The 123,090-nt window shown below is 35.5% G+C and overlaps 10 protein-coding genes and 1 long non-coding RNA gene across 21 annotated transcripts; 5 read left to right on the top strand and 6 right to left on the bottom strand.

Moving 5' to 3' along the window:
- Positions 1 to 13,729: 13,729 nt before the first annotated feature.
- LOC133861421 (E3 ubiquitin-protein ligase MPSR1-like) lies at positions 13,730 to 14,597 on the top strand. Its single transcript, XM_062297214.1, has one exon. It carries the CDS (start codon positions 13,838 to 13,840, stop codon positions 14,474 to 14,476), a length of 639 nt encoding a protein of 212 aa, XP_062153198.1. The 5' UTR covers positions 13,730 to 13,837; the 3' UTR covers positions 14,477 to 14,597.
- A 796-nt stretch (positions 14,598 to 15,393) lies between these two features.
- Positions 15,394 to 18,080, bottom strand: LOC133859695 (pentatricopeptide repeat-containing protein At5g50390, chloroplastic). The gene has a single exon (XM_062295203.1). It carries the CDS (start codon positions 17,757 to 17,759, stop codon positions 15,639 to 15,641), a length of 2,121 nt encoding a protein of 706 aa, XP_062151187.1. The 5' UTR covers positions 17,760 to 18,080; the 3' UTR covers positions 15,394 to 15,638.
- Positions 18,081 to 23,406: 5,326 nt separating this feature from the next.
- On the bottom strand, positions 23,407 to 24,704 carry LOC133859694 (uncharacterized protein At5g19025). The gene has a single exon (XM_062295202.1). It carries the CDS (start codon positions 24,272 to 24,274, stop codon positions 23,600 to 23,602), a length of 675 nt encoding a protein of 224 aa, XP_062151186.1. The 5' UTR covers positions 24,275 to 24,704; the 3' UTR covers positions 23,407 to 23,599.
- A 14,231-nt stretch (positions 24,705 to 38,935) lies between these two features.
- LOC133859693 (cyclic dof factor 2) lies at positions 38,936 to 42,473 on the top strand. The gene is made up of 2 exons (XM_062295201.1): positions 38,936 to 39,321; positions 40,768 to 42,473. Exons 1-2 carry the CDS (start codon positions 39,106 to 39,108, stop codon positions 42,073 to 42,075), a joined length of 1,524 nt encoding a protein of 507 aa, XP_062151185.1. The 5' UTR covers positions 38,936 to 39,105; the 3' UTR covers positions 42,076 to 42,473.
- Positions 42,474 to 47,484: 5,011 nt separating this feature from the next.
- Positions 47,485 to 48,557, top strand: LOC133859692 (uncharacterized). The gene is made up of 3 exons (XR_009898790.1): positions 47,485 to 47,855; positions 47,974 to 48,038; positions 48,176 to 48,557. It is a non-coding gene; the product is annotated as an uncharacterized LOC133859692 (long non-coding RNA).
- A 6,842-nt stretch (positions 48,558 to 55,399) lies between these two features.
- On the top strand, positions 55,400 to 56,443 carry LOC133859690 (probable calcium-binding protein CML46). The gene has a single exon (XM_062295199.1). It carries the CDS (start codon positions 55,819 to 55,821, stop codon positions 56,383 to 56,385), a length of 567 nt encoding a protein of 188 aa, XP_062151183.1. The 5' UTR covers positions 55,400 to 55,818; the 3' UTR covers positions 56,386 to 56,443.
- Positions 56,444 to 65,066: 8,623 nt separating this feature from the next.
- LOC133859689 (expansin-A10-like) lies at positions 65,067 to 66,804 on the bottom strand. Its single transcript, XM_062295197.1, has 4 exons — positions 66,651 to 66,804; positions 66,436 to 66,566; positions 66,037 to 66,325; positions 65,067 to 65,891 (listed from the first exon to the last, which is right to left on the bottom strand). Exons 1-4 carry the CDS (start codon positions 66,695 to 66,697, stop codon positions 65,582 to 65,584), a joined length of 777 nt encoding a protein of 258 aa, XP_062151181.1. The 5' UTR covers positions 66,698 to 66,804; the 3' UTR covers positions 65,067 to 65,581.
- Positions 66,805 to 75,818: 9,014 nt separating this feature from the next.
- Positions 75,819 to 79,434, bottom strand: LOC133860556 (uncharacterized). Its single transcript, XM_062296137.1, has 4 exons — positions 78,119 to 79,434; positions 77,102 to 77,977; positions 76,833 to 77,001; positions 75,819 to 76,460 (listed from the first exon to the last, which is right to left on the bottom strand). Exons 1-4 carry the CDS (start codon positions 79,432 to 79,434, stop codon positions 75,819 to 75,821), a joined length of 3,003 nt encoding a protein of 1,000 aa, XP_062152121.1.
- A 6,307-nt stretch (positions 79,435 to 85,741) lies between these two features.
- LOC133859687 (2-methoxy-6-polyprenyl-1,4-benzoquinol methylase, mitochondrial) lies at positions 85,742 to 96,672 on the bottom strand. Of its 4 annotated transcripts, none has more exons than XM_062295193.1 (9): positions 96,476 to 96,672; positions 95,981 to 96,076; positions 94,667 to 94,793; positions 94,514 to 94,575; positions 92,924 to 93,082; positions 92,650 to 92,794; positions 87,858 to 87,929; positions 87,082 to 87,190; positions 85,742 to 86,094 (listed from the first exon to the last, which is right to left on the bottom strand). In XM_062295193.1, exons 2-9 carry the CDS (start codon positions 96,072 to 96,074, stop codon positions 85,993 to 85,995), a joined length of 870 nt encoding a protein of 289 aa, XP_062151177.1. In that variant the 5' UTR covers positions 96,075 to 96,076; positions 96,476 to 96,672; the 3' UTR covers positions 85,742 to 85,992. The 4 variants fall into 4 exon arrangements, with proteins under 4 accessions (XP_062151177.1, XP_062151178.1, XP_062151179.1 ...); XM_062295194.1 differs by having other exon boundaries at positions 96,444 to 96,655; XM_062295195.1 differs by lacking the exon at positions 87,858 to 87,929 and having other exon boundaries at positions 96,476 to 96,655.
- Positions 96,673 to 98,178: 1,506 nt separating this feature from the next.
- LOC133859686 (polypyrimidine tract-binding protein homolog 1) lies at positions 98,179 to 105,969 on the bottom strand. 3 transcript variants are annotated; one of them, XM_062295190.1, is made up of 10 exons: positions 105,676 to 105,968; positions 104,773 to 104,982; positions 102,543 to 102,605; positions 102,392 to 102,465; positions 102,193 to 102,288; positions 100,881 to 100,938; positions 100,707 to 100,811; positions 100,538 to 100,619; positions 99,141 to 99,253; positions 98,179 to 98,913 (listed from the first exon to the last, which is right to left on the bottom strand). In XM_062295190.1, the coding sequence occupies exons 1-10, from the start codon at positions 105,856 to 105,858 to the stop codon at positions 98,413 to 98,415; spliced, it is 1,485 nt and encodes a 494-aa protein (XP_062151174.1). In that variant the 5' UTR covers positions 105,859 to 105,968; the 3' UTR covers positions 98,179 to 98,412. The 3 variants fall into 3 exon arrangements, with proteins under 3 accessions (XP_062151174.1, XP_062151175.1, XP_062151176.1); XM_062295191.1 differs by lacking the exon at positions 105,676 to 105,968 and adding an exon at positions 102,756 to 102,813 and having other exon boundaries at positions 104,773 to 104,937; XM_062295192.1 differs by having other exon boundaries at positions 98,770 to 98,913; positions 99,188 to 99,253; positions 105,676 to 105,969.
- A 10,014-nt stretch (positions 105,970 to 115,983) lies between these two features.
- On the top strand, positions 115,984 to 122,313 carry LOC133859685 (KH domain-containing protein HEN4). 6 transcript variants are annotated; one of them, XR_009898787.1, is made up of 9 exons: positions 116,011 to 116,306; positions 117,289 to 117,887; positions 118,442 to 118,870; positions 118,968 to 119,225; positions 119,315 to 119,581; positions 119,817 to 119,887; positions 120,216 to 120,290; positions 121,661 to 121,781; positions 121,890 to 122,313. XR_009898787.1 is itself a non-coding variant. In XM_062295188.1 (8 exons), exons 2-7 carry the CDS (start codon positions 117,309 to 117,311, stop codon positions 120,265 to 120,267), a joined length of 1,656 nt encoding a protein of 551 aa, XP_062151172.1. In that variant the 5' UTR covers positions 115,984 to 116,088; positions 117,289 to 117,308; the 3' UTR covers positions 120,268 to 120,290; positions 120,474 to 121,048. The 6 variants fall into 6 exon arrangements, 3 of the variants coding, with proteins under 3 accessions (XP_062151172.1, XP_062151171.1, XP_062151173.1); XR_009898788.1 differs by having other exon boundaries at positions 116,012 to 116,306; positions 120,219 to 120,290; XM_062295188.1 differs by lacking the exons at positions 121,661 to 121,781; positions 121,890 to 122,313 and adding an exon at positions 120,474 to 121,048 and having other exon boundaries at positions 115,984 to 116,088.
- The last annotated feature ends 777 nt before the right edge of the window (positions 122,314 to 123,090 follow it).

Here is a 123,090-nt window from a genome sequence, read left to right as displayed (position 1 = left end):
AAGATAAGCTATTATCCCACATGATTTGGGATAAGAGTTTTACTTGAATTCAATAGGACTCACTCCAAGTTGAACAAGATTCCAAGTAGAAGAGGACTCCATGTTGAACATAACACATTGCCTATAAATAGGTTCTTGCCCAAGGTATCGAAGACTCTAGATTTTTTTGTGCTTTTTCTACTCCATATTTATTGTATATAAGAATCTGATATAGGCATCAGAGTAAGACCCTAACAGTTCATCCACCAAGCTCCTCTGTTTAATCTTATTATTTTGTAGCAACCAGATAAAGCAACATATAAAGGCGTATATCACCAATCCGAAAACTACACTAACAGTTTACATAAGTTTTTATCATTGTTCTTTATTAAAACAGTTTCCAGTACGGTGGCACGAACTTTTAGAAAATTCTTCCTTCTTCTTGTAAAATAATGAAGATCGGTAAATATAACGCCCTAGATTTTAAGACTTAAGATTTGATGTCTTAAATTAGATTTAAGACCTAATAATAAGGTAAAATAATAAATATGAATATTTATGAAAATAAATATTTATTGATTAAAAAAAAACGTTTATAGTTTCAATTCAATAAACGGACCTTAAACTTTGGAACAATAGAAATAAGGTCAAACGAACTCCGTTTTGGTCGATTCAAAAACTGGAACGTTTTTCTCGAAGTCCTCTAGCTACTCTCCGAATTTCATAATTTTTGGACTTCGCTAAAGATGTGAAAATACCCGCAAAACATAGTATATCTGTTTTGGACGAAAATTCATATATAGCATTATTTAATACTTTCCTTTGATTGGACAACTCATCACCCACTTCCTCTGATTTGTGCACTCATCACCACAAGTGTTTCCCACATCCCACATCCCACATCTAGAATGCACTACCTTAGTAATGATGAAACCCATGTGCCTTGGAGATAAGGCTAAGATGCATCAACTCCTATCCATTGGATCAAAATGTGTTTACTTGATTCTAACCATTCATTCTCTTATAAATAGAACCAAGGTAGAAAGATGCAATACCCATCAAGCTTCACACACACACACATACACACCCAAGGGAGAAGAAGTTCTCTAAGCTCCCCCTCTACTCTTCTTGTAATGCCCCAGATTTTTATTATACTTTTTTTTTAAAAAAAAGAAAGAAAAGAAATTTGATATATATATATAACTTATTAAGTAAGTTAAGTAACTTATTTAACAAGTTGTAGGAAAAAAAAAATAAAACTTGCATGGCAAGTTGGTTTCTTCTTTTATAATTTTCTTCTTCTCTCTCTCTTTTCTTGGTCTTCTTCCTGCTTCTTTTTGGTTCTTCTTCCTTTTTTCTTCTTCTTTCTTTCTTCTCAAACGAACACAGTGAGACAGAGAGAGTGGAAGCAGAAATCGAGAGAGAGAGAGAGAGAGATGTCAAGAGAGGAGAGACAAAGATCAGAGGAAGGAGAAACCTGATCCACCATAGATCCGAGAGCTGGGACCTGGAGAAAGAGGTAGCCGGAAAGGGAGAGAACCGGTGAGCTCGTGACCCAAGGGAGGCCGATCCTCCGGTGGGTGACGCCGGCAACGCGATTCTCGGTGGATCGCCTTGCAAGACTCGTGACCATGATCCGAACCAAAAGAACCCGTGTGACCCGATTCTCAATGGCTATTTTCGGTGACTAGAAACCGAAATCCGGCGATGGAGGAGCTCCGGCGGAACCCAGGATCTTCGACCCGCGACCCGCAAGCCCAGAAAACCCGAGAGATCCGAGAACCCATGCCCCGTACCCGTGAAACCCGACCCGCTAGGAACGGTTTTTCGGCGACTTTTTCGGCGGAATCAGTGGCGAATTCCGGTGGATTTGCTATGAAAATCCTTGGGGTAATTTCTTATAACCTATGATGATTTATTTTGGGGATTAATTTGCTTATTATGGAATTAGGGTTTGATTATTTTGGGGCTTTTCAAACGATTGTGTTTAAATAGGTTGATTGAGTGTTTGTGGGTATTCTGTTTTCTGTTCTTGGCTGATTCAGTGGATGTATGAGTGCTTTGGCAGATTTGGGTTCTTGTGTGTCTTAACCGATTAAGTAGTATTTGGATTTATGATACTTTTGGCCAAATGGTTTTGAGGTTAAAATTGTCTCTGTTGTGACTGTGATGGACTGATTGGAGGTGTTCGACCATGCTTTAATTTTGGGTAGACTCTCATAATTTGGCAGTGTACGTAGTTGTTAGACTTGTAATATTTCATGTTGAACTTTAGTTGCTGGAATTATTTTGGGATTAGGTTTTGCTAGCCGGTTAGTGTTGGTGTATTCACTGTGGAGGGCCGTGATTATGGGTTGATGTTTGGTTGGGTTTTTGATGAGTTCGGTTTAATATTGGTTGGTTTGAGTTATGGAATTTTGGACTATGAATTTGATGATTTAAGAAAGTTCATTTTTTGGGATTTCTGTGAATAGGCCAAATGATTTCTTGCTTCTTTTATGTTGGAATTACTAACTATTGAGGATTTAGTTCACTAAGGTAATGGTGTTGGTTAGATTACTCTGAATTTCAAGAGAAGTCATAAACTATGATTTCAGATATCTGTGGTGAATTTGGGTAGAGATTTTGTATTAATAAGAAGTATTTGAAGAATTATGATTACATGTTATGTAGGATATTTATATAGGATACCTTAATTTAAGTTGTAGGCCTCAAATTTCAGAATATTCTTTTAAGCTGTTCTTTCAATTCATTTAGGTAAAAGCTCGACTCCGATGCTTATGGTCAATCCAAGTAAGGGAAACACTACCTCAAAAACCCCCGGCAAAATTTTAATAAACTTTTCAAAAGAAAAGTCGGGGATTTTCCTAAAACTCCTTCATTTCTCTATATTGATTGTCACTTTAAATTCTGTTATGATATTACTCTTATTATCAAATGTGATTGGGAAATTATGTGATTATATGATTATAGCTTTCAAAGTATGAATTGTGAATTAAGATAATGAAACTATGGTTCTCAAATGTATATGTGTTATATGATGATTTCATGAGATTCTGTATAGTTGTATTTGTGTATCATATCGTATATGTTGCATGTGCTCCATATGAGCGGATAATGATGATATTATCATAATTATATGTGCATACATTACACAAAGTTTTACCCCACGGCTGCATCGTGTTTTGATCCGGATCCATTTGGGTAGCATGGCAACCACACCAAAAGTGTGGGCTATCGGTCGGGAGGGCTTCGCCTAGGGAAGTACCTAATCCGTCGGCTCTTCTCTGTGACGACAGGATGAGCGATTTGGTCCTTCGGGATTGGTCCTTTTGGACGTGCCAAACGTAACGTGCACCGCTCGCGGTTAAATAGCGGAGGTGAGCTGGTGGATGGTAAAACTGACACGCTGTATAAATGATTCAAGCACCATGCTGCATTTGATCTATTTGCATGTTATTTAACTGTTTCTTTACCTGCTAAATTATTTGAATTTTATTTAGAATTTCTAAAAAATATCATACTCTTGTTTGTTGTGTTTACCTTACTGAGTTGTCAAATCATCCCTTTTTCCCCCAAATATTTTCAGATAAAACAATAAGACGGAGTCATTTCTTTGTAATGGTGTAGACCTCGCTCAGAACAATAGATCGTTGAGAATCGACCTAACCCTTATGTTGTAAAGTATGTATCAGTTTGGGATACATGGTATTGTAAAGAATGATTAATAGGTACAGATAATAAAATAGGAAGTTACAATCTATATGTTTTAAATGTACGCTTCCACTTAAATGTTTTTAGTACTCAAGTTCGCGTTTCTCCTTATATTCCAAAATGGGGGCGTGACACTTCTTGCTTGGCCAGTACCCAGAAAATATAAAGAAAACCATAAATTTTGATTGACCAGAACTGAGTCATAACGAACTCGGATTGAGTCGAACCAAAAATAGAAAGTGTTTATCTTGAAGTCTTCTATCTACCTTTAAAATTTCACGTCAATCGAAGTAGGGTTGTCTATCGAAAAGTAGGTCGGAGTAAGCTGCCCTCCATTTGGACGGAAATCTTGAATTCAAATAGATAATAAAAGGGCTTTTTTGTAAGTTGTTAAATAAGACTTTAATTTATTTTATATAATTTCCATGTTACTTGTTTTATGAATTGTGTAAAGACCCAATAAGCTTATGAGATAAAAAGAATTAAAATAAAAAGTAATATATACTTCATTTTATATTTCAATGTCCTCATGATTTTCATAAGTTGATTGTATTTATACTTCCTTTTATATTTTAATGTCCTCATGATTTTCGTGAGTTGATCTTATTTATATTTCTTTTTACATTTCATTGTCCTCATGACTTTCATGAATTGATTGTATTTATATTTCCTTTTATATTTCATTGTCCTCATGACTTTCATAAGTTGATCGTATTTACTCTTATTGTCCTTATGATATATTTTAATCCTTAAGTTCATAATTGGTAGTATTGGTCATATAGCTTCGTCATCAAATCATGAACTAAGGTTTTAAGATTGTTATAAGTGATCGTCTCAAACATAACGAAGTGATGGATAATAATAAATATAAAGAGATGAGAGTTTATAAACAATGATTTGTTTGATAGATAATTGATATACATATTATTGTGTGAATTGATTTATTGCAGAGCTAAGAGACTGTGGAGAATAACTGTGAGTATTCCTTACTCACTCAAAATGATACGTGTGGCTTTCCATAATGTTGTGGTTTCTACTTTATTTAATCGTTTGTGCATGTGGAGTTTTGCATATTTTGTTATTTTAATTATAAAAGAGTTGGGAGTGACGTCTCCCAACGGACCAGGGAGTAACGTCTGCCTGTGCCAAAAAGATAACAAATTATTAGAGGAGTGACGTCTCCTTATAACTCACTAAACAGGAATGACGTTTCCTATCATTCGCTAAACGGGAGTGATGTCTCCTATAACACGTTAGATAGGAGTTTTGTCTCCCAATACTCAATAGACAGGAGTTTTGTCTCCTAGTACTAATTAGACAGGAGTTACGTCTCCTAGATTTTATATACTGGAGTTACATCTTCATTTGATGAATGTAAGGAGAAAATGGTTATTTAAATAAATAAGACTGTGCATATAAAACTGTCATTACTTTATATTATTATATTGTTATGCATTTACTTAATTAAATCAATATTCTTATCATTGTTGAAAGTAGTTGACTGACCTATATATTTATTTATGGGCAAAATAGCCCATTATGCAGGCACGAAAGAGTATAAAGCTCAATGATTGGAATTTGTTAGCACTGAAGAGTTAGAACTGTTTATTAATGTAGCTAATGATTACAGTGATTTCTTTGTATCAATTTGAAATATAATATTTTAATTACATTTGTCTTTCAATAAACTCTGATATGTCTTTTTAAAGAAAATAAATATATTCCGCTGCCGATTTATAACTCTGATGATGTCGTAATGTCATGTGAAAATCGAAATTTTCACTTAAGTCTTTTTGCAAAAGGTGGGGCGTTACAATAAACAAGCTTGCTGGGGGTGCTAGTTAGTCTCACTCTGATGTTTAAATCAGTTTTTAGGAGAATATGTATCAAGCTTAAATGATAATAAAATAAGCTAGAGAATACCACAAGGGTCGCATATATTTATAGTGATGATTTAAATTGGTTTTTGAGGAGTGATCCCAAGCTATTCCTAGGGTCGTGGGTCTTCACAACTCCGAATCGTGGGCTTTCACATCTTCGGATCGTCTTCACATTTCCAGATCGTGTGTCTCTCCGAGGCACTTCTGGGTATCTTGGGATCTTAATATTCTTGTGGCTTTTTGCAAGTTGCTCTTGGATGGGCTTCGGCCTTGCCACCCGGTAGATCACGTGGCTAGGCCTTTTCTTAGGATTAAGATTAATAGATAGGCTTGTAGTGAATAGATAAGCCCACCTATTAACTATTGAGAGTATCTCCCAACATTCTTTAATTGATGTTTATTGAGATTCAAGTTGTAATGATTTTATACTATATAAAACAACGTTGATGCAATTGAAAATTTGCAAGTTTAATCTCAAATAATAAGATGTTTAAGATTTATTATATAATTATTCCTCGAAACTGTCATCCAACGAGAAAAACGAATTACTAAGTTGATATTTTTAAGCGAAATGTTAGATATTAAATTTTTATTTTGCAATGCTAATATGCAGTTTCAATTAATTTGTAAATGTATTTTAACAATAACTAATCTAAAAATTGGTTGTGATTATCATGTTAATATTGTAAATTAATTATAGAATAAAAATGTGCTTTTTTACGTTATTCTACTTTTAATGACATTTTTATCGAAAGTGTTTCGTACCCGTATTCTATTTTCATGAACTTAGACCAAAAAAACCAAACGCTAGATGGATCAGCGTTGTTGTATTCCGTATTTTCATCTCAGGCATCTCACATTTTTTTTATTTTTTATTTTTTTTTTATAGTTTTTTTAAAGCATATTGGGTTTCCGGAGTAAATATAACACACACACACACACACACACACACAAAAAAAAAAAAAAAAAAAAAAAAAAAAAAAAAAAAAAAAGGAAGAAGAAGAAGAGATTTTGCAAAAATGAAATAGAGTATCAGAGTATGCCACAATTGTCATTTTGTCTATATTCATCGTGAAGGGGAGATTAATGAGCACAAGACCAACAAATGAGAGATTTAGGCTTGATTTCTTTCGATGTAAAATAATTATTTTATTATATTTTGTAGAATAGTGATGCAAAGAATTTTGCAATAGCTGTTTCAGCCTGACTAGTACTCCGAGCAGGCATGCAAGAATATTCCTTGACAACCTTATCAAAAATTTGGAGGGAAACAGGGGCCGCAAGTACCAAAAACCATTATTTTGTAAAGCAGCGTCAATGCATAATAAAATAGGTGACAGCAGCTCTGTATCTACTTGTAGTTGAGTAAGGACTGTAAGCTTCAAGTCCCTTATTATCTTCTTTTAGTTTCAACAGGAGGATTATGTAAGGGGAATCTAGTTATATCTTCTCATCTTAGTGATTTTCTTTTCATATGGTCAAACTATTTCACGCCTTAGTACAAGCGCTAAGCGATAATAATATTCTAAATAACAGACGGCTAAAGTGAAAAGCTACCGCCCTTGTAGGGAGGGAGCGGGTTCCGCTTTCATAATTATTAAGGCACAAAACTGGCCGATGTTCCGATATAGCAAGTGTACGAGGATAGTATTATAGGGAGCTCCATCCATACCAAAGGTGGAGTGAAAAGCTGTCGTGATTCATCTCCACCTGCCAACCATGAGAACTTATGAATCCAACCTGTTTTGAGCTTGATTCCCATTTGATGATGTGATTCATAACTTGTTGACTCACCCGTGTTGAGATGAAGAACACTGCCAGAACGAGATGAAAAAGAGATCGTACCACTGTCTGAAATAGAGAATGGGGGTGTGGTCACCGGTGAAGACTACACTTTTGCCTTGGTATGACGAGAATGAGACAAATGCAACCGGATTGCTTGTCATATGATGGGTAGCCCCAGTGTAAACGGTTGCTGCACTGAGGCTGTTTTTATTTAAAGTCTAATTATTTCGATCTAAATAAAGATGAGATTGACCAACTTCTCACACTACAACTAACAATCTGTTCATCAAGCTACCCTAATATCTGTTAAAAGTATTTTCAAAATTAATATGTATATATATTTATTTTGTGTCTTGGAGATGTTTTAAAATGAAGGTGTTAAATAGCATTAAATGAAGATAGTCCCACATGGAAAAAAGAGAAACTGTAGTTAACATTTATAAGGTCCAACACACTTTAAGCATTTAAAGTAATGCTTGGATGTATACTCTAGTACAGTGCGAAGCATCAGACGCACACGCGCGCACGTGTGGCGGTGGGCTGTAGGGCTCTAGTGGCGCTTTGATGGCGCACTTAGGTAGATCATGATCATGATCAATCGATTTGGTGGTTTAATCTAAGAGTAATGATTGAATGCCACCCAAATATACAACTTTTCACCAACTTGCATATGTGGCAAGATGGTTCCCCACTACTTTTCGAGTTTTTTAATTTTTTAAAAATAAATTAAGGTGAGGGACCATCTTGCCACATAGACAAGGTGGTGAAAAGTTGTATATTTAGGTGGTAGTGAATCATTACTCTTAATCTAAACCATAGGATGCTTCTTAGGTAAATCTAGTGGTTGGATTTATTGGACCATCACGAAAATAAACTGTTAGGTCAAATCACATTTGATCTAATGGTTGAGATTAATTAATATCGATATAATAGTTATTATTAAATAATCATGAATAGGGGTGTAAACGAGCCGATCCTGAGCGAGTATTGGCTGTTCGGGATCGGCTCGTTTATGTAACAGTGAAGCTCGAGCTCGAGCTCGACACGAGCCTAATTTTGGTGTGCGAGATCGGCTCGTTAAGAAAGAATTACTGATCGAGCTCGAGCTCGAGCTCGATCATTTTTGTCGATTCCGAGCTCAAGTACTCGGCTCGAGCTCGACTAGAGTGAAAAAAATCCTAGCACAAACAAGTAGATTGAGAACCCTAAAATCAGAACCAATCAACCAACAAATCCGACTTAAAAAAAAAAAAAAAAAAAAAAAAAAAAAAAAAAAAAAAAAAATCAACCAACAAATCTCATACATAAAATCCAGAAAAGCAAAGGACAGGAAAGTAGAAAACAAACCAGATGAAACGGAGCTAAAGCCAGAAGCACCATTCTCAATCTTGAAAGCTTGGAAAGAAATGATTTTGGAGCCAGGTCGGGCTCTTCCACTAGGCGGTCGTCAGATACATTGCATTATCTCTCCATTTGAGACTCTATAACTCCCGTATAGAAGAATCAATAAAAGAAGCAAATAACACTTTTTCTTTGTTTCAAAAAAAATACAAAACAATTTCTCTTAGCAAATTACCAAAAGTTTCCTCTGGTAGCCAAGAAGTAGGAGCTAGGAGGCGCAGCCCGCTTGACCTCCAGCTAACCGGCCTCTCTCCTTGACTCCTCCACTCCATTCGGCAATCTCGTACCCGGTTAAAGTGAGGCTTATCTCTGCTATTTTTTTCTTTTTCTTTTTTTTAAGAGTTCGTTCCTTTGTTTTAGGGCCCTGTTTGCCAACGCCCACTGCAGACGTGAGTAGTGGGCGTTGGGTCCCATGCAGTACTTCGACTGTAAGTGGAATTTTCTCTGCGAAAATTGTGGCTTAGGCGTCAATTGTAATTTACTGAAATGGAAGTGGAAAGCTTGACTTTCTTTGAAAAGAAGTGAGGGCAAAATGGTAATTTCAATTATTATGCTCATTGCCTGTTGCAGCTGCCCTCAAAAGAAGCAAAAAATCACGTGTCCCCTGTTGAAAAAACTGCAAAGCTTGCAGTCGAAGTACTGCATGGGACCCAACGCCCACTACTCATGTCTGCAGTGGGCGTTGGCAAACAGGGCTAGATCTTTTGTACAAAACTTAATCTTTTTTGATAGTCATTAAATGCCTACAATCATTTCAAAGAAAACGTGTTGTCAGGATTCAAAGATAAGATGAAGAGGGTGTGGCTGATTCACAGCCACATCTTTTTTCTTTTTCTTTTTCGTTTTTCGGTCATTTTTTAATGTCTTCAGTTTTTTTTTTTTTTTAAAAAAAAAAAACACAATAAAGAAAAGCCGAAAAGGAACTACTTCACTTTTTTGTTTTTTTTGTTTTTTGTAATGACTTCACTTATAAAATAGTATTCCATTTTTTTTTAACAAAAAATTATATTAATAATCTAATATTAGGCATTTGGAATTACGAAAAAATGCCAGTTTATTATTTTGTCTGTATAAATTAATTACTAATTATTAAAAAAAATGTCTTATGCAGGTTAAAAATGTTACATTATTTTATTATAGAGTAAAATGTCTTTGATAAATCAGATTCTAGTTTATTATTCTTTTATGTCACTTTTTTATTTATAATATTGTTAATTATAAATATATGCTAGAAATATACATTATTTATGAAAAGCTTTAAACATGGAAGAATAAGAAAAAAGTTATAATTGAATCTAAAAAAAATATGCAGACAAATTTATTACTAGCATTAAAATATGAAATCTTAAAAGCAAGATAAATAATATATATATATATATATATATAAAGGCCACGTCTAACATTGTCGCCTTAGGCCCCACAATATATCGAGTCAGCCCTGTTTGGAGCAAGTCCTTTTTCAAAGTTGTGGATTGTTGTGGCTGAAATTCATGATTCATACCGAGATTTTGTTAGTTTTTCAGGTGATTTCGTCAAACCGTTAAAACTTGAAAGCAAAAAAATCAAGTAAAGGACGTTGAAGAAGATGCACCTTAAACTTGAAGGAAAGACGAGACAGTGTTAACCATGATAAAAATTTTTCTTGAAGGGTAAATGTGAAGAGTCAGCAGAGAGAAGAGGCGAGATTTGTTGAGGATAAATTTGAAATAAAAGTGGTTGATATTTTTTGGAGGGAAATGTTTACGTTAGGCGAATAGGCGTCATTATTGCAAGTGATAGGCGCACTGCTCAAAACATTTCTTCACGTTTTTTCCTGACTCGCGGACGATTGTGTCAAAGCCAAAACAACCCATTTGACTTAATAAAGGACAAAGCTTTTTACCATCCAAGAAAAAAAAAAAAATGGGAGAAATGCTTTTCCTTTAAATCAAGAGTTCGGATGTGTATTATTTTCTTGTTTTTATATATATGGGTTGAAAGCCTGGCCTTGAGTCAAACAAGTCAAAAAAAAAGGAGATATTAATATAAAGGGGAGTGTTTGAAGGGGTGGTATGTGCATGGTCCATAATTGAGTGGTTTTTTTTTTTATCATTTTCCTAATATAAAGCTCCTTTAAAAAAAAAAAAAAAAAAAAAAAAGTCTTAACAAACTAAGTCTTAAGTTAAGTTAAATATAAAATTATGAATAGGTAGGACTTGTCTAAATGACTAAGAGCATTTTCAAAGTCTTATATAAATTTTTATATAGAATAGCTAACTAAATCTCAATTTTAAATAGCTAATTAAATATCACTTTATCTAGTTTAACTAATAATTTTTAGAAGCACCATACATCTGATTATCTATTTTTAACTTTATTTATTTATTTATTCATTTTTTATAATGATAATACTTTCTTTACAGTCGATTGATAATACTAATTAAATCATATCAAATGACTAACGATTATATAGCACGATGTTAAATCATATGATCTAAATTATAATGATAATTCATAACTTGTGAATTGTGATTATAATTAATATATAAGTAATTCCAATCCTAATAATTTAATTTGGGATTGTATGAATCACATTATTATTATATATGAATATTATGATTAAGTTTCATAAGTGTCATTATATCATATGAATAATGTGAATTCATACTTACTGTAACGTACGTATGTAATCTATATACATAGTCATTATATCTAAATATTACTAATAATTATTAAATACTTAAAATCATAAATCATACTTATTAAGTGTATGAGTGTATCTAATTAAGTATCTAAATACTAAATCATTATATTAGTATGAATTTGTATACTATAGTCTGTATCATATATGACACTATGTAGCTATAATTATATATGTTAGTAATAAGTATATATATATTTATGATTATGAATTATGAATTATGAATTATGAATCATATCATATCACTTTATTTATGTGATTATCTATGAATCTATAATAAGTAATTAAGTATGATCATTATAAATTTATAAATCATAAATCATAATTATCAAATTTATCATAATTCATAATTACCTACTAATAATACTAATATTATATGATCATATAATCTAAGTATTATCATATGATAGTATATTTAACATATTAACATAATCTAACAATCCGTATGTAATGATTATTAAATATTTAATGATAATACTCATAACATATAATAAAGTGATTGCATATTTTATATTTACATGTCATAAGGTAGTATGGTACAATGTTATATTATTATATGATCATATAGTCTTATAAATTATAATCCTATTGTATTACATAAATAATTTGATTAAATATATGGATTGTCATTATATTATATGAGTCATATGACTAACAATTAATTATTGATATTATTCACTTTTACTATTTTATATACATATGACCAATTAATATATATTGATTAATAACTATTGTTATTTGTTATTTAATTTATGCTTACATAATACACATAGTGTATTATTCATTAATATATATATATATATATATACACACACGAGTCGAGCCTTAATAAACGAGTCGATCCTTATACGAGCGGGTTCACGAGCTTTAGTCGAGTCGATCCGAGTTTATACGAGTTTGCATCGTTTAATAATCGAGTTTGATTTTCGTGTTCACGAGTAGCTCATTTAATAATCGATTCGAGCACGAGTCGAGTTTATTCGAGCCGATCTCGAGTAAGCTCACGAGTAGCTCAGCTCGTTTACACCCCTAATCATAAACAATTATTTGATCTGATGGATCAGATTTAAGTGTATGTTAAAATAGCAGTTTATGATTGTTACTTAAGCAGTTATGGACGGTTGGATTAACAGTTATTTTAATATAATACAAAAGTAACTTTTGTCCAGTTATCAGAAAAATACAGCTGTACAGTGATTAATAAAAGAGATAACAAAATTTCTTTTATCTCAGTGTTTTTTCTGATATCTTATGTATTTTAAATTAAAAAATTTATGTCTGTTTCTTGCTATAATAGAAAAATTTGGAAGTGTTCAGATTTATTTTTCGTTAGTGTAAAACACAATTAAACAAATAGAGGATTCTGGGCTCTCCATTGTATTCTGGAGAAATGTCCGGTTCTCAGAAAAATACAGAACTAATTGTTGTACAGTGATTAATAAAAGAGATAACAAAAATTTCTTTTATCTTGAGTGCTTTTTCTGATACCTTATGTATTTTAAATTAAAAAAATTATGTCTATTTTTTTTTTTTTGAATGTCCACACAAGAGGGGGAGGGGGAGGGGGAAGGCGGATTCGAACTAGTGACCTCCGCTTCATGAGGCGTAGTCTCTATTCGATTGAGCTACCCCTTGAGGATGTTTCTTGCTATAATAGAAAAATCTGAAAGTGTTCGGGTTTATTTTTCGTTCATGTAAAATGCAATTAAACAAATAGAGGATTCTGGGCTCTCCATTGTATCCTGAAGAAATATTTGTTGTAACTTTCTGTATACCTTTCTAGTGAGGACAAATAATATTTTAAAAAAAACAATGTTGTAATGCACCTTATGAAGTTTTCGTTTTTTTGCTTTCGTTTATTTTTTCTAACAATATCAAACTTAAAATATTTTCGATTAACCAGAAAAGTTATTTATTTATTATTATTATTTTTTTTAATTTTCGAAAAATGATTTCTCTTTTATTAACCGAAACTATTTTTTCGAGCATGAGCTTTTCCTCCTCAAATTGTTTGAAGTTCTGCGGAGTTCATTAATTTGGACCACCGTCGTCGAAAGCCGCCCCAACCAGAATTTACTAAACCACTACCAGAAGCAGCCGAACGACTGTCGGAGTCCTCCGAACCTTAGGTTGATGAAAGTTCGTCGATCTTTTTTGGTAGTCACTCTTATTTTATGTACAAGCACCTACGAAAAGAATACCTTTTAGTCCCAAGCTTCATGTACAGCCGGTAGCAAGTTAACGAAGCTTCTAGACCATTCTAAAACCTTCCCTCGTCTCGAAGAGCCATAAAAACACGTCGCCTCTGCAACTTTTCCCATATCAATATTCTCGCACCTACGAAAAGGAAAACTCTCCCTATCCCTCGGGCTCTCTCTCTCCCTCAGAGCGAAATTCAATGTCCGAATCAGCGTCTCCAACCGAAACCCGAGCCCAAAGGCTCTCTATCCTTGTGCCCGTAATCCTAGACACGGTCTCCGCCTCCCAGGCCCGAAACTCGACCCGGACCCGTCTCGTGTTACTGGACCGGGTCGCAAGATCGTTTAACGTGTTCGACTTGCCCGGAGACCTAGACGAAGTGCGAGAGCTCGAGGCCCTCTTCGGCGACCTGTCGGAGAAGAGCGGGCCGTTGCCGGCGTCGAGGGTGTCGATAGAGGCCATGCCGAGGGTGGCGGTGACCGAGAAAGTGGCCGCGGAGGAGTGCGCGATTTGCTTGGAGGGTTACGAGGTCGGCGACGAGGCGAGGGAGATGCCGTGCAAGCACATGTTCCACTCCGGTTGCATCGAGAGGTGGCTGGGGCTCCGCGGGTCCTGCCCAGTTTGCCGGTTTGTGATGCCGGTGGAGGAAGGCAACGTGAAGAGTGGCGGTGGAGAAGGGGGAGAGAGGGGGTTTCTGGTGGCTCTTTGGATCGGTGGCGGTGGGGATCCGATGGACGTGGGTTCAGGTACGGGCCGTGGGTCCGTGGCGTCTGATTCGGACGGGAGTCGAGGCAGTGATGAAGTTGATGACGCGTTGACACAAGAAATGCAATTCTGAAGACAAGCCACATAATTAGATAGTTTAGATTTTTTTTTACAATTTTAGACGGTAGTTTATACATTGAAAATTTGAAACAAAGGGTCAGACATTTGATTAACAATCTGAACCATTTCTTTTAGAGCACACGATCGTTTATTTGTTTACTTGTAATTGGCGGTGGGTTTTTTTTTTTTTTTTTTTGGCTCCTAATATCTAATTGTCAGTAATGCTATAAGGAAAATTACTGTTCTGATTGAGTTTTCTCAAAATTAAAATTGTTTAAAATTACAATTGGATCAAAATTTAATAGTGATTAAATTATAGTAATTTAAAAAGTCATTAATTTTTGAAAGACTAAAAAAAAATATGGGTCTTTCTTATCGATCCGGCTAGGAGTGTATAAACGGAGTGATTATAACTGCTTAAAACTGCTAATCGTATAACCGTATAACTGCATAACCGCTAACTACTTCTATATTTAATTTTGGATTTGTTTGTATTTGATTATTTGGATTTGTTATGTTTTAGATTTGGATTTGGATTTGTTACTATTTTGGATTTAAAACTCACACTAAAACTGGCCCAAAAGTGGCCAAAATCGGCCCAAAATTCAAATTGAAAAGCGGTTATACAACCACCGATTATCTATTCAATAACCTCAAACCAGCAGTTATAAAAATAACTGCATCCGCCTAGGCGGTTAGCGGTTTTAATCAATAACCGCCGGTTATAACCGTTTGTACACCCATAAATTCGGCTTTAGTGCTCTTAAAAAAAAAAAGAACAGCAAATGGACGGTGAAGATTAAATAATAGAAATTTTAAAATAAACTAAGTTGTTTTTAAATCATAATCTTAAATCATTCGATGCATGCTTGCAACAATAGATAAAAACACCCCGCAATTAGACCTATAATAAGAAACAATGTCTCGAGATAACAAAGCACAAATTTTCTAGATTCTTGAAAATTGAACATCGGTTACTATTCGTGCCACTAAAGATTACAAGTACAATGTATGGTTACACTATTGTATCAAAGAGGAGGAAAAAAAGCTGGCATAAAAGATATCCTAAAAACAGGTTATTAGGTCCAACAAAAAAAAAATTTCAGTCACCAATAATCCCCACAAGAACAATTCCCATATAGTAGTCAAGCTTTGGCTCCCGAATGGTAACTGGATCACCAATAATCCCCACAAGAACAACTCCCATCTCTGAAATGGTGGAATCTGCTGGCATCCTTCACAACAATTTCACGTCCAGTAACCAAGGCTATTAGCTTAATCGTACTGTGGCAGTCACCACAAATCCGATGGCTCTGCACAACTTGCAGTGCTGTCCAATCTGGAGTGTTGATCAACCCAAAAGCTATCGCCAGTTTCTCACTGTGGTACAACAAAACCTGGTCTCCCTGTTCAACATCAGGAAGCAAATATTTTCTCTCAGGAACATAACCATGTTTTGCAATCTCTAGCATCAAGTTGTCCACTTTCTCGTAAATCTCTTTTGTTTGGTAATGGATTTTATCTCCGCAAAGGAAAACATAAGGCTGCTTTTTAACTTCAATCCAACTGCATGCTGGAAGCATTCTCAAACCCTTTCTTCTTAAGGTCTGAAAAACAGCGGCAGCTTCCTTCAACTTGCCAGAGCTGTGGTAAATATTAAAAAGCACAACATAATTATTAAGCTTTTCAGGCTCCATTCCATAAAGCTTCTCAGCTGCAAATTTTCCAAGCTCTAAATTCTCATGGACCCGACAAGCTGTCAGCAAGGCAGCCCACATGTTAGCTGTAGGCTTAAATGGTGCACTTCTAATCAGTGCAAAAGCTTCATCCAAAAGACCCTCTCGACCCAACACTTCAATCATACATGCATAATGCATTGCACGGGGCTTAATCTTATGATCCCTACTCATTGATTGAAAAATCTCCCACCCACACTCTGATAAACCCGAATAACTACAAGCAGATAGAACAGCAAGAAAGGTGACATGGTTGGGTATCAATCCTTCCTGAAGCATCTGTTTGAACATCTCAATGGCCTCTTCTCCACGACCATGATTACCATAGCCAGCAATCAAGGCATTCCAAGATATTACATTCTTTTGGAGCATCTTGTCAAAAACATGACGGGCATCTTCTACTCTTCCCCATTTGCTATAGAAATCTACAAGTGCTGTGTTGGCTACTATATCTAATCCAAAACCGTGACGAACTAAACTTGCATGAGCTTGCTTAGCATGCTCTAATGAAGCTAACCTTGTACATATTCTTATAATCATCGAAAATGTGAAATGGTCCACTTCAACACCAGAATCACGCATCTCATGATACATACTAAGAGCTTCCTCACTATAACCATGAAGTGCATAACCTGCTATAATGGAATTCCACCCAACCGTCGTCTTCACCGGCATCTCATCAAAAACACATTGAGCATCTTCAATGCTCCCACACTTACTATACATGTCAATCAGGGCACAAGACACAAAAATATTCTCACTGAAACCCATCTTCAAAGCACACGAATGAAACTGTCTCCCTGCAAAAATGTTACTCAACCCAGCAGATGCTCGGATCATCATGGCAAATGTGCGCGATCCACCATCTGAAAACTCTTCCCAAAAAGTTAAAAACATCTGGAATGCCTCAAGATAATCCCCAGAGTCCAAAAGTCCCTCGATTATCGTATTCCACGAGACAAAGTTCCTCTCCGGCATTTCATCAAACAGCCTACGCGCATCAATCATCATTCCACATTTCACATGCATAAGTAGCACCCTGTTCCTCATATACAAATCCAACTCAAACCCATTACTAGTCATAAAACTAAACAGCCTCTTCACCCCTCTAATCGACTTCAAACCTATGCACGCACTCACCAATGCGTCATACGTGCTAGAACCCAATTCAAAACCACCCTCAAACTCCAAGATCTCAAAAAATTCAAGCGCCTCTCTATACCCCTTATTCAAAACCAACTTCTCTATCTGACTACAAAGCCCCGAACTGGGTTTTCTCTTCTGGGTTTCTCCCAAAACCGTTTCTTTCCTCTCACCAACATCGATTTTCGACGGTTTCGGCTTCAGCCGTGGTTGTAGCCCTTGTTCCAGTGAAGAACACATAATCTTATCAAACGGGTTCCTCCATTTCCTCCCATTGAACGAAAAACAATCCCCAGAAAACAACGACTTATCCTTGAAAAACTTACCCTTAGGATCCGAGAGAGTGAAAGGAAAACTACAATTACTTTGACTCCGATCCAATGAGAGGCTCTGGAAGCGTAAGAGTGGGATCTCCATGCTCAAACAGTACAAGCAAATCAGTGAATACTGGTGGCACTAGAAGCTGAGAAAAAATTGCACCTTGAGAAAGTGTGAATTTGTTTCGCTTTTTCCTCATGTTTTGGTCAAAGCGCAATGTTGGATATGAACGAAGTGTTCAGCATCGAGGACTCCGCCCGAGTAGTTGGGAGGTAGTTGCAAGGATCACGATTCACCATAGAACTTGAAGGACGACGAAATGACTTAAAGCCTTAGTCGCTTCTAAAACCTATCTGCTTGGGACTTTAGCGGTAAAACCGTGTCGTTTTCTAAAACTTCTTGTTGGCAATAAACTCTAATGTCAAAAAGCCTCGATCTGCTTTATACTTTTCATAGGCAAATTTTATCTTTCTCATATTACAGAAAAAAATATTTAAGCTCATTTATTAAGGGTCCGTTTGGGTTTGCGATTTTAAAAAGTGCGATTTAAAATTATGATTTTAAAATGTGCGATTTGAAAAAAGTGATTTTTATAAACGCAGTTAAGCGTTTGGCAAAATCGCAGTTTAGCATTTAAAATCGCAAATTAGACTTTAAAATTCTGCGTTTTTAAAAAAGCACCATCTTATCTGCGATTTGAAAACACAGAAAATCTGCGTTTTCAAATCGCAATTTTTAAAAACGCAGTTCCCAAACGATTTATGTTCTGCGATTTGGTTTAAAATCGTACTTATTGTCTATGAAATCGCAATCCCAAACGCACCCTAAACATGCCAAACTCGTATGAACTTTGCTTGACTTATATAAATTCATATAACTTAATTTTTATAATATTATTCTTAATTTTGTGATGAGAACATCGTAAATATATGAAAATAGGAAAAATCACAATTTAGCCTTTTAAATTGTTAGTCATTTTGCAAGTAGTCCCACGAATTGCCAACGCTTAAACTCTGGTCTCCTAAACTACCAAAAAGTTTTAAAAATGCCTATAATACCATTGCCACGCGTCATTTTTCAATTGAAAAATAAAATAAAATAAAATAAAAAAAACTAAATTTTTGTTTTTTAAAAAAAAGAATAGAAAATGGGAGCCACCTCCTTGGGGAGGGGGTTGGCTTGCAAACACTCATTTTCTTTTTCTTTTTTTAGTTTTTTTTTTAAAATTAAAAAATGACATATGACAAGGGTATTATAGGCATATTTCGACAAAATGGGCATTTTAAAAACTTTTTTATAGTTTAGGGGGTCAAAGTCCAAGCGTTGACAGTTCGTGAAACTACTACCAAAACGGCTGGCAGTTTGAGGGGCTAAATTATAATTTTTCCTTGAAAATATAAAAATGAATTATATTCCTAATATGTTAGCTATAACTTGAATATTTGTTATAGGAAATATGTGTATGTATAGACTCAGGATTAGATTGTTTAAGATTCTAGATAAGGTTATAAGATATAATATAAATAGTCTATTAAAAAGATATATATATGATTTATTATAGGTTGGTTATGTTAATTTTTATAAGTTTATAAATAATAATTAATAATTGATTAACAAATGATTATTATGAATTTACAAAAAAATATAAACAATGACGATATTTAAACAAGCTCAAGCTTATTCAAAAAATAAATGAATCAAGATTGAACAGATTATTTATTTCGCCAATAAGCTTGAACTTGATTCATATTTAAAATTAAATTAAATAAATCAAACGTGAATATTTAATAACCAGCTCGACTCGGCCTTAATCTACATAAAGGGTCACATGTAAATGGGATTTAAATTGCAAACTTTCTTTTAGGCTGAAGTTGATTAGGGGTAAAAGGATATTCCTAGTCCTAGAGTCATTCCTTGAAGCCAACCAAAAAACCAATGTAAACCCTTTGGGAAAATAGATAAACATTGATCATGGAAGGGGTTGGTTTAGTGACAAGACATTTACTTTCAAATGAAGGTTTGAGTCTCAAGAGTATGATGCTAGAAGGACATAGGCTCCACCACCAATCTTCATCAATGTCTGCCATCCAATTGTAATTTGAGGCTCATCTAAATCATTGCAAGATTATTGTGTGCAGAAGGGAACACCTAAAAATGGTAACAGTAGTCTTGTTTTTTTTCTTTATTCCCAATATTTGAATGGAGTAGACAACATGATTCGATGAGAATTATACTACGAGTTATGATCTTTTGCCACTTCAAGGCACAACTCTTGATCACTTTGCCCTCCCCTAGCTAGCTATAGATTTTTTTTTTTCAAAAAAAAAAAAAAAAGAGTCAGAAGTAAAAGTTGTCACGTTGATAAAGGTAGTCAGAAATTGTATCTTGGGGTGACAATGTATCACGTCTCTTATACTTCAAGGAAAAAAGAAGAAGAAGGAGAGTTTAAAAAAGAGAGAAGAATAAAGAAAAGTGAACTTTATGATTTCATTAGTTTGAGAGTGGTTTACAGGTAATCAACAATTGCATCAAGTCGGTGTCCTCAAACAAGATGCCAAAGTGGTTGCTTTAGAACTGTCCTACAGACAAGGGAGAGCATCTTTGTAGTCCTTCAAAATGGTAAAAGAATCATGGGAAATTCAATTGTTTACTTTGAAAAGATCTGAAGCTCTTATAACATCATCCAGATTCATCCTCCGACCCAAAGAAGAGCTATAAGATTAGGCTGATGAAGAAATCTCACTAGTCAGCACTCGAAGTGCCATTTTGTTGCTTATCATGGAATCAAATTTAGAATAACAAGATCTAATTGATACTTGGCATAAGCCTTCTTCCTTCTCTTTTTTTTTTTTTTTGTGGGGTTCGTGGTGATTCCTCCAAATAACTTGTATAGCTATCGAAATCATGTCGTGAGCATCATCATGTAGCATGAAGGTTCTAAATCCAAATGGGATGGATGGGGATCGGGTGCAATAAGGCAGTCTCATATGAAAGCCGAGCGGGCCTCACTTGTTTGGACAGGTGCACAGACAGTCCGAACAGGTGAGACTCAGGCTACCCAGCCACCTGCATATGCTATTCATCAAAACTTCACTCTATTCCCAAGGGAAACATAGAACATGTTCTCGGCCAGCAGGCCACATTCTCCACCCCATGTTCATAATTACCATTGCAGGAGGAACCAATACAAGATTCTCCAACCAGCATCATAATTAAAGTAATAACTAGATCTAATTTTATATCTTGATAGAATCATGCAATGAAGCCATCATCTTTGGGATGGTGGAAACTATGGGCTCCACCTGTGATGTGGATTGGTTATTGGCCCTATCATGAGATGTATCCATGGACTATTTGCATACATCACATCTCTTCCATGGAATGTATTTTAACTCCTTGATGCGTTGGTCAGTATGGTTGAGAGAACCCAGCTGATCATAATTCTATTTTATACAATCAAGCTCTGCAGGAAAGGTATGGAAGATATTTGAATTTCCTTCTCCAAGCTGGCATGCATCCTGCACAATTTAGGCCAGGAAACCTTAAACCCCTAACTAGGGTTTTTCTTATAATGAAATTCTTTCTCCAAGGACAAATTAATTCTGAAAATGACGAGTAAAAGGGACTTGAAAATTAGGAAAAGTGGAAAAGCCACTAAAGATTAATTGCGTGGAAAGGAATGGGCACAAGGTAGGGCTTTAGAGGAACAAACAAATGATTGCAGCCATCATGAAAACAGAAAAGGAGTCAATAATGTTTTCCTTATTGATACAAAATAGCTTAAGCTCAGGTATGTCAATAATGATGAATATGTTTGTATATATTGGCATGGAAAATCTGCAGTACCTGTGACATCTTTCAATGTACTAACATATTTGAAAAGGATGGATAAGGCAATCATGTCTCTAGCCCTCAATTGCATGGAAAAGAATGGACACAAGATACTCTTTTTTGGGGGGCCTATTAGACACAAAATACTTATCACAAAGAAAAAGAGAAAAAAGAAAAAAAGGGAATGGACAGAAACAGCTAGAACAGAATAGGACTCCAGTGTTTTCCCTATTATTTGGTATCAAAACACAGTCTAGGTATTTCAATTAATAATAAATTTATGCATATATGAACCATGGATGGCAGCGCTAAGGGGCAAGGAAGCAGAACAGGTGGTAACGTAGAAAAGTTTCCTTAAGCAATGTCAAATAATGAGTGACTTTAAAATTAACAGAAGAGGATTTTTTCAGCATCCTCTTTACATATATAAAAGGATATCCAGAGAGGAAACGCTAGATGTTGATGTGAATATCACCAAAGCAGCATAACCATTTGCTTTCAATTGTGATATATCCTAAAACCTAGATGATAATTACAACCTTCCAACCTAGTCTTTACTTTGCCACAGCCCCAAGGAATGATCTCATCATCACAATATATGAATAGTATTTGGAGGCAGGATGGAATGGTCTGATAATAAAAATAGCCCAAGATGATTACTATCCCAGCACCATTTGTATTAAATGCAGGCAAAGAGAAAGCGCAGAAACTATATAAGCAAAGTGGGTAAGCATACAAGGAAACCTTCCTTTACAATAGGCCTAGCTACCCTATTAATTGTACTGTAACAGTAGTATAGGTTGTAAAATAATTACGACTTCTCCAAGTGATTGGATCTCATACTCAAACCTTCTTTGCAAACCGAGGGAATAAAAACTTATCCATCTTACAAAAACAAAAAAGCAACCTAAATTTCAAAAAACTTTCTTACATATAAAATCATAACATCACCAGATTTTTCAAATATAAACATCTCTGGTACTCTAAAGATAAAGTCCCCGTGACAGAAGGAGAGAACAAAGAACTTTGTATGTCCACATACAACATAAAGAACTTGATAAGCCATCATTGGTAAGCAACCTAGAACAAGGCAGTACACTTCAAGAAGTAAATATCATCATGAAAGAACTCTTTATTCTTGACTAAGGGATTTAAAAGATTAAATTCATGCAGACCCATGAAAGTCTCAGAATATCCTTATATTATCATGCTTAGACTGCAATTGTAGAATGTCTTGACAATTGATGATTGCTATTCAATCGCTTAATAATCAATGGAAAATGCATACATTATCAACTAAGTTATCGAATAATCAAAGGAATTTGGATCATCAGTTAAAGCTTTCCAAAAGCATATAATAATTATAAGCAAAACATGATACGATCTGATTGGAAATCATAGTTAGCTGTGCAGAGTGATACAAACATCGGTAGACAGAATGAATCGTACCACATATGTGTTTCCATCCAGTGTAGTGATCCTAATGTGGATCCCATCTAAATTTGCCCCTTTTCACGCAAATCAACAAATGGAAAAGCTTTCTGTACTACCATCTGCATAACAGAAACATAAAACGATGCTTGTTTACATGTCCAAGCACATCAATCACAGTAGTTAGACCATCGACCACACATCACTTTGTAATTATATGATGTATAGTACCACGAAGTTCTGAATATAGTTTCTGAAAATTTCAACAATAACAAGTTGAACCTGGTTTCAGTGGGAATTCTGTGAGGAAATTATTAACTAAATTTTAAAATACTGAAACTTACTTCATTCCAGCTTAACATTTCTAACTTTAAGAGCAATCATAACATCCAAAAGAATTTCAGTAAACTGGAATATAATGAAAAAATCATACCTTTAAAATAGAAACTTAAAGCATAAAGCAATTTTAAATATACTAAAAATATAATAAATTAAAAGATTCTTATATTCCCCACTATAACCAGCTGTATATAATCCTTACAACTTATTTCAATAAACTTATTTAAAGACAGTAAAGTTCGAAAGAGATCAATCAGGAGAAGGCCCTTCTCACTGCATTATGGCTATTCCTGTATGCTGATTATCCTTCCTATTGAATTGAACCAATCACATCAATTCTACTTTTTGATCTTCCGATACTTCTTTGACCCCGGAACTTCCAATCTACCAACAGAACACCCACACCTCGCTCGAAAAACAAGAACTGCTCTTCCATTAGGTGGCGCCATCTTCTTAAGCTCTGCCTCCAATTCGCGGTGATGATCGCGTGGCAATTCGAATAGACCCTTCTTCAAGCCTCCATCTTTAACCAAATTAGTCGAATTCTTCACACAGTCCTCTGTCTCCAACTGAATATCGAACTCCGCAGCCTTCCTCAGCCCCTTGCAATTCGGATTCCCACATTTCCGACTAGTACATACCAAAACCAACCAGGCAGCCAATGCGGCACAACAAACGCTAAGTCCTATAGAACCATATATCATCGGAGCACCTGAAACTTCCTCTTTAACCAAACAAACAATAGCACCAACAATTTTCATAAGCTCAACGACCACAAACCTAATATATGGGAACAGCAAAAACCCACAAGCACCAATAACAGCAATAAGGATTACTATATCTATCGCCGCCGATCGAGATCGATCACAAACTGGGATGTTAGAACAATTCTGCGAATTGGGTGTCTTTCTATTCCTAGGAAAATGATTGCTAAGCCTTGATTTAGTGTCAGACATGGCTATGGATGGGTCAACAGACTTGCAGACCGATATTGAGTTTTGGTAATAGACCATTTCAAACGGAACCCAGAACCTGAAACCAATCTCCGACTGAAACAAACCCAGCAATCCAATCGGAAAACCAGATCGAACCCACGATTCTATACCCAAAACCAGACCGACCCACCTCGCGAAAAGATGAAAAGAACAAGGAACTCGAATCCTCCTGCAGATCGGGACCTGTCGATGCCTATGTTTTTCACAGCTCGCATCTAATATATCCGATGGAATTCGAGGCTGAGTTTGAATCCAAATTAAGAGCTAGAATCCGCTAACGATGATTGTGATTTTGGAGTGTGTGAATTGGGTTTGGCCGGCTGGAGACGTTTGGAACCAGAGGAAGCAAAGCGGACAAGAAAGAGTCATCAGTGCGCCATCACAATGTGTATTTTTCTTTTCCTCTTAGAGAGATAGAGAGAGAAGGGCTCATGTAAATGGTTGGTTGGTTCAAAGAGAGGGTCATTTACACGCTAATAAGACACGTTGGTGATGGAATTACGTGGCCCATAATTCGTTTTGAACGAAAAAAAGAAAAAGAAAAAGGCTTGCATTTTGTCCAGGCAAATGATAAATATACAACCCCTTCACAATTTTGGTACAACTTTCACTCACAATGAGGTGAAGCCTACATGTATGGGCCCTACCTCATTGTGAGTAGATTATGCTAAAGTTGTACAAAGAAGTTGTAATCCGATCATCTCTCTTTTGTCCAACACGCGTTGAAGGACCGACTCAATGATGTGTGACTGATTTGGTGGGGTTCGAGTACTACTACTCCATGGGCTTGCCCACCTATTTTTCCTTTGGAAAGAAATATCAAAAAAAAAAACTGAAAGCCTTTACCCAACAATCTATCTTAAAATAGACCTTAAATTTTTAAGTGTATTAATGTGATTAATTAAACTATTAAAGTGTACTAAAAATGTCGCTTTTATCAAAATATTCTTATAATACCCATATTTTCTTAAAAACTTAAAAATAAAAAAAAAACTAACCTTTTTTTTTTATTATTTTTAGCTTAAATTACAAACAACTCATTGCAGAATAAAAAATAATTTAAAGGTCTTTAAGGTAGGCAAAAAATAACAATTTAGTCATTGTAATCAAATTCTGTCAAAATAATTGACGGATTCTGTTAATGTCAACGTTAATACCAATAAAATGATGACATGTGTCACTCTTACTAACAAATTTTAATTAAAAAAGTTTTCTTTTAATTTATTTTTTTAAAATTTTTTAAATTTATTTAAATTTTTAGTTTTATATTAATAGTTTTTTAAATTTTCTTTATTTTTTTAAATAGTTTTTTATTTTAATTTTTAAGAGAATAAGGGTATTATATGAATATTTTGACAAAAGTTGCATTTTTTGTACTCTTTAGTAGTTGTAACATTAATACAGTTGAAAATTTATGGGACTATTCTAAAATCGACTATTAGTTCAGGGGGCTTCTCTCACACACACACACATACATATATATATATTTGCCCTTTTCCTTTTTATTTTCAATTTTATAGTATTTGTTATTTTTTTGTTTTGGTGGAACCGTGGAAGCAAAATAATTCTAGACTTCATATTGTGTTCTTCATGTGTGATTCTAAAAATGATATATCTTTTAAAATTACCATTTGATTTATGATAGGTTATTATTGAATTTTTATCAAATGATGATTTTAAAAATTATATCAATTTTAGAATAGCACAAAAGAAACATAGGTATAACGTCCAAAATTACTTGCAAAAGCAACGGTTATTTACTTATTCTCCTTTTTAAGTAAAGAAGAACATAGCTCAAAAATAAATCATTTATTGAATTGCCATTGGATGTTTCTTCGGGAAGTGACGAAAAAGATGGAAAACCAACCAATAGAAGAATACCACAACATCATACATCCAATATCCTAATTGGAGATAATGTTTAAATTTAATCCAAACATTAATATGTTTAAGTATAGTTAGGCCTAACCAAGGAAAAGTAAATTTTAATTATATTTTATTATATACAAATACCAAAATTTGTAAAATCTAGAGGTCTTTCTAGAATATTTTTCCCATGAATAGTTCTAAGAATATTTCTAATTTCTTAAGAGAAATGCTTGTTTGTATACTCCCATTTGACTCCTATTACATCATTGTCTACGTGGACCATTAATGTTGTTAAAAAAATAGGGTTTCACTATACTCTATTTACTATCTCTCACATTATTGGTCTGCATAGATAAAGATGAGATGAGAATGTACAACTGAACATTTCTCATTTCTTAATAAATCCCAGGATGTAACTGTTAAAGTCTAATGGTTTTTTGGCAGTTTGACCAGCTTTTATTGGATGAGCATTTTTTGGGTTAAGAAGAAGTCTCTTATCGTTTGACCCAAGAGACAGATAAGAAGAATGGAAAAAATATATATAATAATAATAATAATAATAATAATAATGATGATGATGATGATGATGAACAAAACATCTTCAGCCATTGCCTTTCAATTCCATAACCATTTTTTCACCAAAAAAAAAAAGAAAAAGAAAGAAAGAACAAAACATGTGACCTCGTCAATAAATCTTCTTAATCATGTGCTTTACCAAATGCTGGGTGAAAGCTCATCAACAGTATAGTACTTCTTTCAAGCGTTCGTTCTCCTTTGGACCTTTGGTCCTTCTTTTTCGGCATGAGTCCCCTATAATTAGGCTGTTTGTATTTTTTGCAGGTTGTTTGGATTTACTTGTCTTGAACAGCCTAAAGTGTTATACTTTCAATTTGCTCCATCTATTAGCATTTTCTGTTAATTTTAACGAAAGCGTATCACCTGAATGAAATTGTTCATTATACCTATACATCATATAAAAAAAATTCAAAAAATAAAAAAGTGAAAGGAAACCCACGACCTACTCTCTACGGCTTCGTGCCATAGACCCACAACCTCTCCTTCAATAAAAATTTTGGCCCCGTTTGAAATTTCTCTTCCCTCCCCACCCATTTCCCTCCTAACTTTCATACTGTGCCTATCCTGCGAACAAGCTTTTGGCAGGATGCTGAAAAAAAAAAATTAAGACTGAGCGTGTTTTACAAGATAGCAAGGAAATTTCAACTTTTCCATTTTACCCCTGACAAGAAAAAAAAAAAAAAAAAAATCAATGGTACATGTTTGGCTTGGGCACAGGGATAAAATAAAAAAGTTAAAATTCTCTTGCTATCTTGTAAAATGCACTTGGCCTTAATTTTTTTTTCAGCATCCTATCAAAAGCCTGTCCGCAAGATTGGCAAGAAAGTTAAGGGAAAAAGGGAGAACAAGAATTTCAAACAGGGCCTTTGTCGTAGGTTCACTATAATTAAGTTGATTGAATTTCTGTGCAAATTACGTCAGCTCACCTGTCTTAAGCAGCCTAAAGTGTTGATCCTATTGGTCCTAACAAGATTTTTACCCAAACCTGCTCCTTCCTTCTTGATGTTTTTACAATGGGATGTCTTAGTCCTATGTGGTAACATTTAATTGGCGCTGGCACAAGAATTGACTAAATATAAATAAACAAAAACTGCCGCAACTCATGGAAGGTTGCGTGTTTGGCTTTATTATTTGAAGTCATACAATTCCAAAAAAAAAGAGAGATTCATATAAACATGACAAATTACAGAAACTCACAAGCAATCGCCATGATATTTTACAGAACCGTGTGGCGCTGGTAATGACTTGTTGTTGGGGGTAATTATTATGTGAAGAAGAAAAGAAACAAACCACAACAAAGTGGAAGGTGCTCGACTTTGACTACAAAATCTTACCAAGTTTGCGCGTTTGAAATGGGATTTCAGACGAACGAACGTTTCAAAAACTTCAAATTTCAGAACAATCAAGGAATGTTAGTGGTTCTTAAAAGGAAAAAAAATAAAATAAAATAAATTATTGGGTGGGCTATGATGGATATGGCGTAGGCCATACCAGAAGTCGTCTAGGGAGGTCTCAAATTCTGGTCCGTATCAATCGACCACACACCATTGCAAAAACTTTCAACGCCATGACGATTTCATCAAGCAAGGATTATGGTGGGTTTCAAATGTCAATGGGCCTAACTTATGTTGGAATGTATTCAAAATATAATATTATTTATTTATATTCTTTAGTTTAGGTCGGTTTGTGTTTTCTTGTACAAGTCGATTTAAGTTTACTTGTATAGATCGACTTATTCATCTATAAATAGGGATTTATGTATTGTAAATAATTAAGTTATTGAGCACAATGTAGCCTTTAAATTTTATAATATGAATGTAAGTCATAGACCGAACCATGTAAATTCTGTCTCTTTTCTCTCTATTGCTTCCTTTACTATTTTGCTTTTATTATATTTTAGATTTATATACAAATCTTAACATGGTATTAGAGCTATTTTCCTGTGGATTCCAGTATTTTATGTTTTCAGCCCCAATGTATTTTTGGGTTTACTCATGTAAAAAAAACAAAAACAAAAACAAAAACAAATAGAGAAGAGCACCCATCGACCAACTCTTTGTCAGCCTATTGCGCCACCAACTAGTTCTCAGGTGATTTGCCTGCCAACAGCACATAGTCGGGGCTACCTAATTCAACCCAAAATGTCCAATCCAGGCGAATCAGTCCACGACCAAGATGCCTTCCACCCTGTTGCCGTTCGCCGGCTTTGACGCTGCCGTTGCTCACAGCCATTTGATCAGCATCGGCTCTAACACAGTCCTTGACAATATGAGACTCTACTATTCTGCTTTTATTCTATTTTAGATTTATATGCAAATCTCAACCGCTTATAAATTTTACAAGTCATAAAAATCGTGACAATATGAGATTCTTTAATATGCCCCTTCACGTATGGCATTATGACCAAACACGTGGACAATAGCAATGAGAAATTGCCCAACAACCCATGAAAATTGCTTTGATACTATATTAAAGACCAATAAACCTAATTCACCCTCACAATAAGATTTGAAAGAAGAGTGATGCACATAACTTATAAATTTCAGAAGTCAGGAAAATTCTGATAATATGTGACTCTTTGATAATCGAGTGCAATAAACTGCAATACGACCAATTTATATGACAGAGTATTCATATCGTAATTCGTACATGTTCGAACAAATGCTCGAATTGGCTGCACAGGTGGATGATTGCATCCTATCCTTGAATGGGAATATAATCCTCTCCATTTTAAATAAAATGTCAGGATTTGAAGTTGATACATCTAGCAATGTATATGAAGTTAATATTAACACATCTAATTAAATTTAAAATTATGTAAAATTATGTACACCGTTAAATTTATTAACTTTAAATTCTGACCATAAAATAGATAACATTTATTTTATTTAAAATGGAGGAATCATATTCCTTAATGGATGAGGGACCAAAGGAGGCCCTCTTTTTCTTTTTCCTTTTCTTTTTTTTTTCATAATTATGAATTTTTTATTGCGCAAAGATGCGGTGTCTCGAAGTAAACGAAATAGGGGAGAGTCGGTGATTTGGACAAGGGAAAGTGACCATCACTTCTTCCTCCACTTAAAAGAGACACTTTAAAGTGAAAGTGGTTCAACTAATAAACTTATAAAGTTTTTTTTTTTTTTTTCGAAAACAAAAAGAAAACTAATTAACTTATCATTACGTACCTAAACACCTTATTCAATACTTTCCTTATAAAGCTATAGTTTATTATATTTATTACCGTTACATGTATTTTTAAAAGAGTAATGATTCACTACTACTTAAATATACAATTTTTCATCACCTTGTCTATGTGGCAAGGTGGTTCCTCACCTTAACCTTAATTTATTTTTAAAAAACTCAAAAAGTAGTGGAGGACCACCTTGCCACATAGGCAAGGTGGTGAAAAGTTGTATATTTGGGTGGCATTGAATCATTACTCTTTTTAAAATGAGTAATGATACATTGCCACCTTTTAATACAACTTTTCACCACCTTGTCTATGTGGCAAGGTGGTCCCCCACTTTATTTTATTTTGAGTAATGATTCACTACCACCTAAATATACAACTTTTCACCACCTTGTTTATGTGGCAAGGTGGTCCCTCACCTTAATTTATTTTTAAAAAATAAAAAAACTCAAAAAGTAGTGGGGGACCACCTTGCCACATAGGCAAGGTGGTGAAAAGTTGTATATTTAGGTGGCATTGAATCATTATTCTTTTATTTTTAAAACTCAAAAAGTAATAGGGGACCACCTTGCCACATAGACAAGGTGGTGAAAAGTTGTATTAAAAGGTGGCAATGAATCATTACTCTTTTAAAATACATAAATTTTCATGTATCAAAGAAATTCATTTAATTTATCTCGGAGGAAAACTTTATCTTTTAAAACATGTATTTAAAAATGCAGGTAAGAATTATATGAAGGTTGTAAATGCTTTGCGGATGAAAGGACAATCTTAAAGTCGATATAGCCAATTGATTGAGAATGCAAATATGTTACTTAAATGTCTCTGATTATAGAGAGTGAAGCATGTCATATATGATTGTTCATAAACTAGCAAAGGTGACAATTCAGCAATTTCTAGAGCAAATTTATTATTTTGGGCTAAGCTCAAACATAGTGACAAAGTATAACATATAATTGATTCCGGTATAAAGATAGAGAAAAACACAAGAAAGAATTCAACAAAAGTTGGGCTCAGAAAGGAAAATTTGTGGTAACAGCGTATGAGCTGCTTAAAGATGATTGACATCAGGGTGATTTCTCAGCCGACCTCAACAATATGCCGACAGATGATCCAACTTCTATTTTTGCTAAGAACAAACAGATAGGAACAAATTAATTTTAGAGAAAATTATATTATTGGTTATTGTGGTTGACTTAAATTATAAATTGTGTTCTTTATTATCAAAATTGATTTAGAAATCTATGTTATTAGCTTAATTTACAAATTGCCCCCTGAAATCAAATTCCGTTACAAATTTTGACAGATACCGTTAGGCTTTAATAAGATAGCGATACATGTCGATTATAATAAAATAATAATAATAAAAAAAGGGGGTGGGCGCCTTAAATATATATTTTTTTTCCTTAATTTAATTGTAAAACTAGAGATCACAAATTACACGAGAGTCTCATAATAGAGTTGACTTTAAACACCTCTGAGAGTAATATGTGTGCTTACATACTCCCTCCATATTATAATGCCATGATAATCTTGGGACGGCCGTTTGACCAAAGGCAATTGCCAAGGCATCAACATATGTGTGTTAGAATATAATTTTAGAGGAAGAATACATTTTACCTTTTAAAATTTGACAAATTTCTTTCATTTTTACCTTCCATGTTTAAAAAGTGGTAATATAACCCAACAAATTTTTTGAAATTTTCAATATAAGCACTCTGTTAGGCATTTTTCATATTCTTTGAAGGAAAATAACACATTTGCACGTGCACTTTTTGGTAAATTTTTTTTAATATTGTCCCATATATACACGTGTTAGTTCCAAAATGCCTTTATTTATTATTTTTTTTTAAAAAAAAAAAATATTAAAACAAGAAAATGAGGGGAGGTGGCTGGCCCATGGCATTTAGGGGTGGCTCGAATCACCCCATTTGACCAAGGGGTTGGCCAATCCAACCCCATCTGGTCGAAATGGGGGAGATCGAGCCACCCCCTTTGGCCCATGGGGTCGCTACGGCCACCTCTAAGCTTAAAAAAAAAAAAGAAAAAAAGAAAGAAAGAAATGGGCATTTAATAATTTTTGTTAAAGAAGACAAAAATAGTTAATGGAGTGCTTAAATTGAATATTTTAGAAACTTTGTTGGGAACATTGCCACTTTTTAAACATCAAAGGTAAAAGTAAAAAAATGGTCAACCTTTGAGGGGTAAAATGTTTTTTTTTTTTTTTTTTTTTTAATTGAAATGATGAAGTCTACTATTTTCTATCAGCTTAAACTTTTAAAATAGATGATGATTTAACATAGTATCAGAGTTAGAGTTCGAATTCAGAATCTCTGGCTCTAATACTATGTTAAATCATCACCTATTTTAAAAGTTCGAACTCTAACTTCACAAATCATCCCCTATTCTATTCATTTAATTAAATATTTCATGTGTTAAACTTCACTTATTAAAAGGGAGTTTGAACTCATATGTGATGAAAAGTATTAGAATATAATTTAAATAATTATATCAACTCTTTTAGAATAAATGATGATTTAATCCGTGCATATATGTGTTTACATGTACAATATTCGCCCACAAAAACGTTTCCTTCATATTAACAAAATGATGCTAAGTAGAACAGCAACAACTTTTGAGGCCTATAGTTGATGGGTTTGGGCTTTTCATGGATAGGGAATTGGGAAAATCAGGTATGATGCTTCACCAATTGGGTTGATGGAGAACAAGGCCTTGTTTGATAAGCATGGTTACAGAACAGGATAGTGTTTGGTACTATTTACTGTACTTTTTTTATTTTTTCTAACAACAATTCACATCAAAACATTTCTACTTTTTTCATTTTTTATATCACATCAATAATTTTTTATTACTATTCAAATAAAAAAATTCACTACAATACAAAATTTTTTCACTTTTTTATACAAATTCTTTTTATTTTATATCACATCATCACTTTTTACTAATTTCAAAATTAACAACCCACTACTCTGTTCTGTTATTTGCCAAACAAGCCCCAAATTCTTGACACCAGTCCACCCGTCACCTCAATCCATATTGGCCCCTCGGGTTTCATCTTAAGTTTCAAATTGGATGGAAATAAATTTATTTCAGTTCAATGTATAAAATTGATATATTTCTTAATACGTGAGAAGTACATATTTTTAAATTAATAATGTAAAATATTACACTTTATCTTATTGGGTATATCTACTAGCTCTTGAATTAATCATTTTTTTTTGATAAAAAAAAAAAATCACGAATAAATATTGTCACATCACCCCAATAGGATGATGGTAGAATGTGGATATAATATGTATATAATTGAAAATGATTTGTTGGGAACGAAGAACCATACCCAAACCCTCTTTTTGGTTTTTTAACCTAAAAAAATTTAAAATTTGTCCTTTGATAGTCATCTGAGTAGGTGACTCTCACTTATGTGAGCAGGTGACAAAGCCCATTTTATCCTCTCATGTCTTATCTTATAACAGTAAATGAAAAACCCTGGAAGATATTTTGGTTGGCAAATGCCCAATGGGTCCACCATTTGATCAATTGAGTGTGATCCTCGAGAGAAACTCAATTCTCAAACGTGTCAAAGCGTGGCAAATTGGTGATAGAAACTCTGTCACAGCTAAGTGGGATTAAATCTATCTGATGATGTGTAAACCCTTTTTATCTTTTTGATTCCCTAATTTCATTGTCGGACCAAAGCGTTACACGTGTAAAGAAAAAGATACTACGCCAGCAGGCCAGCTTTTGTCTTGGTACACGTGTCGGTGCCAGAAAAACTCATCCTAGCGAGTAAAAAACCTCAGCCACAAACAGCTCCGAGAAACAAAAAACAAAAAACCTCCGACTGACAAGGGTACTTTAAGTGTTTTTTTTTTTTTTTTAAAATATAAAAAATAATACAAGAGTATTTTTTTTTTTTAATAAAATACAAAAGTATTAGTACAGTAGTTAGTCGATAAAAAGCATTATAGAATTTTTTATATATGTTCATACAGTAAATTTTGTTATAAATATGTTATACTGTAACTCTAAATTATTATTGAAATAATTGTATTCCTACAGATGTAGACACAGTATCAAATTACGTAAATTTGTGTTTTGATTTTCTCTTACTTTTTTTTTTTTTTCAATTTCATATATTTCTTATTATTGTGCACGGTAACAACAAGAGCCCTAATTTTTGTGGCATTTCCATTGGGAGTAAGGTTCAAATTTTTCTGGTATAAACAATTCTGATGTGTTACACCAGTGGCGAAGTCGAATTTAACTCGACTTAAATGGGAGGTGCTTTGCACAGGTCTGTTTGAGTTTTTCTTTTTAGGAATTAGATAAAGATTTCATCCAAAGTGTTCATTTTAAGTGTGAAAAATAGATGCTTTTTAAATAATTTTTCATCTAATTTTATCATTGATATTTAAAAAAACATATGATTTTCAAATGTAAAAAGAATGTATGATATTTTTATAGACTAAGTTAAAGAAACTACTTCAAACTCAATTTGAATGAAAATTTTATGCTTAAAAAGGGGCCCATGAAATAGTTTTGCCTTGAAATTTTTTGTCATAAATAATAATAATAAAAAAATTAAAAAAACCTCAGCCACTAGAAGAAGATGCGTACGTTGCTCGGAAAAGTCCAGCAGGTGCTTCACACGTGTAGAGCAGTGGACACGTGCGATCCAGGTCATAGGGAACAAACGCTTGTCCTGACGCGAGGCGGCGAGGGTTACCTTTTTCACATCACTTTTTGGTTGTGGGGGCCATTTTGAACACGTATGACGTTTTGGCGTACTGAGGCCCAACCCCCGCGTGGTTAGATAGAATCGGGATGTTGACGTGGAATTTGACCGGCTTGAAATAAATAAAATGCTATATATTTTTCAAAAATTTTCCATAAAAAAACCAATTTTTTTTTTTTAAAAAAATAAAATAAAAAATGTAGCATTTGTCTTGAAATAACTTTCCAGTTATATGTCTCTACTTTCTACGCTCAAAGTAAACGGCTGCCTGGCTGGTGAGTAGTGGCTATCGGAAGAAATCGGCAAAAAATCGGGGAAAGGTCGGTCTACTGGCGAGTATTTTGTCTTTTGGTTAAATTACCGGTTTGGTCTCGGGAGAACTCTTTGCTTGGCCTTGAAAAAGAAAGTGTACGGTGACAAAATCTATGAAAATTGAAACGTAGCTGTCTCAAGTTGGCTACATTCATATCCATCGTTCGTGAAGTTCATCTGCTTTATGTGTATCTTTACTGTCTTAAAATAGATAAATATTTTAAAATATGAAGATATTTATCTAGTTATTTCTCTTGTTATCCTTAAATTTGAACATATCATTTTTAAATTTGATTTTAATTTCTTTTATTCAAACCTGTTTTCCATAATAAAAATAAAAAAGTATATTCCTAAAATAAGTGTCACTTGAAAATTCTCATCTATTGTAAATAACAAATAGCTTTTTTTTACATATATTTTATATTTCGTTTTTTTACTTGATAAGTTGATATGACACGTTAAAGGATTTTATCAACTTTTTTAATATGAATAATTTTTTTATTTTTTTACTCTAGGGAGTAATTAAGCACTTTTTAAAATCATAAAAAATTATTTGCCAAAACCTCAAATGACAAGGACTAAAAATGTATTTATTTATTTTTATTTTTTCTTATTAACTATTCTCAGTCCTTTGCTGTTTTAATCGACAACTCTCTTTTTTCTTTTTCTTTTTTTCTATTTCAAAATAGATACTTTTACAAAATGACAAAAAAAGTTTAATAAAGTAAGATGCATATAATATAATCTTCCTAAATTGATAAATATTTGAAGACAATAACAAAAAATATTATATATATTTTTGAGACGAACAAATATAATATTAGATTGGCATAAATAAGTTGCAAACTAGATTGTAGACAATTCTTACAAATCAGTCTAATAAAATGATACGTGTTTCATAATACGTGAGAAAAATATATATATTTTTTTAAGTAATATTAATAAAAATGTATATACTCCTCATGTGTTTTAAGAATACATATTATTTTATTAGACTAATTTATAAAATTTAGTTAAAAATCAAATTGTAACTAATTTACGTTGACAATTTGGACAGAGGTGGACTAAAAAAAAGAAGAAAAAACAGAAAAAAGAAAAAAAGAAATGGGGGGTAAGGTAAGACAAAGTCGAATAATGCTACATATCATCCCATTGTCTTTTTTTTATCATCTCAAAATTAATGTGACTCTTAAAATTATCATTAAATTTATGATAGATTATTTTTAAATTTTGATCAAATGATAATTTTAAAAACTATACCAATTTTAAAAAGATAAAATAAAGACAAATGAATAACACGTAACATTTCCCGACGAAGTCGGCCATAGCCTATTTTAGCACGAAGTCGGCCATAGCCTATTTCGTCGGCCATAGCCTATTTTAGCACGAAGTCGGCCATAGCCTATTTTAGCATATTATGCACCATCTACTTAAAGTGGGTGGGTGGAATATGTGGAGACGGAGATATTTGGCAAGTTGGAATTAATTGCGACAGAAAAAAGAGTCGAAAAGACAGTGGGCCAACTCCCATTGTCATCCACATGTGCCTTCTCCCTCCCTATTCCCTAATCCTAATAATAGAAACAAAAGGCCAAAGCGATTCATCCTATCCACTCAAAAAGATTGGCGAGTTTTCAGCGCAGAGTAGCCGAGGAAAACATACTATTGCTGACTTGGACATCACGTAGTTGGTTTGAAATTGCATTTGGCAGCCAACCAAAACCCAGAGGAAAGAAAAGTAATAAAATAAAGGTAATTTTTTTTTTAATAATAAATTATTATATTTGTTTTCTTATATGTAGATCATAAATATTCAATGGTTGATTTAAAAAAAAAAATGTTAGAATTGTATAAGAATTGTGCAATAAACATTACTTCAATTAAAAATAAAAAATAAGGCGTTTGAACGATGTTGTTTGTTTGTACTTAAACATGGGGTAATTTATTTATGGGAAATGCTAGGCTTACACCCAACACTCCACATCCAAATATCTACATCTTGACGTGGCATTACCACATCAAATTCCTTATTTATAATTTTTTTTTTTTTTTTTTTTTTCGTTTTCTTCTTTGAAAGAAAGGATGGTGATTTCCCTTGAACCACCACGACACCGCCCGCACCCGGAACACACCGACACTGCCCACCACAGATCACGCTGGCACGGATGTGGTAATGGCACGTCAGGGTGTGGGACTTGGGTGTAAGTCTAACATTTCCCTCTATTTATTTTTTAATTTTTTTTAAAAGGTACTTATATTGGGCTAGCCAAAATTTATGTAGCAAAAAATACTCGAAAATGTTTGTTACGTGCCTAATTTATTAATCATGCAGCGGATAAATAGAGGTAGTTTGAAAAACCCTAAACTTTTCAAAAAAATTATTAGAATTGATAATTAACTTCTTTGATTACCTTTATTAATAAACTTGGTGCGTTTATATAGAAAATTACAAGAGAAAAATTAACTTGAAATAAAATACGAAACTCCTAATTCTACATAAACGCAGGTTCCTATTAGAGTACTCACATCGGATCATGTAAAAGCCTTTCTAAATCTATAATAGATAACAAACTCACAAAAAATCTCTCCATTGGATTATCTATGCAAAATCTAAAATAGAGTTTTGGTAGATTTGTGAATAATGCAACTCTACATGTGGAGTTGCACTATTCACCAATCTATCCATTATTTTATTGTTTTCTACATACAAAAAGTAAAAGAAATAAAATGACAAAAAGTAAAAAAGAGATAAAAAGAATAAAATAAGAGTAAAAAATAGTATAGAGTTAAGAATAGATAATCAGATGGAGTGTGCCTTTTAAAACCCAATAGTTAAACTAGATAAAGTGAGTTTTAATTAGCTATTTTAGATTGAAATATACATGATCCAATGTGAGTGCTCTTAGACTCCTATTGCTTTAAGAGCAATACTCTTCTTCTTTAATATGAAGTCCTCTTTTTATAGAACTGTAGACCCGTAACAATGTTTTATAGCTAGCTCAACAATATGACTAAAGATTTGTTGAGTTGCTACCGTGTAATTGTTGTAACTCAACAATCTATAATTTATATTAATAAAAATTAATATGATTTCCTCTCTTCTTTGGAAATTGAAAAAGTAAATAAAGAAATAATATTTTAAATGAAGAAAGTGAAAGTTGATATCTAAAATGCTGATTAATTAGGATGTAGGTGATTTGGAGAAGTATGTAGTTAAAAAATAAAAATAAAAAAAATGTGTCCTTTAGCTAAATATTTATTGAATTGAATATGAGTACTCTAAGTGGTTTTTCTTTTGCAAATTTTCTTATAAAGAGGTGAGAATTCAAGTTCTTTTGGCTTGAAAATTTGGACAAAATGTACATAATTCGTACTGAATGCCTAAAAGTAAAACAAAGCGTAAGAATTATAATATTCCTACAAATCCCATGAGATTCTTAATAAATTTTAAAGACGAGAATAATTACATTCCTAAAAATTAAGTCTTGCCGACACCACATTTATAAGAATGTGAAAGGAAAAAAAAATATTAGATTTCATAATCGGACTTAACGCAAAGAAATATGTTATTTATACACATATTTATATTTGGTATAAAACTCATATATGTAAGATGAGACCAAATGTAAATATGTGGATAAAATGTGTATAAAAAAATTGTGTATAAATATTATTTTTTTCTAAATATATTTAGATTGGCAAATCAAAAAGACGAAAAAGAGTGAAAGATAATCACAAATAGAAGAAAGAGAACACGAAGAAACTTGTGTTTAGTGTTTACATTGGCAAATCAAAAAGGGACAAAAAAGGAGTGAAAAGAGAATAAAAAAGGGTAGAAAGAGAAAGATGTCTGGAGGCCACAAAGAAACTTGTGGCTGAGAATTGCCCCCTCACCATGCTGACGTGGCACCCCACCTGCCCAAACCGGGATCAAGAAAACGTATAATCGACGAGACCACGACGCCACACTCACTCCCACAAGGCACAAGCACACACAACGTGTCAGATATCTCTCTCCCTCTCCCTCTCCCTCTCTCTCTCTCTCTCTCTCTCTCTCTCTCTCTCCACTTTCTCTCTCTAGAAGTGTTTTTTTTTTTTTTTTTTTGAAACAAAAGCGGAGAAACAAGAAACAAAAAGTGACAGAAAATGTCGGACGCGAGAGACCCGGCGATCAAGCTCTTCGGGAAGACGATCCCAGTACCGGAGATCCCGGCCACCGGGTTGGCGGACTCTACCGGAGCTCCAGCGGCGTCTTGGGGTCCTGTGGTTGACGATAGTACCGATCAGGACCATTCTTGTTCGACCAACTCTTCGCCTGAGGCCAATATGGACAGAGATGGAGAGGAGCGAGAGGCTGAGAAGGTATGGGATTCGGTTGACTATTTGGATTCTTGGAGCCACCCATTCGGCCATTCTTTTGAAGTTGGGAAAAATTAATGGGTCGGTTTTAGTTGGGCTTGGTTTGAAGGTTTTGTTGACTTGGTGTGGTGGGCTCGTTTTGTTAATTAACGATGATTAGTGATTTTTTTTGGGTGCGATTTGGTGGGTTTAGGTTTTGTTGATGAGCTTTTGGATGGGGTTTAGTTTGATGTTTGCTTCAGTATTCAAAGTTGAGATTTTGAACATGTTCTAACTTCTTTTGGATGGTTTTTTTGATTGGTTTGGTTCTTTCTGGTCTAGTATATGTAAATAATCAAAGATTAGCATAATCAAGCAAGTGGCTTTCAATTTTCTGCTGAACTACATGTGATCTTTGGTCATTTTTAGTAGCTGGATTTTGGCTTCTTACGAGATTTCATTTATGCTTTTACTTCTTCTGTCCGAGAAAAATTGTTTTGCAACTAGATTTTTGGCAGCCGAGGGGTTAGATTACCTTTGGCAAAACAAAAGACCTTGGATTTTTTTTACTTCTTAATTTCTCTTTTAGCAATATAAAGTTAAAGACTATACAATTTTTTTAGTTGCTATCATTTTCTCTGATTAACTTTTGTATGTGAAAAACGCCGTCTCCAATTGACATCTTTGAGGTCTGAGAGGAGTTTCCTAATTCTAAGATCAAGGAGAATCTAGTTTTTTACCCTTGCAGTCTGGAATTGATTTTTTTTTTCTTGAAATGATTTTCTTGGCTATTGCATATCGGTGTTTATGTGTACTTTTAGCATTGCCTTACTAATAACTTGGTTCAGTTACTCCTTAGGTGGCTTTTTTGTACCTGGTGTTACAATTATTTACTTTGTTCCTAGTGAGACTATGAATATACTTGCCATAGTATCTTATAGAAAGTTTTTATACCAAGTTTGCTGCTTATTCTTCTTACTCGGAGAGAGAAATTTGAATCTTATGGCAATGGTTCCAGAACCAGTCTGTTACAGAAGATTGGGTGGCCATGTCTTTTCATAGGTACCTTGGCAATAAATTAAGCTTAGGAATGCTTGAATCTTAACCTCTAGATATTTATGACCCCGGAGGATTGAGCCCTTGTTGGGTAATGAGATTAGTTTAATCTTTTCATAAGTGCTTCAAAGAGGTATAATACTTTGGTTCTAAAATGACCCTTTTTCTTTTAGTAGCATGTGATTTTGTCAGTCAATTCAACATGTCTCTGGTAATTAGTATGGTTTGGGTTTCTTGTTGAATTGGTTAACAACATTGCAAATACCCAAAAGATTTAAGAGAAATTTAGTCATTTTCTGTGATTTTTATCAAGTTCCCTGAAAATGGTTCTGGTTGCAATGGTCATATTTATATTTATGCTATCCATTTATCTTTGAAACTTGCTGTTCTCATTGGAAATTTTGATCAATTCAGGACGCATTGGGAGAAAAACCAACTCAGAATAAACAGAGAGATGGAGGCCCACCTGTGCCTTCAGAAGAGTCAACAAAACCAGATGCAACCTCAGGAATAAGTGAGAACCCTAAAACACCCACTGCTGAGAAGGATCGTGGCAGATTAAAACCTTCAAGGCCCGAAGAAGAACAGAGTGAGTCTAGTAATTCACATGAAAAACCTCTGAAGAAACCAGACAAGATACTTCCATGCCCCCGCTGTAATAGCATGGACACCAAGTTCTGTTACTACAATAATTACAATGTCAACCAACCTCGGCATTTCTGCAAGAACTGCCAGAGATACTGGACAGCAGGCGGGACAATGAGGAATGTACCTGTGGGTGCTGGTCGTCGCAAGAACAAGAATTCTGCTTCTCACTACCGTCACATAACTGTCTCTGAAGCTCTCCAGAATGCTCAAACTGATCTTCCAAATGGAGTCCATCATCCATCATTGAAAGCTAACGGCACTGTTCTCACATTTGGCTCGGATGCACCCCTTTGTGAATCAATGGCTTCTGTGTTGAACCTTGCTGATAAAACAGTGCGGAGCTGCACTCGAAATGGATTTCATAATCCTGAAGAGCCAAGGATCCCGGTTTCTTGTGGAGGTGAAGAAAATGGGGATGATCGTTCAATTGGAGCTTCAGTCGTAACTTCAAATTCAAATGATGATCCAGGCATAACTGCATCACAAGAGCAAGTGATGAGGAATTGTCAAGGCTTCCCGCCTCAACTTCCATGTTTTCCTGGGGCTCCTTGGCCTTATCCATGGAATTCAGCTCAGTGGGGCTCCCCCATATCACCGCCTGGTTTCTGCCCTCCAGGCTTTCCTATGCCGTTCTACCCTGCCCCGGCTTATTGGGGTTGTACTGTACCAGGCACTTGGAGCATCCCATGGCTTCCTCAGCCAGCATCTCCTAACCATATGGCCCCAAGCTCTGGTCCTAACTCTCCAACCTTGGGGAAACACTCGAGAGATGAGAACGTTCTCAAATCAAGCAACTTTGGCGTTGAAGAACCACCAAAGGAAAACAATGCTGAGAGATGCCTTTGGATTCCAAAGACATTGAGGATTGATGACCCAGGAGAAGCTGCAAGAAGCTCTATATGGGAAACACTGGGGATTAAGAATGACAAGGCTGACTCGAATAGTGGGGGAGAGCTATTTAAGGCATTCCAATCAAAGAATGTTGAAAAGAATAACATGGCTGAAACCTCACCAGTCTTGCAAGCCAATCCGGCAGCGTTGTCGAGGTCACTCAACTTCCATGAGAGCTCATGAATTGGTAACTTATAATTTTGTAGTCAGTTCATGATGGTGCATACAGATTGGCAATGTGGCGATGTTCTGCTGGTCTATTCAAATTGCCATCAACCGTTGGATCATTTTGAGTTCGCCATCCTCATTTCTCAGAATCAGAAACGAATCCAACCGAGAAGAGCAGAGGGGGATTATCCCGCCATCTCCTCTTTAGGAGAAGATAGCCACTTTTAGTTTAGCCATAGGAGCTGATTTCATGAGTTAGTATGTAGGTGCCTTCTGTTTTGCAAGATGGTTTGCTTTGTTCATGTACATACTTCTATATGAATTAGTGAGTGCCAGAACAATGTGTACCAAAATCCCAGATGTACTTAAATAAATTTGGGAATTGAATGCAAATCGAACTTCTTGTGCTTTTATACTTTTTTCTCAGAGGTATTTTGGGTGCATTTTTAACTCAGTCGAACTTGATTTGCGACCGAGGACATTTTAAGATTGCCTTCTTAAACAGTCCCTATGTGGCTCCAGCCCTGCATACTGCACATTTCTTTCATTAGAAGGATATTAAAATAGATTAATGCTACTACACCTATAATCATTTTACAACTTAACGGGATTAGAACCACATTATCCGCTTAAAAAAAACTTAACATCTCCCAATTATCTATTGACATGTGTCAATAAGTTGTATAAAAATTATAGGTTTGAACATTCACATCTAGCTCAACAATTTATTTATTTTTTTTTTTTTTTCATTTTAGTTAAAAAATTACATTTTTATATTTTAACTACCAAATTTTCCAAAACACACATCTTTCTCTATTTTAGCTATGCACTTTCACTATTTCATTTAAATATTCTTTATTTTTCAAAACACCTACATTCCAAAGTCACGTGCACGATATCTTATCAAGCTTTTTAGTTTTTTTTTTTTTTTTTTTTTTTTTTTTTTTTTTTTTTTTTTGTGAGTTAGTGCGGTGCTTACTATTGCACTAACTCACCAATTTTAAGATTAAAGTAACAAATCAGATACAACTATATTTTCATTCACATTTACATTCCGACAGGCACAGGCCGGATGTGAATGCATAGGTCGAAGGGAAATGGTTTGGTGGCTGCTTTGTTTATAGAAAAGTTCTTGTAGGCCCACAACTTGGAAGATAGTGTTGGATTGTGCCAAGCACCTTTCCTTTTCATTCCCAAAGAATCCAAGCATCCAGCACCAAAAAGGTGGAAAGCTGATCTAGAATTTTCCTTTCTTCCCTACTTGTTGCATTCTTTTCTTCTTTTCCTTCTGTAATCCTTTATATGTTCATATCTCCATTAAGTGGAGCAAAATCAACCCAAGCAACCTTTTAAGTCTTGGTTATTTTTTCACATATGCGAATTTAACTACATTAGACCATATAGCTACGTAACTATTTGACTTCATGCCTCTAAAGTCATTGAAAGACATTCACATAGAAATTTTTTTTTTTGTCATTATAAACAAAGTTTGGCCACCAAGTTATGGTGACATGAGCTGTTTTTGGGACCCAATGCACGTGATGCCATTAAGCCTCTCTTGCCTTATCTCCTTCCTACATTAATCCTACTCCTTCTGTTCTATCTCTTTGCCGTATGCATAGAGGGAAGTCTGCTCGTATTCTTTCCTTTATTTGTGGCTGAATTTCATCAGTTAACGAAGAGATATTCAGTGAAGATTGTTCAAGGTAGAAAAAATATAGAATATTTCTGACCATGGTGATGCATACTCCTTATTCCTGGCTTAGAAACCTATCTGGTTGGGACTTCTCATGTAAGCAAACATTTAAAATCATTCTGATGGTGCAGGTTGGCAACTTGAAGCACAAGTTATGAGCCCCAACTGTTTACTTGTACATATTTTATCACCGTGACATGTTTTAAGTAGTTTTTCATGTTAGTTACTTAAAAAAAGAACAAAAGAAAAGTAATTTAAAAGACGTTATATCAACCGATATGAAATGTGTGTAATAAGTAGACGTGAAGAGTAGCATTATCATTTCATAAAAAAACATTCCCTGCAATAGGAAAGTAGAATGAATCATTTATAGCGACTCGCTTAGAGATTATTGGTTGCACCCTGACCCTGGCTATGTATAAACAACTTCACAACTAGCTAACTCCTGATTTTTGAAAGTAAAGTTCAAAAAGAAAGAAAGAAAGAAAAAAAGGGGCAGAAGCACTAGGAATGCTTCCGAAGACAGGAATAAAAGTTGAAGTGACCCATTTGAATGCTTCCATGCCATGTGACCCATTCAAATGGATAAGGATTACCTATAATTTCAAAAAAATTTGAGATTATTAAATTATGTGAAATTAGGTCATTTAATGCATCGAATGACATGAAAAATGCTACATATTAAAAATGTAACATGTTACTAATGAGAATTGAGTATATTTTTATGTTTAGTAAAAAAGAAGCGTCTCTTCAAAACTGAAGAAAAAACCTTTTGACATGATTTTTTTTTTTTTTTTTCGTTGCCTTGATAACATGTCATATCTTTAATATATAGCATTTTTCACGTCATTCAATGTAAAAAACGGCTTGAATTCACATGATTTGAGAATTTTGAATTTCTTTAAAATTGTAGAAAATCATAATCCCATTCAAACCTAGCGTCCAAACTTTTGCCCATTATAATTTTACTGCAAGAATTAATGCCATGGATTTATTATAACTAGAAAAATACAAGAATTAATGGCATGGACAGGAAAGTGAACCATTGATCACATTCTTGTTAAACTCTTTCCGGTATTTTCTATGTCATTAAAATTAAAGGGGATGAATTTAAAGATAAGATTCAAACTTTTTGCAGTGCATGATGACTTGTGATCCATCATCCATTTACTGTCGCTCACGTTTATAAAGTTGAATATCAATAAAAATAATTAATAGTCCTGCGGAGAAAATCCATTTAAAAAAACAAAGTGGGGGGGGAGGTAACAGGCATGGTAAGGAACACCTTGCATGCATAGAAAGTTAAGACATCCCAACTTGTCTGCTGCCTTTTGCTAGTTGGAGAAGACCTAACTTAATTATTTCCCCTAAAATTTCAACTTTATCCTTAGATTCTCTTTGCAAAAGAGTTACTAGTTTCTTCCAAATTAGGTGCAACAAAATTTTTCTAATTCAAACAATTAAATTGACATTTGTCTTTAGAGTATATATATATATATATATATATATATATATGTGTGTGTGTGTGTGATTCTCACATATATTTTTTACATGCACTATTATTAAAAATGTATGTGACAAGGACGTGATTTAAGGACATATGTCAATTTAGGGTTTAAGGTTTCGTTTGTTAATGCTTTTTAACGTGTTTTTGTTTGAAAAAGTGTTTTGATAGGATGTAAATGTAGAAATTTTTGATCGAGAGTGTTTAATATTTTAAATTTTTTGTTAATATTTTGAAAAAACTACAAATATCCCTCAAACAAACACCCAATTTGCAATGTCCCCCCTTACCCCCCAAACCAAATATTTCATTAATATCTCTCCCAAATTATTAAAAATTTGCAAGGTACCCTTTTATATCACAAAAAGATAAAAATAACCTACAAATTTTCAATAAGACAAAAATTTGTCTTATTATTATTATTATTTTTTTAAAAAAAAAACAAAAGAAAAAGAAAAAGAGCTGCAGGTCTAGTGACCCACGACGAACATTGAAAACTAGATTTTAATGTGAAATATGTCTTCAGTTGGCTTTTTTTTTTTTTTTTTTTTTTTTTTTTTTTTTTTTATATGACCATAAATGAATTTGGAATGCTGTTTTATTGCCTTGCATATGGCTTGGAATCGGCCCAAAATTGGTACAAAAATTATAATAATTGTGCAGGCAAAAGGACTCGTACATTGCAAATTGAGGGCATTTTTTAATTTTATTAAAGGCATTTTTTGTCATTTGAGGTATATTGCAAATTTTTGATATTTTAGAGGACATTGATGCACTCTTTAGTTCAGAAATAACATTACAATTGAGTGTTAGCTTAAAAAGATATGTTTAATTTTTCCTAATATTTTTGTCTACAAAAGGAAGAATAAAAGAGCGTCAGGTAGAATGAAAGTGCGAGTCTCCCGAATCCAAAATGCATTTGAAAGGGATTAGGCTTAAGTGTTGTAAAAAAATTACAGTATTTATGTTGTAATTTTTTTAAGGTTTAAATTAATTTTAAGTGTTCCATGAAAAAAAGGAGGGAAAGAGAAATTAAATATGAACTCTTACTAAAAACTGCAACATAGGTGATACAAATTTTTTAAAGTATCAAGGCCAAATCCCATTTGAAGTCTTGTAAATAATACATTTAATTCTTTTTTAATTCATAAATTGTTCATTGGTCCAATGGCTAGTGTTGGACTCTTACACCAATTACAATTTACACGGTACTAGCTCGCGTTCCTTTTTTCTTTTTTTAATGTCTTAGAAAAAAATAGTAAAAAACATAAATAATAATAATGAAATAGGGAAAAAAAAATTATAAATGAATTCATTAAATTCAAATAATGGTTGATTTATTTCATATGGTGACAGTTGGGTGGATTGAAATAAAATAACATTAAACAATAAAAACTAGTTGTAAAATGCTACCTGTCACATTTGGCCACCCTAAACTAGGTGGGGATAAGCTTGGTCCTTCACAAGCTTGCTTCTTTTTATTCCATCCCATTTTATTTCGGGATAGGCAGCTAATACTAATTTAATAAGTGTAGTCGTGTCTAACCATTTGGGGATAAGGATCATTTTCATTTCATAGTTAGGATTTAAAGTTGGTGTATATAACAGTGTACATGATGCCACATTATTTTAATTTTTTAAAAGACGTGAGAACATTGACATCATGTATATCGTTAGATGTCCGCCTATTCTGTCTCGCCCTAAATGGAATGGCTCTCTTAAAGCATTCATAATGGTTTGTGCATTTTGGATTTCTAGGTAAATAACTAACCAAACACCTAAAAAAAAAAAAAAACATATCCATTTGGTTCTCTAAGCCCAACGCATTTCATCTACAATACTTATCCAGATGTGGGGAAGCACTTTAGATGATTTTTTTTTTTTTAATGATTTTCTCTCTCTTTCTCGATTCATTTTCATCAAAGAGCAAATATATATTTGAAAAATAAACTAAAAGAAATAATGTTTATATTATATAGAGAAAATATAGATAATAGGAAGCAGAGCACATTTAAGAGTAGATTTTGATTAACCATTTTAGATAAAAATGTAGAAAATCTGTTTTGAATACTTGCTTAAGGAGCCGAGCCCTTAGATTTATTAGGTAAGGAATGGATAAATAAAAAAAATAGAGGTAAAATTATTGATCAAATATATACTTTTGATTAATTTGGTACAACTACATACAACAGAGACTAGATAAAATCTTTTTCCACTCAAATAACCCTTCCTATTTTTCGCAACAAACAAAAGCAGTTGCCGGGTTCCTAGGCTGAGTGTGATCGACATAAATAGGATCCCAGAGACACCGAGTTCCTTTGTGCTTGTTTATGGGCCTTCTGTACCATCTGTATACCAAAAGTCGCAGTTATAAAGGATTAGAGCGCCTCCCTCGTTGGATCTGAAGCTGAAGCGGTTCCCTAGGAAAACCCAAAACCTGCTTTTTGGTATTTTTCAAGTCCCATAGAATCCGAGTTTGGATTCAGAAATCTGAGAGCTACCCATTTCTCAGGATCGTGCAAGAATTTATGGGTCGACTCTGTTTTCTCAGGATTCTTCTCGTTTCGTCACTTCTGGTTCTGTGTTTCTCTCACGGTATTACACTGTTATTATTGCTTTAGTTTATGTTTTCCATTTCCTAGGAATGAATCTGTTTGATTTTTGTCTTTTCTTTTGTCCCTTTTTCCTCTCACGTTTTCTTGTCAATTCTAAGGATTCGGAAGAAAAGTGATGGAGACTGTTGAGCACGAAGATTCCGGAGTTCAAGTGGAGGTGGAGGTTAGCTAATTTTTTTTTTGTTCCCTTTCTCTTCTTTCTTCTCTTCTAATTAATGGGCTTATTTTTGTAGTTCTTTCACTCCATAACTTTTCATTTTTCTTTAATGGCCATAGAATAAATATTTTTTAGTTGTCCAGGAAACTGTAGGAGAATCAAGGGAGATGGTAGAGGTGATGGATTATAAGGATCCTGGGCCAAACACTAACCCGAAAGGTGGGTACGTTTTTAGCCCTCCGCAAGGCTAATAATTCACGAGGTTATCAACAGACAACAAAAGAATAAAAGGATTGCCAGTGTGTTGTTGCTTTATAAAGCTATGTTTGTGTAGATGAGTCGACGGCGTTGTTGAAGAAGGAGAAAATTGTTCATGAAAGATGTAAGTTGCTCGGGTGTAATTTAGGAAATAGGGTGTTGGGCTTGGTTGTTCATCTTGATGTTCTTGGAAATTTGAATTCTCTTTGTTCACCCTTGTCTTCAAGCTGTGTGTAATAAAACAATATGCCGATGCTTTTCCTTCCTTATTTATTGTCATACCCGGCCAACAACAAAATTTAGAACAAAAAGTTTTCGCTTCAATGACATGATCGATTTACGGGCTCGGTTTGTGTCACTTGTTCAATTCACAAGGGTTGATTTGTAAATTGGTTTGGCTAATAAATCAGATTAATTTGTAATAATGTCATATCATTCTTGCCCTTCCACTTGCAACTTGCATGCGGAGGTGCTCATGGCTACCAAACTTCCTGATGTGATGAGCATCTTTGCTAGAGTTTTTTTTTTTTTTTTTTTTTTTTTTTTTTTTTTTTTTTTTTTTTTTTTTGGAGTTGTTTGCTAGTATATTTCTCTGTCTAATTTGTGTTTCATAGCACTATAAAAGTATAATTAGATCTTGTATTGGTTCATTATGGGTACAAAAAAGAGTTAAAGTGTAATGGGATGATATACCACATCAATATTTCAGCACTATCTTACTATACTGATGTGCTAATGTCAATCTCCGCATTTGGATCAACCCTTGTTTTTTTTAAAAAAAAATTCAAATGTGGATTGCAAGTGTCACTGCCATGACAACCATAATGAGATAGTTATGTGGTATATAGTATTACTCAAAAAGTTAATTATAAACGTAACATCAATTCACTTATAATACAAAAGGCTGGAATGCAATTATCGCTCCTATTCATAATTAGTTTAGTAACAACATAAAAATGACAAAATTTTCTAAAATGTCTTTATTTATAAAAATAACACAGGCATAGCTTCCCCTCTTCCTATTCGGCGCCACCCCCAACCACAAGCAATGGTTGAAATACGAGATTCCATTCAAATTAGGAACTTTGGTCATATGTGCATTGTTACCAAACGAATGTATGAATGGTTGTTTTATTCTAGTTTCTTAGAGTATTCCTAGTAGTCTCATCAAATTTTACTCATCAAAGTAGCTAAAAATCACCTTTCTCTATTCTACTTATCAAAAAAAAAAAAAAAAAAAAAAATCATTTTTCTCTATTCTGACGAGCTACTTTTTTAAAATTTTCACAGCAGTCTTACCATTTTAATTATTCACTATCACTATTCCATTTAAATAATATTTTTTCAGATTTCTTTATTCTTTCACTATCACCTTCATCTTGAGATTAGATCATTGTTAAGAAATTCACAGAAGTTTTCATTTACTTCTCAACCAAATTAAAGAAAGAAAGAAAGAAAAGATAAATGAAAGAACCACAAAGTTTATGTCAAGGACAAATAAACCTTCATGTCCATGAAATAAGGACATCATTGTGTGAGAGAGATGGGACATGGGAGAAGAAAATGGGAGAAAAAAGGAAAAAAATGAGTTGATCATGTGAGAGAAAGGAGAAACAAAATTGGTAAGAGAATATTACTCATCAAAATTGATGAGTATTTTCACTAACAAAAACTTTTTGGTTAAAGTGGTGAGGCTGCGGGAGTGGTTTTTTAGTGTTTTCATCAAATTGGCTCACTAAAATAGCTATAAGCTAATGCTCCGTTTGTTTCGGCGTAAAATGATTTCTGAAAAATGATTTGGGCATTTTCCAGTGTTTGGTATGGGCGAAAATAAAAGTCAACCGGAAAATGATTTCTATTTGACCAAAAATGCTTAGTAAAATTAGGAAAATGATTTACGCTTTTTAAAAGCGTAAATAATTTTTCGAAGACGCCAGACACATTCAACCCCTATTAAACGACACAGTCGACCTTCACTTCAAGCAGTCGACCATCACCGAAATCTTGTCGGTACTGAAATTCGACAGCATCTGGTCAATATAGCCGGAATCGGGCCATCTTCGTCGGAATCCGGTCAGCCCAGATTCCGGTGACCGTATTCCGGCCGGATCTGGCCAGAAAATTCATGCCAGAACGGCCGAATTCCAGCGGTTTTGGCAGATTCCGGCCAATATGCTGGAATTCGGTTGTTTTCGCCGGAATCCGGTAATTTTTGGTGCCGCCGGAATCCGGCCAACCCAGATTCCGACGAAACTGTTTGGATTCCGGACTTTATCTTGGATTCTGGTTATAGTAGCCGGAATGGCGGAATTCGGTAAAAGTGGTCGTAATCCTGTCGTTCAGTGACGGAATCTCGTCTTCAGTAATTTTTATATTATTTTACATTAATATTTATATGTTTTGAATAAAAATTGGTTTTTATAGGTTAATATGATTGAATAAAAATATTAAAAATATTTGTGATTTTCCGTACGCGCCAAACATCGAAAAATACTTTCGGCGAAAAATATTTTTCAGAAAAATGACTTCCTTGAAATCATTTTACGACGGAAACCATTTTACGTCGAAACAAATGGAGTATAAGAATGCTCTGGTATTCTTAATAATACTCGTTCTTATTAAAGCATTTCTAGTAGTCTCACCAAAATAGTTTTTTTTAACTATTTCTATCAGTATAATGAGATAATTATGTAGTATATAGTATTACTTAAAAAGTTAATTATGAACGTAACACCACTTCACTTGTAATACAAAAGGCTGGAATACAATCACCATTTCTATTCATTAGTTTAGTAATAACATTAAAAATGACCAAATTTTCTGAAATATCTTTATTTATAAAAATAATACAGGAATAACTTCCCCTAGCCTCCTCCTGTTCTGCCACCCCCAACCACGGTGAATGGTTGAAATACAAGATTCCATTCAAATTAGAAAATTTGGTCATCTGTGCATTGCCACCAAATGAATATTGTATATATATATGAACGGTTGTTTTAATTTATTCCACCTAGCTTTCTTTTATATTCTTAATAGTAACTGACTGGTTCTGTTACTTAGGAAATCATAATTTTTTACCGCTAATGACATACCCTTAGTGCCTTCACATGTTGTCAATTACAGATCGAGGAATATCAACAATTTAATTAAGCTTCCGTTGATTATAAGAATGCCCCTCGAGGCCGAGGGGATGGAACATATAAAATTATTTGACTTGGCGGAGTTCCTCTCACGAGGTATATTTTTGCAATATGTTGTTGTGCTTCACGTGCATGCAAGTGTGCTTTAAGCATTTTTAATATGTTGTGGGTTTTGTTGCAAAAACCATGGATATTCCTTGGCGGTGGCTCATGTCTGGCAGCTTCTTTACCATGGGGTTGGAGGAGGTGGCCATGGGGTGGGGAGTCCCCAGCGACCACCTCGTGGAGGGGGTGTAAGCGTGAGTAAGGATAGGGTCCAAAGGCCTTTTACTTCTTCGATATGACTGATGTTATTGTAATTAAATCATGGGTTTGGCCTTGAGAGAGAGGACAAAATGGGAATTGTTGTTATTAGAGAGGTTGGAGAGGCAAATGCAAAGAATAGCGAGATTGGACCCGTCAACCACCCATGAAGTGTTAGAAAATATAATCGAAAGCAGAAAAACGGAAATGTTACTAAGGCGCGTTACAACGTCGCTTTCCTTAAGAAATTATTTGCTCTCACCAGAAAGGTATGCAAAAAGGTTACAGCAAATATTTCTCCAGGATACAATGGAGCCCAGAAACCTCTGTTTGTTTAATCTCGTTTTGCACTAACGAAAAATTAAACCCGAACACTCTCAGATTTTTCTAATATATCAAGAGACAGACAGATAATTTTAAAATACAGAAGGTATCAGAAAAAGCATTAAAGATAAAAGAAATTTTATTATTTCTTTTATTAAAACCTGTACAGCAGTTATTTCTGTATATTTCTGATAACTGGACAGCAGTTACTTCTGTAAAATATTTAAATAACTGCTAATCTAACCGTCCATAACTGCTTCCATAACAGTCATAAACTGCTGTTTCAACAGACACTTAAATCTGACCATTAGATCAAATAACTGTCTATGATTGATTAATAATAACCATTAGATCGTTATTAATTAATCTCAACCATTAGATCAAATGTGATTTGACCTTACAGTTTATTTATTTGATTGTCCAGTAAATCCGACCATTGGATCTACCTAAGAAGCATCCTATGGTTTAGATTAAACCACTAGATCAATTGATCATGACCATCCAAAATTGAAAGGTCATGATTAGATCGCTCCGATGCCAAGTGCCACTAGCGCCCTACAGCCCACTGCCACGCGCGCGTGCGTCCGGTGCTTCGCACCGTACTATAGTATACACATAAGAGTATACACCTAAGCATTACTTTAAATGCTTAAAGTGTGTTGGGCCTTATAAATGCCAACTTCAATTTCTCTTTTTCCCATGTGGGACTATCTTCATTTAATGCTTTTAAACACCTTCCTTTTAAATCATTCCCAAGACACAAAATAAATATTTATTTACATATTAATTTTGAAAATATTTTAACATGGAGGTGGAGCCCTCCTGCCCCATGGAGGTAGTCGTGAGGGTGGGGGTCAGCCGCAAGCCCACAACTCACCCAATGCGTGAAATACTAGGTTGCAAAGGACTCTCACCCCCACGACCACCCTCGCGGTGTGGGGGTTTCCCGCAAACCACCTCCATGGGAGTGGGACACCAAAGAATCCCATCATTACCCACATATATAGGGGATTTTCTCCACGGTCACCCCTCCTTTTTGTTTTTGTTTTAGAAGATATGTTCCATGTATGTCAAAGATGTACACGTGACAATGTTTTATAGGGTTTACCTAACTTTTTAAATACAAGTAGCAGACAGGCTAGACGACAAGTGACAAAGAATCTAGTCTTAAAAACTCAAAAAGCCCAAAAACTAATTTTATCACTTCCTAAGATCTGAGGAGTTTTTTTTTTTTTTTTTTTTTTTTTTTTTTTTTTTTTTTTTTTTTTTTGTGAGTACATTGAAAAGAAGAAAACAAAGCTAGGGAACATACAAGGAGGAGGCCAGGAGGGAGTCTTTCCCAATACAGGTAAGTAAATAACCAAATAAAGGGGAAATGATAGGAATGCAGCCAGAATGAATTCTAGTTGCGGCCTAATTTGTCACATAATGGACACATAAGTTTGTATTTCTATTAACTTGATTAACTATCCAGCTAATTGTTTTGTGGGATGATGGAGTGAATAGTTGAGATATGGGATGCAATTCTCCAATCTTGTGTAATGACAAGTTGTTGAAGCGTCAGTGTGAGATTACGCGAATTGCCTTTTAAAATAAAAGAAGATAAGCTCAAAGAGATCGCCAAACGAGCAGCCAATAGAGCTGCAAGAGCCTCACCGTAAATTGCAGTACAAGGAGAACTAATAAGGGATATACACTTAATGATAGATCCAGTAGAATCTCTATAGACTGCAGCTTGAGCAGAAAATAATTCTCTGACAGTTATATCATAATTAATCTTGAAATGAGGAGGAGCATGAGACTTCCAAATCTTAGGAGAGTTGACCAGTTTTGTTTTCCAAGCAGACTAGCAGAGTGATGTTCCAGAACAATCTTATTGATAGTAGATGATATAATATGAACATTCGGAATAAGACTATCATGATGTGCTTTATTCTTGGTGAACCAAAGATAGTCACAAGCTACAATAGCAAATATTTGAAACATATGAGCTTCAGCCGGAGGGATACCAGTCATGCGGTGTGGATCGAGAATAATAAGTAGCCAATATGTCGTGTTAGTGACATTTAACGTATCCAATGCCAAAACATAGAAATCCTTGTGAAGCAGATTTAGGATATGGGTGCAAGAGAATGTAGAAAAATAGGAAGTGGTAAGTGGTAATGCCAATGCCATAACGAGTTTCAGTACTACACGGAGTTCAATAGCATGAGAGTGTGTTGGACGTAGTCTAGAAAAGAGCAAGTATTTAGTATTAGTTGAAGACTAGACCTGAGCCCCATGGCATTACAGTCATATGCTTATCAAGAGGGACACATGAGAAGCAGGCTTGACCGCAAGACTAGTGCTTGAACCCTTCGCCACTGCACCTAATTTCCCTTCTTTCACGTGCCGTAAGTGGAACGAAAAATCACTAGTTTTCCCCGATTACATGAAACAAACACTCCAACTGACTCATAGCACAATAAGCAGTTTTTCTTCATTTTTTTTTTTAAAAAAAAATTTAGAAAAATAAATATTTTTTTTATTTAAATGCATTTTACAATAGCTTCTCTTATTATTTTCTTATGCCATTTAAATATTCTTTAAATTAAATGATAGAGGGAAAAAAAAATCATTTAAATATTGTTTCAAATAAATGTTACAGGAATAAAAGAGGAAAAATAATTTTTTTTAATATTAAAATAATGTTAAGGGAACCTCTTTAATTTGTTTCCTTAGATTTATGGTACAATTTTTGGTTTCCTTGCTGTTTCTTTAGTTTAGAGAATAACAAGGGAATCCAATTCAAAGGGATTTTAATCATATCCTCTCAAATTATTTGTTCGAATTCTCTCAAATTCGGGCAGGTGATTGTAAGAGACCATTTATGAGACCCACCTTACCAACTAAAAATTGGACTGCCCAACCACTTATCTGGTTAGATGAATCTCATAAGTAGTCTCTCACAATCACCTACCCGAGTTCTCTCAAATCATTTCTACATCTAAAAAAGAGAGAATTTTTCAAGGAGGCTGCCGATCGAGTGCTCATTCCACTTTCCCAAACAATTAATTTCATAAGCGCAATCCATTGACTCTCTCAAGTCTCAAAGGTCACAGACTCACAAATAAAATAATTAGAGAAACCACTTCATGGAAAATGCATGTCATGCATTCATTCATCATAAGAAAACCACCGCATGGAAAATGTAAGCAATTGTGCGCAGCCCGCTCACTTCCAAGAAACTACACAACGACTTCTTCCCCCTTTCGAAGCAGTCAACCCCAGCTTGGAAAAACCGGCAGATTCCTGGCAGATCCCACATACAAATAAACAAACCCAGACAAAGAATAGCAGGCCAGCCTAAAACACGACATTTGAATATGTTTGATTTTTCTGTCCTTTCACTCCCCTTTTCCCCCAACAATAAATAAACTTCTAATATGCGGGACTGGAGAAGTTTCCTCTTCAGATAACGTGTCTCAAAATGACAATATCTTCGATCCCTTTTCCACTTTCCTATTGAAATTAATTAAGCACCTTCTCTCCAACTTCAATTGCTGACCGCCTTGATGGCTTCAAACGCAACTCTAAATCCAACTCCATATATATAGCGCACCCACTACTCTTGGTTTCTCCATGCAAACCGTTCTCTCATCTTCTCCCTTTCTTCTTAATTTGCTGAATAAATTCATTCCCAACAATAGTTACGTAGAGACTTGAAATCTATCAACGAGCATTAATTCCTTTCATCCAATTTAACTACCATATATATTCCAATGGAGAAGGCATCACCGAGCAAAAGCACGCAATCTTTGGTTAGTCTCGTCTTATTTTTTTCAATCTACAACTGGGCAAAAGATTTTTTGTCAAGATTTTGGTCTTCTCTCCAATCCCAACGCAACTTTGGTGACTCGCAAGTTTGGGATGTGAAGAAGAGCTCGGATTGTGAGCCGAGCCAGCAACAGATTTGCTCCAGTGAAAAGAAAGATGAAGGCAGCTTGAGCAGAGGAGAGGCAGAAATGGTCATGGGAAAATTGGGAATTTTTTGCAGCCCAGAAGGCGAGAAACTTCAGGAGTGGTTCAGTTCCAATGAGATTTCAGGGCTGTTTGATGAGAAGGAGCCAAGCTTGGAGGAGGTGAAGGAAGCTTTTGATGTGTTTGATGATAACAGAGATGGGTTTATTGATGCAGGGGAGTTGCAGAGAGTTCTCTGTATTTTGGGCTTAAAGGAAGGAAAACAGCTGGAGAACTGCAAGAAAATGATCAGGACATTCGATGAAAACAGAGATGGAAGGATAGATTTCAAAGAATTTGTAAAATTTATGGAGAACAGCTTTTGCTGAATTATTCTTTTTTTCTTCTGGAAATATTAATAAAGCATATCAAACTCAATTTTAATTATTTGTTGTCTAATTCCAATACGAATTTCTTTGTATTATTATCACTACAACAAGCTATTACTAGGATTATTGTTAGTAGTATTACAGCCATACTTTTCATTATCATATATTACAATTTAGATCTTGAAAGGTTGTCAAAACAAAATGAAACACTAGAACCATACTTTTCAACTTCCAAATAATTTCTATTTCCACGAGTTTTTATTATAGAAACGGATAATAATATAAAAAGATAAAGAGAAGAGGTAAAAACACATAGATTAAGGTAAGCTCTATTTATAAAGCTTTACAATTTCAAATGCAAACATATCTTTGAGATTATGGTTAACAAATCTCTTAATTTACGGTAATCAAATCATCTAAATTTCTTGATTTATGGGATACAAATCAACATTTATCTCAAAGGATTTATATCATTTAATGAAAAATAAATAAAAACTCCTAATTAACGTGAGTGTGTGATCAATTGTGTAACAAAATATTAAATGCGAAACTTAAAAGAGACAAATATTTTGTTGACGAAGTAAAAACTCTTATCAAGAGAAAAAACTAATTCGGGGCAGCCAAACCCATAAAATTTACTGTTCAGAAGACAAAGCTAGTTACAAAGCAGTAATACTCACATAATTCGATGCAGTAGTTGTACCTCCAACTCTGACACGTACCTATACGTAAACGCTTCTCAACCAGACCTCATGTCTGAATAGGTCTTTAATGGACTCTTTTAGCTAAGGGTCCCTTCCTAAACTAGACTTCAATTGATCAAATCACACGACACAAAAAACTCTAAGAGAGCTATCAAATCTAAGGAGTTGTTTGGCAAGCAAGTGAAAAATTTCCAACAAACTTTTCACTTCTCCCAAAAAAATCAAATAAAAAACATTCAAACTTTTTTACACTTTTTACACCACATCAATAATTTTTTATTACTGTTCAAATAAAAAAAAAATTAACTACAAAATAAAACTTTTTCACTTTTCTATAAAACATTCTCAAATTTTATATCACATCAATCATTTTTTACTGATAAGTGCTGAATGTTACACATTCAAGCCCCTTAATTTACATATGTTAAGCTCATAGTTTTGTTATAGTTTGATGTTTTGTGTTGTTTTTGTGTTTTCTTGTATTTTACAGGTTTTGGAAGAAAATCCATCAAATTCCAAGATTATAATGAAGTCAACAAACTCACTTTTTAGATAGATTCAATTCCAATCAATTTTGAATTTAAGGAAAGAGAAGTTGACAAAAATTCGTTATTTTCGGAAAGAATTCAGAATGAGCACGTCTCAGTAATTTAATCATAACTTTTGGTTCAAATATCAGATTGCAACAAAATTTATGGCGTTGGAAAGCTAAGAGAAAATTCAACAAATATGTAAGAAATAGGTTTTTCCTAATTCGGACGTTTACCATGCCAAAATCACCCTGCAATAAGAGACCGCAAATCTGTATGAATTTTGGAATCCTTTTCTTACTTGGATAGAAATTTTAGAAAAGGAAAAGACTTGTAATTATTCTATTTGGATTAGAAGACCTACTTAGAATTGTAATAGGAATTCTAGAGCTTCTCTAATCCCTATAAATAGGCCTCTAGCCTTTGAAGAAAAGACACACAAGCTTTGAGGAATAATTAAGGGCTACATCAAGAATGAGGTTTTTTATAGTTTTTATTTTCTTTCTTTTCTTTTATTATTTTCTTATGAGGATGATTTCCATCCAATTTATGTGTAACTAATACTTTAGTTAGGGCTCGATTGAAGTCCTAATTATGTCTCGTTAAGGTTTTCAATTGGCGCCTTTGCTACAATTCATATATTGATGCTTAACTTGATTATTTCCTATTTTCTTGAATTCCTCTCATGTTTATGCTTGATCATTATATGCATGTGGTATGGATTTGTTATTTATGTCAATTTGGATGACTGAGTCCTGGGCATAATAAAGTAACAAAAGAACCCCATCACAGGTTCTTGGATTAATCAACATAAAGACAACTGGAATAGACACCATGTTCCAATCTGAGTGTGTTTACCGATTTCCATAAATTTATGCTTTCTTGAAGAACAACTTAGTAGATATCATGCTAAATCCTTCAATGAAGAAAAGAGTTAGAGTAGATACCATGTCTAACTCGTTGCTCAGGGAAATCAATAGCTTTAGGAGAAGATACCATTCCCTTGTGGCTAGTAAGCATTAAGTATCAAGTTATGATGGCAGCATTGGCATTGTGAATCTTAATTGAGTATGATTAGTGGTGGATATCGAAGCCCTACCTTATTTCATATTATATTTATTCAATATTTTTATCTCTTCTCTTATTTGATCTGATTAATATTTTTATTGCTTTTCACTCGTCTCAATTATTAAGGAATTCTTTTTAAGCATAATTTACCAATCCTCGTGGGAATGATCTCGTATTTGCCTACTATACTATCGTTTTGATCTTGTGTACTTGCGAGTAAAACGTACAAGTATTTGCCTATTTATTTAGGTAGATATTTGCACAACACTTACTACTATTCAAACAAATATTATATTACACAATTACTTACCTAACATCTCCTAATAATCTCTGCTTAAACACCATCTCTTAGCACACTGAAATTCAGTATTGAATTCTCCAAACAATACACGCCTAGAGACTTTTATATATAGGCTCTAGAAGACCTAATACAATACTGATTTGGAGTTTTTTAGGCGGCATCCGAACCAAGACAGTGGGTGTCCGGACCGCAAGCAGCAGTTAACTTCTTTTCACTCGATCTCACACGTTTCTTCATTAATCTTCAGTCTTTGCATCCGGACGGTGCTGCCCTAGTGTCCGGACGGTTCCGTCCGAACGGTTGCATGTTGTCTTCACCGTTCACAGCCTTTCAGTTTGCTGTTCGGACACTTGTGCGAACAGGGTCTCTTGCGTCTAGGTGTCCGCTGGGTTGTCTAAACATCTGTGCAAACATGCGTTCTCTGTGATTGGTGTCTGCTGAGGTGTTCAGACACTTTTCAAACACCAATGGGCGTCCAGACATTTCCTCTGGGCCGTCTGTCTGGTAACTAGGAAACCGACTTTGCTGAGCTGTAAACTGTGCAGAATCTTTTTGGACTCCGAAAATTGCCTTCTTAGCGCTTGTGACACTAATATTGTCATAATAAGACTCTTTCTAAGTTAGAGAATTAAATTTTGAATATTCTGAAAAACTCTGAATATTTACGGCGTCCCTGTTACAGCAGCACACTTACAAGATATTAATTTTGTCAACAGAATGTAGCCAATAAACTAACATTTAACATTTATAAGCTAATGTGGTTTCCTATTATGATTCATGAATAAATTGAAAAAATAAAATAAAAATCTTGGGACTATAACAGCACCAAAAAGAAACTACTGACAACTCTGAACTTTTTTCTTCAAATTATGGAGTTGAACTCGAGACAATCCCTTTTGAAAAGCAAGAAAACTATAAGCATAGATAGACATCTCCCACGCTTTCCCAATAGAAACTTTATCAAAGGTATCAATAGGGAAAAGAAAACTGTTTCCTCCATTTTTCTCAAGCTGATCCTCTATTTCAATGTTGATGTTCCCACTTGACCTTACCTTAGGGAAGAAGCAACCTAGGCAGGTTGAGACAAAGGCCAATGCTGCTGGATTTCCACAAATTTCAAGGTAGAAAATCAGTCAAAATAGTTTTCTAACATCAATAAATGAAATAGGAAAGAAAACTCAATCACACTTTGCAGCGTTAGGTTTAAATTTTGTGTTAGACAAATTCATGTGCCAAAACATGGTTTCTAGGTTGTAATGTTTAAGTTTGAGTTAAGAATTAAGTCAGTGTAAAAGTCGGTCGAAGATATGTAAATTCAAGTTTATAAATATTGTCTAACAAAGACCTAATCGGAGTAAAACGGCCATAGAGTTTGATTCTAATATCATATAAAGGAAAACTTGGTTGCGTTGGAAATCAGATTCAAAGGGTTACAAGATGTATTTCAAGTTATGGCAAAACAGGCAAAAAAAAAAAAAAAAAACTCCATAGAGAACACCTCAAGGCATGGAAATTATATGCTTAAAGACAGATATATAGCAACACGAAACTCGTCCTTGGGAGCTATTACTAGCCGTAGTTTAGCTGAGAAATTTCTTTTTGCATGCCCAAAAAAGTTCCCCCCAGGGTACCCGTCAGTGGGTGAAGTTAGATGATATAGGAGTCCTCCTCCAATCCTAATTACTTGGATTAGCCCAATCATTATTGATAAGAATAAAAGATAAGGGGAGCTTAGCACACCTTATCACGTCATTTATATTTATTTCTATCGGTTATCTTTATCTTAGGATCGATCATTCATCTTAAAAATTAATATTTGTTATTGTAAGTAGGAGTAGCTATTTATTCCAGCATTAACAAGAGGAAAGGTCATTGAAGCATTTTATCAAACGCTTTTGTGTAAGAGAAATAATATTTGACTATCCTATGACATAATTATTGATTTTTTTTTTTTTTAAAAAAAAGTAACACAAAACCAGATCGCAATCTATTTACATGATTTTTGGTTTTTTTTTTTTTTTTTTTTTTTTAATAATAATAAAAAAAGTCAATAGTGCATATATCAATAATTGTGTCATGGAGTGGCCAAATATCATTTATTTATGTGTAATCGGTGACTCTACCTCAAGCAGAAAACTATCAATAACATTTCCCATTTCAATTTCTACATTTGAGTGAACTATTTCATTTAATAGTTCGAATTTAAAGTTGGTGATCCCTCACGCTCACATGCCATATGTATGTCTTTTTCTTTTTTCTTTTTTCTTTTTATTTAATGTGGTCTAATTAATGAAGTCCGGGCTTCACCTGAGCCCAACAATCAGCACGGCTATCTTCAATGCCAGCCCATTTGAACTGGAGAGGATCCCATTTCGAAGACATGCTGTCGAATCAATTAAATGTAACAGGGAAGCAACCACTGAAATGCTGGCAAATGAAGAACCGTTACATGGGCCCATTGGTCTATTGCAAGATCACTTTTTTCAGTCGTTTAGCCAACCTGGCTCACCATTTAAAGTTTTCAACAACCAGTTACCCTTTTTGTCTCCCACAGTCCCACCCATCACCATATCTCCAGTGGATCTATTTGTCACTGAGATTGATATTTTGAAATTTTCATCTGCCACTGGGATGGGAAAGGATGAAATTTGAGTATTTATAATTACTCTTCATAATAGAGTACGTAGGTTAAGACATCACTTAACAAAAATTAAAGTTTATGGGTTTAGATCCAACTATACTATATTAATCATTCACAATACTTACGACATTTTTTCAATGTAAGACTCAAACATTTCTACACTCATATGTGTATATTCAACAATCTGAGTCACATGTGACTCAATCACCACATTAATGTTACAATACTCCCTCTCAAATAAAAGCTTTTTATATGTCAATCTTATGGCCCTCTCCAAGACCACTTGTTGGCTATGTGGATTTGCTTCCACCACTCCATCATGATGTACACTACTATCGACTTTGATATCACTTGTTAAGGTGATTGATACCTTAAAAAATGAGCTCATAATATAGCATATTAAAACACTACTCAATTACAAATTGGTGGACATAACACCAAAAAAAATCTTTGGTGCTTCCCAAAAAGCCATGGGAGGAGGGAAGCTTTGTGCTTCCCTCTCCCTCCTCTTCCCTTTCTTCTCCCCTCTTCCTCCTTTCTCCCTATGCTTATGCTTCTTTTGAGGCTCTTCTCTTATTAGAGTTTTCTCTAACCTTATCCGCATATTTGGAGGCCCTTTATGTGCTTTCCTTACCATCAACATAGCTTTCATCAGCCATCTCCCTCCTCTGCTGTGTCTTCCGCCGAATTTAAATAGAATCTCAAGTCAAATTTTTCGAAACTAGATTTACATTCCTTCGCCAAATTCAGCACGGCACATGCCTCTTCATCATGTTCCCCATCGTCTTCCGCCTCCGTCAACACTAACCCTGACTTCTCCAGAAATCCATACACTGGAGCGTGGCTTGCACTCATCAACGAGTGAATCTCACTCGTCGACATGTGTTGGCTATGTTCCTCCTCCCAGCCTTAATTCTCCCGCTTCTACTGTCGGTTGTTTGCGGTATCCCTTGGCATCCTCTGCTGGAGAGAGGTCTTTAAGTGCTGGCGCACGTGGCCTTCACGAATCGGTGTCGGCAACGTTCAGCCATGCTTGTAGCCTCAATTCATCCCTTCCGATGTTGTGATGATTTTGTTGTTGTTGTTCTTCTTCTTCTTTCTTCCTTTTTTTCCTATATTTTCTCAATGTTCCTTGTAGTTTTTACCCGACAAGTGTTTGGGTAGGGTTCGTCAAGACCATATCAAGCCTTGTTTAACCGCCTTTATTGGCAGCCTCGGTTCTCTTGCCATTCATGCCAATAATCAATAGGGTCCTGTCATTCATTTGATGCATTTCTCCTAATTTTTGTTTTCTCTGGTGCTTATTGTTGGGTTGCTCACTCCTAATTTGTTTTTTTTAGTTGTAATTTCTCTTCATTTATCTATAAAAAAAATTAAAATAAAAAAACACCACTCAACTCACAAACTTAACCTAATGAGTTATGAGCCCAATTATGCTGTGTATTAATCACTCAACTTTTTTACGCCAACCCACAGGTGTATACTCAACACTGTAGCTCCAAAACCAGAGTTGGAAATCAACGCCCCCCGTATATATGTGAGACAAACTGTCCCGAATATGCGCTTGATTGTATTCTTATGACCCGGAGAAGTGGAGATAGTGACGCTGCAACCACTGCAATGTTTAACAGCATTAGACAGACAATATGAGCTAGTATTTGCCTACAGCTTGGCTAGAATCTGCTAAGATGTGAGACAACGAACGAGTGAAAGCAATTCAAAGAATGTGGGGGGTCATCATATATATATATATATATATATATATATATATATATATATATATATATATATATATCTAGCTCGACTATGATGTATTGAGCCATTGGGGAACCCAAACCCGACATTTAATTTCATCAAAGAATTAATGACGTTTAATTTCCTTTCCGGCCACTGATTGTTTGTGCAATTGTATGAAGCTAGATCGAGAACTTGAGATGGTGTAATGCATGTATATACAATGATAAGTCAATAATCACTTCAAGTTATAAAGTTGATAGTAAAAACCTATGTGTCGGCAACTCTTCTAGCTTTGTTTCTACTGAAGATCTGGCTCTTTTACATGTGCGCCCCTAATCACTTCTCACTTGCTAAAGTTCTGGTTTGCCTTGTTCAATCTTTTTTCTGAGTGGTTTGCCCTTTTCTATATTGGGAATATTAAAGTGTTGAAGTTGACTCCGAACAGGGAATACAGAAAAAGTTAAACTTCCTGTGGACGTTGTTGTTGACAGCAGGCGCGCATTTGGGACCCTGAACATTTGTTGCTCATTTTACTGGCTGATTGTACAATCTTGCTTACTTGCTTGTGTCGGTGCTTCGGCTTACCAAGTTTTAATTTACTTAGAAATACCAACTAACTTTTTCACTTGGAAGTTGGAACCACATCGGATGGTTATAGCTCGATATCAGGGTTTTAACTACAGTAAAAAGCATTTTTCCCGTGTCACAATATGGAAGGGAGACAGACAAACGGTTTTAATTATGCATACGTACTTTGTTGTCTCTTAGGTTGGTCTTTGGGGTTCTTTTCCAAAGTGTGGCAGAACCATAATGTTTTTTACTCTCTTGCACTAAAAATAGCTAAATTAATGGCGATAAAGGAGATCGAAGGGAGAGTACATGATTCTCTAATTGTTTAGGTGATATAAATCGTATGGTGTGAAAAAGCCAAGGTTTAGACTCAAACAAACACACCTGGAAGGGGTGCATGAATCGGTACGTATTTCAAGACTAACTTTACTAATTAAAGTTAAGGGAGGCACAAACCACACAAATTAAATCAATCAACAAAAAACCAAAATATAAGTGCAAAAAATAAAAGATAAATAAGGAATCATATTGTTAAGACAATACGAGGGTCAAACGAAATTTCTATTGTGATTCGCTTGAGCGAAATTTCTATTTGATCTCGCTTTAACGAGGGTCGAGCAAGTTTGCATAAAGTGCCATTTGAATCACATTTCGAACTAGACTCAACTCTAACTCAACTACTATCAACTACAACCAAAACGACCTATGATTTGACACTAGGATTTGTCAACATAAATACAAAACTTAAAAAACAACCTTTTGAGTTAAAATATGTGATGCTTATGACCGCTTTTTCATCTATTTTTACGTCCAACACTGAGAGCGTGGCCTTTTTGACAATTGATATTAGAGTTTAATGTATCCATATGCTAGTTTTGAAGTTAGGTGGCGTAAATAAAAAAGTTGTGATAGTTTAGAGAGCTAATTAAAGTATATTTTCCTCGAACTCAAAAAATTCCAATAACGTGTAGTGCCGTCTTGACTTTTGAGAAGCAAAGAAATGTAAAGTAGATAGAGAGATGCCATAGAGAGACCACAAAAAAAAAAAAATAAATAAATAAAGGAAAGAAAAGAGAGAGAGAGAGAGAGAGAGAGAGAAAAGAGCATGTGTGTTAAACAAAACAATAGTGTGAAAGGAAAGAATACATTTATTACATGAACAATAAGTTGGATAATAGTTGAGGTCTCTCTTACATCGCCATCAACTAGAGAAACTTAAACTTAATTTGCCAATTACATTCAAATAATATATATCTCAAATACAGACATAGGCATGTGCAGCTTTTAAAAGCTTGTTACATTAATGACCTTAGAATAAAACACTTACTTTTCACACTCTTATGCCTTAGCGACAGCTGGTAAAATTTCAATACCAAACTGCCCATGAGAGTATCTCTCCAGCAGCTAAATAAGGTCTTCAGGCTTCAAATTAAACAGAGCAAGTCATGAACTGCAAAAACTTACATATTCAAATGAAAAGGGCCATTTTAAATCAAACCCTTTTCATTTTGAGCCAATATTATTGGCCCTATATACTCTTCAACTCTTTTTAATTATATCTAATCTATAAGATTTTGGAACCATAATCTTATCATACTCTAGTAGACATGGTGTAACAATACATATAGTAGAGCTAAAGGGATGTTTAGTAGCGATATTGACTTCCAGTATATGTCTGTCCGAAGGACCAACTAGCTGGAGCAACATTGTATGAGACCACACTGCGTCCGTCGCTGGCTGTGACAACAAAAGAAAGGCTTTGTCCATTGAGGTATGAATTGCTCTGCCAGTTTTGTCCCCAATTCCTTGACATTGCCTGCCATCCTGTTCTTGAGCCCTTGATGGCCACAGCATGCACATCACCAGCACCACCGACATTGGTCACAAGGACTAAGTTGAAGTAGGAATGGCCATTGATGGAGAACCTAATACCTCCACTTCTCCTGCACCTTATCCTACAAAACCCATGAAATAAAATTTTACTTTAGGAGTCTGTAAATAACCAAGAGATCGAGAGATAAAACGCCTAATGAGTCTTCACCGACGGGGCATCTGCAACCGTCGTCGCTAAAGACCGTTTTTCCTGTAGTTATAGATTACCTTCTGTAAGCTACAGGAACTACCCCAGCTCTGTATTGGGCAATGTGTTGGAAGATGGGCTGAGAGAGGTCAAAGTGGAGTTGGGGAGGGTCACACCATCCCCCTGGTGGGCAGAAATTAGTGGCAGTGACTACAATGGAGCCAGGGAGGCACCATTGTGGATCATTTACACATCTAATTTCAAAGCAAGCCCCACAGCTTAGGCCATTGTTGAACAATGCAGTGCTCAGTGCTGCTGTGTTAATCCCATACCCCTGACTGTACAGGTTTCCATACCCACAAGCACCACCTACAAAATCGCCAAAAAGAGAATGAGTAAGCAAATGTTCTTATTATCTACAAAAATTAAAATACTATAAAACTAGATTCAATCGAATAGAGGAATAACATATTACATACCCATTGTCCCAGAAGCATCACCTCCACCATAGAAAGTTGCACGAGCATTTGTCCAACCCCCATAATACCCTTCAACGGATGAGAACATTGAGATGAACCCCACTAGGAAGAAACCAAGAAGAGCCATTTTCCTGCACAAAGCAAACTAGCTCTTCAGCTTTAATTATGCTACTTTTCTGAACAATTAAGAAGGGAAACTAAATGAGTAATATTACCCTCTGAAGTCGCTGGAAAATTGGAAGAACAACAAAAGAATATTCATTACAAGAAACTGAAGTGTGTATGGACGTGATTGAGGAAATGAAGAGAGGGGGAGGATTTGAGGGGGAATAAATAGAGGTCAGTCAACATCACACCTGACTGACAACTAGACTCATCTTTGAGCTGTTGGGACCATGCAACCTAAGGATGCGTGAAGTGGTTTTGGAGCTTTTGCTACTGTCAATTGTTGAAACTATTCATTTTTTTTTTGCTGATGAAAACAGTTTTGAGGTTTGAAGCCGCGTGGTTTTATTAAGCTGTGGACTTGAAAACTATGTTTGCAACCCAAGTGGGGGCACGGTGCTTACACCTTACTGTTGCTCTGGCTCGATCTATTGGCATTGAAACCTCCTACCTCATATTAAGAGGTCAGAAGATGTACCAAAACCAAGCAAAAATGCAGTTTAGATCCTTTTGATATTGGCATATACTGTCAATTTACTAGAGCTAGCTATCCCATAATTGATTGTTGCCTGCCCTAATCATCTCAGTCAATTACATCTTCGATCTGTACATGTTAATTACCACATGCAGCACTGGTCAAAAGTTTCATTTTTCAAATTACACAGTCATCCCTTGCTGTGATCCATTCCACTATCTTCATAATGGAATTGCCATTTAATGTCAATTATACGAATGGGCATCGAAGGAAACGTCCTGCGGGTTCTGTCTTAATATATATTGAAGGAAAAAATCACAGTAAATGTACTTTAAATTATAAATAACTCTAGATAAAAAAAACAATTTAAAACTCAAAAAAAAAAAAGGAAAAGAGAGAGATCAAGTTGGCCGGATATGGCTGAACACCCCTAATTGGCCACCTCTGATCACTAGATAAAAGGACGTTGGCCCTCTTCTTTGGGGTGACAACCCCTCTGAAGGGGACGTTGCGTGCCCTACCCTTTATTTAGGATCATCGGTCACATGGCCTTTTTATTTTATTTTTTTAGAAAATATATTTTTAATTTTTTATTTATAGTGTATTTGTAATTTAAAGTACATGTGCCATTTGGCATGTATAATTGGTACATGACATGTCAAACGAGGGCACAGGAAATTAATTTAATTGATACGTCATGGAATACTGTTAATTAAATGATATGAAAGATTGACAAATGGACGGCCCATTTGAAACGAGAGGAAAACCTAAAGACTTTATTATCGAATTAGAAAACTCATGAACTAAATTGAAATCCCATTTTTGGACAAAATACTACAATAGTTTTCATATATAAAAAACCATTGTACCATTCTTTAGGTGGGTTTAATGGATATTTTTAATGAGAATGAATATTTTAAAGAACGAGAAAAAGTGGGATGTAAAGTGTTTAAAGAATGAGAATGAGTATTTTAATGGAGTAGAGAAAAAAAAAATAAAGAATGGGATTTAAAGTGCTTCTTAGAAATAAGCAGTTAAAATAGGAAGACAAAAAAAAGTGGTGTTTTTCTTCAAAATTTGAATAAAATTTTGAATAATAGGATGCTAATTAATTCTTTTACCCACAAAAAATTTTGAAGTTTAAGTCTATCGATCGTATGTAGTCATACTAGTTACTTGGTTGGAACCTACAGGCTACAACATAGACATAAATTTAGAAAGCCATTCTTGTTCTTTTTAACTCATGCATGTTACTTCTTTTTAGGTTAATTTGCATGGTACTTTCATCACATATTCTTAGGAAACATTAATACAACAAGAAGAAACTGCAAAAACGCGATTGACCCTAATCTATTATTATTATTTAATCAGTGGTTAATTATCTCAATTCAACACGAAGTTCAATTTTGCAATTTTAATCAATACTCAAATCATACACCACAAAATAAAGTCACCTGTAACATTCAGGATAAATAAAAGCTAAAGGAAATTGAAAATGTTGGAATAAAATATTAAATTACATATTATATGTCTCATGGTGACATTAGCTAGATTGAGCATGGTAAGACTCGTAGCCCGTAGGTATTAGATAAAAAAATGACCCGAAATATAGGTAAAACTTAAAAAGAATTTAGGGTAAACTTCACTTAAGGGCATCGAACTATCAGTCTATTTGACTTAAGAGTACTGAACTTCAGAACGTCTCAAACTAAGGTTTCCAATTTTCAAAATGTCTCAATAACAGGTACTCCGTTAAGATTTGCTATTAAATCGATCATGTCAAAATTTTCAAAATACCCCTCTTGTTTTTTAGAAAGAAAAAAAATTCTAGGATTTTGGTGTTGGTCAGAATTTAACGGAATCTGGGAAAATACCCGTGCCCCTGAATCTTTAAAATATTTTATAATTTTTTTTTTTAAAAAAATAAACATAATGGTATTTTGAGATTTTTGGCAAGATTTAACAGCAAATCCTAACAAAGTATCTGTTATTGAGACGTTTTGAAAATTAGATACCATAGTTTGAGATATTTTGAAGTTCAGTATCTTTAAGTCAAATAGGCCGATAGTTTGGTAGCCTTGAGTACATAAAGTTCTCCCAAGAATTTAAGGCTGTACAATCTTGTTCGATCGAGAATGGGTCTCAATCGACCAAGTTGGCATTGCTGTGTGTCATTTCGTGTAGAAAAATGAACAATCGCTATTTGAGAATTGTGTAATCTCCATCGACCGAGATTGCATCTCCTTTGACCGAAAGAGCATCTTTCGGTCGAAATAAGAGAGCTCGATTGACCAAGTATAAGGCTCGTTCGACCGAGATGACATCTCCATGTGACAATCTCTACATGAGTAGTATGCATGTGAAGATGGATGGTCAAGATGCAAGGTTCACGTTTGGGTTAAGTGAGATGATACAGTATTTATTACTAGCAAGGCATTTCTCAATCGACTGAGTACAAAGCTCAGTCAACTGGGCTCACGTTTCACAATGTGCATGGGTCTTTTTAAACACGAAAACTGAAGGAAAAACACTTGCTTATCCAAGAGAGACAAAGGATGAATCAAAAAAAGAGAGACACCAAGGAAACCGAGAGATACTGAAGTTCCAATCTTTTACATTAAGATTTATTTTGAGTATATATATATTATGATTATTGGTCTCACAAATTTGCATTTTTGGACCACATGTCTTGCTCCCTAACTATGGTCCCATATCTTTCTAGGATCTCTTCTTAATTATTCTTCTTTTTCTTTTCTTTTTTTCTTTTTAATTTTTATGGAGTAACATAGATCGCTTAATTGAAGCATTAGGTCTTGTCATTGATAAGTCATGATCAATGCAAACCTTATCTAGTGGAGAGGAAAAAGGGTGTATTTTAATTTCTATTTTCGATAAAAAAAAAAAAATTAAAAAAGAAAACAAACAAACAAACTTTTTTTTAAAAAAAAAGAGTAATGTTACATACTAACTCTTATCTCACTATACTAATATGACACTGCCTATCAACCTTTGGATACCTTTATTTAAAAAGAAATAATGGCTGATGATTGAGTACAGACGTCACATAAGCTCAATGGAATAAGGATGAGATGAGAGAGATATTTAGAAATACTTTTTCCGAGATGACATATTACATGCCCACAATATCACTTCATATTTTCTCCATTTTATTTTAAGTTGCCTTTAGCATTTAAATTCAAGATTTGATAAAAATATGTTCGATCATGTGAAAATTTCAGTAAAAGGGGCCTTCATTTTCAATGACCATAACTTAAAAATTTGGATCAGGATTCCGTATAATGATACTGTTTACATGAACATCGAGTGGATGAAAATGATAGAGGTTGATGTATAATATTACTCACATCTAAATGCTTTTAAACTTACCTATCACAAGAGATAATATTATTCAACACGATTTCAAGGTTAATATAACGTTGTCAATTTACATGCCAATGAACTTCAAACAAAATACTTGTCAACTTGGTCCCCCTCCCTCCTCCCTCCCTCTTCCTTTGCACAGGCTCTACCACCTCCATCATCACCTTCCCTCTCTCAACCCTCATCCTCCTGACAGTATCGGCCACCATTGTTATCGCTACTAACATATCACTAAATGCATGTAGTAACTTTTTATACACACCACAAAAAAATTGGTATTTAGTGTCGTTTTTGGGCGGAAAAAAATGTACCATTCATTTAACGTAATTTGAATAATATTGCTTTAAAAACAGTGTTAAGATTCTAGATCGAGTAGTGCCGTTTACTGTTTAAACGGCACTAATTAACACAGTTTCTGTTCAAAAGACACTAAGTTGTTAGTTTTGTTTGAAACCCCTAAACAACGTCACTGTGAATAAAAAAATTAAGATATTTTTTTTTTTTCTTCTTCTTCTCCCCTTCATGCAGAAGCTCCTGGAGCTTAAAATGTACTGAGCCGCCGGCCGTGATGGATGTGGAAGACATTGGTTAAGCAAGGCACGCATGTTGTGGTCCTGTGGACAAGGACAATGCATCAAGGTTCAATTGGTCGGACCCGCCAATGAAGGACAGTGAGAGTGATATTGGCATTAATAGTCGCTAGCATCTACTGTAGAGTAACGTAGATGTGAGCAATTAATAGTTGAAACCTATATGCATGTGCACTGCATACATCAGCATTTCGTAGAGCATGCATGTGAAACTGGATCTATATATATATATATATAGAATGTGACATAAATTAATTACAATTCGCATCTTTTGTATATTTAACTTATATATAATAACTGTGCTCCCTTTGCACTCTATTAGCAACACTAGGCCCCGCAACTTCATTGTTTGAAATTGACCTCAAGAACCATATATCACTACAAAAAAAACGCTGTTTTGAGCCGCTTTTTTCGAGCCCTTTTAAGCCCTTAAAACGGCTCTAAACAATTTGAGTCGTTTTTTTTGAGCCGTTTTACAAACGGGTCCACACCTGAAGTATTAAACATTAAAATTGATCCGTTTGTACAAAAAACGGTTCAAACTGGAGTCGCTTTTATAAAAGCGTCTCAAAACTGTTTGAGACGCTTTTAAAACGCGTCTCAAAACATTTAGAGTCGCTTTAAATAAAAGCGACTCAAACAATTTTGAGCCGCTTTTGTAAAAATTTAGAGCCGCTTTTCTAAAACGGCTCAAAACTTTTTGAGTCGGTTAAGAAAAAGTCTTCCAACCGGTTTGAGACGCTTGTTAAAACGGTTCAAAACTTTTTGAACCGTTTTAAAAAGCGGCTCTAAAGTTTAAAACGCCTCTAAATTAGAAAATTGTTAAAATATAAGTTTTGAGCCGTTTTAAGTGTTAAAACGGCTCAAAAATTTAAATATAATTTAAATATTTTTTTAGAGCTGTTTTAACACTTAAAACGGCTCTAAAATTAAAAATAAATAAAATACAGTATTTTTTTAATTTTTTTTAAATACCTAATTGCAAAAATATTGTTTATATATATAAACTCATTAACATCCACATAAACTCATATAACTCAAACTTCATATTAAGGCATTAAAACAAAAACAATAATAAATACAACATATCACCATACATAATTTCAATCAACCCCAAACCGATCAAGTTACCCTAAATCATAAACAGCATATCACCATAAGTAATTTCAAAACATAATACATAAGTTATCTATAATCACAAACCGATCAAGTCCAACCGATAACATAAAAGTTACCTACATCATTTACAAAGTTCAATACTACATTCACAACAATTCAATATGTCTTCTCAACGATAGTTATTTTCACATAAGCTCATATATAACACAAACTTCATATCAATGCATTAAAACAAAAACAATGTCTTAATTTACACACCAAGACATTAAAACAAAAACAATAATAAATACAACATATTACCATATATAATTTCAATCAACCACAAACCGATCAAGTTTCCTACAATCATAATCGGCATATCACCATAAGTAATTTCAAAACATAATACATAAATTATCTATGATTACAAACCGATCAAGTCCAACCGATAACATAAAAGTTACCTACATCATTTACAAAGTTCAATACTCCATTCACAACAACTCAATATGTCTTCTCAACGATAGTTATTTTCACATAAACTCATATATAACACAAACTTCATATTAATGCATTAAAATAATAACAATAACAAATACAACGCATCACCATATATAATTTCACTCAACCCCAAACCGATCAAGTTACTTACAATCATAAACGGCATAACGCCATAAGTAATTTCAAAACATAATACATAAGTTATCTATGATCACAAACCGATCAAGTCCAACCAATAACACAAAAGTTACCTACATCATTTACAAAATTCAATACTACATTCACAACAACTCAAGATATCTTTTTCACGATAGTTCTTTTCACATAAACTCATATACAACACAAACTTCATATCAATGCATTAAAACACAAACAAATACAAATACAACATATCACCATATATAATTTTACTCAACCCCAAACCGATCAAGTTACCTACAATCGTAAACAGTATATCGCCATAAGTAATTTCAAAACATAATACATAAGTTATCTATGATCACAAACCGATCAAGTCCAACCGATAACACAAAAGTTACCTACATCATTTACAAAGTTCAATACTACATTCATAACAACTAAATGTCTTTTCCACGATAGCTCCTTATGCGTATCAACATCATCAGACGTCAAGAGCACATCACCTACATTAGTGATTTAAATAAAATGTGTTATATATATATATATATATATAGAGAGAGAGAGAGAGAGAGAGAGAGAGAGAGAGAGAGAGAGAGAGAGAGTAACGATACACATAATATTTTCAACTTTATATACTAAAAAATAACCCTTAAGTCCTAATGTACATTTTCAACTTTATATACTCAAAAAAATCATAGTTAATCATATTTGGAGCTAACCTGATGGACTAGTTACTATGGATGTCACACTCACGATGAGCGTGACGCAGACGAAGAGTTGCCTAGAAGTGATGCATTGACTCTAGCAAGATTGTCAATCATCTTCTGCATCTTCTCCATCATTTGATCTTGTCTTGCAATTCTTTCATTAGTTTGTTTCCTCTCTTCATCCGCGATTCTCCTCTCTTCCTCTGTCCTTCTCTTCTCTTCCTCCCATCGCTCATCCGATATTCTCTTCTCTTCCTCCCACTTTGTCATCATCTCATTCATTTGAGTATTAAATGCATTTTCTTGAGCCAACCGTGATGCAGAAAATCGAGAGGTGGGTCTAACTGGTAATGGGCCAACCCCCATTCCACGAACACAACCCGAATACTCTACCCTTCCCATTGCCCTTGCAAGAGCATCATCTTCTACCCATAGTATTGAACCCTGTGGAGATACAGGGTTCGCTCTTGCAGTGTCATCTGTCATCAGCTCCTTCAACTTTTCCTGACATATATATATTAAATGTGTTAATTATTAGACATTTATTTGCTTTGGAATAAATACTTATACTACTTTATTATATGATATATTCAACAACACACAAATAAAGACAAAGTTAAGCACTTACAATCGTCTCTCCAGCTGCTTGCGTGCTGGGCGTCCCATCCCTTTTTGTGTGAGTTGCCACAAAAACTTCAGCTCGGGTGGGTGGCTTTTGCTTTAATATCTCCTACGAAAACAAATATACAGTTATCAAATAAGAGTCGAATGTGCGATGTGAATTCAATAAGAACATCTATATTTAGCACCAAAAATAAATATCTACTAAACAAAATGATCATCAACTAGTAACATGATTATTGTTAAAAAATAAATAAATAAATAAATAAATATATATATATATATATATATGTTATTAAGAATGAAATCATTGTACCAGCTCTTTCGCGACTCTGGCGTAACTCTTCGAGCCAGATGTGTGATATATCTTATTGACACTTTTCGATATTTGTTTATTTCTCTCAGCTCTTGCCTACGCAATTGTTATAAACAAATAAGTATCATGCAATGTTAAAAGTTTAAAGATATGTACTTTAAAAATAATAACATTTATTGATATAATTACCTTATCTTCCGAAGTCAACCATGTGTCGATGGCTATCTCCATGTCCTCAGCATCGAACTCTGTGATGTTGGGTGTCGACTCAATAATTGTCTCGCGAGTATCATTGGCTTGTATATTTATAGCCTTCTTCACCCTATACTTGAAATTTTTTCGTTTATGCCCGAAGTCTATCATTGCTATCCGTTTGATCTCATTCATTGGTGCATCAGGCATGATGTAAAATTTTTGCTACAAATTAGTTTTAAAAAAAAAAAAAAAACATTTATATACTATTTACATGTAATATATATTCATCGCAATAAATTTGCAAATAACTTGTTTTACATACCATTAGGGCGGCCCACAAGTCCTCTTTAGCCTGAGGCGGTATCTTCCTCCAGTTTTGGGCACCTAGCCCAACAAACTTCCCACTCCGAACATATTTTGCTCCTAACCGGCTAAATTTCATGCCACTCGTGCCAACTGGCTACCACGTCGCATTAAAATCGATGACCACCTTCTCGCCTACGGGTATTGTCCAAAGGGTGGTTGGAGAGCCAACATCTCTGATGTGGAAATTGTTATCCGTATCTGTATTTAAATCAAAAACATGAAAAAAATAAATAAATAAATTATATGTGTATATAAGTTAAATAATCAAGTAAAATATTTAGAGCCTAGACTATATATATATCAAGTGTAACATACATACCTATCGTACGGACTTGTCGACTATCCAATTGTACGCCAATATTGGGAGCTTGTTCCCTCTCAGACTCTTGTGTGGGAGCTTGTTCCCTCTCAGACTCTTGAGACTGAGCTTGTTCCCGCTCAGTCTCTTGTGCCAATATAGTAGAATCAATATCATCAAAAGGCTCTGCAAACCCATCAGCCATATTCGATGGCGTACGTATGTTGTCCTGTAAAGGCTCCTCAACCATGATTGCACTTGGAAAAGATGGGCGGTCATCGTGTTCTATCTCAGCCAGATGTTGAGATGTCTCTATCTCAGGTGTAGACTCTGAAAAGAGTCGTATTGGGATCCGAGAAAAAACTTTCTTCTTTGGAGGTGGCTTGTCTGCCATATTAGTCTACAAAATACACAAATATATATAAAGTGTCAGATCAAATGTAAATATAGAAATCACTCAACATGTTTAATGCACATTTGATATCAGTTTAAGATTATTGAAAAAACAAAGTCATACATGCATGCTAAGTTATTGTGGTTGTACTACTTCAATCGCAGGTATATTGCTACGGGCATAATGAATGTCTTCACCGTAATCAGCTTCATTTGGATCCTGATTAATGTTCAAGTTCAATGGCTCACTCTCATGGTAGTTGAGATCTTCATCATTGTTCACTTCTCCCTCACCAACATCATACACGTTCCTCGGTTTAGTCCTTACTACGCAACACCAGTCTGGGTTCCTGTCGTCATGGACATAGTATACTTGGGATACTTGTGAAGATAATACATATGGATCATCCAAAATGTTATCTCCCGTATGTATTAGGTTTTTGAAATTCACAAGTGTCATACCATACTCATCCTCCGACCATCCTCTATCCTTTCTAATGTCCGCCCAATCACACTTAAATAGCACATACCTAGTCGTGTCATAGTATTCTACCTCTATTATTCGAGTTAGCTTCCCATAATAGGTATCGCCATCAACTGTAGGCACACACACGCCACTGTTTTGGGTTGTTTTTCCTTCATCTTGGGCCATAGTGCGAAACAGCTTGCCGTTAACTACATATCGGTTATATTCGAAGGCCGTTTCAATTGGCCCTTTAGAATGCCATACAAGCTTATCCCCTAACTCAGTTCTACGTGTCTGGTCCATTTGGTTAACCTGCGATTTGAGATAAAATTGCTCATAGTTGTTGAGATGTAGAAAATTACATATACAATAAAATGTCGCTCATAGAAAAACCATATGAAATTCTTACGTAATTACGGTACCAAACACAAAAAGTGTCCCTATGTTGTCGGTGCAATTCTCTGTCCAATAGTCGGCTTCTATTGGAGTCGTGCCTCAACTCATCCAAATGCGTCCTATATGTTGGCAGTCCACATTTAGAATAAACAGTTGTATGTTTGAGCCAAAGTAAGATGTATTAATAAGTATAACTCACGTGCGTAATTGAAGGAACTCGTCCTAGTTAAAAATGATATATCGATGGATCTGCGTCAATGTGCGTTGGTCAAGAGTTACTCGTGTTACCGCTCCCCTAGCCTCATCAGGGTTTCTCTGAGGCCTATTGTGGACTGTGAGTGCGTTCTCTAAGTACCGTGAACAGAATGTGATCATTTCATCCGCTAAGTAACCTTCCGCTATAGAACCCTCAGGTGTAGCTCTGTTGCGCACTGGGGATTTGTATCGTCCAAGGGACCTACATAGAGAAAACATAAGTATCTCTTGTATTACCTCGTTGAGACAATAAAGGAAAAAAAAAAAACCAAACCTTATATATACTTAGAATACATAATTACCTCTCAACTGGATACATCCACCGACAGTGTACTGGTCCACCAAGTCGACATTCACGAACCAAATGTATGACAACATGAACCATAATTGTAAAGAAGCCCGGAGGAAATATTTGTTCAAGCTTGCACAATATGATAGGGATTTCAGCTTCATGTCGAGCTAGATCTTCTTCCGTCAATGTTTTTGAACATATACCCCTAAAAAATGCAGACAACTCTATCAAAGGTTTCACAACCTTCTTTTCCAAGGAGCCACGCAAAGCTATTGGCAGCAGTTGTTGCATGAGTATATAGTTGTCATGACTCTTCATACCAACAATGGTACGGGCTTTAAGGTTCACGCAACGGGACAAATTGGAGGCATATCCATCGGGTACTCTAACATCTTTGATCACTTTTAAGAAATTAATTGTTTCCTCCTTAGACATCGTGTAGCACGCCGCTGGTATATATGTTTTGCCTCTCTCGTTTGTGAATGGATGAAGTGTTTTTCTCAAACCCATTTTACGTAAGTCCAAACGTGCTGCGTGGTTGTCTTTTGTTTTTACTTTCATGTCCAGTAGGGTCCCAATGATATTATCCATCACATTTTTTTCGATGTGCATCACATCAAGGTTATGTCGTAACAAATTATCCTTCCAATAGGGCAATGTGAAAAAAATACTTTTCTTTTTCCATACCACGGTCTCATTTGCCCCATGACCTTGCTGCACAGTTTTTTGTCGTTTGTCTCTTCTTATGTCTTCATGAACATCAAATCCCTGTAATTGTCGTAGGATTTCACCACCATCTGGAATAACAGGCGCAACACCCAGCTCTTGTTTACCGTCAAAGGTTCTTGCCATATGTCGCCACTTATGATCGGCAGACAACCATCGTCTATGCCCCATATAACAATATTTATGCCCGTATGTCAACCATGTTGACCTCGTTGAATGCATACAACAAGGACATGCCATTGGACCCATAGTACTCCATCCAGATAAATCTGCATACGCTGGGAAGTCATTTATTGTCCACATCAATGCTGTCCGCATAACAAATGACTTCTTCTTGGATATGTCATATGTCCGTACCCCTACATTCCACAACTCCTGTAACTCAGATATTAAAGGTTGTAGGTAGACATCTATATTCATTCCTAGTGCAGTTGGGCCTGAAATAATCATAGATAATATGAAATACTGTTGTTTCATGCACATCCAAGGAGGTAGGTTGTATGGAACCAACATAACAGGCCAAGTACTGTGGCTTGTGCTCATGTTCCCAAAAGGGTTAAAACCATCCGACGCTAGACCAAGCCTAACATTTCGTGGGTCTGATGCAAAGTTTGGGTGCAGTGTATCAAATGTTCTCCAAGCTTCACCGTCTGCCGGATGCCTGAGCACACCGTCTTTTGTGCGCCCATCAGCGTGCCACCTCATGTGGGAAGCGGTATGTTGTGACATGTACAACCTTTGCAATCTTGAAGCCAATGAAAACCACCGCAACACCTTTACCGGTCGTCTCTTCAATGTTCGGGATGACCCATCTTCTTCAGTAATTTCGTCCTTCCACTTTGATGCTCCACACACTGTACATGTATCTAACTTCTCATTTTCCTTCCAGAATAACATACAATGATTTCGACAAGCCGGAATCTTTTCATATCCAAGTCCCAAGTCTCTTAAATATTTTTTTGTCTCATACATACTTTTAGGAAAAGCTGGCTCATCTGTTGGTACTATCTCATTGATGAACTCAAGCAACAATGTGAAAATCGTATTACTGAGTCCACCCACACACTTCAAGTTGTATAGATGAACAATAGCTGACAATTTGCTATATCGTGTTTTATCATGAAGTGGCTTGTCTGCATCCTGAACCAAGTTGTAGAATTTCTTGGCACTCTCATCGATCTCTTCATCAACTGCTTCAGGTACATAATCGGCTTCCACTTCCACTTGACACTCATCATCGTCTGCCCGAGTACTATGTATGCCAAAAACATCTTGCAACATGGACTGCATCGTTCTTGACTCATCGAGAATTGGTACAATATTTGCAGTCGGAGCCGGCTTAGGAGATTCAACAACACGTACTTTATTAGGTACAGGAGCCCTAATCTTCTCCCCATGCCAAATCCATTCAGTGTAATTAGGCATAATTCCCCTTCCACCGGTCAAATGGTCATATACTTCTTCTGGCCGTAGGCTCCTGTTCAAACCACACTTCTTGCATGGACATACAATTGAATTTTTATTTTTGGAATTCGTAACTGCATACTTCACGAACGCTTCGGCCCCTTCCATATACTCCCTCGAACCTCTCCACTTCGTCATCCAACTTTTGTCCATATTTATCTTATCACATTACAATACACAAAATGGTTACAAATATATAACACAAATTAAGGACTGTGTTATATACACAAACGGTCCTCAATTAATTACTAGAATCTTTTTTTTTTTTGGCAAAGAATTGAAAAAAATGAGTCAATAACCTAGAGCATTATCTTAGACAACGCGGCATCTTCTTAAATTTATTTGGTCCTAGGTCATGAATCAAATTTTTGATTATTACATTGTGTAAATAAGCATTTATATCTAGATTGCTATTTTAATATATAGATTATTACACTGTCTATGAATATATATTTTTTGTGATGTGTTTTAATTTTATGAAATATATAAATGTAAAAATAATATATAGATTATTACATTGTATTGTCTATGAATATAAAAAACGACTCTAAAAACAAGACATTAGTCTCTAGGGTTTTGTCCTTGGCTAGCAATTACGTGAACGGCTCTTTGAACATATCTTGTGGTGTTTGATCAAAGGCCCAATCTAACACGACTTGGCTTCTCTCAATTAATGAACATCAAAGACAAACACGAAAAATGACAATATATATATATATATATAATTAACCAACTTCAAAAGCTAGCACTAGCAAGACTTTTCCCAGGTAAGCTCCAAATGATAGCATGTCATTAGGCTAGAGTCCAAAACTCTATTAATTCCCTTAACTCAAATTTGATTCTCACTAACTCTAGGGTCCAAATTATTAAATTCTTAACCCTAATTTATTGCCGGAGTATTCCTGTGATGTTTGTAGGTAGGTAGATGCTTTGTTTAGCATCAATGGTTCCAACGTTTTGCTTGAGTGTGTTGCATGTATTATTTGTTTGTTGTTAATAGAAATTCATTCATTAATAAAAAAATAAAAAAATGACAACCATAAACTAAAGAAAAATTAGAAACTTCACTTAATCTCTCTAATTAAATTTCCATGACATTTGTAATTGCAACAATAAAAATAATAAAGCAGAAAAAAATGTAAAAATAAATAAATGAAAAAAATATATATTAAAAAAGCATAAGGGAGCTGTGAGAGACCTTTTGTTCTTTGCCGGTCGGAGCTGTGAGAGAGTGTGGCCTTCTTCGCCGGTCGGAGCTGTGAGGGAGGCACCTGCAGAGAGAAAGCGTGAGGGAGAGAGAGCTAAACAAAAGCACATGTACAGTGAGCTAGAGTTTAGGGACTTACCCGGTCTTCCGGCGGGGTAGCCGGTGGTAGGGGTTTTACTGAGAGAGAGAGACCGCCGAGGGAGAGAGACGACCGGAGAGGAGAGAGACGACCGGAGAGGAGAGGAGAGGAGAGGAGAGGAGACGACCGGAGAGGAGAGGAGAGGAGACGACCGGAGAGGAGACGAGACGACCGGAGAGGAGCCGATAAAGAGGAACCGGGTGGCCGGCCGGCTTCACTGAAATGGCCGGACGGCGAAGACAGAGAGAGAGAGAGAGAGACGTGAGAGAGCTGAGAGTCTGAGAATGGCCGGAGGGATGGAACAGCATGGCCTGGGGATGAGCACGTTGATTTTAAAAAAATCAACTTTCGCAATAAATGCGAAATGACAAGAAGAGAGGCGCGGGACAGAGCTGTGTCCCATGTCCCGCGCGCCTCCCGACTCCAAACGGAGTCGTTTTACTAAAAACGACTCCATTTGGAGCCGTTTTTAGAAAAACGACTCCGTTTGGAGTCGGGAGGCGCGCGGGACAGAACTGTGTCGTTCCGTTTCCCGCACACCTCCGACTCCGAACGGAGTCGTTTTTAGAAAAACGACTCCATTTGGAGTCGTCTTCCTAAAACGACTCCATTTGGAGTCGTTTTTAGTAAAACGACTCTAAATGGAGTCGTTTCTTACTATAAAACGACTCTAAATAGAGGTCGTTTTTCCTAAACGATTCTATCTAGAGTCGTTTTAGGACAAAAACGACTCCAATTATTTTCAATTTTATATATATATATATATACATATATCACAACAAATCAATAAATATTAATTATAATCTGTTGATAAATATATAGTTAGTTATTAATATATATATATATATGTGTGTGTGTGTGTGTGTGTGTGTGTGTGTGTGTGTGTGTACATGTATATACATATATATATATTGACATATATACTAATCAAGTACTCTACTCTCTCTTTAGAGAAAGAACGTTTGAAGTTTCTAGAGAGAGAGAGAAACCTAAAAGCTTTGTTCGTCGGGGAGAGAGAGGCTTCACATCTCCGATTCCGATGTTTTTCTCCTAGCCTTTAAGGCAATTTCGATCTTTTTATACTCGGTTGGATTTTATTCGACAAAAACTGTCTAGGTGTAGTAGCCGGCCTTTTTTGGACACTTAATGAGGTTGTGTGTTTCGTCTCTAATTGGTGTGTGACCCACACGTGCTTGTGGTTTAGATATTTTGTTTTATATGCGTGTGGGCTATAGTTATTATCTCTAGCCTTGGAAGATGCCGATCAAAGTTCGTAAAGATCGTCCATCGTTAAGGGGGTTCTCAAAGAAGGCACATGAATGCTTTACACACGCCAACTCCGGCGGTCGTTTCTTTCTCGGAACCAAGTTAAATTTTAATTCTTTATCTTTAATTCACTTCGATGACCTTTAATTTGGTCAATCGGGCTTTAATTTGTTTCTCACCTTTAATTTGGGCGTTGTGATTATATATATATATATATTAATTACTTTTATTTTTAATATATATGGCTAGAATTATTATAAATGGAGTTATTTTTAATTTTTAAAATTGGACTCTGTTTTTATAAAATTAAAGTGCTGAAAATAGAGCCGTTTTCAGATAAAACGGCTCCAAATGGAGCCCATTTATCTAAAACAGCTAGAAATTGAGCCGTTTTTTAAAGGGCTCAAGATTGAGCCGTTTCTTACAAACGGCTTTAATTTGAGCCGTTTTAGATAAAAGGGCTGAAAATAGAGCCCTTTTGCTAAAAACGTCTCTAACTAATATTTAGGTTGTAAATAGTCTGCTCAAATTAGAGCCGCTTAAAATTAAACGGCTCAAAATGGAGCCGTTTTTTTGAAAGCGGCTCCATATAGAGCCGTTTTATCTTAAGCGGCTCTAAATTTTTTGAAGCCGTTTTAAAAACAGGCTCAATTTTGAGCCGTTTTTAATTTAAACGGCTCCAATTAAAAACCTTTTTAAAAAACGGCTCCAAATGGAGCCGTTTTCATTAAAAACGTTTCAAATTGGAGCCGTTTTTATAAAACGGCTCCAACAGAAACGGCTCAAAATGCCTTTTTTTTTTGTAGTGTATATGCATCCGACTTCTTTCTATTCAAGTTTCAATTTATCACTATCTTAAAAAATAAAAAAATAAAAAAAAATAAAAAAAAATAAAAAAAATAAAAAAAATAAAAAAAAAAACTCTCAAACTTTAAAAACTAATCATACTTGATCCCATTTGCATAATTTATAATTTGTATATAAGCCGTACTCTCCGTTTACATTTACTATTAAAATAAACAGAAAATGTAATACGCGATGCACACATGATTTTTTTTTTTTTAATTTTATTTTACTTGAATTGTCCAAATTTAATTACCTTTGAAATATATATATTTTCAAAAAAAAAAAAAAAAAAACTAATTGGGTGGTCAAACGACCCCTCAGCCATAAGATGATGGTTTTGGCTACCCCCTTACCAGTTTGGAAGTGGTCGAACCAGTCCTAAAAAATAAAAAAAAAATAAAAATAAAAAAAATTATAAGGTGAGAAAAAAAATTTCTAAAAAATATAAGGTAAAAAGTAAAAATTTAGCCTACTAGCCTATATCAAAAAAAAAATTATTGCCACTGGCTCCTGCCCATAAAAACTCCTAGCTCCGTCCCTAAGTAAGGATGACCAAACCTGAACCACCTCTCACCACTACTTCAGTTTTTTTATTCATTTTAAATAATTTTTTGGAATAATTTGGATAGTTCAAGTAAAAGAAAAGTCATGTGCACGCTCATCATGTGGTGTTTTCCGTCCATTGTAATAGTTTGATTGAAAGGAGTTAAATATCATTTTTTAAAGTTTTGTGGGCTAAGTGCCAAAGGAATGGTACATAGTTTGGGAAACTAAAGTGTATTTTCTCAAAAAAAAAAAAAAAAATTGTATAATGATTGTGGCATATATATATATATGCATTGGAGGTGTGCTCTAATTAGTTCAATCACCATAATATTAAACATTAAGTCTTGTTGTCATTTTTATTTTTTTATTTTTTTTTCAATTCGGGGAAGGGGGGAAAGGGCAGTAGCTAGGGAAACATAAGTCTTGTTTATTTGTAGTACTGAATCAGGGCTAGCTCATACAGTTTATTACTGAAACTTAGCTATTAGGAAGCCACTGGTATAGTACTAGAAGAAATAGCCCTTCCACGAATCCAATTAATGTATAGAAAAGTAAATATGGGTTACTACTTACAAACCAGTTTGCGTAATGAATGTCCGTGATCCTTATGTACATCAAAGGATGTCATGATCAGTAAGATCGTAGATACTGATCGAGATAATTAATGAAGATAAATATATAGACTATATATAACACAGATCGATATTTCCGTATATAGCTGCATATGTATATATATATATATATATGCATGTCCTCTCAGTCGTCTCATGTGTGATCAGGAAATACCAGTGCCTTGCTGCAGTTGTTGTCTCATGCATGTCTGATGTCTGCCTCAGACGGCCACTGCATCACATCACATGTATGTATGCTTTCGATCGTGAAGATCGAGTTGAGTAGTGATTAAAGATCATGAGTTTGTTCTATCCTCTTCATTGTCGACAAAAAGCTACACTGCATTAATAAAAGCTCACCCCACCTAAATCAAACTGCGCGCATACACCATTCACAACGTACATTATAAGGCCAACATGTATACCAAGCTAGCACCTCACCATTACTGCTTCTTCCATGCTCATGCTCATGATCCTAATTAAGCTACTGCATGTCCCGTACGTACGTGCATGTATCAATTTGTAAGGGAGATGCACATTAATTGTATCTGACATCCATGGTCCTTTTGCCTCTATTATTATTTATTTGTCTGCAAAATTTGATCATCAATAACTATAACAGCTCAAGCAGGTTCCAATAACTTTCTCCTTGTTCTATCCTATCCAGGGTCATTAAGGTCATGTTCTATTTGCGTGTGGTCTGCTCACCAGCAAACATCAACGATGCAATCATGCAATCAAATTTACAACATTTAAGACACGCACACCCCGCAGGGCGGGTTGGGGCAACCCTTGCACCGGAGCTCAATGAATTTGGATCCTCTCCATTTCATTTGAAAGGGAGAGATCAATTTAGTTATAAATCAAGATTATAGTTATCTTTTCACATTTTATAAAAATGTTAAAAAACAATTATACTTCTGATTTATAACTAAGTGGAGATGATCCTGTTCCGAGCTCAACGCCTCAACCATATATGCCTAAATAAACTAATATAAAAAAATAAAATAAAAAAAATCAGTCTAATATCTTTCTTCAAACAGCTCTCCACCACTACTCTGATGCCACCTCCAGCTTAGTTACCCTTGCGGCCTCGCTCCTCTATCGACTCTTGTACTACAGCAAAATGTTTGTTCTTGGCTCTTTGTAGGGATGATAGTCGGGAAAAGATGAATTTTCTTTTTCTTTTTTTTTTTTTAAAAAAAATGACCATTTGGGAAAAAAAATTAAAAAATATGATTATCGGAGAGAATACATCAAGAATATTTAAATAGAATAAATTAAAGTAAAAAGATAAAATAGTTAAAAGTTCTTTAACTAAAACTTGCTAAGCCGGATGTGATTTGCTAAAATAGAAAAGGTGATTTTTTAATCGGATCTTAGTGGATTAAAATTAAGATAGGAGTCCCAAATTTCACCGCTATGAGCAACTTTGGTGGCGTCTCTTCAATATTAGCAACCATCTATCATGTGCATAATCAATCTACAAAAAAGAACCCAAGCCCTCCATCTCATACTGGGGAACAAATTTTCTTTTGACGAAGTCAACAAGAAAATGACATGAATGGATTGAGATATGCTTGCAAGCTGCGATAGATTATTAGAACACGCCTTGTATCGCTTTCCCAGTAGATCCAGCCAGCTTTACTCTATCTTGATGCATACCGTTAAAAGGTAAAGACAAATTAACTAATTGACAAGGCACTCCAAATCAAAACCTGCACCGAAGCTGTACAGATTATCTGCCAATCTCTACACAGTCGGTCGATTTCTTTGAGAACACTAGTGAAGGTTGGGTTTGAGACTGACTGATTTTGATTATACAGATATATTAGGGAAGTACAGTTAAAGTGCCCACCATCACGTGGCAACCCACATGGCTACAGCGGCCCATCAAGATCAAGCTTTATTAAGTGATAAACCCATTTTTCTCCAGAAATTTGAACAAATGGACACTCGTACAGAGTCCCCTTCAAACTAACTAAAAAGCTTTCTGTCGTATTTCATACAGGGAAACATGAACTGAAGCTTCACTGCCAGAAATTCTGTGAGGTATACAAGCTGTAGGGATATTTCAGATAAGAATTGATGACACATTAAAATTTTAATCCTGAATGGATGGCAACCACTCCACCACTAAGATTTTCATACTCAACCTTCTGAAACCCTGCATCTGCAATCATCGAAGCAAATGTCTCCTGCATTCATCAATTATGATAAAATTAATATATAATACAAGATACCAGTACAATCCAAATGGAAAAACCAGCAATTCTTCTCAATTTATAATTTTTTGTCTATCGGGGAAAAATACTGCAAAGGTCCATGTGATTTAACCTTTTATTAAATTACTTTCTTAAGGTATGCTCCATGATTAAATCGCTCCCTCTGTACTATTTTCATTAGGTTTTGTAACAACGAACTGTGACACATAGGCCGATGGTCACGTCATATTCAGTACAATTCGACACTATATATAATTGAGTCAGCATCAGTTAACTTTACCATATCATTTCAAAATACGTCATTTGAAAAATAACACATTAGAAAAAATAAATAAAAATAGGAGAGAGAAAGAAAAAGAAAGCTAAGAAAAAAAAATTGACAATGAATGAAAAAAAAAAAATTAAAAATGAAAGTAGTTGGAGGTGACCGAACCACCCCTAACCTAGATAGCTATCATCATCACAACCAGTTGGTACAAAGGAGCACATGTAGGTAGAGTAGGAATTTAATGGCGCATATAGAGACAGACGACATAAGTTAAAACCAGAAATCACAAGGCACTCCCATCAATATAAATACTGCAAACTATGTTCTTAGATTTCCAAATTTGTTTTCTTTGAACTTTAATATCCTCTTCCCCTGGAAGGTAAAAGAAAAAACATGTCATGCACACCCTACTCTATTCAGTTTGTTCTAACACCTCTTTGATGTTTTACTCACAGTACCAGTTTACATGCATACGCACATATAGCAACTTTTAGTGAGTTGAAAGATAGTTTTTAGGGAATTGACCAGTTGAAAAATAAAACCTTTGTTTTAGCTTATAGTTTCTACATAGCACCTGGGAATTGCATTGGGGCATTTTCCCATCAGATGGCAGCAGTTGTCTTGATACAACTAAACTTCAAACAAACATCAGTAATGGTGGACTATATTTTGAAAGACAGAAGAATAAGAACCTGTGAGGGAAAACGGCGAATACTTTCAACTAAGTACTGATATGAATCCCGATCACCTGCAACTAGCTCTCCCACGGCTGGAATGATGGAGAATGAATAATAATCGTATCTGCATAAGAAAACAAGCAAGACTAGATTAAGGCAAAAGTAAAGTGCACAACCGCAGAGAAAAGGGGGGAGGGAGGGAGAGAACTAGATTCCAGTAAAGTCTGTGAAATCCATCATCCAATGTCTATGTCTTCATATGAAATGAAAATAATTTTCTCCAATGTCTATTTAGATGAACATGAACATAGTTTTCTCCAATGTGCGAAATCCATTATCCAAAAACAGCAGACACAGTAGTGGCATTAATACTTTGTTCTTCATACAAATGGACGTCTTATTGGGTGTTTGGGAAAATGAAAATGAACCAAAATAAGTTAAGGGTGTAAAAATTTCAAGTTAGCCACTGGACAAAATTCATAAAAAATAAATAAATAAATAACCTCAAAGGATCCTGGATTGTCAAATCAGTTGAAAATCAGGGTGATTTCAAGGAAAATCTTTTGTCAATCTATTGATTTTCAGATAGAGGCTGATGCAGCAGACTACAAGACAATTATGATTTTGCTTACACAATAAAGATGACAACAAAGAACTTTTCTTTTTCCCCTTTTGCTAAGAGGTTTGATGCTGATGCTAGTAGTCAGAAGGAACAAATATAGGTTTATGAATAGCCACAAACTAGCTTATCATACACAAATTTAGTCCTAAGTTGTTCATCAGATACTCACAATTCCTTAAAAATAGGAGCTTCCACATGGCTCAGTTCAAGGCAAAGGAATCTTCCTCCTCGTTTTAGTACCCTGATAAACAAAGTCATAGAAGCCAGTATGATACATAAATATCAGAGCAAAAAAATTCCTTGGTAGCAATAAAAGGTACTCAATACTTAGTTCAGTGCTACATTGTATTTATTTAGTAATAAATAATAAATACATCAAGTCTGAGATACAATGGGTGGCAAACCCCTCCATCCCGTAGAACTGTAATTTTACAAATAAATTCTTCTCCAATACAGGGGATGATATTTTTGAAAGCTGCCATTTCATCTTAGTTTTCCTCCCATAAGTATACAGAAAAGTTTCTAGCAAGCTTCATAATTTCATTCCATATTTCACACTTCTAGTACGAGCACACACTACCTCACTTTTGCTATACATATTGGTTACTTAGATCTAGCCTATATTTGTTTTCTCGGATATATCTGGTGGAAGATGTATTTTCTTTAATGGAAAGCCAAAGGGTATATGTCCAACAATCTCAAAAACAAAGGCAGTTTCTTACCAAGTTACCAGTTTCACCATATAGTTCAGACCTATCAAAAGGTAAGTCTCAACCAATCCCACTCATGCTTGAATATGACAAGTAAATGATTGACATAAAGGAAATAAAATAACAGTCCTCCTAATGGACAGCTTAACTATTTTCATTTCGTATCACTGGTTTCTCTAACTTATTGATCTCCTAATCCAAAATGATTTATTCCACAATTCACAAACCTAGACAGCGCATCTTTAAGCCAAAATTGTTAAACTTGAATGCACTCTTACTTCTCCTAAGGCCTCCATTAACCAACAATCTCAGGCTATGGTCTGGAACTGATCTTGGAAAAAATTATCTGAACAGCATCCCAAAAGTTCTTTCCACTGCCTGGGAAGATAGGCTACAGTACTCTGAAAACTCTAGAAATCTTCCACCCATATTAACTTGATGATGCACATGGAGAGTTCTATACCAAATTACCAATCATAAGTGTGTCAAGAAAATTAACAACTTCAAATCTTCCAACCCAGTCCATACCAACCCTGAATACCCTCCATCTCAACACTTGTGAAGAGTATGGATCGAATCTACTTCCTTCATTATATAGAATTGGTGTAATAAAGTCCCAAAAAAAGTTGCATTTTTCACATGCACAGCTGTATTGAGCAAAATCTTAATCATCGATCATCTTATTAAGCAGAACATTATTTTGAAAATTGGTGTTGCATGTGTAAAAATAGAGGTAAATCTGTGGATCACTTCTGCTCCACTCCTTTGTTTTTTTTTTGATAAGTAATGATAGTATTATTGAAAGCGTAAGGCGCCCCTACGTACACTAGAAGTATACAACAGGAAAACACCTAACTAGTAAGCGAAAAAGAAATCAGAAATTCAGCAAAGCTGATAGATAAAGGGTACAAATAAGCCATCGACCAGACATACAAAGTATGGAGAAACAGCTCTAACACCTCCTCTAGGGAGCTTTCTAGATTCTCAAAACACCTAAGATTTCTTTCTCTCCAAATGCACCAAAAAAGGCAAATAGGCACCATCTTCCAAGAAGTAGCGCTCCCAGATCTCCCAGACTTCCACCAACAAGCAACTAAGTCCATCACACTCCTAGGCATGACCCACGCCATACCAAAGCGGGAGAAAATGTTGTTCCAAAGAGCAGAAGCCATATCGCAGTGCAGAAGAATATGATCCACTGATTCCCCATCCCGCTTGCAAAGATAGCATCTGTCCACAATAATTAAGTTCCTCTTCCTCAGATTGTCCAACGTCAAGATTTTGCCTAGAGCTGCAGACCAAGTGAAGAAATTTGCCCTCGATGGAGCCTGAGACCGCCACACACACTTCCATGGGAATCGAGTACCTCCATCACACATCATCGAACCAAAAAATGACTTCACCCTGAACACACCTTTCTTGGATGGAGCCCATTTAAGACAATCAGCCCTCTCCATATTCACCTTGGTAGAGCCCAGCATCTGGAAGAAAGAGGCAAAAATATCGACTTCCCAATCATTAGCCTCTCTAATAAAGCTCACATTCCATTGAAAGGACCCACCCAAACTCTCCAAATTATCAGCCACTGACGCATCCTTCACCCGAGCAATGCCAAAGAGATCAGGGAACACCTCTTTCAGAGTCGAATCTCCACACCACAGGTCATGCCAAAATCTAACCCTACTCCCTTCCCCCACCTCAAATCTCAGGAATTTGGAGAACTTCTCCCAACCTTTCCTTATAAACTTCCACAACCCTACTCCAAACGCCCTAGCAGCCTCTCGGGAGCACCACCCACCCCACAAACTACCATACTTGCAATCCACCGCAACTCTCCACCAAGCATCCCTATCCGTGCCATATCGCCATAACCATTTACCTAACAATGCGCAATTGAACTGAACCAACTTCCTGATGCCAAGCCCCCCGTACGAGATTGGCGTACAAACCTTCTCCCAACTCACCAAATGGTATTTAAAAGCTTCACCCATGCCACCCCAGAGAAAATCGCGTTGCAACTTCTCAATGCGAGAAGCAACACTCACCGGAATAGGGAACAGCGACATGTAGTACGTAGGTAAGTTAGAGAGCGTACTCTTGATAAGGGTCACTCTCCCTCCCTTAGAGAGGTATAACCTTTTCCAACTAGCCAACCGTTTTTCAACCTTCTCAATGACTCCATCCCAAATACGAGAAGATTTGTAAGGAGCCCCCAATGGAAGACCCAAATACAACACAGGCAAATAAGCAACTTCACACTCTAAAAGGTCGGCTAACCTTCCCACATTATCGACATTCCCCACTGGAATAATGCTGGATTTGGCCAAATTCACCTTAAGCCCCGAGACAGCCTCGAATAAGAGCAAGAGAACTCGCAGAGATTGAATCTTGGCGGAGCTAGCGTCACAGAAAATCAAAGTGTCATCGGCGAACAAAAGATGGGAAAGAGAAACATCACCCACCCTGAAACCATTCAACACACCCCCACTCACTGCCGCAGAAATCATACGACTCAGGGCCTCCATAACAAACACAAACAAAAGGGGAGATAAAGGGTCTCCTTGCCTTAAGCCTCGAGAACTGCTGAAAAAGCCGTATGGTGAGCCATTAACAAGCACCGAAAACTTAGCAGAAGAGATGCACCGCGCTATCCACGAACACCATTTTCCCCCAAAGCCGCATCTCCTCAACATATACAACAGAAAATCCCAATTGACATGATCATAAGCTTTCTCTAAATCCATTTTGCATATGACTCCCGGCTCCCTTGATATAATACGACTATCAAGGCATTCGTTCGCAATTAGAATTGGATCAAGAATCTGCCTCCCTTTGATGAACGCACTCTGGGATTTGGAAATAACCTTGTCCATAACCGTCTTCAATCTGTTAGCCAAGACTTTAGCAATAATCTTGTAGATTCCTCCTACAAGGCTAATGGGCCGGAAATCTTTTAGAGACAAAGCTCCTGGAGTCTTAGGAATAAGAGAAATAAAGGAAGCATTCAAGCTCTTCTCAAACACTTCTCTAGCATGAAACTCAGAAAAAACCTCCATAATGTCCGATCGCACCACCTCCCAGCAAGCTTGGAAAAAAGCCATGGAGAAGCCATCCGGACCCGGCGCTTTATCACCATTAAAAGCAAACACAACCTTTCTAACCTCCTCCTCCTCAAAGGCTCTCTCCAACCACCTAGCTTCTGACTCTAAAATGGTATCAAAGGAAAGATCATCCCACCGAGGCCTCCAGCTATGCTTCTCAGAGAAGAGATCTTGATAGAACTGAACCACATGCTCCCCTATCTCTGCCGGATTAGAAGAAACGGAATCTCCAATCAACAAGGAATCAATAGAGTTATACCTTCTATTTGAGTTGGCAATCGAGTGGAAGAATTTTGTGCATTTATCTCCTTCTTTCAACCACATCACCCTGGACTTTTGCCTCCAGGAGATCTCCTCCAGTAAAGAGCACCTCTCTAACTCACTGACAACCTCCAACTTCTTTTGAATCTCCCCCTCAACCAAAGCCCTACTACCTTCCACTGTATCAATCACCTGAAGCTCCTCAAGAAGCTTTTGTTGCAAGAGAACTATGGTCCTTTGTTTATAATGTCTTGGGGGTTCAAAGGGTAAAGCCAAAGGAGGTGGTAGATGTGTACTTTAGTTGGCAAGGGTTGTTTGGTAAGCATAAAAAGAGCTTGGAAGACTGCTCCACTTTGCCTTACGTGGACAATTTGGAGAGAAATGAACAATCGTACTTTTGAAGGCGTTGAACAAATCCATTATTGACCTTAAATATGCTTTCTGGCATTGTTTGTATGGATTATCTGTCAACACTGAAAGGGTTTCTGTTCTTCATCTGTTGATTTTGTAGATTTCATTAATCTTTAAGTATAATTCTTCAGGGGGAGTTTCTTCTCATATCAATAAAGTAACTTATTAATGTTAAAAAAAAATATATACAGACAAGCAATGTTTGATAAGTTTTTGGCAATTACTTATAAAAAAATAATAAATAAATAAAAGTTTTGGTTAATAATATCAATATGTATCAAATTTAGAAACATAATTGCTCCCAAAAGACAATTTAAGTTATGATGAATGTCAAAATAGAAAGATCCCATCCATATAAAGGATATAACCTATTCAATAAGACTATTAACTACTTTGAAATAATGGTAAATTGTGCTGCATCCACAAACAATTTAGAGGCTGTAAAGGTATACAACAACATGCCAAGGTGTAAGCTTACCTGTAAGCTTCAGCAAGAACTTTCTCTATGTGTGTAACATTCCTAATCCCAAAGGCAATTGTGTAACCATCCATTGAATTATCTTTGAAGTTCAAGGCTTCTGCATCCCCCTCCACCCATAATAGGGATTTGTCTTCTCCAAGACCTATAAAAGTCAGGAGAAGATGTTCATTTCAAAACTAAAGCAGGATTTATGACATAAATTTCACATGCAATCCTCTAAGGAGAACATATAATTCGTCTAATGACAGTTCACTAACTCCATTTACTTTACCTCTCTCCAAGGCTCGCTTTTTACCAACATTTAACATGTTGGGGTTGATGTCACATACGAATATCTCAGTTTCTTCATGTAAATTATCTTCAAGAACATCTTGCATTGCTCTATGTTTGACACTGTTTAAGGCTTCCAGGATTCGGAAAGCTACATCCCCTGCAAAACTTCAAAGCTTTAAACCCAACATCCACAAATATAATTAAGGTTTTAAAACAAGAACAAATCTGGATTGCATCATAGCAAATAAAATTCGTTTTCACACCAGATAAGGATTTTCATGTGAAAGCAAGTTCATGCTGAAAATTTCCTAAAGGAAAATTAATGTTTCGCTTCATTTCACCAATTTACATAAATTGTATCTGGAGGTCAGTAATTTTAAAAAACCTTCAAAATTTGTCAAAATAACTAATTTTTTTCTATATTGTATCTTAAATTGCTCCATGATAAAGCATCTGTGAGCATTGATATAAAAACTTCCGTCTATTTGGGAGACCTGGACGCATGATATGATCATAAAGAATAAAAGCATAGGAAGTATAACGCGTGCAACAGATTAAGGTTGAACAAAAAGAAACTTTTAATGAGAGATGAGGCAAAACCTCTAGTTGGACATGTGATTGGGGGATGGAAAAACACCTACTTCTGGCATGAAAATTGGCTTCCCTTTGGTGCTATTGTGAATAAATTTGGAGATCAAATGATAGGTCCCAATATTCCCAAGAATGCCAAAGTTGCAGAAGTCATCAGAAGGAATAGGTGTTGCCTTCCTGAAGCTATTTCTGAAAAAGCTCTTAAAGTTTGGAAAATAATTGAAAGCCATGTTACCATCCACAGCGATGAAGCGCTAAAAAACCTGTTGATTTCAAAAAGGTGATGAGAAATTCTCAACAAAAATACTTGGCAGAGCATACAAGAGAAACCTCCTGAAGTTCCTTGGTATAACATTATTTAGGAAGGTTTAAGGATACAGAGAAAGTTTTATACTGAGGTTTGCTCTAAATGGCAGATTGCAGAAACAAGATTTAATGATGAAAAATTGATCAGGGATAATAAGACTTTCATGAAACTCCCCTCATGAAAGACTTATCAAAAAATTGTGCTGGATGTACAATTATGATGTTCAGGCAGTTGTGCTGGATGTACAAGTATGATGTTCAGGCATGTCGATGACAATGAATACTGCTGATATTAGGAGACTTTTTGAAGCTTGGCAAATTGATGTCAAGAATTTGCTGCAGAGAATGGCTGGACAGAGAGGTGATGGATGAAATACTTCTAGATTGGCTGCTATTCTGTATAGTTTTTGAGGTAGTTGTTATTTGAGGAGAATTATCTACATGCAAGGCAGATTAGAGGAGTGTTTACCATATAGGCTTGAGCAGTGTTAAGTTTTTGTTAGATGGGTGCATCGTTGTTGATAGTTTTGGTTGCACTGTTCTTTATCCAATAAAAATTCATCTATATCAACGCCCCTCCCCACTCTTTACATGTTGCCCAATTATATCCAACACTTACAGTATTCTCAAGTTTTTAAGCCAACAAACATCAACATATCTTAGATATAATTATTGTGCATGGTATGCTAACCTGTCCCGCCAGCCACATCAAGATGCTTCATTCCAGGAAATGGATTCAGTTTGGAAACCAGTCTGAAAAAGTTGGATATGCAACATTGTGAAGGCAAAGAGCAATAGATTTCAAATCCAAAATAAAATCAGGCATGCACGACCCTTGGATTACCTGTCCTTCCATAATCTATGTAATCCAGCACTCATCAAATCATTCATCAGATCATAGTTTGAAGCCACATTGCTGAAGACATTACCAACCATGCGACTTTTTTCTTCTTCCTGTACTTCTTTAAATCCTGAAATGAAATTCTAGTAATGATTATTCAATATAAGCTGTGAAGGTGAAGCAAAGTGACACCAAGCAGCAATTATTACTTGATCCATCAATATTCTAATTAAAAATCAGGAATAATTATTAGCTTTCCAAATTTACCAAGGTTCCCTTTTGTTAGCTTGAAAAATAGAGGGATGGTGAATTGCCTCCACCCCTCTTTTTTCACGGGTAAACTTAAAGTTACATGTATAATGTGCAGAAATCCTCTGAAAAGAAAAATATTGAAGGAAAAGGAGGCCTGATGATTATAGTAATAATAATCTAGATCCAGTTTCTTTGTTGAATCTTAAAATGCCAAAAGATTTAATAGGGAAAAGAAAAAAGAAAAAAAAAAAAAAAGAAAAGAAAAAGTGAGGCATTATTACTTAGAACTCATGAGCCAAGCCATAGTCAAAGGTGCACCTTTTGAGACCTTACATCTTATGAGATGTAAACTTAATGCAGAGTGTAGCCACAAATCTCAGTATTTTAGTTCTCAATAAAAATTTTTTATCAATATTTAAGCATAAATTTGTCATAGTTAGCCATGTTTCTCGACGGAACCTTTTCTTTTTCCAGTTTTGATAGTTCTGTGCATCAATTTCACATGCACTGATTATCAATTGGAGATAATAGTTTTTTCTCCTAGCATAGTCCAATGAAATGTTCATTCACTTTTTAATGTTCTCCATTCCTTATAGTTAACTGTTTTTAGCGCTTGTCTCAAATAGACAACTAAGGTTACCTTATGCCTATATCATAAGGTTGCCTCAAGAGTAAAACACGTGGCATTATGCGTTTACATTTCACCAAAAACAGAAAAGATACATAAAAAAAAAAGTTTGGAAAATGTTTTGACGAATTAGTTATAGTCCTATAAATCTGATTGGCTCCACTAGAGGTAATCTGTCATGTTAATTGAAGATAAGCATTTGCTTAAAAAGCAAGGTTTTCATTTCAAGCGCTAGTCAACACAGAACGGGACCCTAATTTTTGAAAGTCCAAAAGAAAATTTTTGGAATTTGACACATAAACAACTTTTGTCAGCACTGCAAGGAAGTATTCAAGAATAAGGAAACGTTCATACTCAATAAAATCATTTTAATGAGGGAAAAAGGAATATGTGACGAAAAGGTTTTCTGAACAGAACACACACACAGAAGGACGAACCAAAACTGGTGGCATGTGAATGCAGTAGAGAAGCAGCAGAGAATCTGGGCAACCATTTGCTCCGCAACTTCCCAGTTACCATTCTCAAGGCCATGGCTATAAACAAAAATAAATAAATAATAAACAGGATCAGATCACAGTCAGATGTACAATCAATTCAGATATAATGTAAGAATTAACATTTTAACTCGAATTCATACATATCTAAATGATGACAGTCTGGATTATGTAAAGCTAAGAACACAATAAAGCGAGAAGCCTGGGAAAATGTTTTCATTAGAGCATTGAGTATTTCGAGCATTTAAGTAGAAAGAAACTGAGGCACTGTTGACTGCTATAAAAATGAATTCATTGGGAACAGAAAAAATTTGAAAATTTCTTGTGCTCTATTTTCTCAAAATCGAATGAAGTTGGAGACAATTTGAAGAAGAATATAAGAAGAAGAAAAACGCAAAAATATAACCTCAAAAATAGTATAAAATTAGCGCTTCTAACCGGTGACGGAATCAGGTCAGTGGCAGCCGGAAAGGAATAACGGCGGTCAAGGCTCGCCGATGCCGGAGGCAACGGTGACAGTAGTCGCGCGGGGTGTGAAGAGGAGAGAAAAGAGAGAAGAGAGGTGGTTAACTGGCCGGGGATCCGGCTTTTTTCTATGCGGTACTAAAAACTAAAAAGTACCGCATAGATGCTGTAGTCTAAAACAGCACCGTTTTGTTATAAATACACTTTTCCGGATAATCAAATGACAAATATGCCCTTTCTTACATAAAAGGGAATCCTAGCTAACACCTGGACCGACCTGGACGCCATGGTTCACTTCAGCGCAAATGGGATTCAAAAACAGACGAAAATAAAACAATAAAAGTCTTCAAATGTTGTCTGGGCAAGTTTTGATAATAGAAGTAACAACCAAATATACAAACGAACAAAAAATAACCACTGCACTTCTGCATTCAAATACTTGCACAACAAAATCCAGGGAAACAAACAGGAAACGAAAGCAATAGAACAATCACGAGCAAGTGAAGCTGAAGCTCATAGACTTACTTGGAAACCTCTTCCCAGAGAGAAGCATGGCAAACTACTCCCAGTCCCGCCCGCAACCGGGACCCGGTACTATTAGGGATTAGGGGCTGAGGCTCCCCAGAAATACCACTAGACCTTGCCAACGCCCAAACGATGTACTTTTTAGTACCGCATAGAAGCCGGATCCGTTAAGGGGGTTTGGGTTTGCAGTATAATCCGAGTGCTGAACCTTTATTTTTTTTTTTTTTTTTTTCTGGGCCTTTAATAAACTTTCATTTAATTTGTTAGAAGTACCAAATCTTTTATCAAGACATGTATATCAAAGTGATGGAATAAGATCTCTCCATTTCAAATTACTTGATACTATCCGGCCAGAATTTAAAGTTGATACATCTAAAATATATATGATTTCATATTATTTAAATTTTTAAAAAACGCAATTAACATTGACTTCATATACACTATTAAATGCACCACATTATCTTAGTACCATCTTTTAATAAAAAGATTTAATACATCTGCCATTTCTCATTTAATTTTGTAAACGGCAACTATTTTTCACACTGGGGCACGGGTTATAGACGCGACATCCATCGATGCAGATTGATTGGCAAGACGGTGGAAATAGAACACCTTGAATCCAACTTGCATGCACACTTACTTAACATAAGGAAAAAAACGATCACCGGAAGTGGCGCCGAGTATCTTTAAAAACCGAATATTCGGTACATATTTGGTTCATTTTCTTTGAGGAAACTTGGGAGATCACGCTTAGTCTCTAAGATCTCTTCTATTTACCGACATTTTCTGAACTATCTTCATTAAGAAAGGCTAGAGAGATTTTCTAAACCCCGGCCAAAAGACGAGTTTTTAGTTCAAGCTTTTTCGAAGTACGCTTAGGTCACACTATCCAACATGACCCTTTGTAGGGATAACCCATTCTGCCCATTCGCTGCAGAAGTTTTCTGCACGAGGGGTACTCGCCAATGGCTTTCAATTGCATCAACCATATTTATCAGCAGCTTATGCACAGCCCTGGGCCTTTTACTTAATGTTATGCTCCATTTTGTGAACGAACTTTGATACCTACTCTTCACCTTCCGGTGTTAACGGTTTCTGACTTCTCCGTTACCTTACTAACCAGCCTCGTCTAATCAAATTAATACATAAAGGGAACAAACCAAAAAAGTCACTTTATACCCCCAAATGCAGCCGAAATCGGAATATCTGAAAGGACGCCACATTGAAATTTTTTAACAGTTACAGGTTTTCTTTGATGATTAGACAGACACAAAGAATTCCAGAATAAGTGAAGAATTGAATATGTCGCGTAGAAGTTTTTGCACGAGAGAGAGCCAGAGACGCTAGGAATGCCTCGCATTTACTTGAAGAAGAGAAGATACAACCTATTGACCATAATAAGTAGGCTGACCAGGACGCGAAGCACCACCATGTTGCACATTTGGCGGAACCCCTAGCTGACGCTGACCCGGAGAGGAAGCACCACCAGGTCGCACATTCGCTGGAACCCCTGAAGAAAATCCCATGGAAGTGACAGCAGAAGGAATTTGGCTGGTCGGTGTCAGTGGTGAGGAACCAGCAGGCACTGCTGCACTGGCGTATGCAGGAACTGCAGATGCAGCAAAAGTTTGACCGGTATAAGTGCCAGGAACCGATACAAATGTCTGTCTGCCCGCCTGCATGGCAGGATCCCATGGTGCCACCTGTCCACCAGGATACTGAGCCGGCAAAGCACCTCCTGAAGTAAAATTATTCCCATGATACAATGGACCAGCCTGAGGATTTTGCCAAACTGCTGGAACACCAGGGTGACCCGATGACACTTGTTGTGCCGCAAGCAAACTTGCATCTGGAATTGTATAATCTCTACTTTTATCACTGAAAGCCTATAACAAATGTAAGACAAAAGATCAGATTCTCAGAACATTTTCTCAAACATGTAATAAAATATAAGAAACCATAATAAACGGGCAGTTAAGTGTGTCAAGGAAGCATACATTTAAGGACCAAGTTCGATCAAGAAAGGATCCACTTTTTCTTCTAAGGACGTCTTTACATTATTTCCCCTTTTATTTTTTCTCATGAACATTAACTCAAAATTACATATTTATACCTTTACATTGAGATCAGTATGACGAGAGTATGATAGATGAAGCTTACAATAGCCACCATCATATATGCAATGTCCCTCTAAGGCTTCTCTGGCAGCTGCCGCAGTACTAACATCTGAAGATTACAATTAACAGATCAAATGATGGTGGCTTAAAAAGTTCAAATAACACTTGGAAAAAAAAAAAAAAAAAAAACTGCACCAAAAAAGTAAAAATTGCGCCTTGTTAAAATGGGTTAACAAGCGATTGAAGCCTTAAAATGGTATTATGACATATACAATGTGGAGAAAAAATAAAAAATAAACAAAGAAACAAAGCACCAATTATTTTATTGTAGTATGATACTAATGACAGTGTCAAGAATCAACGAGACCTAAATGCCTGAAAACCACCATAAAACTAAACAAAACCAAGCCAAAAAAAATTTTTTGACAAGTAATAAGCCAATCTCATTAAAAGCGTGAGGCGCCCCTTAGTATACTACCAAGCCAAAATGAAGAGGGCAAAAGTAAGAAAACATAAATAAACTTTCAACAACAAACCAGGTAAAATATGTCACAGCAAAAAAGCAAATAGATCCCAAGTTAATTTATGTCCTGTATTCTTCAACAATTAAACAGGGTGCTTAAGAAAAATGAGAAGTAAAGCTGCTTCAAGTCTGCCTGTGAACTGACAAACTTGGAACTTTGTTCCATCCCTACATATGATCAGTGCGATCACCAGATTCATATTTCACTGCCTACAAATTTCAAAAATTAAGGTATAATGAGACATCAACACCAGACAGGAACTAAAGCTTGGCCTTTGATGAGTAATATGATGGATTCTAACAATGCCCTTACAAGTAAACAGATTCTATTAGCATGATTTTGTATCAGCACAAGGTACCTTTTGAGAAATAAACCGTCTTCCCTGAGTAATTTTCATATGAGTGATTGAAGCATAGTTGCTATGGTGAAGGAAAACCATAAAAAGAACTACTAAAATATGCACAGCAAATTTTCCATGATGATAATGGGATCTCTAAACTCGGCAGCACAGTAATCACTCCAGTAGTACTGGTACCCAGAAAACATAATTGGGTGTGTTGGATAGGGTTCCAGGGTTCAAAGGTTCAATCCTTGAAGAGAGAGAGAGAGAGAGAGAGAGAGAGAGAAGGGAGACCTGAGAATGGTTAGTCAAAATTAGAAACTTGAAGGGTCAAAAGACCAAAGAAAATTTTCCTTTTCTAGTTCTTGCTCAAAGTGAAAGAACAAGTAAAAAACGCGCAAGAAGAATTCTTACATGCAAAAATGGAACAGACACCAAGTTTTAAGGATGCATGAAATTAATGCAGAAAGATTTGAAAGAACCACTGGTTTCATGGGAAACTAAATCGCCATATAGGGAGGGTATATACCAGGATATTGGACAAGTGCCTGGGTTTGACCATTCTTCTCAAATATAGCAATTTTCTGGACAGTTCCAAACGCAGAGAATACCTGTAACAGGTAAACCAGCACAACTGTATGAGTACAAGTCACCTAATTCATTATCAATTTACGTTAGGAAAGCACATAAACCCTAACCGTGTGAAGAACATCCACAGTAACAGCATACTGCATGTTCTCAATTGAAGCAAGAAGAACATTACTCTCGAGTTCTTTCTTTTTTCCATCAGGCCCTACAGAAGGCTGGAAATGACAGTTTGTTAGTACTCACCACAGCACAATGCAATAAATGTTTTAAGAACAAGAAGGCACCTGCACAATTCCCTCAATTGCAGTAGGATTCACAGGAAGGTACGGATTTGTATAGTCCCTGTCAGATCACACAGACAAAATCCACATCTATCATGCATTCTTACACACCAGTACTAATACACAACTTTCAGATAGTGCCACTAAGTAGAAACATATCCATATTACTGAAAACAGTAACTGAAAATTCAATATTATTATATGAAAACAAGTTGGGAAGGCAGCCACAATAAGACTAAATTAAACACTTGCGTGAAACAGTCGAGAGAGTATAAGTAATCTGCTACAATTTCATTTATACTTTGATATTACAACAAAATAAACTGAGAGCAGAGGAAGCTACACCAGATTTTGAAAAGAGGATACTCAATGTGGTAGACCTTCTCGCTTGCTAGAAAGGGTATTTCGGTAGGCTACAGAATGTTGTTCTGAGGAATATGGTTCCATTTTGACTTATGTGGTGTCTTTTGAGGGGAAAAAAATTATCAGAGTTTTGAAGACCGCGAACAAACATTGGCATAATTAAAGAATTTGTTCTTCAAGACTCTATCAGTGGACAGCTGCCTTTGACTTAAATATTTCTAGCTTTCATATTTTTCTTGATCTTTTTGCTTCTACTAGCATGTTTCTCTTGTATACTTGTTGTGTATGGGTTGCGTCTTTTGCGTTTTTTAATTAATTGTGTTTACTATATATATAATCTCAAGAGAGTAACAACCTACTATAGAAATTCCACTCAACTCTCAAAATACAGTGCAACAACATTTAGGAAAATGCTTCATGACAGAATTCTGTGACCTTTCAGTGAGACCCTAGTAAAAAGTCAAGGGGTGACAAAAGTGATGATATCCAACAGACCAAACAAGGTCCAATTTCATATAATTAAAAAAGATTTTACCTTAAAGAAACAGAGTGAGAGATATGTGTATATAACAGTAATAATATATATGAAGTTCTTAAGACTAATCATCCAAGATGACAAAAATTGTCTCCATGAAGAAGCAATTTTTCAACCAAATCCACAATAATAATAAGGAACTCTGAGACTACTACGACATCAACAAATGCATTAAACAATTATCAAAAGATTGAGGAAATTACTAAGTGGCCATGACAACACATCTGTGTTCTGCCTAGCAGGCTTCACTAACCCCCTAGATGACAAAAAGTGTGGACATTAATTAGCAGAATCCAGAAGCCAAAATCAAAAGCATACAAGAACAAAGACAAAAGATTAAGTAAAGAACATGGTCAACACAAAAGACTTTTAAGAAGAATATAAACAGATTACAGAATCTCTTGATTCCATTGTTACCTGCTTCTGTGAGACTGGAACTTGATATTCAGATCAGTGTGTGCAGAATATGAAATACGCAAGTGACATGAATTAACATGCTCTGGAAGCAAATACCTAATGTAAACCATCAGAACACGATTAGCAGACATTCAATATCAGTGCCCTTCCCAAACTTATTTAAGTCCAAAGGAGAAGGGGGCACGAAAGCTGGACATACCTGGGTATGCTTCTTTCATTTAAGGCATTCCTTGCTGCAGATGCAGTCTCAGAATCGCTGAACTGGATTAAGGCCTAGCGAATGCCATAGAGTAAGAGAGATATAGCAAGATAAATGAGATCTCAAAAAGATTCAGTGCAGTTGATCATACCTGGAAACCTGCAGCCTTTTCAAAAGTAGCTATTTTATGCACAAAGCCAAAAGCAGAAAATACCTGGGGAAAAATTCGAAATGGTCATGATTCGATCATATCAATATCATTAATGAAAAATAAAATATAACTATTAGAAACGAGCCCATATGTAGATATTATGGAACAAAAAGGAAAAATCCAAATGGATGAGAAATAAGTGCAGAATGACACCTGTACATATATGCGTGACCTTAGAAAGGAGTATGACGTACAAGATAATAATTCCAAACTGTCTCCAACAAAAGAATTTAAATAAGAGATATCACCATCTGTGATTCAACCGATTTCAATAAAAATTGGCACATAGATGCTAGCTCTAAATAAAATGTGAGAAAAAATAATAAAATAAACTCCAATGCTGAAGTATGCAACCAATACTCCCAAAATGTTAAGCTACGAAAGCCCAAAGTTACGAGTAAAAGTTTAATCAAAAACAGAAAATATAGGGTACCAATTATAAGGAACAAAACCTTAGGAAATATGCCTGAAAGAACAATTTTAAAGACGCTAAATATGATGCTTGCACAAACAAAGTATAGTCAAAACGACATCATCCGCAACTTATCATACAAGAGTTTGTTAAGGTTAAGGCCGAAGAAAGCGGGGCTTCTCGCTAATTGGCGTTGTCTGTGTAAAAAGAACAAGGAAGCGACTGATCATCTTATCCACTACGAGTATACTTCAGCTCTCTGGCAATTGATTCTTAACCTTTTTGGAGTCTCTTGGGTTATGCCTAGCAACATTCAATAACTTCTTCATTGTTGGATGGTACAAGGGAGGAGACATCCCAAAGAGGCAATCTGGAAAGTTATTCCTGTCTTCTTAAGGTGGAGCATTTGGAGATAAAAGGAATCGTCGTATTTTCGAGGATAGTGAGATAAATGTGCTCTTTTCTAAAATCTCCTTTTTTTGAGATCTCTCTTCGGTTGGGTTCTTGTTAATGTTTCTAACTTTGTCTCAACAAATATGGTTGATTTGATTTGCTTTTTACATTGTAGCAGGTTATAGGGTTATGTCCCTTTTGTATACTTTTCGTGTACGAGGGTTAACCTTTTTTCTCAATAAGATCTGAATTATTCAACAACAAAAAAAAGGCCGAAGAAATACATGCAAAATTGTCATCTCAATCATTGCATAGAGCAGCTCCTAAAATTCATTGCCAGGACACACCATTAGTCCCACCTTACTGCAATCTTTAGTCCCACCTTTAGGCTTTTTAAAATGTAGTTATCAAAAAAAATACCAACAAGGCATGTGCTACACAAGACAAGATGTAGACAAAAGTGTGCCTTTTGCACCACCTTAGACCCTGATTCCTGAGGCTTCACAAGATATAACTAATATATCTCACTCAATTCTTAAAAAGACTACCATGTTTCTTATATTTTAACATACAACATTAATGGTTGCTTTGAAGCTAGGAAAAAGTTGTGCTTGAGTTAAATGACTTTGTTGCATCCAAGCAATAACCACTAAAATTATACAATGTATGTAATGTCATCAAAAGTACAGGAAAAATACATTTTTTATTTACCATATTTCTTTTTCTGGATGTTTAAACTTGTTTCACCAAGTTTCTTACCATTATTTTTCCTTCCAATAGCTCAACATGTAATGGAATATCAACTGCATTCCATTGACTATATAAAAGATTCCTCAAATGTCCGTAAAAATGAATTGAAATATTGTTTCAGTTCCTGCTAAGTATTACATTCTCAATATTTTCTATCCCTTTTCCATAAGGTAGTATGTGTTTATGTTAGAAAAACAAACCTAGATGACTTACAGTATTTACCTAGAAGCTTCTACCTTTGCGATGCAAGGAAAACAAGTTTGTTTATATCCATCTTAAAAACACAATACAATTGCTTATTTGGATGGGAAAAAACACTAACCCAATCAACTTGTTTTCTATTTCTAGCTAGGTGTTTCTCTTGTATACTCAATCAATATTTGGGTTGCGCAGTTTGCACTTTTAATAATATTTTGATTATTTAATTAAAAAAAAACAGTAACCCAATCAAAAACAAAATACCGATGACAACATCTGCTTCACAAAAATAAAAAATTTTAAAAGATCACTTGAGAAGTACACGCCTCTTTAGAAAATGCACAATTAGTTAATATTAGGATTCGTAACATCTGACAGACAAACAATGCAACTGATCAAGTCAGAGAAAGCACTTACCAAGTGAATGACATCAATGCTAACATCGCCAGCTTCTACACCCTCGATGGTAACCAGCAAGACATTTCCGGGAATATCTCCAGGACTTTTATTGTTGACAATTTCGTGCCTATTTGAATACTGAATATACACAGTTTTGCCACGAACTTGTGCAGGCTCTGAAGATGAGGCATAATATGAAACCATTGATATGGCCTGATTTAAATCTGCCTGCAATTGTTAATATTTCTATCGTAAATACATAGCCACTGCCTAAAGACGATAAAGAAAAAAAAAATGTGCATAAAATTAATAAGTAATTAAATAGACATTATACAATGCATGCTCAGCAGAGGGAAATGCATGGCCATAAACCAACTTAGAGTGCCTATATGGAAACTAATTCATTTGCAATTCTTGGGGAATTTGTATATGTTATGGAAGGGCTCTGAAAAAAATGAACACTGCTATTTTTACTTTATTTTTCAAACATTTTCTCGTTGACCATTTTCTACTATTCCAAATGGATGTGAAACTAGATCAAAACTGCAAAATGCAATATTTTGCAAAAAAACGCCACGGACAATTAACTAAACCTCATGACTTTTCTCTCGGTTCCATTACCTCCATTGTAACCCACTACCTCATAAATCATCCATAAAAACCAAAACCCCACAGTTCAGAAAAACACCAAATCAACAAAGCCCCCATTTCAGCAAGACCCAAATCGTTCTCCACCAAAACACTGTTGTATCAACACATACATACCCACATAGATAAATTCGCAAATATACACAATATAATTCTTATACAAGCTCCAGGACACCATTATATGGATTCTTCCAATATCCTATGAGTGAACTTCAAATTTCGAGCAGAGAGAAAGGGAAAGGAACCGAAGCGGAAGTACAAAGAGGGGCTTACGAATTCGACGAAGGCCTGGTTGCGATTGGCACCGACGTTGCACTTGGTGTTGACGATCTTGCCGAAGGGCTTGCAGAGCTCGATGAGTTCCTCCTCTGTGCACTCCCAGGGGAGGTTGCGGAGGTGGAGGACCTTCGAGGGGGTTTGGGTGTACCGGAATTGGGGCTGCCCCGAGGTCGACATCTAGGGTTTTTAGTAAAAGAAATAAAATAAAATAAAATGGACGCTGTTTGGCCGTCTGGAAAGTGCGATGATTTTTTCTGATAAAGTTCGAGCTCTAGGTCGCGTGAATGAAGTGTACTCTGAGCATTTTATAAGAGAGGGGGGGTAGAAGGGCATTCACTTCCATCTCTTTGGTCAAATTACCAATTTCTCCTTCGCCGTACTTTTGGTTCTTCTCGTCTTTCGTTTTGTTTTTTTTCCTGCTCTTGTTTGATGGCCTAACTTTTGTCCTTTAACTCCGACAAACTAAAAATTAATAAAAATTGTTAAAATGTCCTTTAATATATAAGAAGTACATATTATTTTATATGTTTTTTAATATTATTAATTATAAGAAAAAAAAAAAAAAAAAAAAAAAGCATTCCAACGTGTTCAAAAATACAGGTCAATTTTTAAAATTGGGTTGAAACAAGTTTGGAAAAAAAATTATTCACACAAATGGTACAATAATTTTAATCTATACCCTTCTATTAAAATTATAAAAAAAAAAAAAACTCAACAGCGACAATACATAAATAAAAAAAACTCCACCCTTCTCTCTCCTTTGGGTCTTCCGTTTTCTTCCTTGAGTGAGAGCGTGGTGAAAATCTGTAGCTCTGGGAGGGGGGAGGCCTCACGCCTCACTCCTCCCAGTTGGTCCCTGGCTCCTTTAGAGCCATGGGCTCTTTTGGTTCCCCCTGGCTTGTTCCAGTGGGGATAGTAATGCTCCCAACCACTAGGATTGTGGAGTTTTTTCTTCCTCCCGGTTAGATTCGGTAGAGGTTGTTGTCCTCCTAGCTGTTGGGGCTATAGAGCTTTGTTTATTTGTTTGCTTTTGTGTTTTTTTTTTCTTTTGGCAGAAGCACTTCAGTGGAAGACGTTCATGGGAGTGACCGTTTCGTATTTTTTCCAGCCTCCTTTTGAGCTAGATCTACGTTGATACGCCGAAAAACTTGCGACACGTCCATTTCAAAGTTGCTCGCCGTCAACTTCCAGTTTCAGTCGCTGCAACTTTCGGCCGTGTCAGAACTCCATGCTCAGAGCGTGGCTTGCACGCACCGGGGATGGATCTGCGTGTGAGGGCCACGCTCCTTTTCTTCCGGCCTGATCGTTGGTGCTTTCGGGTTGGTCGGCGTTTGACAGCAGAAGGGGAGTCCGGGGGGTGGCGCGTGTAAGCCACGCACCGGTGCCGGGATGTTGTCTTCTCTGTGCGTGCTCTGAAGATGTGTTTTTTCTACTTGTGTTTTTTTACAGTTTATCCTTTGTAATTTTCAGACATTATGAGGATCTGTCTGATGGCTGGTGCTAGATCTGCTTCTCTTTATTTGTTTTGATTGTGCTTCACTGTCAAGAGAGGCTTAACAAGTCTGCTCCTTGTAATGTTTGTTTATTATTTGGATAGCTGTAGTTTTTGTATATTCTTGATCTTGTTCACAGTCTATCCTTGGTAGCTGCTTCAAGTTGGGACTTTCCTGACTTAGTAGGTAGAGATTCTTCATCTCTAGTCACTGTGATGGTCTTCGGACAATGTTTTAGCGGTCGAGCTTTGTTGTTAGCCTTCTGAACTGATGTATGTCCTTGGTTATTTGTATTCCCTCTTGGACTTATTTCCATTGTAATGAAGGTGCTACTCTCTTGTGTTCAAAAGAAAAAAATTAATTAATTAATTAATTAAAAAAAATATAGCTTACAAGCTAAGAGTTGCCCAACCACTTAAGTGGTGGCCAAATAAGTAGTACAAACCCCCCTCCCCTTGCAAGCCACCATTCCCTTTCTTTTTATGTGTTGTCACAACCCGAGCCAAAATGAATGGCTCAAATTTGAGCTATTGTACTCTATGTAAGTATTGCACAAAATTTCAATCGGGACTTTAAATTTCTCTATCTTCTTATATTTATTTTTTTGCAAAATGCCCTTGCCCTTTCCTATTTCAATTACTTGTGCTCCTATGCTATGCCGTGAGACAACGCATTATCTGCATTATGAAAGGACGAGAAAAAATATTGCAGGTATGATGAATTGATTGAAGATGTTAGATACGTGTTGAATGGTGTGAAAAAAGTTGAAAGGTGACTCATATAAGAGGAGATGCAAATGAAACGGTTCGTGAATTAGTTAAGTAACACTTTTTATTGAGGCATGATATACAGGGGACGGTTTATCATCCCCCAACAGGTTATTTTAAATAAAAAAAAAATTGATTTTAATTAAAAAGTTGTCTATAATGTGACATCAGAAACAACTTTTTAATTAAAATCAATTTTTTTAATATAAAAGGGTGTTAGGGGACGGTCAACCGTTCCCATAAATCATTTCCCTTTTTTATTAGAGATGAACAAATTCACGTGAAATAAGCCCCTATTTAATGATTGACATTGTTTTTGCCGAGTGTTTTGCTTCATATTTTTCTCATGAATGAATAGAATCGTGACTAAATTAAAATATTAACAATAATAATGAATTTTGATAATTATAGTACCCGTATATTATAGATATAACTTGCAACCGAACTACTAAATAATGAATATTGATTTTTCTAATAGCATTTGAGGATATTATGAATTGAATTGGGCATTGAAAGAATAAAAAGAGCTGGCTCAATTTAAGTAAGTAGCCTTCTGTTGGACCTGCGAACTGACAATTCATTGTTGAGCTTGTTTCAGGGCACGGCCCAAATGTTCTAGAGTAGAACTCGTGCATATGGGCTTTGTTGGGTTGGTGAGTTGCTATGTCAGAAATCAGAATAGGGAGTTGATATTTTTTAAAGTTAGTAAAAAGTGATAAATGTGATATCAAATAAAAGGTTTTATATAAAAAAGTGAAAATTTTTTGTATTTTAGAGAATTTTTTATTTGAATAGCAATGAAAAAATTATTTATGTAATATAAAAAATAAAAAATGTGTTAATATTTTGATGTTAATTATTATTAAAAAAAATGAAAAAGTGCATAAATAGTAAAAAAACAATATTCTGGCATGATGGCCAAACACGGCCCTTATCCTACATCTACACGCCGCTCTCTTTTTTTTTGAAGAAAATATCAACTTTCATTAATCAAGAGTGAAGGGTACAAATTCAACCACCATAAAAGTGTACATAAGAACCACCATAAAGGTGTATACCCAAACTGAGCCAACAACCGACTCAGACTATTACAGACAGAATGCTACAAATAAAACTTAACCAACCAAAATGATGCCTCTGCGGTGACATAAAAACTATTAGAGAGCAGGGAGTAGGTCACACATTTTGGGCTAAAAACAAAGACTAAGTTAATAAACACAAAGCAAACTGCCATCGCAACCAAACTTGAACAGGAAAACCCAAAAACAGAAACTGCCATCCAGGAGGATCGCCACCGGAGGCGGCGCGTGGGGCCCACGCGCCACCACAAGAAGACCCCCAGACAGCGGCCGTTCACCAAAAACCTCTGATCTCCACCACACACGGCCAAAACAAACGGTTCGTGGTCATCACGCGCCACACAGACCAGAACCCAAACAAACGCGTGATAACCACGCGCCGACCACCGGGACTAAACACGGCCGTGGAAAGCGGCAGCAGCACCAAAAAGCGACGGCGAACAAGCCTGGAGGGCGCGTGTCCAACAGAAGACGACAGACAATCGCAGATCTGACCTCCAAGCGTGTGAAAACTCAGCCAAGATCTCCGCCGTCGGCACGCACGGGACGACCGCTCCTCTCCGGCACCTTCTCCAGTGGGTTCACCTGCCAAAACAAACTAAAAAACAACAAGAAAAAAACGAAACCGTCATAGTCCAAAAGGACTATAAGGACGATAACCACCGACGGAACGAGTCCGTGGGGACTGGAGAAAGGAAAGGGGGTGGGAGAAAGGAATCGGGACAACGAAGGGAGAAAGAGAGGAGGAGGGGAAAAGGAATCGGGGAAGGGGGAGGGGGGCTAGGGTTTCGGTGAGGGGTGATGGGTTCCCTACCTCCACCACACGCCGCTCTCTTGTCTGCACTTATTGGTGCCCATAATCACATGTGTCCGTGTGGATTAATTAATTGTGTATTTAATATTACATTCTGTCCTAATTAATTATGTAATTGTTTTTAAAAAATAGTTAAATACCTCGTTGGCACATGAGTTTTCAACTTTTTTTTAAAAAAGAATTAGTATCTGAATTTTAATTTGTTTCATAAGTTATACCTGAGTTTAGGGGTAAAAACCACTTTAATATTTCTGTTACATTTTTTGTCCAAATATTAACGGTCTGACATGTCTCACATAGCACTATGTAAAAAAAATAAAAAAAAATTTAAGAGCAATTCACCCCTATTTTGGTCAAGGGAGTGGCTTGAACCACTCTCAATAGCTAAAACCCATCAATTTTTATTATTATTATTATTTTTTTTTTCCTTTTGTCATGAGGTGGCTGAACCACCCCCTACACCGGCCAAGGGGGTGGCTCAGCCACCTTTCTTCTTTCTTTCTTTTTTTTTTTTTTTTCAACTTTTTTTTAAAAAGAAAAATTGCATTATTTTATTATTTTTATATAATTTGTAGGGTTAAATACAAAAAAGCCTCCCAAACTACTACCAATTATCCAAATGGCCCCCTAAACTACCAGTGCTTGTAGTCCGACCCCCCAAACTACCAATTACTTGTTTTTTGGCCCACTACGTCTATGTTACCCGTCAATATGGATGGAAAACACTACACGTGCTCTGCACGTGACTTAACAATACACAAACTCCCGAAAATGTCATTCTCTTTAAAAGTGAAATTACTAGATTGCCCTTTGAGAAAATAACGTGAAGACCACAATATTACAAAACTGCCATTCGGGTAGGAGCTGTCCAACTAGACTCGAAGATGCACGGTCCGACGCCGACTCTCCGGCTAATCGAGTCCTCGATGTCTCGTACGCCTACAACTCCGTACCTTCCTCCTATCCTTTCGTTCTCTCATTAACCTCACAAATAGCGTCAAGGTCGTCCAGAAAAAAATGTCAGTAACAGTAAGAGGAAGAACCTGCACTTTCTTTCTGTCGTAAACGTTTGGGCATTCGTGGACGGAGACCATTCGGAGTATGAAAACGTTTACAAGCCAACACGTAAGGTTAGCGGGAATTTCCTCACTCAAGTTGTTTGTAGAAAGGTCTAGCCTAGTCAAATTGGATAGCTCAGACCGATATGCCACCCGAAAGATGATTTGAGTCCAGCAACAAAGCAGTCAAGGGCGAGCACTTAGAAATCTCCTATGGGATTTCACCTGTCAAATTGTTCATACCCAAATCAAGCACGTTAAAACGCAAAAGCCTAAAGAGATCGGCTGGAATGTGGCCCGTCAAAGCGTTCGATCGTGGCTCGAGAAGTTCGACATCAGAACAATTTCCTAGCTTTGGTGGCTGCCGGAAGGCGACGTCGAGTTGTGTGGAGCGCCAAGCTATTGCCGTGACCGGAATCGCTAGGGTGTATGGAGATTCGACCGTGCGACCTGTGATGGAGTCTTGGAGATTGAAAAAAAAAAAAAAAAAATTAAAAAATCAGCTTTAAACTCAAAACAACGGGTGGAATTTTCAAAGTGAAATGGAGGTATTTTTGGAGTTTTAGGCTAAAAGAGTCACGTGCCGTGCATGTGACTTGGTTTCCGTCCATTTAGACAGCAGAAAGTGACGGATGTGGTCAAAAAATAAGTAATTGGTAGTTTGAGGGGCCGGACTGTAAACACTGGTAGTTCAGGGGGCCATCCGGAGAACGGGTGGTAGTTTGGGGGGCTTTTTTTGTATTTAACCCTAATTTTTAAAGATTTTTTATTTTTATTTTTTTTATATAGTGCCACGACATACCATGAATATTTGGACATAAAATGTAACAAAAGTACTAAAATGATTTTACTCATAAACTCATGTACCATTTATGAAATAAATAAAAATTCATATACTAAATTTAAAAAAGTTGAAAAATCATATACCAATAAGGTATTTAATATTTTAAAAAAACTAGTTTGTAATTGATGTTCTTGCATTAGTGAAAATATGTGGCGGCAGAAATAGAAATTTATGTTTGGAGGGACGGAAATTAAAATAATAAAATGTAATGACTTATATATATATATATATATATATATAATGGTAAATACAATTTTAAATAATAAATTTTTTTTTTAAAACAACAATATATATAATTGGACAGGAATTTCTTACAACTTACGTAAAAGAGTGACATGTGTCCTTTAAACATCTGAGAAACACATGTTTTTTTATTAATGCTATTAAAAAAGCATGTAAAAAGTACATATTATTAAAAAAAATATGTTGTCCTTAAAGGGTAACTCAATCGGCTAGAGATTACGTCTCATGAAGCGGAGGTTACTAATTCGAATTTCTCATTCCTCCTCTTGTGTGGACATTTCAAAAAATAAAAAATAATAATAAAAAGTATGTGTTTCTCACATGTCAAAAGATATATGTCAATTTTATATATGAGTTGTATAATATTTCTTAAAAATCGATTTGTAAAAAAATGTTGTCCTATATAATTTAAGTATACGTATGGTTGCAATGATACTGCCATTATAAACATGCTATTTAGACGTAAATACCAACAGAACATGGCTTTAACAAACTACAAATATTCCTTCTTTTACCACTTTGTCCCTTTAGTAGATTTATTGGGAGATGTTTGAAAGTGAGAATATAATAGATCGAGAGATGATACACATCTATTTTTTTATCCATTTATTTATTTTTAATAAATTTATTATTGAATATGCGCCATATTTAATGTGGATTTATCAATTTTTTATATGAAAATGAACAAAATGAAGAAATAAAAAAACCCAAATATTATGTGATTTCTGATAATGGACACCAACTCACACATGCCAATGATGAGGTTGTAGACCTCTCTAGCAAACACAAAATATCAATTACGCATGATACAGCTGCAAGGCTGGCAACAAAGTCAACTTTCAAATTTAGAAGACTAGATTTCTGAGGTCAACGCTCAGAATAGATATCATAATTTCATAAATATTTTTTATTTTATGTTCAAAATTTAAAATTGTTGTATCTAATGGTATATATAATTTCATATTATTTAAATTTTGAGTAATGCTACATATCATCCCTTTGTCTTCATTTTGTCCCCCCAAAATTGATGTGGCTCTTAAAATCACCATTGAATTTTTGATATATGACTATTAGATTTTGATCCAATAGTGATTTTAAGAGGCACATCAATTTTGGGATGATAAAAGGAGGATAAGGGGATGATGTATAGCATTACTCTTAAATTTTTATAAAAAATACTAACATTGACTTCATATATACCATTAAATGCATCAATTTTAAATCTTAACCTTTCATTTGAATTAAATAAAATGGAGAGAACCATATTCTCAACTCTCAAATGTAAAATTTGTATTATATTGGGATAAAAGGGAGATGTATAATATTTAATAATAGCATAATTATTTTTTTTTAACCAAAAAAGCAGAATTAATGTTCTTTTTTTTTTTTTATAAAAAAAGTATAATTAAATTGTTATGTTGTATTTTTTTTTTTAGAAACTTTAACTCATATTGATTATTGAGAATTAAGTGAATGTTCGATTTCCCGGCTAAAACAAATTGTGCGCAATATGTAAAAGAAATTCTTCAATAATAATAATAAAAAAACGATGATTTAATTTTATTCATAAAATGTTTATAGTTTCAGGGTTCGTTTGGGTTTGCAATTTTAAAAAGTGCGATTTAAAATCACGATTTTAAAATGTGCGATTTAAAAAAAGTGATTTTTAAAAACGCAGTTAAGCGTTTGACAAAATCGCAGTTTAGCATTTAAAATCGCAAATTAGCCTTTAAAATTTTGCGTTTTCAAAAAAGCATCATCTTACATGCGATTTGAAAAAACAGATTTTCTGCGTTTTTAAATCGCAATTTTTAAAAACGTAGTTTCCAAACGATTTATGTTCTGCGATTTAGTTTAAAATCGTACTTATTGTCTACAAAATCGCAATCTCAAACGCACCCTCAAAGAGATAAGAAGGTTACGGTAGTTATATTTCAACGAGTAAACGATTTGTATTTATCTTTTCACAAAAGCATATATAAAAATAAGGAAAAAATATTTATTTAGTCCGTTTATAATTGTATCAAATTAATATGGTGGTAATATTGTTAATACAAACCATAATCTGCACAAATGGATCCACGTCACAATTAATTGCAGGTGGGGGATGATACTTGTTGCAAGCTTTTCCCATTGCATATTAACATGTGACATGGTGGATGACTCCGCTTGTCATAAAATTATAATTTTACTCTTAAATAAAATAAAAAAATAGAAAAATAGGAGCTACTCTTTACAAATGGAGGGGCGATCTCGTGAAGGGAGGTTAGTTGTGTCACGGCCATTTCTCTGGCCATGACCGTGGCAAGGGGAGCTTAAAGGCTGGAGCTTGAGTTGAAGAGAGACGAAGGAGATGGCGCAAAGTGAAGTAAAGAGTTCTAGAATTCTAGAACTGACCAGCAGAGGAGCGGCTAAGAAAGGGGCACGTGGCAGCAGGCAGCTGGTGGAATAAAGGCAGTAGCGAAACGGTGCGTAGAGGACTTGCTGGAGCTGCGCGTTTTGAGTAGACTACTGCGTGTCGTTTTGGTCCATTGAGCTACAGGATGCGTTGGTTATTAGTAGGTGTCGTTTTTGAGGTCTCTCCTTTTATAAGGCCAATATATAAGGCCATATTAGGTTAATAGGAGACTATCTGAAATCTGATGAATTATAATTGGAGGCTGAGCACCTCGAATGCTCTTGGAGGACAGGCACCCTTGAAGTTGCCATATCTTAATTTTCAGTAACATTTTCCTAATTCAATCCACTCTTTCCTCTCAAATTTCCATTCCCATCTAATTAATTCCTACAAAACCTAAGATACCCGTTACAAGTTGCCTCCAATAAGTGAGAGTTATCTGATTGTCTCTTTGGGAAGAGATCGGTCGTCCGTCGTCGGTCGTCGGTCGACCACTCTCACCTGATAATTTTACTTGTGTATTTAACGATTTGCAAATAACTTAAAACCATAACCATTATGAATTTATGCTTAAAAAGTTAAAACATTAATAATCAGCTTTCAACACCAAATACTGCACCCGAAGAAAATAAGGATTCCTTTATCTGATATTCATTTATTTTAAGTTTTTACTACTTTAACTTTGTGATCAAATTTGGATGGCTAATAATAAAGCTCTTTACGAAGATATTGTTCCAAATGCTCCGGTAATCTCTTATACTATAAGCTAAATTGTTAAGCTTCATCATCCGGCGTGGTTCAATAAGCTTACTCCAAAGCTTGTGGTTTGGAAAAAGCCTTATGGCCCTTATGGCTCTTATTTCAAAATTAATTATGATATTGCAATTCGTCCAAATTTTTCAGCACAGGTAGCAATTTGTAGGGATTTTTTTAGAACTATCATGGATTGCTCTACTATTATCAGTTAACCATGTGACTCTGTCCACGATGAAGTTAAAGCAACCTTTCTTGCTTGTCAGTTGGCCTTATCTTTAGTCTATCATAGTTCATTATTGAATGTGACTCTCTTATTGTGGCGTTATCTCTTCAGAAGCCTTCTCTAACGTAAGATTGGAGAATCTCTTCTACTATCTTTCAGATTCTATCAGTTATTCCATCAACTTCTAGCTAGTCGACTAGTCATGTTAACCGAAGTGCAAATTTCTATACTCATCATGTGGCAAACTGGGTCGTAACTAAGCTTTTATCTAGCTGCATTCCCAATTTTACATTTTGCTCTCATTTCCTACCTATTTTGGAAGGAAATCCATTTCTTATTTTTTGGTGCTTTAGGTTTTTTTTTTTTTGGCCTTTTCTCTATTGTATTTTTTTTTAAAAAAAAAACCAAATACTCTTAAAAAAAAATTCAAAATATTTTTCACCCTCACATCACATCAAAAATACATTTTAAATGAAACACCAAAAAAGGTTTTCATGCGCATTCTAATTTTTCCTATAAAAAGAAAAAAATAGAGAAAGGTCTACGTAATTTCAGGAATTTTTGGGGCGAGAATCGTAGTTATTAGAAATATATGGGGATGAAAATATAATATACCCAGGAATAAAAGCTAAATAAAGGAGGTCGGTCAAAACCCTAGAAATCCAGAACGCAGAGCTCGTACCCGGCAGATTTCCCTTCACGCAAACTTTCCTCAGACCCATTTTGTCCAAGGTCTAGCCCTAATTTTTATTTCTACCCCCTCATTTCCCTCATATTTACCACCCTCTCCATGTTCTCTTCAAATCCTTGTTCTTGTTTGGGAATTGGGGTTTAAGGGGCTGTTGGTTTCTCAGATCTACGCTTTAATTAGCATTTATTTTCGTATTCGTCGCCTTTTTCTGTTACTTATCGGTCATAGTTTTACTTGTTGAGCTTGAACTCGACGAAAGGTTTACTTCTTTACACTATAAACTATTTTTTGTTTGTTTTGATGGAAACTATTTTCTTGGTAAATTTCCCGGGAATTTTTTTTTTCTTCAAAGCTTTAGATTCGTTTTGTTTCCCTGTTCCAATTATCTTTTAGGAGTTCTTTTTTTTGCCCCCCTTTTAATTTCGTTGTCGAAAATTTTGTTGGAATTACGATTTAAAAATGTTCTGGTTTCTGATTCTGAGAAATTCTTGTTTTCTGTGATGCACATAAGAATTCGAGTGTGGGATGAATTATATGCGAGAATATTGTGGTATTAAATTTCACTTTGGCTTGCGTTTTGGGTTCAGTGGTTCATGAAATCATAGCTAGTATTTAACATTGAATGTGGAAGTTTCATGTCGGTCTTGGAGTAAATTCCTTTGCTTTTATATATTGGGTTTGGCTCACTTGCGCAACAAAGCTCGTTACAGTTTGATTGAACTCGGGTTTTGGTTTTCAATGTGATTGAAATTTGTGGGTCCTGGTATTTTTGAATTTGATGTTGCCTTTGAAGGATGTTATTGCCCAACAATACTGGAAGAGTTTGTTTTGTGTAGCTTCTCTGGATTTATAAGGACTCGCTGCTTTGACTGTTTTGATTGTGTAACTGATGGTTTAGGGGATTGGCAAGGATAGGTTGTTTAGTGTATTTAGTTGGGATTGATTTTATTTTACCTTCATATTATGGACAAGGAAACTTATCTTCCAATTTTTTTTTTTTTTTAAAGACTTCTGCTGGTGTGGTAATATGACATTGCATATATTGATTATCCTCCACATTTTTTAATATGTTATCTTCAGTGTGTAAGAGTCACACAAGCTTCTTATCCTGTAAAATGGTTTCTAAGCTTTTGGTGTCTTTGTTTCGAACTGAATTTGCCAATCCATATAGCTGTTTGGAGATTATTATTATTTTTTTGTTAGGGTATTTTCTTACAATGCGTTCTTTGATTTGATGACAGGTATCAAGTAAATTCTTCTAATGGCTGGTCAGAGGAATTCTTATGGTAAGCGAACAAATTCTCAGTCTGACTATTCTGACAATGGAGGAAATAAAAGGAGAAATCCTGGTGATGATAGAGACCAATTTGTTATAGATTCAGAAGATACTGTGTACCGGTATTTGTGCCCTGTAAGAAAGATTGGAAGTGTTATCGGTAGGGGAGGGGAAATTGTCAAGCAGTTGAGAGCAGACACTAAGTCGAAGATTAGGATTGGTGAGACAGTGCCTGGCTGTGAGGAGCGTGTTGTTACAATCTACAGCTCCAGTGATGAGACTAATTCCCTTGAAGACAGTGGTAATTATGTTTGTCCCGCTCAGGATGCTCTTTACAAGGTGCATGACAGAGTTGTTGCTGAAGATTTGCATGGTGATGAGGAATCTGATGGAGGTCACCAGGTTACTGCTCGGCTTCTTGTTCCATCCGATCAGATTGGTTGTGTCATTGGAAAAGGTGGACAGATAGTTCAGAATATTCGTGGCGAGACTGGAGCCCAAATTCGCATTCTTAAGGATGAACATTTGCCCCCTTGTGCCTTGAACTCCGATGAGCTTGTACAGGTGATCTGGATGAATTGTGTACAAAGTTTCCTTATCTTGTTTGGATTTGTGCATTATACTTTAATTCAGTGCTTTTGTTCTTGGATTTTTTTGGAGCTGTTTTAGGTTCTCAGTTGCCAAGAAATTATAAATTTCATAGCGGAAGAAAATGTAATTATATATTTACGGAAAGCATTAGCTTGTTGCATGGAAACTTACATTTTGGAGAGTAATTAAACCTAACATGCTTATTGCTGGACGGATCTGCAATCTTACTTATTTGGCTGGTCGTAATTAGTTTTACTTTTGGGGGAACATGTCATTTGGGTTTAGAGAGGAGACATCCGCTCGTGTATTGATACTGCAATTGTTAATATTTGTTGTATATTACTTTTGTATTATTTTGTCCTTGTTGAATATATTTGCTAGTAATTTGAATCCATCTGTTGTATGTGTGCGTGTGTTTTATGATTACTATTTATATTTTTTAGCTGAATAAACAGAATTACTTTACTGCTGAGGTAGAGAACCTTATAAGTTTGTTTACTTATTTATTTGTTTGTTGTGTGCTGTAGATAACTGGGGAAGCCCCAGTGGTGAAAAAGGCCCTGTCTCAAATTGCATCTCGCCTTCATGATAACCCATCACGATCTCAGCATTTGCTTACTTCTTCTGTGCCCAATGTGTACGCATCTGGTGGTTCCCTTATGGGTCCAACTGGTGGTGCCCCGATTGTGGGCATAGCTCCACTGATGGGTCCTTATGGAGGATACAAGGGTGATACTGGAGACTGGTCACGCTCCTTATACTCTGCTCCAAGGGATGAAGCATCTTCAAAAGAATTTTCTCTTCGTATAGTTTGTCCTACTGGCAATATTGGAGGTGTGATTGGCAAGGGTGGTGTTATAATCAATCAGATCAGACAAGAATCTGGGGCAGTCATTAAAGTTGATAGTTCTGCCGCTGAAGGAGATGATTGCTTAATAACTATTTCAGCCAAGGAGGTAAATATTTCTATATGTTTGTACATGTTTTGTGGGCACATTGATATTGGTATTGTATTATATAGATGATGACGATTTCTAAACTCTGCTATTACAGTTTTTTGAAGACTCATATTCTCCAACGATAGAAGCAGCTGTGCGATTGCAACCCAGGTGCAGTGAGAAAGTTGAAAGAGACTCAGGAATTATCTCATTCACAACTCGCCTACTTGTGCCAACTTCACGAATTGGCTGCCTTATTGGTAAAGGAGGAGCTATTGTAACAGAGATGAGGAGACTCACCAAAGCTAATATCCGCATACTCTCAAAGGAGAACCTTCCCAAAGTTGCGTCTGAAGATGATGAGATGGTGCAGGTAAGAGATCATCTTTGAAATGTCTTTTCTAATTATTCTTTCACTGCTTTATGTGGTTCATATGGATACTAATTAATGTTGATAATCAGATTGCTGGAGACCTTGATGTTGCCAAGGATGCTCTTATGCAAGTTGTCACACGGTTGAGAGCAAATCTTTTTGATAGGGAGGGTGCAGTGTCTACGTTTCTTCCTGTTCTGCCTTATCTGCCTGTGTCAGCAGATGGTTCTGATGGTTTCAACTATGAAAGTAGAGATAGTAAAAGACATGGACGTGGGCATTCTTATTCTGGCACTTATGGTGGCTCAAGTGATTTGGCAGCTGCTGACGGTTATGGAAGTTATGGTGGCTCACAGGTATTTTGTTAACCGTTTACATAGATGTATAACAACCTTTAAAAAAAGTAAAAAATTGTTTTACCTTTGTTTTCACGTTTTACACTGCACAAGCTGCTTTTGTTATTCTAATTACTCCTTTTTCTTTTCCATTTCTTTTTATTTGTCCTGCTGTGCCATGTGTAATCTTTCCAATGCTCAACTGCTTTCCTGTTTCTTCTTTTGGTTAGAATGATAATCTTCCTATTATTTGTAGATTGGAGGTAGTGGCAGTGCTTATGGAGCTTATGGAGGTCATCCTCCTTCGGGACGTACTAGTAATACTGGGTAAGAGTTTCTCTTTCTTAAGTATTCTTTCTATATACTTGGCCTGTGCTTCCTTTTTGTTTTATCTAGTACTATTTTGAATGATTGGTAGGAACGCTTCAGGTTGACAGCCAGTTTAAACCCTCTGGTTAAACCTTTGTGAATATGAATTCATAAAGTTCCTAATTACATACCTTGGAACTTGGAATCAATGTCTGTTTACTAGAATCTTTATTTTTTCTTATGCATATGTGCTGGAAGTTTTGTAGTGTTGATTTTGTCAACTATGGTTACTGATTTCAATGGTTGGGTTTTGAAACTCCTAGAGCCTGATTTTACCTTTTGTTAGCAGGATGTCAGGACAGACCCCTGTTTCTCGTCGGAGAAACTATGGTTACTAGAGTTTGTTGGTGGGTACCTGCAGGTAGACTATGGTTTTCCTTCATCCTTTTTCTTGTCTATTGATATGACTGGCAATTTCCTCTAACATAGCGGAGTCTCATATTAGCATATGGCAGTTTGATATCGTAACCTGTCCAATCTCCCTGTATACAGAATTCTGATGCTCTTGTTTTCCCTTGTTGCCTTTCCCTTCCCATCAAAACAGCTGAGATCTGTGAAGCCTGAAGCCAAGCCTACTGCCTAAACCGGAAGACCAGATGAACCAGGGTTTGACATATGGCCTACCTTGACGCTTCTACATAGAGTGGAGATCTTCTACACATTTAGAATTGCCATGTCCATGACACCAAATTTACCAAGCTTAATATCTTGTGCACCCAAGAACCTACATGTCCGGATTGCCTTTATTGCTGCTTTTTGTTCCAGTTCACATTTCTTTAAACTAAAAACCTTGTTGCTTCCAGCCTTTAGTTGTATTAGTGTTGGAATTTATATCTGACAGTTCTCAGCTATGTAGTCTGATCTTTTGTGGCTGTTTGAATAACCTGGAATTAAGTTGATCATCTGAAACTAAACCAATTATACCAGGAACTCTCATGTTATCGCAATTTCAGTATTGATATTGATCCTCGTGCCATCTAAAAGCAGATATCAATGCGCTGCTTTTTTCGGCTTCATAACCTAGTAGTTGTGATATCCATATGTATCTGTGAAAGTTTAACTTTGAGGAATCCGATTGAAAGTGAGAAAGCTGTGTTTATTTGATGTTTGTTTTCATGATTTCCTCCGACTTTGTGAGCCAATGGAACTTGCTTGAAACAGCATTGTGAAGCTTGAATAGTGTTAATACAGCAGAATATTTAACTGAACTGTGTGTCAACAACATTACCTAGGGGTAATGCTAAGAACCATTTTTTTGTCCTCTTTATCCTATTTTTATTCTCTTAAAGTTGATGTGGCTTTCAAAATCATCATTGGCTTTGAGATCGACCACTATTGAATTTTGATTCAATGGTGATTTTAAATTTTGATCTAATGATGATTTTAAAAGCCACATCAATTTTAGGAGGGTAAAAAGGGGACAAAAAAATGGTTCATAGAATTACTTTTACTCAGGTATGGGAGTTGGTGATTATGGAGGTGACTGTTTTCTGGATAGCCAATGAGGTGTCTGCCCAATAGTGCTCATCTTTCAGCTTCAATAATACATGGGCTGTATCAGCAAAATGAATGCTTCATAGAATTTTCTCGTTGGCAGTTTCTTTGTCTTGCTAGCATTTTCATTTCTAAATCAAATATTTAGTGATACTGATGGAGTTCATAACTAAAGAGATTATAAAGACGCCAACTTTTTGAGGGTCTTGTTGTCTGGCAATTTTTGTGCATGTTCAGGTAAGACTAGGAGTTGACCTGTGAGTGGTGTGTTGCATGCCATTTGATGGATGCTTGGATCGTCGCATACTATTGGAGGCTGATTTGGAGATTTGTTGTGGGGTAGTTAATGATTCATGGGGTAGGTCAGTTCTTTTAACACATACAAAGAGTGGGCTAGATTGGGATGTCAATTTCTAGCTCACTGAATGTAAATATTTACAAGTCTCATGTGCAATTCATTTGGCAGGTTCTATGAGAATCCTCTTCCTAGAAGGCAGGTAAGATCTCTGGCTAAGAACATCAAAAGCAGGCAAGTTCTTATTTGGTTTGCAGAAATTTAAATTGACTTACACATTTGCATGTTTTTAGTTTTATTACCTTGTTTTTTGTTGGATGAGTAACTATTCGCTGCACTTCATTTCAATTGCGTTTTTGTGCGTGTTGCTGTTGGTGGTGGTGTTGCTTACAAGGAAGGCAAAGTCCCCCCAGTGTGGACAGCCCCCTCCCCCTCCCCCAAAGTAAAAATCCAGGAAAACCACTTAGTTTGTTCGCTATACACATGTAGTTGTTTTCAAACCATTTTTATGGTCTAATGTAAGCCGCTGATATTATTGAATTGTTTTTGACAAATATGGAGGTGTGAATCCTATGTCCTACACGCATGCTTTCAATTTTCTGTGATTTTTCTATTTAGATATAAGATTCGTTGGGGACGAAAGATGGCTACCCAACTTTGGATAATTTAAAAATGTTTGTTAGGCTGTACGATTTTGAGGGCTCTTGAATCTGCCACGTTTATAATAACCTTGAGACGAAATGACATGGTAAAAATTATGTACCATGGGTCCTATTTATGTGAAATTATACAAAACTTTATGAACTATTTAAGCAAAAAGTATGCTCGTCAATTGGCCTTGGTTGAGCTTCGCAGAACCTGATGATAGAAATTGGTATGAGAAGTGGGACTGTTTCTCTTGATTCGGCTTTTTAATTGTTGTCTTTAGTCATTGCTTAATTAATACACCGCAAATATCTATGCACGCTATAAGCTAGGATGCGTGGTTTTTGGGCTGTTCTATGTTGGTGAGGTGTACGGGTCTAGTAATCATGTTTTAGGTTTACTTAGATAATCCTAGTTATATGGGTTGACTCTTTCAGCGTTTGATGTGTTTCAAGAGAATAAAAAAATTATTTAGTAAATTGTTATATGACTGGCTGTTATGTCATACTACTCGTATGGCGTGTCATTGAAAATCATTTTTTTCTTTTTTTCTTTTTTAAAGTTTTGATTCAATGGTATATGGCGTTTGTATAATAGTTTATTAAATAATATTATTTTTAACGAAATTTGCTCATAATTGAATGCTAATATTGTTAGCGAATGAGAAACAAAAAGAGAGTATTCTCCAAAGGCCAAACACTCAAAGTCAATGGTGGATTTCCCCTGT

The sequence above is a fragment of the Alnus glutinosa genome, chromosome 2 (genome assembly GCF_958979055.1).
Source record: "Alnus glutinosa chromosome 2, dhAlnGlut1.1, whole genome shotgun sequence".
NCBI lineage: Eukaryota > Viridiplantae > Streptophyta > Magnoliopsida > Fagales > Betulaceae > Alnus > Alnus glutinosa.
The sequence above is the reverse complement of the archived record's forward strand: the minus strand, read 5'-3'. Positions and strand labels throughout refer to the sequence as shown.

What these genes read in the sequence shown, in the direction of transcription:
- LOC133861421 (XM_062297214.1), top strand. Translation starts at nt 13,838, where the DNA reads ATGTCCGAATCAGCGTCTCCAACCGAAACCCGAGCCCAAAGGCTCTCT.
- LOC133859695 (XM_062295203.1), bottom strand. Translation starts at nt 17,759, where the DNA reads ATGGAGATCCCACTCTTACGCTTCCAGAGCCTCTCATTGGATCGGAGT.
- LOC133859694 (XM_062295202.1), bottom strand. Translation starts at nt 24,274, where the DNA reads ATGGTCTATTACCAAAACTCAATATCGGTCTGCAAGTCTGTTGACCCA.
- LOC133859693 (XM_062295201.1), top strand. Translation starts at nt 39,106, where the DNA reads ATGTCGGACGCGAGAGACCCGGCGATCAAGCTCTTCGGGAAGACGATC. An exon ending in AGGAGCGAGAGGCTGAGAAG is followed by an intron (nt 39,322 to 40,767) that starts GTATGGGATTCG and finishes TGATCAATTCAG; the next exon opens with GACGCATTGGGAGAAAAACC.
- LOC133859690 (XM_062295199.1), top strand. Translation starts at nt 55,819, where the DNA reads ATGGAGAAGGCATCACCGAGCAAAAGCACGCAATCTTTGGTTAGTCTC.
- LOC133859689 (XM_062295197.1), bottom strand. Translation starts at nt 66,697, where the DNA reads ATGAATATTCTTTTGTTGTTCTTCCAATTTTCCAGCGACTTCAGAGG. An exon ending in TTTTCCAGCGACTTCAGAGG is followed by an intron (nt 66,567 to 66,650) that starts GTAATATTACTC and finishes TGCTTTGTGCAG; the next exon opens with GAAAATGGCTCTTCTTGGTT. An exon ending in TGATGCTTCTGGGACAATGG is followed by an intron (nt 66,326 to 66,435) that starts GTATGTAATATG and finishes GCGATTTTGTAG; the next exon opens with GTGGTGCTTGTGGGTATGGA.
- LOC133860556 (XM_062296137.1), bottom strand. Translation starts at nt 79,434, where the DNA reads ATGGACAAAAGTTGGATGACGAAGTGGAGAGGTTCGAGGGAGTATATG. An exon ending in GTTATGCGGACAGCATTGAT is followed by an intron (nt 77,978 to 78,118) that starts GTGGACAATAAA and finishes TATGGGGCATAG; the next exon opens with ACGATGGTTGTCTGCCGATC. An exon ending in CTGATGAGGCTAGGGGAGCG is followed by an intron (nt 76,461 to 76,832) that starts GTAACACGAGTA and finishes CTCAAATCGCAG; the next exon opens with GTTAACCAAATGGACCAGAC.
- LOC133859687 (XM_062295193.1), bottom strand. Translation starts at nt 96,074, where the DNA reads ATGGCCTTGAGAATGGTAACTGGGAAGTTGCGGAGCAAATGGTTGCCC. An exon ending in TGATGTGGCTGGCGGGACAG is followed by an intron (nt 93,083 to 94,513) that starts GTTAGCATACCA and finishes GAAGTTTTGCAG; the next exon opens with GGGATGTAGCTTTCCGAATC. An exon ending in GTTCTTGCTGAAGCTTACAG is followed by an intron (nt 87,930 to 92,649) that starts GTAAGCTTACAC and finishes TTTGTTTATCAG; the next exon opens with GGTACTAAAACGAGGAGGAA.
- LOC133859686 (XM_062295190.1), bottom strand. Translation starts at nt 105,858, where the DNA reads ATGTCGACCTCGGGGCAGCCCCAATTCCGGTACACCCAAACCCCCTCG. An exon ending in GCATTGATGTCATTCACTTG is followed by an intron (nt 102,606 to 104,772) that starts GTAAGTGCTTTC and finishes ATTTTTCCCCAG; the next exon opens with GTATTTTCTGCTTTTGGCTT. An exon ending in AAAAGGCTGCAGGTTTCCAG is followed by an intron (nt 102,466 to 102,542) that starts GTATGATCAACT and finishes GGCATTCGCTAG; the next exon opens with GCCTTAATCCAGTTCAGCGA.
- LOC133859685 (XM_062295188.1), top strand. Translation starts at nt 117,309, where the DNA reads ATGGCTGGTCAGAGGAATTCTTATGGTAAGCGAACAAATTCTCAGTCT. An exon ending in TAACTATTTCAGCCAAGGAG is followed by an intron (nt 118,871 to 118,967) that starts GTAAATATTTCT and finishes CTGCTATTACAG; the next exon opens with TTTTTTGAAGACTCATATTC. An exon ending in AAGATGATGAGATGGTGCAG is followed by an intron (nt 119,226 to 119,314) that starts GTAAGAGATCAT and finishes GTTGATAATCAG; the next exon opens with ATTGCTGGAGACCTTGATGT.